The sequence below is a fragment of the Pseudopipra pipra genome, chromosome W (assembly GCF_036250125.1).
Source record: "Pseudopipra pipra isolate bDixPip1 chromosome W, bDixPip1.hap1, whole genome shotgun sequence".
In the NCBI taxonomy this organism is placed as follows: Eukaryota; Metazoa; Chordata; class Aves; order Passeriformes; family Pipridae; genus Pseudopipra; species Pseudopipra pipra.
In genome coordinates, this window is record NC_087580.1 from 54,200,940 (window position 1) to 54,345,118 (window position 144,179).

General features: G+C 44.4%; 1 protein-coding gene across 1 annotated transcript; it reads right to left on the reverse strand.

Moving 5' to 3' along the window:
• Positions 1-33,837: 33,837 nt before the first annotated feature.
• On the reverse strand, positions 33,838-85,063 carry LOC135405094 (CDC42 small effector protein 2-like). The gene is made up of 3 exons (XM_064639807.1): positions 85,010-85,063; positions 46,321-46,422; positions 33,838-33,936 (listed from the first exon to the last, which is right to left on the reverse strand). Exons 1-3 carry the CDS (start codon positions 85,061-85,063, stop codon positions 33,838-33,840), a joined length of 255 nt encoding a protein of 84 aa, XP_064495877.1.
• Positions 85,064-144,179: the final 59,116 nt, after the last annotated feature.

A 144,179-nucleotide genomic window follows, 5' to 3' on the forward strand; every position in this document is an offset into this window, starting at 1 on the left:
GTTTTAAGATCTGCTTTGCAGGAACTGCAAATTCATCGTGTCATCTGAGCCTGTGAGACTGGATGCTCCTGCTCATCTGTTCCAGCCCAAGGACTGAGTTTATGTTAAACAATGAGACTGAAACTCCTGCAAGCTAAATAGAAGGAACTGTTTTCAAGTCCAACAGACCATCTCCAACGTGGACAGAGTTATCATCAAGGACCCTGAATTTTACCCAGGAAGGAGAAAAACCTCTGTTCCTGAGAAGAGTAGAGCAGCAAAGACTGTTATAGGGACTGTTAAAATAGTGTTTAAGTTTGCCTCTCTTGTTTGTATTGCTTAAGTATTGCCAGTAACTATGAATTAAGTTTAAAACCTAAATTTACATTTGACTTTAGCAAAATGCACCAAACATTCTTTATAAGTTGAGTGCTGAATTTGCACTATAGATTTGGCAACAAGTTTAAATTATATATTGGAAAATTCTTGAAATGTTTCATTAAGTTTACTTCCACAAACTTATTTCATAGTTACTAAGCTGAACCTGAATAGAGCAGCCACTAATATTAGTATAAAAAAACTGCATAGCTTGTTATATGATTAGTATTATGTATAAGTAGTACAGATTGAACAAGATCTTTGAGCCTTGTTTAATCTCTAAAGGGGGGAACTGATGCCTTAAGCCCCTAATGGTTTTTTATTTTTCTAATATTTGTAAGCCTTATAAGTTTTATAAGTAGTAGAAGTAGATTTTAAAAGCAGCAGCCCTGTCCCTCTACCCAGTAGCACCCTTAGTTTACACATTCCTTAACCCTCTTACCCCATTCCATGTACCCTATATCACTCCTACCTCCGAATCCAGTAGAAATGTTTAGTCTCTTGTCAAGACAAGGCCTAGACTGTTTAGAGAACAGCCATATCAGGGCCTGAATAACAAAACAGAGTCAGGAATTAGGTGACTATGTACCCTTTGTGCTCTGAAGATGGTGAAGATGATGAAGAGGTGGTCCCGAAATACACCTCAGACCCATTTCTCAGGGGGTGGACCCAGGGCGGATCGGAGCAAAGGCCACAGGGTAGACACATTTGGGATTGGATAGATGGTATTATAAAATGTAACATCTCGGGCACAGGTGTGCGCGTCATGTAACATCTATTGCCTTGGCACATTAAACCCTTTCCTTATCTCACCCCTAATTAACTGCTCTGGAGTTATTTTTTTAGCACCAACATTCCACGGCATCGGCAGTGAAAAGGAGGGCCGAAAACCAGAAAAGGGATGACAAGATGTGCAAAACCTGTGGTGGGCACTGTCTGAGGGATGTACTGGATTGCCGTGTACTCACTCACCACAGCTAGAGCAACACAATAACTCAAACCCTCTGCCCTGACTATGCCATAAGGGTCAGGCCTACATCCACGGCCAGGGGAACTTGGATGAGAACGCAGTGGGTGCTTTCCCTGGTCAGGACAGACAGATGTGGACAGATGGATCATGCATTACAGTATCACCCATTTCAGACCTGACAGCACCTGCAGCTACTTACCACTTTGTAACACTGATCTGTAAGCCCTATGTAAAATTAGCTAGGAACTAAGTTGTGTGTATCAGACGTTTCCCAAATAACTTCAGTTCAACCTTCTTCCTTTATTCTCTATGTAACAATACAGGGATAAACAGAGAAAAATATGCTGCATTCCTCCTGGAAAACATGATGAAAACCACAGAGGAAATTACCTTTCTTATCATCGCCTTAGAGTAGTGACTAACCTGTCCATCCAGTACACTTGCCTGTTAAGATCTGCCCCTGGAGAACTATATATAACATTTAACAGAATAAAGTGACTGAGAGGTAAAATATTTACATTCCCTGACACCTCTTTATCTTGTGTCACGTCCAGGAGTCCAGAAAAACTAATTATTCCTTTCCACCCTGTTGCTTATTTGCATTTGTTTGTTTTCAAATATCTCTTTTGCAGTGAAAAGACAAATTTCTCTTTTATGCAAGTGTTGAGGTTCTCCTTCAAGAAACTCAAAGATTACCTATGTTAACACAAGGCCTATTCAAGTCTTCCTCCAGCAAATTATTCTTGATAGTGTTCTGAAAAATATATATTTCTGGTATTAAGAGCCTCAAAAATGGCCAAGAGACAGAGGAGCTAATAAAACTTTTATTCAAATAAAAGGGAGAGTTCACTGGACAATCCCCAATGAGGTCTCTCAACTTTAGCATAATTGTCTCTTTTTATCCCCTCTGCCTGAAATGCAGGTCCCTCCCCGTTTCCCCATTGGCTGAGGTACTTGGGGGCTACAAACTTACTGACATGCCTACAATGTGTCCCCCATTACATGGTCATTAGGGGAAGGGTCTCCAACATTTTCAAAATGGAGGTTACTGATCCTTTGCTGATGATAGGTCCCCTTGTCTCTGGGCAAACTGCACCTTTCTGTAACTGACAACTGAACAACCAGTAACTTGTCGCTTCTTACTACTAAATGTAACTACATACAAACTTTGCAAGAACACCTATTTATTCCTAATAATCCTTCCTTTTCTTCTTTTATGATGTTCTTGCAAAAGGGAGTATCATGTTCCTAATAATTATCTCTTGGTTCACTGTCATAGGTTTACTTGTTCTAAAAAACCAAGTTGGGAATTTTTTCTTTCCCCTGCATCACTGTAAAAGAAAGATGTTGAACAAGGGAGTGGGAGGGTGGTTGCCTAGAGTGATTGGCACACTCAAAAGAACTAGCCAGCAGACCCACATTCCAAGATGATAGCCCTCAGAAGACTGTGGAGGGGGGGCGGGATAAGGAGGGTTTTTTTTCTCTCTCCTCAGAAACGGCAGGCACTTCATTTTTGCCCTGACTCAGGGAGGGTGTTTGTGTGTGGGTGTTCCGAGGTTCACTTTGTTTTCGGTCGGGTCATCTGGCTGCTTCTGGCCCCGGTTTGCCTCCGTTCTCCTGCGGAGGACCCTTTGGGGGAGGAGGTTGCCCTTTCCCTCCTCCACTCCTGTGTTTGGCAGTGGTTTGGGCCCATTGACGAAGGGGGGAACAGCGTGAGTCTGTGGGAAGAGCCCCTTTTCCCCCCTTTTCCCCTTCTCAGTGGGGGGGGAGATCTCCATTTTGGCTTCTCCTGTCCACCAGGGCCCCCACGCGGCGACTGCCAGAGCCCAACAGCGTCCCCTGCTGACCACGAGGGAGCAACTGCAGGCTCTGCTCCTCCAGTGATCCAACAGTGCCCCCTCCTGATTGTGGTTAGAATTGCACCAAAAGGTGGAAAGTACTGAACTGGGTTTTTTTTGGAGGGAACTTTGGGTACAGGATTATTGTTTAGTTGGTTTTGTGTTCTTTTGTTGTTCTGCCAATATACATATATCCTTTAATAAAGGGCTGTTTTCTTTCTCCATACTTCCTCAATTGGAACCTCTTAATTTCGGATTTACAATTGCTTAGAGGGGGGAGCTTGGTCTTCCTCATAACTCATCCTCCTTAGCAAAACACTTCAGTCTCATTAAACTGAGACATTCACTTCATTACTTCAGGCTAAAGTTTCTTGAGAATGAATAGTTGGTCCTTTAGTTGTTATTTCAGGGTTGTTAGGCATGGCTACTAATTGCATCCCCTTTATCACATGTGCAATAAGTTTCATGAAACAAGGAATCATACAAGATAGGAAAATTACAGTAGCTAGCCCGCAAAGAATAGTCTTTTCTTTTTTCCTAGTCTGACTGGAAGCCATGAAAATATATCTACGTCCCACCCCTTCTAAGTCTGAAGTGGGACATGGACTAACTTTCGGATTTCCTTGGCTATTTGTTCTACTGCTTTTCCATAGTCATCTCTTTGCAGGCAGTAGTTTGAGCTATTTAATTTTCCACATACTCCCCCTTCCTCTGCTAACAAATAATCCAAAACCATTTGATGCTGAAAGATGGCAGTTCTTATTTGGGACCAGACCTCTGGTGCTTTAGAAGGTTTCACTCATGTATGGTGAGTCCACCCACTCTCAGCAGTCTTAACTGCTCTCTCTGTGGTCAGTAACATCTGATATGGTCTGTGTCACTTTGCCACCAGCAGTGTTTCTTTCCACTCCTTAGCTAGGACCCAATCTCCAAGGGTAGAGTTTGTGCCAGCTGGGCTTTCTGTCAAAGAGATTTTACAACAAACAGTATCCTGGTCACATACTGCTTTATGAACAGATCAGTAATTTCTATCCCACTTTCTTTTTGTAACCCAACCAGATAAGGGATTGCAAACATTATCTCAAAAGGAGATAACTTAAGACTTTCTTAAGGTTTAGCTCTTATCCTTGCTAAAGCTATAGGTAAAAGCGGAGTCCAGGGCATCTTTGTTTCTATTACTAATTTTAAAAGATGTTTCTTGATTTTTATTTTTTTTCATTCATACCTTCTAATCATCCAGAACTTTGAGGGTGTCATGGGGTATGTAAATCGTACTGTATTTCCAAAGCTGTCATAACCCCTTGCAAGACTTTTCTAGTAAAATGTGTTCCTCTATCTGAATCTAATATTTCTGCTATTCCATACTGTGGAATGACTTGTTCTAAAAGTATTTTAATTACACAATTTGAAGTTGCTGATGCAATTGGAAAGGCTTCAGGCCAGCCAGATAGTTGGCGTACAATTGCCAAAAGATATTTCAGCCTCCCTGCTTTGGGCATTTCAGTGAAGTCTACTTGACATCTTTGGAATGGACGTACTGCCCATGGTCGTCCACGTCGAGAAACTTTCCGAGATGCTTTATTATTTGCTTTAACCCACACAAAGCATCCTTCAATTACTTATTTTGCTAAGGCAAAAAGGCTCAATGTCACATACATTTCGATGCCTTAAGCCCCTAATGGTTTTTTATTTTTCTAATATTTGTAAGCCTTATAAGTTTTATAAGTAGTAGAAGTAGATTTTAAAAGCAGCAGCCCTCACTCCCTTTCCCTGTAGTACAAATAGTTTACACATTCCTTAACCCTCTTACCCCATTCTATGCACCCCATATCACTCCTACCCCCGAATCCAGTAGAAATGTTTAGTCTCTTGTCAAGGCAAGACCTAGGCTGTTTGGAGAATGCTTGTATCTTGGCCTAAACCGCAGAACACGATCAAGAACTGGGTGACTGTGTGCACTCTGTGCCCCGAAGAAGATGAAGATTGATGAAGAGAGGGTCTCAAAAAGCCCCCAGCCCCAATTCCCAGGGGGCGGGGGGGTGGATCAGGGCAAAAGTAACAGGGTGGACACATGGAATTGGACAGATATTGTTATAAAATGTAACATCTCAGGCACAGCTGTTGTGTAACATCTATTGCCTTGGCACATTAAACCCTTTCTTTATCTCACCCTCAATTAACTGCTCCCGAATTTTTTCTTAGCACCAGCTGAGCAGGCATCAGCTGTTGACCCTAACGGGGAAACCTGGACTGGAACTTCTTCAGACTGGAAACTTTCATCATGCAGGAATTCCTCATCAAACCGGCTTTTATCTGAGATAATTCCCACCCCGGTCTTAGAAGCCCAGCTCCACAGAACCCACGGAAGCAAGCAAGGAGCATAGAGGTGAGATAAGAAAAGGCAAAATAAGGGAAAAGGTACCTTCCTCAGCAGTTGTGGGAAAGTTTTGTGTTCCTGGGAGATAGGGAACACAGGTGACTGGAAAGTTAACTTGAGACTTGGGCCCAGATAGTCGCGAAAGTCGCTTTCCAGTTGGCGAACGGGTGGTTCGCCAACCCAGGTCAGAGCGGGTTTCAGCCTAGGGCTGTTTTGTTTTTGGAAGGGACACCTTCCGGTGTGCTCTGACACTGTGGGGAGCCGATGGGGCACTGGATTCAGTGTGACTCGGTAGAATAGCTGAAAGGTTACAGGAACAGCCTGGTAACCCTAAGGTAGCAAGTTCGAATCCCGGTGTGTGGTTGTAGTCTGTTTGTGTTTTGCAATCATGGGTTGTGTGGATTCTAACGGGGAGGAAAAGGTCCGAGACATACTGGAACGCGTTGCTACTTAACAAAGTAACTATTTATTACAAAAGGTAATAAATAAGAAGCAGTAAAGCAGTAAAGCTGCTTTCAGAAGCAGCACGACACCCTACTCACCCAGGTGTCACTTATAAGAGAGTCTTACCCACTCTAACCACTTATAAAGCCTCTCTGCAGCAGCTGCGTGTTCCGAAGGGTTGGCAGGCTCCCACTTCAGCAGGCGTCCCCGCTAAAAGCAACTTGGTCCTTCGTGTAGAGCCGACCACCAACACGGAAAGCGTGTCTGCTTTTATACAGTTCAAGTACACCTGCCCGGGGAGGTGTGGCCAGTACCGCCCCATCAGGGGTTCTCAATCCCACCCCCTTGGTTATGTAAGTGCACCCCTTCTGCACATGCGTGAGAACTTTGGAAATCCCCCCACGCATGCGCAGTGTGTCCTGGGGGTCTTTCCCAATTGAGTCTGGGGGTGAGCCTTCCTCACTTCATCATCACTTTCTCCTCCAAATGCCCTTGATGAGCCATTAACCAATCACAGGAGACCAATTAAAACAGTTTATACAGAAGTTCTCCCTCCAAGGACAAATTCACTGTTTTATCAGTGAACTTGGAAGGGAGAACTATAAACTTCTGCAGGTGGCTAAGGCCAAACACGGACCAAAAATATCATCACAACTTCGTCCCAATACATGCCACCGCGTGGTCTGTGGTTGGATCATGGCACAGGTGAGAGTTTCAAATAGGGAGAGTCCAGACAAAGTTCTCTTGACAACCATGTCCATCCCCGGAAAGGAGGTCCAAGTGGGTTTCAGTGATCCATTGCTGGAAGTCAACAGTCCGAAGGACAAGTGTTCCCCGGTTGGCAGACATCATTGTCAGACAGATGAGCCGGTGTGTCCGCTTGTATGGGCTCAGACAATGCGATGAAAACTCAGGGCTTCCTAGAAACTGTCGTTTAAACCATTGAACAACTTAATATGAAGTGGTCAACTGCCAGCCACTATTTTTATGGGCCTATTAGGAGCCATCACAGGTTCTGTACGCCTGGAGTTTGATTCACCACCAGACAACATCCCGGTTTAACCATTGCTCCTACAGAAAGTTTACACTCTCTGTATAAGTTCAAGGCCTCATCGGGGGCAAGCCATCCTGCCATAGCATGCTCCTGACTGCAGTCGATCCCCTCCACCTCATGGAGTGATAGTGCAGGTACCTCTTGCCTCCATGCTATAAAAGACTGTTATCCAAACCGGAGGGTCCCGGGTATTGGTGAAACTGTGGCATAAACGAAATAGGACACCCAATGTTATTAGTTTGATATGACAAACAATGATGCAAGCCAAAGCCCATAGGAAGGTACACAACCGGCAGTCCTTCCGTTTTCGTCATGCCAACCAGGCACAGTCTTTTTTGTTGTTGTTTTTTTTTTCCCCCTTGTTTTTTCTCTCTTCTTCCATACACCTGGGAATTTTATAGTCCCATATAATTCTCATGGTGTTGCACACCCGAAGGGTCTTGTAAATATATTGTAGCAATCCAAGGGGAGAGAGGGATGTTCCAATCAATCCCTACGCCCTATGAGAGACTACTGAGATACAAACATAGAGTATGAGTACCGCGCAACAATCAGTGGAAAAACTATCCCACTTTTATCACAGGCAGAAGGAATAACGTGTCCATGACGTCTGGCTTTCCTTAACCTTTGACCAAGCGACTTCCTGGATCCGTTACAGTGAGAAACCTGCTAGACAAAACACAAAATGTATACTATTATTTAATACATGTAGCTTGCTTAATGCAGGAGTAGGCATGTCCATGATAGTTGGACCATCAGTGCGCATTTGCCTAGATACCTGAATGAGGAAGGAATGGGGAATGGTTATAAGTCAACACCCCCTTCCCCCCCACACATTCACTCCCGCCGTCTCAGGTGCTGAGTAGGAACTCTTTTTACCTCCGTTTGACCTTCAATTGCAATTGTCACTGCTTGAGAATCATCAGCCGCTACAATTTCAGCAGCAACAGGACTCCTCTCACCTGGGGCTTGGTACCATACCCGGCCACCTGCAAACCATTTTTGAACTATGGGCTTTACTGGCAGGCTGTGCACATGGTACACATCATCCGATTCCATCGGGAGTATTGTTATCTGATGATCCGTAGTGTTTTTCAATCCTATTAATAGGGGTTTTGTGACGTCCCCCTGCACAGGATTCAGCAGTGTCAGACCCATGTTAGACAGTTCTGGTCGTAACACCAGATAACAGAGAATATCTTCTTGCTGGCTTACATAGGACAATGTAACATCCGTTCAGACCCATTGATCTTGGTTTGGCCCCAGAGACTGCACCTGGGTGTTTACTAGCACATACCTGCCTTTTATCGACTTGGCTGTAAAAATTGTGCCACTGACAACCAAAATAGACCCTCGGGCCACCCGCGTCAATTTGTCCTGGTCCCCCTGTGGGTGATATGGCAAATGCCATGTCCACGTAATCCCACGATCTTCAATCCATTGCCTGACAGCTTGGTTTTTGAAATGCGTCCCATTATCAGATTGCATCTCTGAGGGAGTCCCATAATAAAGTTCAATGGTACTCAGACATCTTATAGTAGTGCGACTTAGAATACCGGCTGGTTATAGCTACTACAAGGCTAGAATAGGTATCTGCAGCTATGCAAATATATCTCTGCCTACGATATTCAGGTAAAGGGCCAATGAAGTCAATCTGCCATATTTCCCCACTGCATGATCCGCGTTTCAGATGCCCCAGAGCTAGTGAGAGCACTTTGCGCTCCCTCAAGAATTGGCAAACAGTACACTTGCTGAGCACTTGCTGAATGGCTACTTGAGGTATAAGAATTCCCCGGGCTCTTGCCCAAGCAAGCGTTGCTTCTCGTCCTGCGTGCCCAGACTTGTCATGTGCCTATGATGCCAGGGCGTGATCCTCGGGACTGGCTACGACTACTTTCTGCACACTGGCTAGGTGGTCAACATGAGCGTTCCACCTTGCCATTTCAGTCTCCTGTTTCGTGTGGGCATCGACATGGAAGACACGAACGTCACGATCTTTCAAAGCATTCCAGATCCATTCCCAAAACTCCTTACCCCACACATCCTTTGTTCCTATTTTCCAGGAATCACGCTGCCATTTTCCTAGCCAATTTACCAAACCTTGGGCCACAGCCCAAGAGTCAGTGTAGGTGTAACAAATTTGATTACATGGCATAGCATCTATTGCTTGCCATGCAGCAGCTAGTTCAGCCAACTGACTGCTCCCCTGAGTTCCTTCTAGCACCAGTTGAGTTTGGGTAATAGGATTGAAAGCCACCGCTCGCCACTTCCCAGTCCCTGTCCCACTGCCATCAGTAAACCATGCATTCCACCGTTGTTCCGGCGTGAATTGCTCATAGGGAAATCCCCAACGCCCTATTTGGTAGTTTATCATATCAGCTCCAGCGGTGGTGGGGCTACCTGGTACCCCCTGGCCTACGATTTCATGAAGGTGCAGGACCCCTTTAGGTCCTGGTTTGGCTCTCTCCTGCAAGTACCATTTCATTTTCATGATAGTAGCCTCCTGCGCATGTCCTATTTTATGAGTGGCTGAGGGCCCCAGTGCCCAAGTTACAATGGGTACATCTGAACGCAGGGTGACTTCATGCCCCACAGTTCTACTTTCAGTGTCCAATAATGCCCAATATGCAGCCAATATGACTTAAGCGCTGTGATTTTTGTGTGTAAGAAGTTTCCTCGAACTGGACCCAATACTTCATTATTTCTGTCGGGCTACTGCAACTCCATGGTTCAGGAGCAACCCCAGTACAGGTTTCTAGGTGGCCCCAAAGAACGCTCCAGGGCTCCTGGGTCCACCCAGGTCGCTCCATGAAAGGAGTGCCCCCCACATCCCGTTTCTGAGAAGTTAACAGTTTTGCTAACCGGCTCATACTTAACCTTCTTGCCCACGCCTCCCCCCGGCTCACGCTCAATAAGGAACGGTGAAGGCACAGGCAGCACGGCCGGGAGCAATCCAACAAGGATAGAAAGACAGGACTTGGGAAATCAATTAGGAATAAAAGCGGAAGGGATAGTGGCTAACCTTCCGATCCCCTGCCCAGCAATATCAGTCGTGACAGCCCTGGGTGGAGTTCGTCCCTATGTGGATCCGGGAAGAGTGTTCCTAGCTCTGCCGAAAGACCTCACCCCCTCCCCCCGGGGTCCGTGGGGGTCTCGCCCACAAACGGGGCGACATAACCCCCGCTGCTCGGCCCAGCGGGGTCCCGCCCACTAACGGGGAGACGTAACCCGCCCACTAACAACGGTGAGGATCCTGCTGACTACGCCAAAATATGTAACGGGGAGGAAAAGGTCCGAGAGATACTGGAACGTGAAAAACGCTAAAAGCAACTTGGTCCTTCGTGTAGAGCCGGCCACCAACACGGAAAGCGTGTCTGCTTTTATACAGTTCATTGAGTACATCTGCCCGGGGAGGTGTGGCCAGTACCGCCCTATCAGGGGTTCTCAATCCCACCCCCTTGGTTATGTAAGTGCACCCCTTCTGCACATGCGTGAGAACTTTGGAAATCCCCCCACGCATGCGCAGTGTGTCCTGGGGGTCTTTCCCAATTGAGTCTGGGGGTGAGCCTTCCTCACTTCATCATCACTTTCTCCTCCAAATGCCCTTGATGAGCCATTAACCAATCACAGGAGACCAATTAAAACAGTTTATACAGAAGTTCTCCCTCCAAGGACAAATTCACTGTTTTATCAGTGAACTTGGAAGGGAGAACTATAAACTTCTGCAGGTGGCTAAGGCCAAACACGGACCAAAAATATCATCACAACTTCGTCCCAATACAGTGGATTCAAAATTTAAGATCCCTGAAGAATCCCCCCTGAGTCTGGTTTTAAAACATTGGAAGACTTTAACTGGTTCTGAGACAACTTTAAAAAAGGAAGAACTGTGTAGGCTGTCTGTAGATGCCTGGCCGTTGTTTGGACAAATGAGAGGGGTGGCGTGGCCGGAATTTGGTCCGTTTGAACTGGACACAGTGTTTCGATTAATCTCGCTTCTTCATGTAGAACAAAGGTGGCAGGAAATTCGATATGTAGAGCTGTTTTTGTTTCTATTAACATGCCCTGAATTGGAGGTAGGAGATAAGAACGGAAGTTCAGGAGAGACAGAAAAATCAGAAATGGCTTTAGGAAAAGGGAAAAAGAAAGATCGAGTTAAGGCTGCTTCTGTCCCACAGATTTTATTTAAAAACACGGGAGAAGATGATTTAGATATGTTGATATCACCTGACAGGAGAGACAGTAGCCCAGGAGCTCCACAAATTGGACTCCCCGCTGCAGGGGCAGTGGGGGGGCTGGAGCTGCAGGGATGGGGGCTCCTGGATGGGCTCCAGCTGGGCAGGCAGGAGCCGTGGGGGAGCTCCCTGGTGCAGGTATGGCTGCGCCTGGGGGAATTGGACAAGTTGGAGCCTCCGGAGGAGTTACCTCGGGGGCGGCAGGAGCCGCTCTGGGCACGGTCAGCACAGGATCTGCTGCCATAGGAGCAGGCACTGCGGGAGTAACAGGGCTGGGGCCAGCCCTGGCTGCAGCGACAGCGGGGGGAGGGGCCCCAGGAGCGATAGCAGGAACAACCCCTGGAATTCCAGGAGGGGCAGGGGCGGCGCTGACAGGCGGGGCCTTTGTCCTGACTGACCTGGGGGGTGGGGCTGGAGCCGCCCCCTTTCCCACGCCTCCCCCTGCCGAGGGGGGACAGTCCACGGGAGGGGGAAAGAAAGAGGAACCGAGAGTTTCCAATCTCTGCCTCTCATGAAGAGAGAACAGAGATGCAGAGACAGGGCAAGCTAGTTTCAGCTGCTGAGAGAAGGCAGAAGCGAGGTTTACCACCATTTGATAAGGACACGGAAGCAGAGGGCGAATCAAGTGATAGCTCAGGGGAAGGAGAAGTAGACCTGCTTGTAGTAAAACCAAAAACAAAGGGGAAGAGGACCCGTGAAGCGTTAGCAGCCGGCGACCCGATAGCAGGTAGAACAAGAGCAAAGGATAAGCCACCATTAGAAGCCCCCTTAAGACAAGCTGTAACCAATCAGGGTACAGTATTAATAAAAGATCCTTTCTCACTGGTTGAGTTACAGCAATGGAAGGATTCTGTAGGGGCATATAGCGATAACCCAGACAAAGTGGCAAACTATGTCCAAAGAGCAATCAAAACTCAGAACCCTGACTGATATGACCTGGAAGTTATAATCTGACTATAATATGTGTGCGAAGGCACCCAATTGCCCATGTGCACCCAGCACCTGGTGCTTGCCAACCAAAACCACAAACACACTATATAAACACTTTTTCCCTTATTAAAGTTACCAAAACCAAAAGTTATCTCCCTGCTGCCTCAGCCATCGAGGCTGCGGGCCCCCCCCACCTGGGGGAGGAGAAAGGAAAAACAGCTAGGAGCTGTTTTTACTTTTTTTGACTCCCTACAGCTATAGCTGCCCAACCCCCCCCCTCCGGAGAGAGGAGGGGGAGGAAAAATGGCCGGGAAAAGCGGCCAGACAGAAGATGCCTTTTTTTTTTCCCTTTCTCTGTCTGCTGCAATTTGCTGCTGGGCTCCTGCCGGCCCCCTGCAACCCCAGTGGCAGCGGCCCGTCCATGTGTAGCCCGGCACAAGTGGAAGCCCCTGTTCCTCCCGCCAACAGAAAAAGAATTGAACTCAACAAAAACACAGCCTGGTGGCCCCGGGGGGGGCTGCCCCTCCCCCGAGTCCCAGACTTCTTGACAAGACACCAGCCCAGCCCAGCCCCACAGGAGAACTTCTCCTGACAGATCCCTGATTTCTGAGTAAGGCAACCATCCAGCACAGCCCTGCAGGAGATCTCCTCCTGACAGGTCCTGGAGTTCTGAGTAAGCTAACGTCCATTGCAGCCCTGCAGGAGATCTCCTCCTGACAGGTCCTGGAGTTCTGAGTAAGTATCTCAAAGCCCAGTGCAGCTCCACAAGGAAAAACCTCTCCCCCCGGCAGCCTCAGGGGCAGCAGCCCGGCACCAGACTTGACTCCCAAATGATCCCTGACTGAATATCAAAACTCCTATATCTGCCTGGACACTTTGACGACAGGGGTAACACCACAACCCCCATCCCAGAGTTTAAACACCATGTCCTCTGCCCGTACCTCCCTGACACACTCCCAAACACTAACACTTGGCTCAGAAAGAGTCTTGTCTGACAGCAACCAGCCAACCCTGGCACTCTGAGCAGTGATGGGTCCCTTCTGATGTCTCTTCCCAGCATATATGCTGGGCATAATATCCCACGGCATGGTATATTCCTTTGGTCTGTTCAAGCCAGCTCTCCTGGCTGTGCTACCTCCCAGCTTTCCTGAGCACAAGCTCTCTACAGAGCATGAGAATACTATAGGACTATCAGTGTCATTCTCACACTGAATCCAAAACACAGCACTGTAACAGCTATCAAGAAGTAGTTTAATTCTATCCCAGCCACAACCAAGTGTATTACAACAACACCATAGAGAGAAGACAGAGATCAGCAGAAGCACAGGGAGTCAACTATATTCTGTAGCCTGCCACCCTAGCCCAATTTCCTACAAAAAACAGTAGTTCACTCCACAGACTATGCATCCCACCTGCGAATCCTACTTTGTCCGTAGCAACGGTGCGGTTTCATGTCCAGTATATCCTGCCGACTTGTCCTAGTTAGAACAGCTGGGACCAATTCATCACTGGATGGGTGTAGCCCAAAACTGTGTATTCTATGGCCCTCCATGCCATTTTCCCAGAAACTGTTGTCGTGGGGGGGGTGTTCCTGTCCTCATACCCTTTTATGGAATTCCCCGCTCTGAGCATCCTCATACCCTTTTATGGAATTCCCCGCTCTGAGGGAAGGACTGAGCATTCCTGCCTGAACTGGAGAATATATAAACCTGGAGTTTCAGAACCTTTCCACCACTGGTGGGATCCAGAGGAAGACTACAGCTCACCGCTCTCAACCAGACCACAGCTCACCGCTCTCAACCAGACTGAGACCACCACCCTCAACTGGACTGCAATCACCACTTTTGACCAGACTGCAACAACTCTCCCACCAGCAGGTTTTTCCCCTCTCCCTTTACTGTGGACTCAAGGGGGGGCCCAAGGAACACCACTTGGTTCATGCCCCAGGGTGCTGGGTTATACATTTGGGTTTTGTGGGTTAAAACCAATTGTTTGTTTGTAAAATTGTACTTACTGTATTATTTTAATAAATTGTTATTCTGACTTATAATCTCTCCTTTGAGTTCAGTTCATTTCCCCTGCTGGTTAACTCTTAAACCAGCACATTTTTGGCTCCCAACGTCGGGCAGAGAGAGAGAAGTCAGAATCACAATTTCATTTTAAGCATTTGTCTATTTGGATACAGAAACTCCCTGATCACCATGTTGTTTGATGCGTTCACATGGATGTTGTATTTGAACCTGTTCGTATTTCCACAGATGGGGTATTATTTGCCTGTTTTGATGCTCTCTTTAAGACCAGGGAGAGGGATCCAAATTGCTTTATTAGTATATTATGTTTATGTCCTTCTAACATCAGAAGCAATGAGTTTCATTGTAAATGTGTATTCAGTCCTGTTTGCCTGTCCTGGTTTGGGTTGCTACCTCTGGGGCCTCATTAAAAATCGCACCCAGCCCTTTGGGGGAACAGGGGGGGATGGTTGTTTCCAGCCTCTCACCTCCTTCTTCCCCTTCAGACTTGCTACAACAGTTTTTGAAAATATTGAGTTCCCTTTTGATGTTAAGGACAGCATAATGTTATTGTTAGTGTTGCTCTGTCTGCTCTGTACTTTGTACACCATGTTTAGGGTCAGAATAGGGCCTTCTAGGGAGGTTGTTTGGACACCTGCCCTCGGAGCAGATAATGCTGAGTGGCATGGGAAGTGGGAGGACATCGGCCAGTATTTGGAGAAGTTTTCTCCTCCAATGATCTGGAAATTCACCCCTGAACAACTGCAGGATCCTGTTAGCATGATAAGACTGGTGAAGGGAAAATGCTCTGGCAGCTCCAGAGATGGCCAGCTCACAGCAACCTGCTGGGCCCTGGCCACTGCCTACCGGACACTACTTGACATGGTACAGCACTGTCAGGGGGAGGAGAGAAGGACCAAATCCACAGGCACCACGTCCACCCAAACCACAGCTGAGTCAGAGGGAGAAAGAAATAAACCAACCGGCACCATGTCCACACAAACCATCGAGGAGCCAGAAGAACAACCAAAACCAATAGCAGTCGCCCCTGTCCAGAAAAGGAAATCAAAGACTAAATCAGTCCGTATAGCAAATGATGACGAAGAGGCAGGACCTTCACATCCTCCGGAAGAGACGGAGCCAGAAATAATCACTCGGTCCCTATCCCTGGGTGAGCTATGTGAGCTCCGGAGAGAGTTCACACGACAGGCAGAGTCCATTCTGACCTGGCTGCTCCGAATCTGGGATGCCGCAGCTAACGATACAATCCTAGATGGGAGTGAAGCCAGACAGCTGGGATCCCTGTCTCGAGATGTAGTCATTGATCAGGGGATTGGAAGGAGGCAGGAAACTCTCAGCCTCTGGCGGCGACTATTGTCCAGTGTGAGGGAGAGATACCTTTGTAAGGAGGACCTCCACATACAGCAAGGACAGTGGAACACGATGGAACAAGGTATCCGGTGCTTAAGGGAATTAGCTGTACTGGAGATAATCTTTTCAGAGGACGAAAGATTCCCTAAAAGTCCAGATGGTTTACAGTGCACCTCCCAGATGTGGTTCAAGTTTGCTTTATTCCCACTACTTAGCAATGCTGCGATGGAGGGAGGGAGAGGACAAGGTGGGTGCGTTGGTCAGTACACTCAGGATTTATGAAGACACTGTCACCACCCCATTACGAGTCCACATCTCATCTGTGGAAACCAAACTGGCTGAACATGTCTGAAGCCTGGAAGAGAAGACTGAAGAGGGACACCAGAAGCTAAGAGAGGAAATTAAGGAAGGGATCTTCCATATCTCACCAGGACAAACAAGAGTCTCTGCTATTAGGAGCCAGCGTCCCCCAGCTAAGGAGAGAAGGTACACTCCACGTGGCAATCTATGGTTTTACCTCCATGAGCACGGAGAAGATATGAGGAAGTGGGATGGGAAACCCACCTCTTCCTTAGCAGCCCGGGTACGTGAACTGAAAAGAGGAACAAGTACCACAAGGAACTCGTCAAGGGTAAATGCGGCTCCAGTATCTCATGGGCAAGACTCCAGACGGTACAGGAATGATGATACGTCTGATCCTCTTGAAGGGACCTCCAGGTCATACTCACAAGAAGAGCACAATGAGTACCATGACCAGGACTAGGGGTGCCCTGCCTCTAGCCAGGTAGAGGAGAGGGACAATCGAGTCTATTGGACAGTGTGGATTTGGTGGCCTGGCACATCAGAGCCACAAAGATATAAGGCCTTAGTGGACACCGGCGCACAATGTACTTTAATGCCATCAAGATACATAGGGGCAGAATCCATCTCCATTTCTGGGGTGACAGGGGGATCCCAACAGCTGACTGTACTAGAAGCTGAAGTGAGCCTGACTGGGAAGGAATGGCACAGACACCCCATCGTGACTGGCCCAGAGGCCCCGTGCATCCTTGGCATAGATTACTTGAGGAGTGGGTATTTCAAAGACCCAAAAGGACTTTGTTGGGCTTTTGGCATAGCTGCTGTGGAGACAGAGGAAATTAGACAGTTGAACACCTTGCCTGGTCTCTCAGAGGACCCCTCTGCTGTGGGACTGCTGAAGGTTGAAGAACAATTGGTACCGATAGCCACAGCAACAGTGCACCGTCGGCAATACCGCACCGACCGAGATTCTGTGACCCCTATACATAAGATGATCCGTGACCTGGAGACCCAGGGGGTGGTCAGCAAGACTCGCTCACCCTTTAATAGCCCTATATGGCCAGTGTGTAAGTCCAGCGGAGAGTGGAGGCTGACAGTGGATTACCGTGGACTCAATGAAGTCACACCACCCCTGAGTGCTGCTGTCCCGGACATGCTGGAGCTCCAGTATGAGCTGGAGTCCAAGGAAGCCAAGTGGTATGCCACCATTGACATTTCCAATGCCTTTTTCTCCATTCCTTTGGCAGCGGAGTGCAGGCCACAATTTGCTTTCACTTGGAGAGGTGTGCAGTACACCTGGAATCGACTGCCTCAGGGGTGGAAACACAGTCCCAGCATTTGCCATGGACTGATCCAGACTGCACTGGAAAAGGGCGAGGCTTCAGAGCATCTACAGTACATTGACGACATCACTGTATGGGGGAACACAGCGGGCGAAGTCTTCGAGAAAGGAGAGAAGATAATCCAGATTCTCCTAAGAGCTGGTTTTGCCATTAAACGGAGTAAGGTCAAGGGACCTGCTCAGGAAATTCAGTTCCTAGGAGTGAAGTGGCAAGATGGACGCTACCAGATTCCAACAAAGGTGATTAACAAAATAGCAGCCATGTCCCCACCAACCAGCAAGAAGGAAACACAGGCTTTCCTAGGTGCCGTGGGCTTTTGGAGGATGCATATCCCCGAGTATAGTCAGATTGTAAGCCCTCTCTACCTTGTGACACGGAAGAAAAATGATTTCCAGTGGGGCCCCGAACAACAACAAGCCTTTGAACAAATTAAACAGGAGATTGCCCATGCGGTAGCCCTTGGGCCAGTAAGGACAGGACAGGACGTGAAGAACGTGCTCTACACTGCAGCTGGGAAGAATGGCCGTTCCTGGAGCCTCTGGAAGAAGGTGCCTGGGGAGACCCAAGGGCGACCACTGGGATTCTGGAGTCGGGGATACAAAGGATCTGAAGCCAGCTATACACCAACTGAGAAAGAGATCCTGGTTGCTTATGAAGGAGTTCAAGCTGCCTCAGAAGTAATCAGCACCGAAGCGCAGCTCCTCCTGGCACCCCGACTACCAGTGCTGGACTGGATGTTCAAGGGAAAAGTTCCTTCTACACATCACGCCACCGATGCCACATGGAGTAAATGAATCGCTCTGATCATGCAGCGAACCCGGATAGGGAATCCTAATCGCCCTGGGATTCTGGAAATTATCACCAATTGGCCCGAAGGTGAGAGTTTTGGACTATCCTCTGAAGAAGAAGAGGAGCAGGTGACACGGGCTGAGGAGGCCCCACCACATGACAAGCTACCAGCAGATGAAAGGCGATATGCGCTCTTCAGGGATGGCTCCTGTAGCATGGTAGGGACAAACCAAAAATGGAAGGCAGCCATATGGAGTCCTACACAGCGAGTTGCAGAAGCGACAGTACAGGTATGGGGAAACCTGGCAAGTTGACTACATCACGCTCCCCAAAACCCGCCCAGGCAAGAACTACGTACTGACCATGGTAGAAGGAAGTACTGTATGGTTGGAGACATACCCCGTGCCTCATGCCACTGCCCGGAATACCATCCTGGGCCTTGAAAAACAAGTCCTGTGGCGACACGGCACCCCGGAGAGAATTGAGTCTGATAATGGGACCCATTTCAAGAACGGCCTCATAGACACCTGGGCCAAAGATCATGGCCTTGAGTGGGTGTATCATATCCCCTACCATGCACCAGCTGCTGGAAAAGTTGAGCGGTGCAACGGACTGCTGAAAACCACCCTGAAGGCACTGGGTGGGGGGACTCTCAAACACTGGGAGCTGCATTTAGCAAAGGCCACCTGGTTGGTCAACACCCGAGGCTCCATCAATCGAGCTGGCCCTGCCCAATCAGAACTTTTGCATACTGTAGATGGAAATAAAGTCCCCGTAGTGCATATGAGAGGAATGTTAGGGAAGACTGTTTGGATTAGTCCCACCTCAAGCAAAGGCAAACCCATCCGAGGGATTGTTTTTGCTCAAGGACCTGGTTTGACTTGGTGGGTAATGCAAAAAGATGGGGAGACACGTTGTGTACCACAAGGGGACCTAATTTTGAGTGAGAATGGTCTGTAATGTTTCATTGTATATATATAGAGATGTATATAATTTTAAAGGGATATAGTTTTTAAAGGGGGTTAATTTGGGCATGACATGGATGGCATAGAATAAGGAGTGGATAATGTCCTAGTTAGAACAGCTGGGACCGATTCATCACTGGATGGGTGTAGCCCAAAACTGTGTATTCTATGGCCCTCCATGCCATTTTCCCAGAAACTGTTGTCGGGGGGGGGTGTTCCTGTCCTCATACCCTTTTATGGAATTCCCCGCTCTGAGGGAACAAACTGAGCATCCTTTTATGGAATTCCCCGCTCTGAGGGAATGACTGACCATTCCTGCCAAAGGCAACGTTGTCCTTGGTGTGAAGTTAACTCCCTCCAAGAAAGCGCTACCTGCTTTTTATACAGTTAATTGAGTGACCACAACCTCCCAGGTCTGGGGGCGAGCCTTCCTCATCTTCAAGGACAACTTTCCCATTTATCAGTGCTTGTTTTTCCATAACTTGGCAGGGAAAGAGTAAAACTTTCAAAGGTGGCAGGGCCAAACACAGACCAAACATATCAGCATAAATTCACCCTGGTACACTGTGTCTGTGTGATATCTTCTGGTCCAGGCCTTAAGGTGTTTTTCTACAATTCTACCTTGAAAAGAAGACTAAACACGCTAATGGAATTTTAGACGAATTGATACGAAATGAGGTAGTAGGGTTGGGTATGTGTAAACATTATGTTACAGGGTAAGGGATATAATACAGCTACATTAAAATCTACATTCACTACACATCTACTTCTAAAATCTATAAAAGTCAAAAATCAAAAAAAAGCTCTGAGGCATTAGTGCAAGGAACATTCTCTGGATATCTAGGGATGTTATCACTTCTTAGATTACTATAAATGATTTCTAGACACTGATAATTCTCTCAAGTACTGGATGCTTTTGTCTGCAGTGGTCCACTTTCCTGGGGAATTAATAAGATATTTCTTAAATGGATACCTTGCCCTCACGCTTGAGAGGAATCATCTTGAGAGACTGCAAATTGCTCTTTTTTTTCCAATTGAAAGAATTTCTCGATCTCTAGCAAGGAATCCCAGGTTTTTGGCTTCATGACCTTTCAATTGCTGACTATCGGAATCCTCTCATCTGGCTGCCGGCTGTAATCTTTCTGCAAGTCTCAAAGTTCTGATGAGGTCAGGGACAGGGTAACTTCAGTTTCCTTTTGATTTGTCTCACTCCTTTTGATTTCTTTGTTGAAGGACCAGCTTTTTGATCTTCCCCCTCCCCTCCTTCTTCTGCTTCTTCTCCTTCTTCTCCTTCTCTTCCTTCTCCTTCTTCTTCTCCTCCTTCTTCTTCTTCCCATCAGCAAGTGATGTCCAGCCACTTCCCAGGAAGCAGTGCTTCAGCATGCATGACCGTATCTCAGCAAGCAACCATTGGAAACAACTAATGTCCCCCCTCCTCCTCCTTTCCTTAGCTTTTTATATCTGAACTCATGTCATATGGTATGGATATATCCCTTTGGTTAGTTTGGGTCAACTGACTGTCTCAGTTTGAAGAGACTGGAATGTTTGCTAAAGAGGATGAGTTATGAGACAGACCAAACTCCTCTCAGCAACTGTAAATTCAAAAATTAAGGGACTTTAATCGAGGAAGTGTGGAAAAAAAAGAAATAACAACCCTTTATTAAAAGATATATGTATATTGGAAAGAACAGTAACAGAACACAAAAAACAACTAAACAATAGTCCTGTACCCAGAAGTCCCCTTCAAACAAAAGAAAAAGTCTGAATACTTCTCTGTCTTCTAGTGCAGTTCTAATCACGGTTGGCAGGGGGTGTTGTTGGATCACTGGAGGTGCAGAGCCTGCAGTTCTCTCTTGTGGCCTGCAGGGGGCGCTGTTGGATCACCGGAGGTGCAGAGCCTGCAGTACTCTCTGGTGGTTGGCAGGGGGCACTGTTGGGCTCTGGCGGTCACCATGTGGGAAGCGGGTCTGGGGGTGGTCTCGGATTGCGAAAAGAAAACGGAGATCCTTCGCCAATGGAAGAAGGGCAGAAGGAAAAAGCAGTCCACCACCACAGGACTCACTGTTGTTCTCAGATGACGGTGTTTCAAGGCTCCTCCCTTCTCTCCCAGCGAGCACACAACACTCCGATGAAAACCAAGTAGGTCCCGGCTGGAGTCAAGAGGCAGTATGCGAGCTGATCGAGGCCGGTGCTCAGGCCTCACAAGGATGAAAAGCCAGAAAGACCGGCTTCCCGGTCTTTTCTCCAAAAAATGCCCAGACACAGACCCTGTCTCCATCCCAGACAGAGAACTCTGCCGTCAGCTCTCTCTCCTCTGAGAAGAGCCAACCACCCCCTCCCAAAAGTCCTCCCCCTCCCCCCAGCCTCTGATGGACCATCCGTTAGGAATGCGGTCTGGACAGCTAGGTTCTTTTGTAAAGCTAATTGACCTCCCTTCCCCTCACTCACTCCGTTTTCTTACAGTGGAACAGGGGAAGAAAAATTCCCCTATTGGATTTATAACCTATAACATTATCCACCCCTAATTTTTCTTTCCCATGCTACCACACTTTATCGGATTAAGTCTTTGAACTTCATACATACATGCATTATTCTAACTATGTACACATCCACTAATCATTAGATACAAATACAGATACAGACACAGAGTTACATACAGATGCAGATATAGAGTTACAGCCAGTTCACCCGAAAATAAGGTCCCCTTGGGGTATACAACGGGTTTCTGAATCTTCCTGCATCACCCACCAGGTGCAACCAGGCCCTTGGGTAAAAACAATCCCATGAATGGGTTTGCTATTGCTCGAGGCAGGGTTAATCAAAACCTTTTTCCCTAACAAAACCCTTATATGAATCACTGGGACCTTGTCTCCATCCACGGTGTGAAGGGATTCTGATTATGCAGGGTCAGCTCAGTTGATGGAGCCTCTGGTGTTGACTAACCATGTAGCCTTTGCTAGATGCTGATCCCAGTGCTTGAGTGTCCCTCCACCCAACGCCTTCAGGGCAGTTTTCAACAGTCCATTATGCCGTTCAACTTTCCCCGCAGCTGTTGCATGGTATGGGATGTGGTACACCCACTTGATGCCATGCTCCTTCGCCCAGGTGGCAACTAAACTGTTCCTGAAATGAGTCTCATTATCTGACTCGATGCGCTCAGGGGGGCCATGTCGCCACAGGACTTGCTTTTCAAGGCCCAGGATGGTATTTCGGGCAGTGACGTGGGGCACCGGATGCGTCTCCAGCCATCCAGTGGTGGCTTCCACCATGGTAAGCACATAGCGCTTACCTTGGCGGGTTCGTGGCAGTGTGTTGTAATCAACCTGCCAGGCCTCCAAGCATCTATACTTACTCCAACGTCCACCATACCATAGGGGCTTCAGTCTCTTACCCTGTTTAATGGCAGAGCAGGTCTCACAGTCATGGATAATCTGGGAAATAATGTCCTTGGGTAAGTCCACCCCTCGATCTCGTGCCCATCTATGGGGGGCATCTCTGCCCTGATGGCCTGAGGCATCATGGGCCCACCGTGCTAGGAACAACTCTCCTTTGTGCTGCCAGTCCAGATCCACCTGTGACATCTTGACTTGTGCAGCTCGGTCTGCCTGTTCACTGTTGCGATGCTCCTCATTGGTTCAGCCTTTGCGCACATGGGCAGACTCACAATCAACTTCTCTGCCCGGGTAGCAATGTCTTGCCACGTATCAGCGGCCCAGATGGGTTTCCTCCTGCGTTTCCAATTGGCCTTCTTCCATCTGTCCAACCATCCCCACAGAGCATTGGTTACCATCCATGAGTCAGTGTAGATGTAAAGCTTTAGCCACTTCTCCTGTTCAGCAATGTCCAATGCCAACTGGGCAGTTTTGAGCTCTGCGAATAGGCTCGATTCACCTTCCCCTTCAGTAGTTTCTGCAGATTGTTGAGTGGGGCTCCATACAGCTGCTTTCCAGTTACATTTCATTCCTACAAGGCGACAGGAACCGTCAGTGAAGAGGGCGTAGCGTGTTTCTTCTTTTGGTAGTTTATCGTATGCTGGGGCTTCCTCAGCCCGTACCACCTGCTCTTCTTCTTCTTCATCTGCTAGACCAAAACTCTCACCTTCCGGTCAGTTTGTGATGACTTCTAGGATCCCAGGGCGATTCAGATTTCCAATACGGGTGGGCTGCGTGAGCAGAGCGATCCACTTACTCCATGTAGCATCAGTGGCATGATGCATAGTGGGCACCTTTCCCTTAAACATCCAGTTCAGCACTGGTAGTTGAAATGCCGGAGGAGCTGTTCTTCTGTGCCAATCACTTCTGAGGCTGCTTGTACTCCTTCATAAGCTGCTAGGATCTCCTTCTCTGTTGGGGTGTAGTTGGCTTCAGATCCTTTGTAGCTTCAGTTCCAGAATCCAAGTGGGCGGCCTCGGGTCTTGCCAAGCACCTTTTGCCAGAGGCTCCAGGAGACACCTTTATTCCCAGCTGCAGAATAGAGTACATTTTTCACATCTGGTCCTGACTGGCCCAAGGGTTACAGCGTGTGCAATCTCCTGCTTAATCTGCTCGAATGCTTGCTGCTGTTCGGGACCCCAATGGAAATCATTCTTCTTGCGGCTTACCAGATAGAGAGGGCTTACGATTTGACTGTACTCCGGGATGTGCATCCTCCAGAAACCTACGGCACCCAGAAAAGCTTGCATTTCCTTCTTGCTGGTTGGTGGGACCATTGTTGCGATCCTATCGATGACTTCTGACAGGATCTGATGATGTCTATCTTGCCATTTCACCCCCAGGAACTGGATGTCTCGGGCAGGTCCCTTGACCTTACTCTTTTTTATGGCAAACCCAGCTCCCAGGAGGATCTGGATGATTTTCTTTCCTTTCTCAGAAACCTCCTCTGCTGTGTCCCCCCATTATGTCATCAGTGTACTGCAGGTGTTCTGGAGCCTCACCCTTCTCTAGTGTGGCCTGGATCAGTCCGTGGCAGATGGTGGCACTGTGTTTCCACCCCTGGGGCAGTCGGTTCCAAGTGTACTGCACGCCCCTCCAGGTGAAAGCGAACTGTGGCCTAACTCTGCTGCTAAGGGAATGGAGAAGAATGCGTTTGCAATGTCAGTAGTGGCGTACCCCCTCACTGTCTTGGACTCCAGCTCATACTGGAGCTCCAACATGTCTGGAACAGCAGCACTCAGCGGCGGGGTGGCTTCATTCAGGCCACGATAGTCCACAGTCAATCTCCATTCTCCATCAGACTTACGCATGGGCCAGATGGGGCTGTTAAAGGGTGAATGGGTCTTGCTGATCACCCCTTGGCTCTCCAGCTCATGAATCGTCTTACGGATGGGGATCACAGAGTCTCGGTTCATCCAGTACTGCCGACGATGCACTATTGTGGTGGCAATTGGCACTTGCTGTTCCTCAACCTTCAACAGTCCCACAGCAGAAGGGTTCTCCAAGAGACCAGGTAACGAATTCAACTGCTTAGCTGCCTCTATCTCCACTGCAGCTATTCCAAAAACCCATCTATGTCCCTTGGGGTCTTTGAAATACCCGTCCCTGTGATAATCAATGCCCAGGATACATGGGGCATCTGGACCAGTCGCAATGGGGTGTTTCTACCAGTCTTTCCCAGTCAAGCTCACCTCAGCTTCCACCATGGTCAACTCTTGAGACCCTCCAGTCACTCCAGAAATAGAAATAGTCTCTGGTCCCATATGTCCTGAGGGCATTAATGTACATTGAGCGCCAGTATCAATGAAAGCCTGGTATTCTTGTGGGTCTGACGTGCCAGGCCATCTGATCCACACAGTCCAATAGACACGGTTGTCCCATGCCTCTACCTGGTTAGAGGCAGGGCCCCTCTAACATTGGTCTTCATCCTTCCAATCACCGTTTTTCTCTTGTGAATACCTATGGGAGGTACCTTCTAGCGGGTCAGATCCCTGCCCACAGGATACTGGTACTGTACGGCACTCACTTTCACAGACTTCCCTTTTCCTTTCTCTTTCAACTCTTGTACTCGGGCTGCTAGGATACGGGTAGGTTTCCTGTCCCACCGTCTCATGTCTTCTCCATGGTCAGTTAGGAAGTATCACAACTTAGTTTGTGAGGTCTGTCTGCTCTCTTTAGCTGGGGGGCGTCTGGTTTTCACTGGTGCCATATAGAAACTGTTTCCCTCAATCCTCTCTTTCAACCTCTCCTGTTTATCTTTCACCTCTGTAGTTAATTCCTTGAGATCCTCAGTGTCTCTGCAGTGGAGATGTGGGCCTGTAGTGGTCCTTTGATCATACTGTCATACAATCGAAGTTTATTTATTATATACATCTCCCCAGCCTGCAATGATGTCAGGTAACCTTTCTGTGTGGATGGCCCCATACGTGTGAAGCTCCACCACATCTGTGGTGTACACTTAACCCTGTCAGGATCGTTGGTGGGTTGCCCATCCCCTCCAAACAGTACCTCCAACAGTGCCATATCCCTCAGGCGTAGGATCCCTTCTTCTATGGTCTTCCAGCCCGTGGTATAATGATCTGCCTGCAAGGAATCTCTGTAGATGAACCTCTCCCTCACACCATCCAAAAGCCATGCCCAGAGAGACAGGGACTTCGATTCCCTCAAAAACGCCCCCTCAATACCCACATCCTGGGCAATAGACCTCAAGAACCTTGCTTCACCGCCATCACGGTTTATGGCATCACCTGTAGAGTCCCAAACTCGGATCATCCAGGCCAGAATGGGTTCATTGGGGCGACAAGCAACGTCTGTCCGTAAGCTCTGGAGGTTGTTATACGATAAAGACTCAGTGATGATTTCTGGCTCTGGACCAGCTGCCTGTGAGGGTCCTGCCTCCCCATCATCGTCAACTGGGCGAACTGATTTGGTTTTATATTTCTTCTTTTGGATAGGGGCAACCTCCATTGGCTTGGTCTGCCCCTTTGATTTGGCCTTATGCTGAGTCACTTTGGTATTAGGCATTTTGTTTTCATCTTTTCCTTTTCCCTGGAAGTGCTGCACCATACCGAGCAACTTCTGGTAGGCAGTGGCCAAAACTCCATATGCAGCTGCCAACTGCCTCTCCATGGATCTATCACCGCCTCTCTCCCTCACGACTTCCATTATTTTTGTAGGGTTCAAGAGTTGTTCAAGGGTGAGCTTCCATGTGGTGGGAGCTGAGTAACTTTCTAGGAATTTACCCATATCCTCCCATAACCCATGCCACTCGAGGTCTTCGATCCCTGGGGTAGGCTCCTGGACACTTTCTTGGTAATTCTTGGCCTTGGCTTTGTATATTAGGTATACTATAATGGCACGAACTAGTACAAAAAGCCCCAAAAGTACAATGTCTCTGACATCTAGGGAGAATTTAAACTTCCCAGAGGCCATTGTATTGTATCCAAAGGGAAACTGAATGAAGGGTTGGGTAAATACATCCCCCTGCGTTTCTCCATAGGGATGGGTGCTATTATCCTTAAAACCCCAGAGGAAACAGCTTAGGTTAGAACAGTAGTGCATCCTTGAGGACATATTGCAGATGAAAATCACAGGTGCTAAGTTTGCCGTATCATAAACCCAGTGCACAAACTCAAAGGTACTTATGGCAATGAGAGTCCTACTATCTGAACTGAAACTCACTGACAGGTGGGACAGATATCTTGGCATGGTTATATGCCAGAGGAAAGCAACAACCCCTAGCATCATGTTGCTTACAGGTTCAAAACACGTGTAACTCCCACAAAGGGTAGTTATTCCTTTTCCACCTTTCCTCTCTTCAGGCCCTACGTTGGGCGCCAAAAATGTCTCCGTTTGAAGAGACTGGAATGTTTGCTAAGGAGGATGAGTTATGAGATAGACCAAACTCCTCTCTCAGCAACTGTAAATCCAAAATTAAGGGCCTCCAATCGAGGAAGTATAGAAAAAAGGAAGAAATAACAGCCCTTTATTAAAATATATATGTTGGCAAAGGCAGTAACAGAACACAAAAATAACTAGACAATAGTCCTGTACCCAAAAGTCCCCTTCAAAAAAAAAAAGACAGTCTGAATACTTCTCTATCCTCTAGCACAGTTGTAATCACGGTTGGCAGGGGGTGCTGTTGGATCACTAGAGGTGCAGAGCCTGCAGTTCTCTGTGGTGGCCAGCAGGGGGTGCTGTTGGGCTCTGGCGGTCACCGCACAGGGGGATCTCGGATCACGGGAGAAGCTGAAAAATGGGGACCCTCCCCAAATGGAAGAAGGGGAAAGGAAAGGCAGTCCACCCCATGGAACTCACTGTTGTCCTCGGCTGACGGTGTTTCAAGGTTCCTCCTTTTCTCCCAATGAGCACAAAACTCTCCAATGAAATCGCAGCAGATTTGGACTGGAGGCAGGGGCAAGCCGAGGCGAGTGGTCAGAAAATGACCAGATTGAGAGCAAGAAAAATGGCCTCAAAGCTTTTACAAAGCACACAGACTCCCCTGTCTCCATAGCAGAGAAAACCCAAACTGTTCTCCCCTATGTGAGGAGTGCAGCAACAGAGCAAAACTCCTCCCCCCCTCACTCCAGTCTCAGATGGGCCATCAGTCAGGAATGCAGTTTTGCCAGCCAGGTCTTTTGTAAAGCTAATTGCCCCCCTTCCCCCTCCCCATTCAAACTCTCTCTTCTTACACTGGGGCAGGGGAAGGAAAATTTCCCCTTGGATTTTTAGAATCTCTGACAAGGACCCACACTTCATAAGTTCATAAAGAACTGTAGCCTGTGGGAAGGACTCACACTGGAGAAGTTCATTGAGGGCTGTCACTTGTGGAAGGGATCCCACACTGGAGCAGGGAAAGAGTGGAAGCAGTCCTCCCCCTGAGGAGGAAGGAGTGACAGAAATAACAACAGAAATAACATGTGATGAATTGACCGCAGCCCCCATTCTCTGTCCCCCTGGAGTGCTTGGGGGTAGAAGTAGAGAATTTGGGAGTAAAATTAGGCTCAGGAAGAAGGGAGGCATGGGGGGAAGACATTTTAAGAATTGATTTTATTTCTCATTATTTTACTCTAATTTGATTGGCAATAAATTCAATTAATTTTCCCAAGTCAAGTCTGTTTTGACTGTGATGGTAAATGGTGAATTATCTTTCCCTGTCCTTATCTTGATTCATGAGATTTTCATTATATTTTTTCTTCCCGTCAAGTTGAGGATGGACGGGATGGGGGAGAGAAACAGAAGAGTAAAATTGACAAAACTCGTGTCTTGAGATAAAGACAGTTTAATAGGGAAAGTAAAAGCCACACACAAAGTAAAACAAGGAATTCATTTGGTGCTTCCCATGGGGAGACAGGTGTTCATCCATCTCCCGGGAAGCAGGGCACCGTCACACTCAATGGTTACTTGTAAAGACAAACACCACAACTCTGAACATCCTTCCCTTCCGTCTTCTTCTCCATGTTTTATATACTGAGCATGACATCATATGGTATGGAATATCCCCTTGGTCAGTTGGGGTCAGATGTCCTGGCTGTGACCATTCCCAACTTTTTGTGCACCCCTAGCCTCCTCGCTGGCAAGGCAGTGTGAGGAGCAGAAGAGGCCTTGACTTTGTGTAAGCCCTGCTCAGCAATAACTAAAACATCGCTGTATTATCAACACATAGCCACATACCATCTACTGTCAAGAAAACAAACCCTACCCCAGCCAAAACAAGCACAAAGCTTTGGCTGGTACACTTCTGTCCTAGAGAAAAACCTATGATAGTGTAAAACTTATCAGTTCTTTACTGATGTGGGCCTTACTTATATTCTGTAATAGTATAGAAATGGAGGAAAGCCTTTAAGCGTGGCTTGCTTTAAGGACTGAACAAAGCTAGTTGTAAACTATCTCTGCAGAAATCCTTCTCAATTCAGTCTGTTGCTTCCTGCAAAGAAGATTCTACCACAACCTGAAGGTGCTCAAGATTATTTTTGTTGTTGTTTTGAGGATATCATTGCTAGTAGTTATGTTGTGATTATCTGTATATACATGTAATATACCTGTATGATTTCCTAAGGAAAACTATTTCAGAATAGTTGTTTTCCTAGTGTTATCACAGTTTATGAAATATAGGGACTTCAAAATCAATACCAATACTCACTTTCCTCCTCAATGTGGTGCTTTGAGAACAGGATTTGCATGAGCACCTATCTCATATGTCTGGTGAAAGATTGTAGTGAATGACAGCAGATGCAAAACATAGACCCCAGAGCCTGTATGGTGCATGAAGACTGCTTATACTATTGCTGTATCAACAGGAATCATTTAGGTCAGTATCCCACCAGGAAATGCACAAATGTAAAATATGTTTATACTGCCCAGCTGGTATTTCAAACTAATTATAATCTGCAGTGGCTGAGATTAAAAAAAAAAAAAAAGGCAAAAAAGCGCAAAACCCAACAGCGTCTTCATGATATTGACAGAGTAGCATGGAAGAAATAAAGCACATTCCTAGGAATCATCATATTTAAGTAAGCAAGTTTGGCATTCAGCAAATTATTGACAATTCTATCAGCACTGAACTCATAATTTCTATTAAATTGTATGAAGGCAGAAAGTCCTATTATTCTCCTATTATTACTTCAAAGTATAGACTGCTATCAGTAGGAAAAAAATTAAAATTTTCAGTAAGTCTCATTCTGGGGAATCTTTATCACTACATGGCAATTCCATCAGTCAGTCAGGCTCAGCATTTCTTAGCTTCTTTATGACACACTTTGCATGTGGTATCAGTCTTGGTCAGGCAGGTGAACTCCTTTAGAAATAGGGTATTGCTGCACTTATTTTAATTGTTATATATTAAAGTTCCTTAAAAGCATTTTTACCTTTAGTAAAATATTTTAGTTGCTAAATTCTAGCCTCTGGCTTCAATCAGCATATTTTAATAGACTTCATGCAAACCTCAAAGTCTCATCCTAAATACTGAGTCTTTAGTCTTTTACTCTGAAGTGTTTTGTGTTCTGATGTAACTGTCTGTGCTCAGGGAAATTGTATTAAACCACAGAATTGCAAATCTAGACCAGACTTCATCATTCCCTCATGTTAAAAGCTGTTTCTGAGGAATAATAAAATGTTAACAAATAAATTAATTGTGCATAGTGTTGCCTAAAAGACCACGGAGAAAAAAGACTCCAGGCCAATTTAGTGTATAAGATAAAGAGAGAAGGTCCTTTAATGAGTCTGTAGGCCTAGAGGAATATATACCATGCGCGCTTGCTCAGACAGTGGTTCTATGATTTTATAATAAGGTCCATCCAATCCCAGTTCTGCCCAGTTCTGCCCCCCGACACGCCCCTTCGGGAATTGGGTCTGGGGGCGTTTGGGACCCCTTCTTCCTCATCTTCATCTTTTTCGCAGCATGTACAGTCCTTGGAGTTCCTCCAGAATTCTGGGCTTGAAGGTCGCTGTGTCTGTGTGATATCTTCTGGTCCAGGCCTTAAGGTATTTTTCTACAATTGTACCTTGAAAAGAAGACTAAACACGCTAACAGAATTTTAGAGGGATTGATATGAAATGGGGGTAGTAGGGTTGGGTATGTGTAAACATTACGCTACAGGGTAAGGGATATAATACAGCTACATTAAAATCTACATTCACTACACATCTACTTCTAAAATCTATAAAAGTTCAAAAATCCATAAAAGTTCAAAAATCCAAAAAAACTCTGAGGCATCAATAGCCTTCTGCAGTAATCCATGATGATAGAAAAAGGCATATGGAATGAGGCGTTGAAATGTTATCATTAAATGTCAAGTTGATGCAATAGTATAACTGGAACCCCACAATCCAGGGACCTAATCATTTGTTTGAAATCCTCATTAAAAACTTTTATCTGTAGGAATGCGTACTACCCAAGCCTTATTCCTTGTCTTACCTCTTCCATTAAATTATTTTCACAAATATAAAAAACTAATCAACTTTGGTAAACCTGTACTGCTTTCCTCTAGTTTCCGACTGGGACATTGTACTTTAAGGTAGGCAAAACTAGAAAATATTGTCAATTTATGAAATCCTGTGAGTGGTATGTGTAATAGAGGTCTGCATAGAAGATGGAGATCAGGGAAAAAAGAATAAGGTGCTGATAGAGATATCGAATCCCCATGAAGTTGAAAAATATTACTTTGTATTACTTTTTCTATGTATTGTACTCGGTGTCCTTATGTAGACAGGACAAGGTGTATCGATTTCCTTAACTACTATTTTTCTGAGTGTGGGGAGGGGTTTTTTTGTATATCATACAATGGCAGAGTACAGTGCAACTTAGGACCAAGACTATGTTCTCAGATTTGGCTGCTAATGTAACATCTCATATAAAAAAAAATGGCTCATACACTCATACAATTGCTCTAGACAGTTTTTGGGAATTTTTATGGCATCCCTTGAGGCAAATTAAACACACCTTTGTGCTTAAATATAAAAGAAAAATTTAATGAACAATGCGTTGGGCAGTGTAACCACAACAAGTGGTTCTACATGAAGTCTGCAAAGATGCATCACAAGCAGTTTCCTTATATACACTTGTGTCAGCAAGAAAAAGGGTAGGTCACCAACTGAAAGAAAAACATTTATTGATTCAAAGACAATACTTCCCTTTTAATATCTACAAGCCAGCACTGAAAGGACTTTATTAAAAAATGAACATAATGTATAAAATAGTATGCCTTATAAAAATATGTCAGTTTTTTTCTGGATATTGATATGAAGACATTTTGAGGAATGCAAGATAGTTTTGGCAAGGCAATTTAAGCTGCAGTTACTGATCATAGAATCATAGAAACAGAATATCCTGAGTTGGAAGGGACCCACAAGGATCATCAAAGTACAACTTCTGATAAAAAAGTTCTAATCATTTTGTAATCATAGCGTATTTAAAACTCATTGATCAAGTGGCATCAGAAATGCTGACCCCTAAAATGTCACTGCATTGCTATGTGTTTATGCACCCCAAACAACTGAACATCTGATCTTGTGTGACCAAGAATCAGTACCTTTATCAGTGAAGACTATCTAACCTAACTGGAACTATTCAACCAGATAATTGACACCTACCACACTGGAATACAGCTTAGGGAAGACCAGCTACATCCATAACCCTTGAATTCTGCATGCTCTTTGTGAACTGAGGAGAAGAGTAGGTAGGTTTGTAAATGTTTAAATCAATTGGATAATTGTGGCAATGTGAAATCAGGGAAAGCAGAGGAAGACAATAAAAACTTATTTATGAAGCAATCTTTACTTGTAAACACGTGTTTATGTATAAAAATGGAAACTATTAGTCTCAGTTATGCCCTAGTTGTTAGGATATTTTTTTCCCACATAAAAATTAAACTGTCAGGTTTCAAACCATCAACTTATTGCAAACTACCAACAAGGAGAAAAAGGACAATTTACAGAGATAAACATGAGCAAAAGACTTTTTGCTGTCTTTGTAAAAAGTCACCCTGTATGTTCTTTTCACTGGCATCTGTTCTGTCAAATTAGTATGTTGCTCTTAGCAACTTCCATGACCCCTAAATATTTAGTCCACAGAAACTGCTAACTAATCAGGGAGGGCTACTAAAATTTTCAGCTAATATTGCAGGCAGTCTGGCATACTGTTACTGAAAATGACCATACAGTCTAAAATGAAGAAAAATTGTAAAAATAAAGAATCAGACAAACATGATTTTTTTTATTTTTTAAATAGACTAAAGCACTTCCACAATACTTAGATACTACACCATTTTACAGTCTTGAGGTCAGCTCTTTCAAAATAAATATACTGAACATTTATAACAAATGCCTTAGGAATACAAGTTTTCTCTTTATTATTTCAGGACCAGTAGGATAAAACTTAAAATAAAGACCTAACTCTGAAGCAGATAAGATACAAGTCCTTTTTCAGAAACAGGCATGACCCATGCCACAGCTAAATTTTTCACCATCAGCAGTCTGCAGTAAGCAATTTAATTTTTTTTTAACCAAACAGGGCACCATACAAATCAACTCCACAAAGAATATGGTCATCTCTTGTGCTGATTTTGTATGAAATAATAATTTGTGCTTGCAGGGCACAGGCCTTTCAAAAATGGATATGAACAACGAGTGATTAAAATATTAATGGAAACTTACTCATTTCTAAATTACTTGATTGGACAAAATATTTAAAGAATAAAAAGTAACAATGCTGTACATTAGGTATTGATAATGAGAGCTAATATTGGTGCTTTAATTTGCTTTAACAAACAGCGAAAATCAATCCTGAACAGCTCTATGTCCATGGTACTGGTAGGAAGTCAATGTGTGCTCGCCACTGAAAGGCACAGTACAATCAATCTCATAAATGGCACCATCAGAGCAACTTTTCACTGGAGTAATCACAAGATGTGAAAAATGAGCTATCACTTCTCTCATCATGAACACAAAGCAGTCACCAAGGCGAAAGAGGAAAGAAGATACAGGAACTCACATAAGCCTGTAACACAGAAAACACATTAAACTGAGTATTGAACATTTTGATAGTGATTATTTTCCTACCATAACATATTTAATGGCACTCTTATTTTGCTTAATTAAATGGAACTGCTGCAAAAATGGTATCCTAACTATATCACAAAATTCTTCTGAAATTTGATATACAACTAAGTTCACTCTCATGAAACAGGCTTAAGAACAGAATTGCAGTTAGAACTAAATTATTAATGTCATGTTCATTACATAATAAAAATCAACATGCTCACATGATATTGAGTGTTCTACCCAGAAATGCATTTTAAAATCATGCATCATAAGGATGCAGATGTTTATAGAGAGCTGATTACAATATGTGAAAAGATGTTCTTCCTCACTACTCTACCAGCACCTAAAAAGCAGACAGTAATACTTACTGGAAAGGTTTCCCCAAGGTTATCCTGCCTGAGTGTCTACAAGTTGCATATGAACATTTGCAGATATGCCACCTCCATAGCCTCCCTTGGACTGCATTTGGTTCTGAATTGAGATCACCTAGAGGCAGAAGGAAGGGAAAGGGGGGAGGTCAAAGAAAACAAGTCCATGTAGAGAGATAATAATGATTATCTACTATCTGGAGATGAGTTGAGTATTATGCAAGGCAAAGGTATGGGCAAGTAGGGGAAAAAGTCTGAGGTGAGAGAGTAAAGGTTCAGGCAACCAACACAAGCCTCCCATGATGCTGCTCAGATGTGAGAATGAGAAAGGTTTTCATGGGAAGGGCAACAAACATCTAAAAAGCAAAAAGCCATGCCTTTTTAAAATTTTATTGAGATCACCACTCATTCATTATTTTAATTTACACAGTTTTAAATATTAATGTAAAATCTTGCATTAAATAGATATTTAGCTTTAATTTAATTTTATCAAGCTTAAACCATGCTTGTCTATTTTATTTGCTTACAGATATTTTAGTACAAATTACTTCCAATCCATAATATTGCTTCAGGTAAAACCTGGTACTTTGTTTGCCATGTCAGATTTCCCAGCTTTGCCCTTCCCTAATGATTACTGAGTTATGAATGTTTTTTTCTGATTGCAATAAGCTGTAAAATATCAAACTAGTTTCTAGGAAGCTACAAATTACCTCACTTGCCTACGTTAAAACTGACTATTTTTCTTTACAGCTCTGTTCTTTATTCTAATAACCCTCATAGAACTCTGTCTCCCCCTTTGCTACAATCCACCATGGAGAAACCATTTTTTTCTTTTAAAGGGGATTATTAAGGTCAAGTATTTTCATCATTATCTATATGCCACTGTTTTCTTAGATAGTGTATTACTGATCCTAAAATATATTGACATTTCACAGAAAATATGAAGTAGTACAAAATAAATATATTCTCATAAGGTCACTTTCAATATCTATCTTAGTGTATTGGGTATATGTGGCAAGGTTTTAGAAGCCATGGAGGCTATAAGGGTGGCCTCTGTGAGAAGAGGTCACCCCTGCAGGGTGGGGGGCTGCCTCATGCCACATACAGGCTCCACAACAGACCCACTGCAGGACAAAACTGAGCCCATTAGGAAAGTCAGTGATGCCTCTGTGAAAACATATTTTAAAAAGGGCAAAACCACTGGAGAGAGAAGAGGAAGGAACAAAAAGGATGAGAAACAAAAGAGGGAACACCAAGGTTAGAGAAGGAGGAGGTGCTCCTGGCACTGAAACAGATACTCCCTGCAGCCTGTGGAGGACCCATATGGAACAGCTTTCAACTAGACCCAGCAGGGGAAGAGGATGGAGTTTTGAGCAACAGAGAAGAGTCAAAGGCTGCTGATGTGTTGGGAACCAACAGGGGAACATGTAAAAAAGGCTGCAAAGGAATTGGGGTTTGAGCCTCCAAAAAGGTGATGCGGTTAACAGCCCAACTGAAGTGCTTCTATACCAATTGTTCTGTATTTGGCTGGGATAGAGTTAATTTCCTATTAATAATTATACCTTTTACCTATGGAGGGAGGAAACATTTTCCCACATATTCCCCTTCACTGCCAGGCTAATTACAATAGCATTTGAAAATTTTGAAAATTTTTAATATCCTTGAGGTGTTGAAATCAGCATGGTCCTTTTGCTAGGAACCAGTCCTATTGCTAGGAACCAGCATGTTGCTGAATGTCTTACAGGTCTTGTTTAAGGTTAAACAACTACTTAAGAAAACAACCCAGAGATCTGTCACAAGGCTGGATAGTTATGAGAGGCAGCATGTGTAGGATTATATGAGCAAGTACATTGGGCAGTGGGCACCTCCAGTGTTTTGGAACTTCACCCCTGAACAAGTGCAGAATCCTGAAAAACTAGTAAAATACTTGGGAAAAGGTGTACTGTCACCCTGGCGATTCCAGAGAGATACAAATCATTGCAACATGTTGGGGCCTGGCCCAGGCCTCTTCAATGCTACTTAGTACCCTCAGGGGGAAGAGAAGGTCTCTGGATCTGATGATAAAGCGATAGGTGCTGCAGCTACTCCAACTCACAAGACAGGAAAAGCAGCTGGACCAGAGGACCAGCCCGTGCCAGTATCAGTCATCCCTCTACACAAGAAGAAATGGACACAAAAATCAGCCCGTTTAGTAAAAGAGGATGAGGCAGGGTCATCACAAGAAGGGGAGTAAGAGGCAGAACAAGAAGTAACCAACCACTTGATCCTTATACCTCAGTGAGCTACAGAGGATGAAAAAAGATTTCAGCCATCATCCACATTATCACTTGGCTGCTCCAATGCTGGGATATTGGGGCTAGTAGCCAAGAATAAGAAGGTAGGGAAGCCAAGCAGCTGGGTTCACTTTCTAGGGAAGGGATCATTGACAAAGTGATTGTAAAAGGGACATGAGTCCTCAGCCTCTGGAGGTGACTCCTGTCAAGTGTGAAGGAAAGGTATCCCTCCAAGGAAGATATGTCACCCTGGTCTGTCTTCATAGGAGAGGAGCTTCAGCCCTCTGATCATCTTCGTGGCCTTCCTCTGGACTTGCACCAACAGGTCCACATCCCTCCTATATTGAGGGCCCCAGTGCTGAATGCAGTACTCCAGATGGGGTCCTCATGAGAGCATAGTAGAGGGGCAGAATCACCTCCCTTGACCTGCTGATCACACTTCTTTTAATGCAGACCAGAATGTGGTTGGCTTTCTAAGCTGCAAGGGCACATTGTTGGGTCACGTCAAGTTTCTTATTCATCAACACCCCTAAGTCCTTCTCCTCGGGGCTGTTCTCTATCCATTCTCCACCCAGCCTGGATTTGTGCTTGGGATTGCCATGACTCAGGTGTAGGACCTTGCACATGGCCTTGTTGAACTTCATGAGGTTTGCACAGGCCCCCTTTTCAGGCCTGTCAAGGTCCCTCTGGATGGCATCCCTTCCCTCCAGCATGTCAACCACAACACGCAGATTGGTGTTCTCAGCAAACTGCCACAACTTCTCAAATATGGATGGTGACTTAACCACTTTATCCACTGGTTCCTTCAGGAACCATGGATGTATCTCATCAGGTCCCATGGACTTGTGCACCTTCAGGTTCCTTAAATGGTCTTGCACTCAATCTTCATATGTAAGTCATATGAGGAGCGACTGAGGGAGCTGGGGTTGTTTAGCCTGGAGAAAAGGAGGCTCAGGGAGACCTTATCACTCTCTACAACTCCCGGAAAGGAGATTGTAGCAAGATGGGGGTTGCCATCTTCTCCCAGGCAACTAGCAACAGGACAAGAGGAAATGGCCTCAAGCTGCTCCAAGGGAGGTTCAGATTGGACATTAGGAAGAATTTCTTCACTGAAAGGGTGGTCAGTTATTGGAACAGTCTGCCCAAGAAGGTGGTAGAGCGTCTTGGTTTAAAGACAATGTCTGCCAAGGGAGGAGGAAACCTTCCTGGAACAGAAAAAAGACCCCTTCCTCCAAATTATTGTAAATTCAAAATTAAGAGGTGTTCAGGCAAAAAAATGTAGATAAAAGGAATAACAGTTCTTTACTAAAAAAATATATGTCAAGTACAGGGCCTCAAAGCGTCAGCAGGTGCAGATGGGGGGCTCAGTTGCATGCGCCGGCGACTCACACACAAAAAAGGGGTTTCTCCCGGCCAGCAACTGTGCAGGGTTTGCTCATGGAATGTGGCGAGCAAGGAGCGGGGACCAACTCTGACGGTATGGTGGGGAGCTGCTTGCGGTCAGTCGGCAGCGACGGAGAGGTGCCGGTTCCTAGTCCAAAGCTAGGCAAGGAACAAGGAGCCAGCTCATGTGACACCAGCAGTCTTTTATAGGTCTCTAACTCCTGCAGTGGCTTCATGCAAGAGCTCCCCTCTCTCTTCTGGGCTGGTAGCCTCAGCCCATGGCTAAATGGGGGATGGGGCTTCCCCCAAGAGATTCAGTTATTATGTGAGGGCTATTAGCTACTTTCATTGTGTGGCTTAATTGTCGGCTATCCACCTCTGGGAGTTTTTCTCCAGCAGGCAGGAAAATTTTTTGAATTACCTTTTTCTTAGTTTGCCAGCATTTTTCACAATGGTAATGGGAAAATTCACTGAGAAGCCTAAACCCATAACATGGAGTCACCCTTCCTGGAAGTCTTAAGGAAACGACTGGACGAGGCACTTAGTGTTATGGTTTAGTTGACATGGTGGTGTTTGGTCAGAGGTTGGACTTGATGATCTTGGAGGTCTCTTCCAACTTGATGGTTCTATGATTCTATTTTATGATTCTACTACAGCAGGCAGTTCTTCATTCTCCCAGTCCCTACCTTTGCCTTCTGCAACTCAGGTGATGTGGATGAAACACATGCCGGTAAAGACCGAGGCAAAAAAGTTATTGAAAACCTCAGCCTTCTCCATGGTCCAGGTAACCAGGTCTCCCAATTCTTTCTGGAGAGGGTCCACATTTTACCTAGTCTGCCTTTTATCACTGACATACCTATAGAAGCTTTTCTTGTTGCCCTTGACTTCCCTGGCAGGGTTTCATTCTATCAGGACTTTAGCTTTGTTAACCTGATCCCTGGCTGCTCAAAAAATATCTCTGTATTCGTCCCAGGCTACCTGTCCCTGATTCCACACCCTGTGGGTTTCCTTTTTGTGTTTGAGTTTGTCCAGGAGCTCCTTGTTCATCCACACAGGCCTCCTGGCATTTTTGCCAGACTTCTGCTTTTTTGGGATGCATCGCTGCTGAGCTTGAAGGAGGTGATCCTTGAATATCATCCAGCTTTCTTGGGTTCCTCTTTCCTCTAGGGCTTTATCCCATGGTACTTTACCAAGCAGATCCCTGAAGAAGCCAAAGTCTGCTCTCCTCAAGTCCAGGGTAGTGAGCTTACTGTGCACCCTCCTTGCTGTCCTAAGGATCTTGAATTCCACCATTTCATGGTCACTGCAGCCAAGGCTGCCCTTGAGCTTCACATTTCCCACCAGCCCCTGCTTGTTAGTGAGAACAAGGTCCATGATAGCACCTCTCCTCATTGGCTCCTCTATCATTTGGAGAAGGAAGTTATCAACACATTCCAGGAACCTCCTGGATTCCTTATGCCCTGCTGTGTTGTTCCCCTAAGAGTTGTTGGGGTGGTTTTAAGTCCAGGTAACCCCGTTGGTCTGGATGATGGTCGCAGTTCTGTTGAAGTAATGATCGCAGTCTTGTCAAGAGTGGCAGTCGCAATCCTGTTGAAGTTCTGGTCCTCCTCTGGATATGACGAGTGGTACCAGAAGTCCCAAAACCTCAAGACTATATATGCTTAGGTTCTGATGAGAATGCCCAGTACCTCCCCCAGGGTGGGGAGTTTCACAGTAGGTGATTTAACTCTGTAAGTCATGGGATATTTTTGGAATCTTTCATGGTCTAGGTTGTTGCAGCTGCCTATTATGCCAGTCCATTGCAGCCCATTAGCAGAGATGTCTCCTCAGGCTGCTTGTGAAGGTGTTAATGTCTCTCCAGAGGGAAATTATCACAGCTGAGTCATTGGTGTGAAGACAAAGAAACACTTTCCTACCCAGCTTGTAGCCTGAGGTGTTAGGTGTACCCCAGGTAGCTGCTGCAAACAATCCATTATTAACAGTCCATCAGAAATTACATAGATGGTGTAGAATACACAGTTTTGGTCATACCCACATAGTGATAAACTGGTCCCGACCCCTGTAACTAGGACAATTTCTAATAGATACAGGACCACAACATTCAAGGTTAATAGAGCAAAATGTCAAGAAGCTGGGATTAAAGCCTGGATGAGAGAGAGCTAAAATCGCTGCAGTAACAGGAACAAGCAGCATTTGTCAAACTGCTGAAATTAATTTATGGCCCCTAAGCGAGCAGTCAACTGCTCTCTTTGCAATTAAAGATCACAATGAAAACATTTTGGGCTTTGATGTTCTGAATAGTCAAAGCTGACATCTACCAGATTGTGATGCATGATCTTTTGGTTCAAATGTTGATTGCAGCCCCAAAAGAAATCGAGGAGCTGTAGTGCCGCTGTTTAGTACAGTGCCTGTACTCCCTGATAAGGCAATTCCTGCTGCAGCACAAAACAGAATTTTGGAAAAGCAATCAATATTAACTCTTAATTAGCAGCACTTGGGTGCCAACACAGCCCTGCTAACAGCTGTGGTATTCAATAGTGCAAATTTAACATCTACAATACAAGAAGCCACTCACTTGGGTATTCATGGGGTGGTAACAGATTCAGAAAAGAGAGATATCCCTTGTTCACACTCTGCTAATTCTCCTGTCTGTCCAGAAAAAAGAGCTGAGCAGACAGCTGTTGTTTACCTGTTGTTGCAGGGGATTTTATGTCAATATTGTGTTTTTAACTCCTGCTGTTCTAAATTTTGTAGAACTGGTAACTCAAAGTCAGAAATCATGGATGTCAGCCCTGGATTCGAAAGATATGTTTTTTTGGAAAAGGCATGTCTTTTACTTCCAAGGTTTTCACTTCTGAACACCTTTCTCAGACTCCTGTAGGAGTCATTCCTGACTGCACATGCTGCACTTGCCAAAATCGTACAAGCAGTCTTACTCCCTCTGATCAGAGAAGATCCCCCCAAAAATGTGGGGGAAGCTGCAGCAGCTGTGTAAAAAGTATTTTGTAAAGTAGAAGTTGAGATTCCCTTGAATCTCAAACCCTTTTTTCTTTTTAACTAACTTTGCCGGTTGCATTGTCCAACCAAGCACACTTTTTTCTTTCTTTCTTCACAGGAATGCTAGATGAACTGTATGTGGATTGGCCTCCACCAACCTTGAATGCATACAAGGAGCACTATTATTAGTTCTGACTGTAATACCATTTCTGCTGTGCATCATAATCTGGAAACCTAAATTTTGAGGACGGTAAATCAACAGGTTGTATATTATGTACTTCTAAATATACCTATACCTAACCTAAATTTGTCTGCAGTAGCACCGCACAATAGCATCACCTTTTATAAGCAGAAGTGGACCATCCCAGAAAACAGTGAAAATCAATCCCCCCTTTCACGTGAATAAACCCATGCAGTTTATCTTTTTTTCTCTGATTCTCCTCCCCATCCCACCAGGGGAATCAAGTGAGCAAGCGGCTGCGTGATACTTAGTTGCCGGCTGGGGTTAAACTACAATATCAATGCATGCAGCACTGGTAACAAACAGGATGAGTTGGAAGCCACTGTGCAGCTGGAAATCTCTGACCTAATCGCTATCACTGAAACTTGGTTGGATGACTCACATGATGAGTGGAGTGCTGCAATTGATGGCTATAAACTGTTCAGAAGTGACAAGTAAGGAAGGAGGGGCGGGGGGTTTGCCCTCTATATAAAAGAATGGATTGACTGCACAGAGATGAACAGGTTGAGAGCTTATGGGTGGAAATTAGAAGCCAAGTCACCAAAGGAAACCTCGTCGTTGGTGTCTACTATAGGCTGCCTGATCAAAGGGAGGAGGTTGATGAAGTGTTTGTACTTCAACCACTGGAAGCATCCTGCTCACAGGCAAAAAGTAAAGCCGAGAGCCTGAATTTTAGGAGAGCGAACTTTCAGGTCTTTCAAGAACCAGTGGAGGGGACCCCCTGGGAAACTGACCCTGGGGATGATAAAGGAGCAGAAGGGAGCTGGCAGCTCTTGAGGGGTGTTTTTTTTAGAGCACGAGAGCTCTCGATTCCCAGACTTAAGAAATCAGGCAAGAAAGGCAGGAGACCAGCGTGGCTGAGTAAGGGCCTTCTGGTCGAGCTGAAGTGCAAGGAGGAAATGCATAGGCAGCAGAAGCAGGAACACGTATCCTGGGAAGAATCTAGAGATGCTGCTCAGGTGTGTAGGGATGGGATCAGGAAAGCTAAGGCACAGCTGGAGCTGAATTTGGCAAGGGATGTGGAGAAACATAAGATGGGGTCCTACAGGTGCGTAGGTCAGAAAAGGAAGACTAAAGAAAGTGAACACCACCCCTGTCTGATAAATAAGCCAGGAGATGGAGTGATAAGCAACGTGGAGAAGGCCATGGTACTTGGCAATTTATTTTCCTCCATTTTCACGGGCAATCACTGTTCCCACATCTCTCGAGACCCTGAACCTCAAGGCAGGGACTGCGGGAATGAAGTCCCTCCCATCGTAGGAAACAATCTGGTATGAGACCACCTGAGGAACCTGAACATGCACAACTCTATGGGACCCAGTGTCCTGTCCTGAGGGAACTGGCAGATGTATTTGACAAGTCACTCTTCATCAGATTGGAAAAGTCATGGAAGTCAAATGAAGTCCCCAGTGACTGCAGAAAAGGGAATATCACACTCATTTTTAAAAAGGCAGACCCTGGGAATGACTGACCAGTCAGCCTCACCTCTATGCCTGGTAAGATCATGGAGTAGATCCTCCTGGAAGCTATGTCAAAACATATGAAAGACAGCAATGTAATTGGAGACAGCCAGCAGCCAACATGGATTCACCAAGGGCAAATCATGTCTGACTACTCTAGTGGCCTTCTACCATGGAGTGACTGCATCAGTGGACAAGGGAAGAGCTATGGATGTCATCTACCCAGACTTCTGTAAGGGGTTTGATACTGTCCTCCACAACATTCTTGTCTCTAAATGGCAAAGAGATGGATTTGATGGACTATTAGATGCATAAGGAATTGGGTGGATAGCCACATCCAGAATCACAGAATCAACTAGGTTGGAAAACACCTCTGAGATCGAGTCCAACCTTTGATCTAACACCACCTTGTTTACTAGGCCATGGCACTAAGTGCCACATCCAATCTTTTCTTAAATACCTCCAGGGATGGTGACTCTACCACCTCCTTGGGCAGCCCATTCCAATGCCCAATCACTCTGTAAAGAACTTCTTCCTAATGCCTAACCTAAACCTCCCCTGGCGCAACTTAAGACTGTGACCTCTTGTCCCACTGCTAGTTGCCTGGCAGAAGAGACCAATATCCACCTCGCTACAACCTCCTTTCAGGTAGTTGTAGAGAGTGATAAGGTCTCCCCCGAGCCTCCTTTTCTCCAGACTGAATAACCCCAGGTCCCTCAGCTGCTCCTCATAGGACTTGTGCTCCAGTCCCTTTACCAGCCTCGTTGCCCTTCTTTGGACATGCTCCAGCACCTCAGTGTCCTTCCAAAATTGAGGGGCCCAGAACTGGACACAGTGTTCGAGGTATGGCCTGTGCTGAGTATAGGGGAAGAATCACTGCCCTGGTCCTGCTGGCCACACTATTCCTGATACAAATTAAAACCAGTAATGAGTGGTGTCCCTCGGGGGTCTGTATTAGGACTGGTACTGTTTAATATCTTCATTAATGACATAGTGTCCTCAGCAATTTTGCAGATGACACCAAGCTGAGTGGTGCAATTGATATGCTGGAGGGAAGGGATGCCATTCAGAGGGACCTTGACAGACTAGAGAAGTGGGTCCATGCAAATCTCATGAAGTTTTGGGCAGTCCCCAATAATAGTTCAGACTGGGGAATGAATGGATTGAGAGCAGTCCTGCAGAGAAGAACTTCCCCTCTACTCTGCTCCTGTGAGAACCCACCTGGAGTACTGTATCCAGCTTTGGGGTCTCCAGTTCAAGAAAGACATGGACCTGTTGGAGCAAGTCCAGAAGAGGGCCAATGATCAGGGGGCTGGAACACCTCTCCTATGATGGAAGGCTGAGAGACTTGGGGTTGTTTAGCCTGGAGAAGAGAAGACTGTGGGAAGAACTTATTGTGTCCTCTCAGTACTTAAAGGGGGTTTGCATGAAAGTTGGAGAGGGAGTTTTTACCACAGCCTGTAGTGACAGTACAAGAGACAATGATCTTAAACTGAAAGATTTTGGTTGAACATAGGGGAAAAAAATTTACAATAAGGATAGTGAGGCACTGGAACATGTTGCCCAGAGAAGTTGTGGATACCCCACAGTTGGAAATGTTTGAGGTCACGTTGGATGGGGCTTTGAGCAACCTGATTGTATTTGTACTTAATTAGATGCTGCTATTTTTTGGTCTGTGGTTGGTCCAGCCACCTGTGAGAGTCTATTCTTTTCCTGCCAAGTTATGAGAAAACAAGCACTGATAAACAAGAACTTTTGTCCTTGAAGGGAGCATCTTGTATAAACTATATTTAATTGGTACCTCACTATTGGCTGATGGCCCTTCAAGGGCATTTGAAGGAGAAAGTGAAGACGAGGAGGATGAAGTAAGCCCCCAGACTCATTTAGGAAAGACCCCCTGAGGCATAGCATGCAGGCGCGGGGAAATTCCAGAGTACCCCCGCATGCACAGAAGAGATACCACTTGCATAACGGAGGGAGGGACTGAAGGCCTCTAGCTGGGCGGTGCTGGCCACACCTGCCCAGGTAGATGTCACAAATTAATTGTATAAAAAGCAGAGAGCTCGTGCTGGGAGGGGAACACAAGCTTCACATCAAAGGACAGCGTTGCCTTTTGCGGGGACGCCCGCCATCTTGTGAGCCTGCCGACACTCCAAGAATGCAGCTTCTGCTATGGGTAATTCTAGACAGTCTGGGGGTGGTAAGAAAACTTCATAAGCAACATCTGAGTGAGAGGGGGAGTCGTACTGAGGGCTTATTTTCCTCCTCCTTCTCTCTCTTGGGTTTTCATTTTGTTGGCCACCTCTTGGTAATAAATATTGTTGTTGAGCTTTCAACAGTGTATGGTTTCAGTTTCAGCATCCTTCCCCACTACACTGATCTAATGAAAGATGTCCCTGCCCATGGCAGGGGAGTTGGTCTAGATGATCTCTGAAGGTCCCTTCCGACCCAAACCATTCTCTGATTCTATAAAAAGGAAGGAGCAGCAGAGAGAAACCATAATGTACTGACTGTAACACACACACACACCCCTGGCCAAGTTCATCAGGGCAGGTCAAGAAGGAGTGAAGTTGAGCCTGGGAAAGGAGAGAGAAAAATTGTTGGTTTAATGTTTGGCTTTTTGTTTCTCACTATCTGAATCTATTTTAATTGACTATAAATTAAATTAATTGAATCTGTTTTCCCCATGATAGTAATTGGTAAGTGATGCCCCACCTTTATGTTGACCCATGAGCTTTGTCATCCTATTTTCTCCCCCTGTCCCTCTGAGGAGGGAGAGAGTGAGTATGTGGGAGTATGGCTGTTGGCAAAGGGTAACCCACCATTCTTACTCTGTTTTTCATTTTCAATGATATAAAAATGTTTATAACTCTTATCATCTACAGGAAGCCACAAACCCCCATTTGTGACATCAGTGTTGCTTGCTCTGGAATTAATTCACAACACAAATAGTGAGAACCTCAGTAAGTACACACAATATGAATATTTGTGTGAATCATAAGGAAAGTTACAGAGCTTTATATAAAAAACATTTTTAAAAGATATTTAGGAAATCTAATAGAAATTATACTTTAAAAATATTTTTTTCTGAAATATTCTAGTATGTATTGGGTCACAACAACCCCATGCAACGCTACAGACTTGGGGAAGAGTGTCTGGAAAACTGCTCGTCAGAAAAGGATCTGGGGGTGTTGGTTAACAGCTGGCTGAACATGAGCCAGCAGTGTGCCCAGATGTCCAAGAAAGCCAATGGCATCCTGGCTTGTATCAGAAATAGTGTGGCCAGCAGGACCAGGGCAGTGCTTGTGCCCCTGAACTTGCACTGGTGAGGCCGCATCTTGAATCCTGTGTTAAGTTTTGGGCCCCTCACTACAAGAAGGACATTGAGGCACCGGAGCATGTCCAGAGAAGGGCAACAAAGCTGGTGAAGAGTCTGGAGCATGTGCCTTATAAGGATCAGCGAAGGGACCTGGGGTTGTTTAGCCTGGAGAAAAGGAGGCTCAGGGGAGATCTTATTGTTCTCTACAACTACCTGAAAGGAGGTTGTAGCAAGGTGAGGATTGATCTCTTCTCCCAAGTAACAAGTGACAGGACAAGAGGAAAAGGCCTCAAGTTGTGCCAGAGGTGGTTTAGACCGGATATTAGGAAAAAGCTTTTCACTGAAATGGTGGTCAGGCATTGGAATAGGCTGCCCAGGGAAGCGGTGTAAGTGTTCAAAAGGCATGTGGATGTGGCACATGGGAATATGGTTTAGTGGTAAACACAATGGTGCTGGGTTAATGGTTGGACTCAATGATCTTGGAGGTATTTTCCAACCATAGTGATTCTATGATTCTTTTTTAAAACAAACCTCTATTTTCTTTCCTACATGTTATTGGAATAAATTTAAGAAGTACTCTACCTTGTACAATTTATAAAAATGTGCTTTGTGTTGTCAATAAATGCAGGAATTTTCAACATGATATTCCATAATCTTGAATGCAAGTGGTTAAGACTTGGAATTAAGATACTATCAGTTTGTTTTTCAGCTCTACAGAAACTCTTATAACTCAGTTGAGAACCATTCCTTCAACTAATTGCTTCAGTCACAATAGCCATGTCCCCATATTGTCTCAAAGATGAAATATTCTTCATCCACTCATGCTTACCGAGTTCATTCCACTGAATATGTCTCCTGATCCTACATGAGCCGTGTGAACAAAGTTCGTTGGCTCCCCAATCATGCTTCGGTCAATCTGATGTCGCCTTTTCTGAAAGGCAGGTAAAGAAACCATCTGATTGAGGTTCATTTTAAAAACCCCCAATGTTTGACATACATGCAGAAGTTAACTGTCCATAGATTATTTCATACATCATAGGATATTTTCATAGGAGTCAAAAGGCAGAGTCCAATGTGATTTGTTTTTACTTAAAGGATCTATAGCAGACTGTTAGACCAGCACTGATATCACTCCTAACATTTAAACCAACCAACCAAACACATAACCTTACTACATTTCACTGTAACAGTATCTGTAACATTCCTCATGGGGACTTCTGTCTTTATATGTATTTAAACATGATAGATCAAATTTGAGAATTAAACATTCAAAACAAGAATTAAGGGTCAAAGAACATTAGTAGAGTGTAATAAAAAGCTAACTTACAGAGTTTGTGTTGCCTTGCCATAGGAACTTATGCTCATTTTTCTAGTAACATACTGCACTGTGGCATGCAGAATAATGCCTTGAATTTTATCAGATTTAGTCACAGCCATATACTTAGTGGAGCTTATATACTCAGATAACTTTCACTCTGCATGGTTGTAGTGTGAGAGCTGCAGACATGCACTGTGATAATAAGACAGGATACCAGATTAGATCCTAAGGATACTCTGATTACTGTGCCGTGAGAAATAATGTAAAAATAGTTTAACTTCTGTCTCCCTTTTGTCAGTCATGGCTTCATTTTTTATTCATGCAATAGCAGGCAAATGAGAAATTAGAGACAGTAAGGACTTCCTCTAGTAAAAGTTGCTTTGGTTCTCTGCCTCTAGTTGAGCATTGCATTCAGAGGAAAAAAATGGAAAATACTATTCTCATCCTTTAGGCCAGAGGCAGTAAGCTTCAGTAGAGTGAACCACAATGGTGCTGGTCTTGGCGTGTTTGTGGGAGTGTGATATATTCAATCTTTCAGACCTCCCCATATTTATATTTCAGCCATTGCCTTCCATACCAAGGCGGCTTTAACCGCTTGGCCTGGTTGATTAAAGTGCAGGTTTCACATTAACAAATAAGCTGTACAATAGTGTCCATGGTTAAGTCCACCCCTCAATCACAAGCCCATCTACATGTTGCATCTCTTCCTTGATGGCTGTCAGAGACTGAAACAGGCAAGTCCTGAAAGGTGAGAAAAACTCTTTTATCACTCCCTTTACATGAATTCTGTGCATCTAGCCTGGGCTATACATCTCCATGATGGAGGATGATTGAAACACAATAGGCAGCTGCAACTGTCTTCGGAGATGTCAGAGGCTTATGGCATGGCCCGTGACACTATCCATTGTAAAACTCCCCACCCCAGGGAGACACAGGGCATTCCCACCTGAGCTAGAAGGGTATAATAACTCAGAACATCTTTGAATTTTGTTGGGAGCTTCCCCTAGCCCCAACGGATCAAGAACACCACTTCAACCAACAGACATGGAAACTGCAACTACCAAGTTTCATTGCTGGATCCAGTGGGAGGTTGACTATATGCATCTTTCCACCTTTATCCTTTCTTTCCCTTTCTCTCCCTTATGCATTTCCGTAAGTGTTATCCTTATGCTCTAATGACTGCTATATTGCTATAGATGATATTGCTATCAATGCTTTAATATTGCTATGCTCTAATAATAGTGCTATGTTGCTATGCTTTAATATTGCTATGCTTTAATAGTGTCATGTTGCTATCCTCTAATGTTGCTTTATTGCTAGAGATGCTTAAATATTGCTGTATTGCTATAGAATGATAACATGCAAAACGGCAACATACCTGTTTACCTTTAGAAACAAAATTGTTCCAAAATAAACCCTACATATATATGTTTACAAACACCAATTATTCAGTGTTGTTTCACTCTAATCCACCACAAGGGATTTATTAATAAGAACCTGGGTTACCCTCCCTTTTCTGGAGTGGGTCACAACAATGGCCTGAGGTGTCATGCGTCCACTGAGATAGAAATAATTCACTCTTATGTTGCCAATTCAAATCCACCTGAGCCACTTCAATCTTAGCAGCCTGATCCACTTGTTGATTTTTCTGATGCTCTTCAGTGGCCTGACTCAGGTACATGAGCATCTATGTGACACACCTTTACAAGTAGTTCTCACCTGGACAGCAATATCTTGCCACAATGCAGCAGCCCAGATGGGTTTACCTATGGGCTGCCAGTTATTCTGCTTCTGTCTTTGCAACCACCCTCACAGGGCATTTGCCACCATCCATGAAACAGTATAAAGGTAAAGTATTGGCCATTTTTCTCATTCAGCAATGTCTAAGAGCCAGCTTGAGAGCTTTCACCTCTGCAAACTGATTCAATTCACATTCTTCTTCATCAGTTTCCACAACTTGTGGTAGGAATTATAGAATCATAGAATCATCTGGGTTGGAAGGGACCTCCGAGATCATCAAGTCCAACCCTTGATTCACTACTGCTGTGGTTGCTAGACCATGGCACTAAGTGCCACATCCAGTCTCATCTTAAAAACCTCCAGGGAAGGAGAATCCACCACTTCCCTGAGTAGCCCATTCCAATACCTGATTATCCTCTCTGTAAAGAATTTCTTCCTAATATCTAACCTAAACCTCCCCTGGTAGAGCTTAAGACCACGCCCTCTTGTCTTACTGATAGCTGCCTGGGAGAAGAGAACCCCCACCTGGCTACAACCACCTTTCAGTTAGTTGTAGAGAGTGATGAGGTCTCCCCTGAGCTTCCTCTTCTCCAGGCTGAACAACTCCAGCTCCCTCAGCCTCTCCTCATACGACTTGTGCTTGAGTCCCTTCACCAGCCTTGTTGCTCTTCTCTGGACCTGCTCCAGCACCTCAATATCTTTCCTGAACTGAGGGGCCCAGAAATGGACACAGTACTCCAGGTGTGGCCTCACCAGCGCTGAGTACAGGAGAAGAATCACTTCCCTGGACCTGTTGGCCACACTGTTCCTGATACAGGCCAGCATGCCATTGGCCTTCTTGGCCACCTGGGCACACTGCTGGCTCATGTTCACCTTCTTGTCAATCCAAACTCCCAGGTCCCTCTGTGTCTGGCTGCTCTCCAGCCACTCTGTCCCCAGTCTGTAGCGCTGCATGGGGTTGTTGTAGCCAAAGTGCAGGACCCAGCACTTGGCCTTGTTGAACCTCATCCCGTTGGAATCAGCCCAACTCTCCAACCTATCCAGGTCCCTCTGCAGAGCCCTCCTGCCTTCCAGCTGATCAACACTCCCCGCCAACTTAGTGTCATCTGCAAATTTGCTGATGATGGACTCAATCCCCTCATCCAGATCATCAGTAAAGATATTAAACAGAATTGGGCCCGACACTGATCCCTGGGGGACACCACTAGTGACCGGTCGCCAACTGGATGCAGCACCGTTCACCACCACTCTCTGGGCTCGGCCCTCCAGCCAGTTCCTAACCCAGCACAGAGTGCCCCATCCAAGCTGTGGGCTGCCAGCTTTTTCAGGAGTATGCTGTGGGAGACGGTGTCAAAGGCTTTGCTGAAGTCCAGGTAGACCACATCCACAGCCTTCCCCTCATCCACCAGGTGGGTCACCTGATCATAAAAGGAGATCAGGTTGGTTGTAGCATGTGACCCTTGTATAACAAGGAATAAGTGATGCTCCTCGTGCGGTGGTGAGACAAAGAGATTTTATTCGAACTCGCGCGCCCTTTTATCCTTACAGATCATGTGACTTTCTTAACCAACCAGTTTACTAACTCTGGGGCATGCTCCTTGGGCTCTGTACCTGGCACATCCTCTGTGCCACCTTTGGCCCGCCCCTACACATCCCCTCTTTTAATTATATTAAGAAGTCACAAAAACAGTATGAACAAAAATGCAAACAACAATGCAAACAACAATTTTAACAATCAAAACATTATAAAACTACTAAGCTTCGCAGTGATCCGGCACATTGCTTGCTCAGTTGCTTAACTCTAATGTAAACCTTTTAAAACCTTCTTATATTCCTATAGGGTAGTGCAACTTGGATAATTACTTTATTAACTTGGGGCTTATCTTAACTGTCTATAAACTTATAACTTTTTAATCTGAGGGTTTTTATAACTGGGGATTTCAAACTACAATTTCTCAAAAGCGACCTGTGGCTGAGGTAATGTTATTTGTGAGGTGTTTGGTTTTTATTATTTGACCAATCACACAACCATTTTCATTCACACACTCATATCATACATCGGTGGCCACCGCACTGAACACACACATGAACACACACACACACACATTCCAGAGATTGCTTTTCACCACATTGGTCATTTCCTAATGTAAACTTGAAAACATAACATAACTCTTTTCCAAACTTCTGCGTTGCTCTGGTTCCTGCTGCTGTGGTCACATATTTGAATAGGGTTTTACACACCTGGAAGAAACTTGCTTGAGTTCTTTTCTATAACTTTTAGGCATAGCTTTCTCTCCATGTCACAAACCTAGGTATCTCATCCATCGTCCTGAAATCAAATCTTACTATGATTAGCAACTTTGGAGAAACAAACGCCTGAGGTGCGTGCTGCTTTTCAGACCTGCTTCTTTCAGCACTGTCACAACTCAAAAATTGATAACATACATAGCTTTTTCCAGATGTTCTTACAGGTTACACCAGTTCTCCCCCCTTTTGTTTAAACTTAGCACGTGTTTCAATATGTGTCTTTACTGTTTTATGGATTAGTGTGAAATACTTGACGTGAGAATTTTCCTATTTCATAGGAAGTAACTGCTTAATTTTAATGTTAATCCATTTTAGAGTACCAAAGGTTTGCTAAGCAACTAACTCATGTGTTTTACACCTTTGTGTTTTGTCTAGTGAATGTAGTAGCAGTTATGTTTTGTGAATGTATATCTATTTGCATGTACAATTTCAATATGTCCAATTCAAAATGTATATCTCTGATCGCCAAGCCTCATTTGCATTTAACTCTCTAGGGTGGTTTCCTGACAGTGTGGCATACTTTGATGATGTAGCTTTATTGATTGTTATTTTGAATGGTCTCTTAGAGAACCTGTATTCTGATGGAGAATGAATGAGGTAATTGCTTGCCTTAAACTCTGGGTATAGTGTTAAACATTGCTGCTTTAGCAGCTTTTCAGTTTCTGTCAGTCATTGGCTGTGGCAGGTCAGGATGTGATTTTGCGTGCATTTGTGTACCAGTCATACCTTTTGTAACTCACAGGAATCAACCAGAACGCATTTCAAAAAACAGGTAAGGGTTAACAATATCTCAAGGAAATTAACTTTCAAAACAGATTATCAACCTCATAGCATAATAAGCACAATCATAACATCAAAGGATTGTTTTAAATTTTTCCCAAGGTAATGACAATCAGTCCAGAACTATACAGAAGCTTAGTTCATGGCTTGTAGTTTTCTCACTGTTCCGTGGCAGGATTTATTTTAAGTCTATTGCAGCATATTGTGTTTTCCTAGATGCATATGTGAAGGCCCTGAGGCCTTTCATTGGTTCAGTATTGCATCTGGTGTGGCCTTTAAAGGTAAACTGTTGATTTCTGCCACAATCTGTGCTTAAGGAGATGGATTAAAATATCACCACCAAAACTTGCCAGGGCATCTTGAAATCCAGCGTCCTCAGCTGTCATCCTATCCAAATTGTCCTTTCAAAGCTGGAATGTTGGTAAAGGCAGGATTTCTTCCGTTCAGATCCTCAGTCGTGCTCTGCCCTAAATGACAAGCTTACAAACTCAATAGCAACTTACACAGATTTAGGTGGTGGGGTATGACTGAAAGAGCTGTTTTAGAACTAACAGCGGCTTCTCTCAGTTTGATCCCACTGAAACAAAGCTGCAATGCTTCATACCTGCTGGAAACAAAAACTAGGCAGATTTGCTTTTCAGGATCTCTCCTGATTTGTTTGCTCTTTGTTACCTTGGTATAATTCTCTAATTTTTGGTTTGCCTCTGTAATCAACAATTTGTCAGACTTTAAGTTGGAGTTCTCCCCTAGCAACACAAAGAGAGGTTGTAGGTTCCCTCTGTTTATAGCTAAAACCGGTTTTAAGCAACTGGTAGCCTTCTGAGGTTTCTGCAACTCGTGTAAATACAAATGTTTTTTACCTCGAGCTGCGTCACTTGTGTAGAACTTTTTTGCTGTGTTGTCTTTTCCATGGCAAGTCCAGAATTGTGGTCGTTGGATCCTTCCTGAAACAAACTGAAGATCTGCACCTTGGGCAGTTTTGGTTAAAACAGCAGGAACAATTAGCAGTTCATTTCTTGTGGCGCTGGTTATTAATGTGTCCTCTGCATAATGATGTATTATGGTTGTCTGATACTTCATCGAGGTATTTTGCATCTCCTGAGGAGGTACAGCCCAGCAGTGAGTTTGAATAGTTTGTGCACTGCTTAAAACCATGATGGGAAAGAGGGGTTTCTGGGCATCCTCAGGGTGACAGAGAATGGTAAAAGAACATTTTTTTGAATCAGTTACCACTTGTGACAAATTTGCTAGAAACCCTTTAAATAGAGGCAGTCCAATCTGCAAGGCTTCTGCATGTGTTTTGACTGCGTGTTCCGCTGTTAGCATCTGTAATGTTTCCACCTGTCACCCTTCTTTGGGGTACAGGGTACATGGTTATTTTGGGGGCTGGTTATTGGTGTGTGGCTTGCCTTAAGTAGTTTTCTCTTTTGCACATGAACAGTAGTGCTAAAAAAGAGTACAGCTAGCAATGCTATTACAAGCAATACAATACTTGTAGCATATCTTTTGTTTTGCGTACGGCACCCTTGGTACAACTGAGTCATTTCTCTGCTGCTAGGGTGTTTATGGAATGTTGCAATTAGGGGTTTCCAGGGACAACTCTCCTGATAGTGATTCACTTTTCCACAACTAAAACAACTAGTTGTGTGTCTGACTTCCTTGTGTATTTTTACCTGGGCATCTAAAGCTGCAGCTAGAGAGGCAGGTAGCTGCTTCTCAGAGCTAGCCTTTTGGTAGGGTTGCACTAGCTCAGTAAAGTCACAGTTCTCTCTTGCAGGAGAGCTCTGCAAAGCTCTTGCATTTTCTCTTTCAAAAGCCAAATGCTTGTACAGCATCTCTCTGGCTTCATTGTATTCAATTTGCTTATTTAAAGTCGACTGTAGCTGGTCCAAACATCTTAAATTCAACTCAGTATAACTTTGTAACTCTCCACTGTTGGACAGATAATCATTTTGATCTGCAGTGATAATGTTTTCCATAGCCTTTAGGGCTTGCCTGGCTATCTCTTTATGGTATTTTGATTGTGAATCTAAATTATAATTTGCTTTCCCGCTTGACTGGTGTGCCGTGGTGTCTGCCTGTAGGTATTTCCTATAAATAGAACAATTTTTCTGGAAATCAGCTAACCAGACTGTATATTGGGTGTCACTGAGAACTAGTTTTATCAGTTCTTTCCAGTCAGATGTAGTGAGTGGGTAGATGTGACTTAATGCCTCCAAATATTTTAATATATTGGTTAAGGACAGACCAGAACCACTTATCAATTGCCTCAGGAATTCTGCGGCCTCATACAAGGCCTGACTCTGAGGGGGCTGGCTTAGGCTCATATCGCCTGGGAAAGCCTAAATAATATTCAGGTTTTCCTTTCGTATTGCCTCGTCCAGACATTGTTCCCACATGTTAGCTGAAATTTTCCCCTGTGCCCTATTGATCCCTCCCGTTGGAACTATGTTTAGCTCTTTCTCCCCCTCCTCCCCTTCCTTCTCTCCCTCCCTCCATTCGTCCCATCCCTCCCCCCTTTTGGTTTCGGCAAAACCGGTTCCTTGTGGGGGGATGGTGGTCAGTGCAGGTGGCGAGTGGGGGGCGGGGCTGGGCTCTCGGCCGGAAAAGAAAGGTTGGAGTACAGTTTGTGTGGGGGAGGAAAATGGCTGCGGCCATGGCTGGCCACGTGGTCGCTGATCATTTGCAGCGAAAGGGGATGAATACATTAATTTACTCTCCCCATCACTGTAACAGGACTGCCTTGTGTGGACCCGGGGGTCAGAAGTTCGCATGGCAGTGTCTGTCTCTTCCCAGCGACTTGTTTTGCGTGGCTCACGTGTCTCCCGGTATGATCCCTGAGTTTGTGTTATCATGTTGTGCTGTGCTTACTTTCAGCAGTGTGTGGGGGGGTGTGGTGTGGGTTGTTTGTCTTTCTCTGTGTGCCTCGTGCAGGCAGAGTTTATCAGAGTAAAACTGCTTTATGTTGCAAAGTTTAGCAAAACCCTAGAGTCTGAGTTTTGTTTCAATGTATCAGAGGTTTCTATGGAAACAGGTGTCTTATGTTACCTTATTTCGAGCGGCTGGGAGCACACGTTTTGAGTCCTTTTGTAGCAGATTGGGCTAACTGCAGTCTTTTTTTTTTGCGGCTTTTGGGAGGTCCGGGCTGTGTCGGCTGCGGCGAGGGGGGTGCTGCTCCGGCGGCGTGGGCGGTTCTGCGCACGGCTGGAGGCGGCTGCAGCTCGGGGCAGGTCCCGGCGCGGGGGCAGGCTCGGCAGATGCTGGTTCGGCGATGGCAGGCCGTGGGGTTCCGGCGCTGGTGGCTGGTGTCCCGGTGCGGCTGCAACTGCGGGCTCGGGACAGCGGCGGCGGCGGCGGAGGGGCTAGGACCCGCGGGGGCGGCTCCGGCGGCGTGCTCGGGGCCGTGCGGTCCTAGCGCCCGGGCCGGGGCCGCGCGGGGCGGCGTCCGCAGACGCGGGGCGTCCCCGGCGCGCGCGGCTCGGCGGGCGCCGCGAGGCGCCGGGTTGGCGGCGAAAAGCGGCGAAAAGCGGCAGAAGGTTCTTTTGGGGTTTCCGCGGTTTCTGAAAGGTTTTTCCTCAACTTGAAGGGTCTACACTGTTCTCACAAACAGGCAGGGGTCCGCAGGAGGTGGCCAGTCTCCTCCGGTGCGCAAGACGGCGCAGGGGCGGCCAGCACACGTGCTTGGCTCGGCCGCTTCTCGGGTACTTTCAAACTACGGGTTTAGTAGTTGCTAGGCAACAGGCACTAGGTGCCGGCCGGCGGTGCAGCGGGCACGGAGTTCTGCGCTTTCCGCTAGGCAGAAAGGCAATGCGGGGGTCGCGCGGTGGGGCTGGGATGGTACGGGCGGCAGCGAAAGCTTCTCGCACGTGATCCAGCAGCAGTCGGTAGCGGAATACCGCTTTTACCAAACGACCGACACTTAGGGAATCAACAGGCTTTTCCCTGACGATCTTAAGGTGCTCCGCAGCTCGGGGCTCCGAGCTGCAGCCACGTCTCGCCCAGGGATCAGTCTTAGACGTGCGGGTTCGCTCCAGACAGACTCACCGCTTTTGATGTTGCATGGACCCTCTCCGCACTCTCCGGCTGCCTGCTCTGACCTCTCGGCTTCTTCCTTAACTCTTTCTTCTCTTCTTCCGTGCACTACCTAATCTTTTTTGAGCTCGCTAACTAACTATCCGTCTCTTAGATGCCACTAAGACCACGGGGTTTACTGACGTCAAGGTTTTTTGCGGTAAAGACTCCCATCTCCGAAAAATCGAGACGATCCTGGAGTCACCGGCTAATCTCCTGATTCAGGATGAAATATCTCGCTTAATATAAGCTAAAATTGTCCCGTTCGAGCGCCATATGTAGCATGTGACCCTTGTATAACAAGGAATAAGTGATGCTCCTCGTGCGGTGGTGAGACAAAGAGATTTTATTCGAACTCGCGCGCCCTTTTATCCTTACAGATCATGTGACTTTCTTAACCAACCAGTTTACTAACTCTGGGGCATGCTCCTTGGGCTCTGTACCTGGCACATCCTCTGTGCCACCTTTGGCCCGCCCCTACAGTTGGTCAGACAGGACCTGCCCTTCCTAAACCCGTGCTGACTGGGTCTGATCCCTTGTCCATCCTGTAGGTGCTGTGTGATTGCACTGAGGATGATCTGCTCCATAACCTTGCCAGGCACTGAGGTCAGGCTGACGGGCCTGTAGTTTCCTGGGTCCTCCTTCCGGCCCTTTTTGTGGATTGGTGTGACATTCGCCAACTTCCAATCATCTGGGACCTCCCCAGTGAGCCAGGACTGTTGATACATGATGGAGAGAGGCTTGACAAGCTCTTCTGCCAGCTCCCTCATCACCCTTGGGTGGATCCCATCTGGTCCCATAGACTTGTGGGGATCCAAGCAGCTCAGTAGGTCACTAACTGTTTCCTTCTGGATTAGAGGGGGGCTGTTCAGATTCTTGTCTCTTTCTACAAGCTCCAGAAGCCAGTTGTCCTCAGGACAACCTGTCTTACTGTTGAAAACTGAGACAAAGAAGGTGTTAAATACCTCAGCCTTTTCCTCATCTTTGATAACTATATTCCCGCCCATATCCAGTAAAGAATGGAGGTTTTCTTTGCCCCTCCTTTTGCTATTGATGTATCTGTAGAAGGACTTTTTGTTATCCTTCACAGAGGTGGCGAGATTCAGTTCAAGTTGTGCCTTCGTCCCTCTAATTTTCTTTCTACACGACCTAACTATATTCCTAAACTCTTCCTGAGTAGCCAGCCCTTTTTTCCAATCATCTGGGACCTCCCCAGTGAGCCAGGACTGTTGGTAGATGATGGAGAGCAGCTTGGCGGAGGCTCCATACAGCCACTTTCCATCTCTGATGCTTTCCTACAATATGGCAGGATCCATCAGTAAACCTGGCATATTGCTTCTCACTTTCTGGTAATTTATTATATAGTGTGGCCTCTTCATCATGTGTCACCTCCTCCTCTGGTGACATACCAAAATCTTTGCCTTCTAGCCAATCCATGATCATGTCCAAGATTCCGGTATGACTGGGATTTCCTATTTGCGCTTGTTGTGTGATCAGTGTTGTAATGACTTAAAGAGCACAACTGACTGTCTCAAAACAGTGTCAAAGCCACAGAAGGAACTTGCCATAAGCCACCACAGTGGGAACTCGAGATAAGCAAGGACATTTACAACAGGAAGGTGCTAATTCCAGGCCTAGCAGAGCTGAGCTTTGGTTAGCATCTGAACAAAAATTCCCACTGTGGCAGACTGTGGGAAAGGAAGCAACTGCTTATAAACAAGGTATGGGAACGGCATCTATGCCCTCTGGATACGCGGAACTTGGACTGTTTAAAGGTGGTACCCCAGAAGAACAACTCCGGCACCCCTACCACTGAGAAGACCAGGGTGAAGAAGGATCAGTGGGACATCACGGGATCCATCGGGTGGTGATATCTTTCTACTTAATCTGTCGTTCTCTCACTCTCTTTCTCTCTCCCTTTCTCTCTTTTTCCTATTTCCCTCTACCTCACAATCTGTAGTATTGACTTCAGCATATGGTCTTGTTTGCACCTTAATTTGGGCAGAGGCATCTCTTAATAATCAGATGATAACATTATTTTGGTGCAGCAAGCAGGGTTATGTTCTCTGACTCGAAGTACCTTTGACAATAGTACATATCTGTCTAAAGGGAATCTTGTAGTTCCTCCTATAGGAACTTTTGGAAACTTTGCCACAGCTTCCCTCTGAGGGAGGTTGTGTGGGAACTTTTGGAAATTTTGCCACGAATTCCCTCTGAGGGAAATAGTGATTCCCTCTGTGGGAACTTCTTGGAGAAAATAGCCAGTGTAAAGAAAATATTTTGTTGTCCTTCCTTGAAAAATTTGTTAGCTGCCCTCTACCCCTGGGGTAGAGTTGGCATAAGATAATTGGGATAATGAGCAATTGGTTACTCAGAAATCTGGAGATGAAATAATACTATCTTTACAAGATTTGCTGAAAGAATTGTACTATCAGTTAAATGAGGAAAAGGAGGGGAAAATGCAGGCGGAGAGGCTGCTTGCTGCTGAGTGCGATCGTGTTAGGAAGCTTCAGGCAGAGCTTTGGAATGCACATGAAAGAGGAAATCTTACGGGAAGATGTCAGAGACCAGATTCGTATCTCACCGGATTGTTTGATTGATGGGTCAAATAAACCATGTTGTCTGGGGGGGAGAGAAGGGCTAGGCCTAGGCCTGTAGCCAACATGGCTGCGCCCACGAAGAGCACATGGAAGGGAAAGCCATGTGGCTGAGCTGTCAATAAATAAGGCCACCTGGTGACCTGCCCACACCACGCCCCCTGGAGCCTCTGGTTGGCTGTGGCACCCCTCACTTTGGCTAGGGGAACAGGGAGTAGTCAGTAAACCCAAAGCCCTGCCTAGAGGGAGTGGCCACAATAGCCAGAGTATAAACAGACATGCACGAGGCCTCTATCTTCCCTTAGCCTCTGCCCTCCTTGACCTGTCAACATGTGACCTCCAGAATGGAAAATATGTCTGTTTCCTCTCTTTCTCTCTTTATTCTTTCTTCTCTTAATCTCTCTTCCTTTACTTCTGTGGACAACTTAAACACCCATTTTCTGTATTTCATTTAAGTTATGGGTATTTCACCTAAATTGTACGGAGTTCGTGTTTGCTGGGTGTAACAAAGGTTCCCTTACTATAGCAATGCTTGCTAGTCTCAGCAATCTGTTGTAATGCTTTTGGGAAGTTGCATGTTATTTCTGTTAAACCCTTTTTGCCAAAATGCCTATATTCTAACCAAATTAAAAGAAATCACTTAGACAAAAATGTGTAGTTTTTCTCCGGACATGAGCTCAAGGTATCAAAGAATCAAAGACTTTGCAAGGGTTCATGTGGGTGAAATCTCTTGAAGTCTAATATTAAGGTACCAGTAATACCATAGTACCTGCTCTCCATTGCTGGCAAAATCCTGGCAAGAATACTCTTGAACAGACTAATACCCACTATAGCAGAAGGAATTCTACCCGAAAGCCAATGTGGTTTCAGAGCCAACAGGAGTACCACAGACATGGTATTTGTTCTCAGACAACTGCAAGAGAAGTGCAGGGAACAGAACAAAGGTCTCTATGTAACCTTTGTTGACCTCACCAAGGCTTTCGATACTGTGAGCAGAAAAGGTCTATGGCAGATTTTGGAACGTTTAGGTTGTCCCCCCAAGTTCCTTAAAATGATCATCTCACTCCATGAGGATCAGCACGGCCAAGTCAGATATGGCGACGCACTTTCTGAGCCCTTTCTAATAACCAATGATGTGAAACAAGGCTGCATTCTTGCACCAACCCTATTCGCAGTCTTTTTCAGCATGATGCTCCAAAGGGCCACGGCAGACCTTGATGATCAGGACGGTATCTACATTCGATATCGTACTGATGGAAGCCTATTCAACCTTCGGCGACTGAAGGCCCATACTAAAACCTTAAATTATCTTGTCTGGGAGCTGCTTTATGCTGATGACGCCACCCTTGTCGCTCACACAGAAGCAGCTCTGCAGCATTTAACATCCTGCTTTGCAGACGCTGCTGAGCTCTTTGGGCTGGAAGTCAGCTTAAAGAAGACTGAAGTTCTCTATCAACCTGCACTTCAGGAAGTCTTCCTTCATCCCCATATCACCATTGGCCAATCAGAGCTCAAATCAGTCCAACAGTTTAATTACCTCGGCAGCCTCATCTCCTCGGATGGTAAGATTGACAGAGAGATAGACAACAGGTTAGCAAAGGCTTATAGTGCCTTCGGAAGACTCCATAAAAGAGTTTGGCAAAATAAACACTTGAAGAAAAGTACAAAGATCAGTGTTTACAGAGCCATTGTGCTGTCTACTGTTTTATATGGATCTGAATCATGGGTCATCTACCACCACCACCTGCGACTCCTAGAACGTTTCCATCAACGCTGCCTCCAAACAATCCTAAACATCCACTGGTCTGATTATGTGACTAATACATCTGTTCTAGAATGAGCAGCAATCACAAGCATTGAGGCCATGTTGCTGAGAACACAGCTGCGCTGGGCAGGACACGTCTCCAGGATGAAGGACCACTGCCTCCCTAAGATCTTGCTTTATGGTGAACTTGCCATTGGCTGCCACAAGAGAGGAGCCCTGAAGAGGAGATACAACATCTGAAGCAACATCTGAGCCTTGGCCATATTGATCAACATAACTGGTCTACTCTGGCCTCCAATCGGGAGGTCTGGAGACACACTATCTTTAACGCTGCTGATACTTTTGAGAAAGCATGCAGGATCACTCTCGAGGAGAAAAGACAACGCAGAATCGTGCCTTGCAGAATATACCACCTAAGGAGTCTTTCTGCTGTGCCTTTTGAAACCGGACGTGCCTATCTCGAATTGGCCTCTTTATCCACCAGCGCGCTTGTAACAAACGTGGGTAGAGCCCTCCCCAAATCTTCGTTTGCGAAGCCTAGACATGAGATGAGAATATTAAGTTGTACAACTGGTAAAAGCATGGAGCTTCTGGACTGGGGTGTAACAGAAGAATTGCAGGATATAAAACCCGTAACATTCTCAGAAATACAGTCTTGTAACTCAGACCTTTTTTGTTCAGTGGAGGAGTTGAGAGACGGTGAACGAGTCTGTTGTTCTGATAAAGAGGAAAACATAATGTTTGCATTGACATCTGATGAGGAGGAAGTAGCATGTCAATCCTTAATTAAAACTGAAACCACAAATGATTGCCAGGGTCAGCAAACTGCTACTAAACCGTGCTATGTACAGCTACCAAGATATTGAAGTTTGGCCGTAAATCAGACTGAAATCCAGTCAATATTAATGCAGTGGGATGCCAAGAAGCTGGGTGTACTTCCTGTATGGCAAAGAGTTAAAATCATTGGAGTAAATGGAGCAAGTCACAGAAGTTACAGAGTCACAGAATATTCTGAGTTGGAAGGGACCCACAAGGATCATCAAGTTCAACTCTAAAGTGTTATCTCCAGAAAGGAGCCCAAGGATGAACAGCCCAAGTTAAGAGCCAAATCAGCAGCCCAGCTGAAGTGCATGTACACCAATGCATGCAGCATGGGTAACAAACAAGAGGAGCTGGAAGCCATCGTGCAGCAGGAAAGGTATGATGTAGTCGCTATCACGGAAACGTGGTGGGATGACTCGCATGACTGGAGTGCTGCCATGGATGGCTACAAGCTCTTCAGAAGGGACAGGAAGGGTAGGAGAGGTGGAGGGGTAGCTCTATATGTTAGAGAGTCTCTTAACTCTGTAGAAGTTGAAGTCGGTAACAATAAGGTTGAGTGCCTGTGGATCAGAATCAGGGGGAAGGCCAACAAGGCTGATATCCTGGTGGGAGTCTGTTACAGACCACCCAATCAGGATGATGAGGGTGATGAATTGTTCTACAAGCAGATGACAGATGTCTCAAAATCACCAGCCCTTGTTCTCGTGGGTGACTTTAACCTGCCAGATGTCTGCTGGGAACTCCACACAGCAGAGAAGAGGCAGTCTAGGAGATTCCTAGAGTGTATAGAGGATAATTTCCTGCTCCAGCTGGTAAATGAGCCTACCAGGGATGGAGCCCCACTAGACCTCCTGTTCACAAACAGAGAGGGGCTGGTGGGAGATGTGGTGGTTGGTGGACGTCTGGGACACAGTGATCATGAAATAATAGATTTTTCAATACTCAGGGATGTAAGGAGGGCTGTCAATAAAACCTCTAGGTTGGACTTCCAGAGGGCAGATTTCGGCCTATTCAGAAGACTAGTTCAGAGTGTACCCTGGGAAACAGCCCTTGAAAACAAAGGGGTCCAGGAGGGATGGACGTACTTCAAGAAGCAAGTTTTAAAAGGACAGGAGCAGGCTGTCCCACTGTGCCGAAAGGCGAGCCAGCGGGGAAGACAACCGGTCTATCTGAACAGGGAGATTTTGAAAGAAATTAGGGTAAAGAAGAGAGCCTACCGATTATGGAAAAAAGGGCTGGCTACTCAGGAAGAGTTTAGGAATATAGTTAGGTCGTGTAGAAAGAAAATTTGAGGGACGAAGGCACAACTTGAACTGAATCTCGCCACCTCTGTGAAGGATAACAAAAAGTCCTTCTACAGATACATCAATAGCAAAAGGAGGGGCAAGGAAAACCTCCATTCTTTACTGGATATGGGCGGGAATATAGTTATCAAAGATGAGGAAAAGGCTGAGGTATTTAACACCTTCTTTGTCTCAGTTTTCAACAGTAAGACAGGTTGTCCTGAGGACAACTGGCTTCTGGAGCTTGTAGAAAGAGACAAGAATCTGAACAGCCCCCCTCTAATCCAGAAGGAAACAGTTAGTGACCTACTGAGCTGCTTGGATCCCCACAAGTCTATGGGACCAGATGGGATCCACCCAAGGGTGATGAGGGAGCTGGCAGAAGAGCTTGTCAAGCCTCTCTCCATCATGTATCAACAGTCCTGGCTCACTGGGGAGGTCCCAGATGATTGGAAGTTGGCGAATGTCACACCAATCCACAAAAAGGGCCGGAAGGAGGACCCAGGAAACTACAGGCCCGTCAGCCTGACCTCAGTGCCTGGCAAGGTTATGGAGCAGATCATCCTCAGTGCAATCACACAGCACCTACAGGATGGACAAGGGATCAGACCCAGTCAGCACGGGTTTAGGAAGGGCAGGTCCTGTCTGACCAACCTGATCTCCTTTTATGATCAGGTGACCCACCTGGTGGATGAGGGGAAGGCTGTGGATGTGGTCTACCTGGACTTCAGCAAAGCCTTTGACACCGTCTCCCACAGCATACTCCTGAAAAAGCTGGCAGCCCACAGCTTGGATGGGGCACTCTGTGCTGGGTTAGGAACTGGCTGGAGGGCCGAGCCCAGAGAGTGGTGGTGAACGGTGCTGCATCCAGTTGGCGACCGGTCACTAGTGGTGTCCCCCAGGGATCAGTGTCGGGCCCAATTCTGTTTAATATCTTTACTGATGATCTGGATGAGGGGATTGAGTCCATCATCAGCAAATTTGCAGATGACACTAAGTTGGCGGGGAGTGTTGATCAGCTGGAAGGCAGGAGGGCTCTGCAGAGGGACCTGGATAGGTTGGAGAGTTGGGCTGATTCCAACGGGATGAGGTTCAACAAGGCCAAGTGCCGGGTCCTGCACTTTGGCTACAACAACCCCATGCAGCGCTACAGACTGGGGACAGAGTGGCTGGAGAGCAGCCAGACACAGAGGGACCTGGGAGTTTGGATTGACAAGAAGGTGAACATGAGCCAGCAGTGTGCCCAGGTGGCCAAGAAGGCCAATGGCATGCTGGCCTGTATCAGGAACAGTGTGGCCAACAGGTCCAGGGAAGTGATTCTTCTCCTGTACTCAGCGCTGGTGAGGCCACACCTGGAGTACTGTGTCCATTTCTGGGCCCCTCAGTTCAGGAAAGATATTGAGGTGCTGGAGCAGGTCCAGAGGAAGGCAACAAGGCTGGTGAAGGGACTCAAGCACAAGTCGTATGAGGAGAGGCTGAGGGAGCTGGGGTTGTTCAGCCTGGAGAAGAGGAAGCTCAGGGGAGACCTCATCACTCTCTACAACTAACTGAAAGGAGGTTGTAGCCAGGTGGGGGTTCTCTTCTCCCAGGCAGCTATCAGTAAGACAAGAGGGCGTGGTCTTAAGCTCTACCAGGGGAAGTTTAGGTTAGATATTAGGAAGAAATTCTTTACAAAGAGGATAATCAGGCATTGGAATGGGCTGCTCAGGGTAGTGGTGGATTCTCCGTCCCTGGAGATTTTTAGAAAGAGACTGGATGTGGCACTTAGTGCCATGGTCTAGTAACCATAGCAGTAGTGGATCAAGGGTTGGACTTGATGATCTCGGAGGTCCCTTCCAACCCAGCTGACTCTATGATTTTATGATTCAATGATTTTATGATTATTATATGGTGGGGCAAAAGGTAGCTTTGGGGTTTAATACACTTTTTGCAATTTCTATAGTTATCACCCGACACCAATGAACCTTGGAAAATATTACGTGGTACTTACATGCCTTCAGTAATTGGACCAGGTATGCATTCAGAGCTTAACTTGCAAGTCCAACAAGTGTCAAAAATGACTTTACAAAATTGGTTGGCATTAGATATGGTATTATTGTTGCCGGACACAGAGATTTCTGTGAACAGTTTTTCCTGCACTCTGTAGGCCTTGCTTGCCATGGAAGTGGCAAGCGTGTATTGTTTATACTTATAGACTGTGTGAAAATATGTGATGCTTATACTTGTTAGCTGTGTGTCTAATTATAAGGTTTGAGAACATAATATGTTTATAGAAAGAAAACCTTGAGAAACTGAAGATAATGAAACACCTGCAAATTTAGTAAAACTCTAAAAGCAGATTAAGTAGAAAGAGGTTTCTATGCCAAGGATGATTTCAGATCGCGTGGACAGAACATCAGGTCCAATGAACTGGGGACATGAGACGCGTGCACAGACTGAGCTATCCAATCATCTTATTATAAGCATGTGCCCTAAACAAACTAAACTATATAAAAGTTAACTGATTTAAATAATAAATTGACATATTGCCGACCATAATGACCTGTGAGCATTATGTTCATGCCTCCCCATCGATAACTGGTGCCCGAAACAGGGACGGGACATCCTCTTCTTCGAGTTCTGAGGGACATAAGGCAAATAGAAGGACGTGGGAGAAGCAGCCGTTTACAGGTGGCGTGACCCCCGGCGCTACGGAACAAAGCCATGCGCATGGAGAAAAAGAAATCTTGCCCTGATCAGGTGAGTCGGCTGAAGAAAGGAGAATCGGGGTCTGCAGAAAGAGGCAGTGCCAACGCTCCTTTATTTTATTCTCTCTGAGAGAGATTCTAATTATGATGAAAAAGCTCTTAAAGAGTTACTAATCCCCACAGTTAAAGCTGCCTTTGAGGTATCCATTTGGGATGCTATTAAGGAACTGTTAGGGGAAAAAATCACAAAAAGACTTGACGAAGCAGCTCGTTATTTTACATTGTGGCAGCTGCTGACTGAAACAGAGCAATTTCTAAGGACTGAGAGGCAAGATACAGCTTTAGCCTATGCTGCGTTAGCAAGCAGCGAAACTGAAAGCAAAGAAAACGAGTCATTTTATCAACTTTTATTCATTATGTTAACGACCGTGCTGCCGGCGAGTTTCAAAGTGCAGGCTTCTGCCCGACCGTCAGCCAGCGGCCCCAACAGCAGTTCATCCTTAGCCCCGGAGAATTCCAAAGTGCAGGACATTAGGGAGGCTACTGCCAGCTGCGCCTTCCCTCACGGCGAGCTCTCCACCACCCCGCCCGCCGCCCCTTTTCCCGCCGCTGCTTCTGGGGTTGCTGCCGTTCCGCCGCCTAAAGCCGTGCCCGGCGCCGTCCTGCTGCTGCGTGGAGCCGCTCCCCCCGCTGCTCCCCCACCCGCGCCGAGCCCCGGCCGAGAGTCCCGAACTGACGGAGCCCCTCCGGCGCCGCTGCCGCGAACCCCTCTGCCAGCCGCTGCCGGCACTGCCACTGCTAACCCCGCGCCCGACGCCGCTCGCCCGTCTACGAACACGATCGCCGCCGCCGCGACCACCGTCGCAGCCTGATCGACATCATCACCGCGCGACACCGACCCCGAGCCGCCGAGAACCGCCATTCCCCCCCCTCCCCCGAACCCGGCAAGAAACGGTCTCGGTGAGAAGGAACGGGGAGGGGGGAAGGAACCACGAACCAGCCCGCTCCCGTGCAGCCTTGTCTATCGCTGCTGCCGTCAGCCCCCTCCCCGTTCCCGATTCGACATCGAACTACGAGAACAGACAGAGAGACTCAAAGACTAGAGTGCAACTGCAAGAAAAGTTTTGCAGACATCTGTGGTAGAACAGAAGTTAAAGCGAGAACAGCCCTCTTGCCAGCTCCCTGTACCCCCATGCAGGCAGGTTCCCCCAAGCCCTTTTCTGTCGCTTCCACCACCTCCTCAAGCTCTATTTTAGGGAGGGGGGAGGAGGGTGGGACCGTGCTGGTAAGATCGGTAAGTCTGCTGTTTGAAAGATCAGGGGCTGGTGAAAGTGAAAAGTCTGGAGTAGAGATGGAAAGAGATTCTGTGAGATGCTATAATAAAAAGTTTAGTTGTTACTTCCTAACACATTCCCAGTTATAATAGATGCAGGAGACAATAGAAGTTATTAAGCATTAAATTAGAAGATGCTAAAAGAAGCTAAATCTATAATTATTCAGTATGGGTTGAGATCAGGTTATACTACATTTGTGTTACAGCATTTTAAGAATAAGTATTATCTTCAATAATAATGACCTTTCTTTTTTTTTCTCTTAACTCTTCAAACTTTATCTGAGATTCTAGTAGCAAGAATGCTTATATAAACTGGAAACACTGAAGTCTGTAAGAGTATGTACTGTTCCTTGCACTGCAGTATTTTAGATTTTTTTTAGTTTGTAATGATCTTTAACTATTTGAGAAAACTTTGAAGTTCTTGGACCCTTAGAAGAAATATTAGAGCTTAGTTTTTATGCTCCTTGTCAATTGGCTAGTTTAATATCAAAGGCCTGATCTAATTTTTATTTCTTCTCTTTTGCTCCATATATAATTTAGCTTTCTTAGGACCTTGTTATGGCTTAGATGAGACTTAAGTTACAGCACTATTGATTGAGAGAGTTTAAACATAAAAAATGTTCCCTGAATGCTTACCTTGTTTGTATGCTCATTTGAGCTAAGAAATCTGGAAAAGGATTTTTTGAATTTAGGCAGATGAAACATTTTATAAGAAAAACAAATGTTGTTGCAGCCCAGAGCAAATGTTACCGAGTATGACTGATGCAAAATATGTCCTTTTTCAATGAGAAGGAGTAGAAGTTATAGACCCACTCTTTTATAATATTATTTTTGTGCTGACTTTTCACAGTAACATACTAAGCAGCACAAAACTCTCACTAATTGCCTATTAACTCGGTCATGTGTATCACATCCTAATAGAAACTCTTACTGAACTTTCTTTATCAGCTTCTATTTTCTTTATTTAACCTAATTGAAAGCTGCTTTAAAATCATAGAATCGATTGGGTTGGAAAAGACCTCTGAGATCATCGAGTCCAACCCTTGGTCCAAATCCAGTCCATTTACTAGATCATGGCACTCAGTGCCACGTCCAATCTGCGTTTAAAAATCTCCAGGGATGGTGAATCCACCACCTCTCTGGACAGCCCATTCCAATGCCTGATTACTCTCTTTGTAAAGAATTTTCTCCTGATATCCAACTTAAATTTCCCCTGGCGGAGCATTGATGACATCGTTATTTGGATAAGATTCTGAACTGATGGTTCTGGGATCCAAACTTTTGAAATCAATGAAAGTTCTTTTCGAAGCATGAAATTACCTTTTTCTTGCAACTTCTTTCTTAATTTAAAATTGTTAATCCTATGAGACTGATAGTTCAGACATCTACTTAAGACCGAAGCCTACTTTACCCATAGATATGGCACTGTTGTGAAGTAAGAATAATAAATAAGTCAATTTTAAATCAGTGCATCATTCTTATGTACAAAATTGCTTCAGTTTAATTATATCAGTGCAATACCACCTTCTTTTTTAGAACTGTGTATAGTATACATTGATCTTTCTATAAGCTGCTCTAGGCAATAGTTTTGTAACTGAAGCATTTAATACAGCTTGCATTGTCATATTTCCAGTATCATGAATACTTCTGCAGTGCCCTAACATGAAATTACCTTCTTGGCCAGGTGTTAGTATCTACTTGCAATCTGCATATGCGGAATTGGTAAATACTGAGAAAAATTCTCACTCTTGCAATCTTTGATCACTTCATCTGTAAAGAAAATATTTCTCTCTCTGTTATAGTTTAACTTATTAGTTGATATGATTTATTTGCATTCTAGAGATTTTAAGCAGAGCATGCTCAGTATTTTTTTTTTGATTTTACACTCATAAATGCATGTGTATTGAAGATTCTTCACTCCTTTCCCAGTGACTTTTGCTTTGCTTTGCATGTATCATCCCTTAGCATTTCAGACTATAGGCTGAAAAGAGTAATTAGGACTCTCTTGTCTAAATCTAAACACTCTGGAGAGAGAAAAGTTATTTCTCTGACTGCTGCTACTTTTTGCTAAGACAGATTTGCACCTGTCTTCTCTAGCCTTTCTTTGCAAGCCAAGCCTTTGTAAGAAATCCAACTTTTTTGTGATCAGTGCAATCAAAATCATTTTAAAAGTGTTCTGCAGTTTCCCTTAAACATTCTTAAAGCAAACAATGCCTTTTTTTTCTCTCCCCCTTTTATCTATTCCTACTATTTGTACGCCTCTAGGATGAATTATTAGCAAGTATTGGCTTTGCAATCTATTATGGATAAGTGTAATTTGCAATGTGATAGAAAAATGTATTGTATCACAAAATACCCTATAGATTAAATAGAGAAAAAACTATTTATTTTTAAATGTCAGTCAAAACAAACTCTTAAGCAGGTACCAAAATATTGTAATTCTGCACAGCTAGATGAAACCAGATTAGCAGTTTGGTTTTAATGCTTAATTTAGTAATACCCTTTTTTTTTTTTTTTTTACAACACATAATCCAATCTCCATAGAGTACTTTCTCTGTAAGTTAAATGATAATGGATTGTGTCTAATACCACAAGGAATCATCCTTAACCAAACAAAATACATGTAAGAGAGAGAATTCTACAGAGTTTCTCATGCATATTGCAGTCAAGATAAATATAGCAAACAAAAATAGAATGATAGTGAAAATACCTATGAATTGTGTCAAATAGGCAACAGTAGAATATTTGTTATGGTAATTTAAAACAGATAATTCAAATAAAATGATAGAGCAAACATTTGTGATGTTTGCTTATATGAGACAAAATCCAAAATCTTACTAGTTCTAGAAGATCAAGCCAGAAGAGTTCCTTAGGTTGTATCACATTTTTGAATGAGACTTATTGAAATTTTAAAGTTGCTGAGAGTAATTAAGTCTGTAGAAAAGACTTTCTTTTTTACAGTGCAATCAAATATGATTTTTATCAGTTCTTCAATCCTGTAGTTTCATTCTTTCAATGAATAGTTCCTCAGCTTTAACAAAACCTATTGTTTTATTGTTAAGAAATTCTGGAGTTTTATTATACATCCCAAAGCAAATATTGATACATTACTTTTCTTTTGCAAATCGCATTTAACTGTAGGCCTAAATGATCTATAGAAATCCCTTTTTTTTTACCTATGAATCTTATTTTGTACTTATTACCTATCTGTACTTTTCAGCTGAAACGACTTTTGTAACACAGCTGTGAGTTGTAATCATAAAAGCAATACAAGCAGCACATGATGATAAGACAGCTCCATCTTTTACTACAGTACGACAGGAACTAACAGAACCATTTGGGAAATTTATAGGTTGCATCATGTAATTAATACCCATCCTGACCCAGATGAGAATATGAAAGTAGAGTTTTTGAACATGTTAACCTATAATTTTATCAGAATTGTTAGAAGATGTAGATAGTATTAGCATACTCTGTTATGAAATAGAACTGTTATAGATTTTTGTTATTAGCACAAAGGTATTAAGTAATTCTTAACACACTTTTGCAAAGCGAAAAGGGGGAAAGAAGGATATCAGTTCTCCTCTATTGACCTGCAAAAGTGTTTTATGTGTTGAAGTTTTTGCACACGGGTGTTATCTGCATGATGGATGAAGCCTTGGTAAGAAGCTGATACTTCAGAACAAGGTTGATGTTGTTCCTGCAGGTGACTGTGACACCAGAAGTTGTTGTAGCTAACCGTCTCTTCAATATTATTGAAGTACAATTTTTCAATACTTTTAAGGCACATAATTTTAGAAGTTAAGAGGTATATAAGAAGTTAAGAAGTATATAAGTTATAGAGAGTAAGAATTTAGGTATAATGTATTGTATGACCTTTGGATTACTCACTAGGTATTGGTAAAAGAAAGTTTATCTATCTGGTTAATTTTATCTGTTTGGTTGAGAAACTTTGACATTATAAGGTACTAGAGAATAATTATGGTTTCTTAGTTCATAAAAACACAGTGACATGAAATTCAAAAGTATGTTTGTGTGAAATGTGTTTGGATGATGGTGGCCACCGTGTGAAAGTGAATGAATGAAAGCGTATGCATGTATGTGTGTGAATATATGAACAAATACACAAACAACTTTGACACAAACACCTTAAATAAAAACAGAAGACACATAACCCTAAGTTGAGTGGAGTTCCATTTGCAGAAGTGTTTTTAGATTGAATAAAAGCTTTCAAGAATAAGTCCTATATTTAGAAACATCTTTAAGCACAGAGTTAAGAGCACAAACTTTGAGATCAATAGGTTGTTAAGTTTGTTAATGGTAGTGGTATTATTATATGTAATTGTGTTTGTTAATATGTTATAGGTATGATGAAGAATGTTGCAGGAATGCAGTAAAAAACTGTTCAAAGCAGAACTGGGGAATTGTCGCCTGACACAGAGATTTCTGTGAACAGTTTTTCCTGCACTCTGTAGGCCTTGCTTGCCATGGAAGTGGCAAGAGTGTATTGTTTATACTTATAGACTGTGTGAAAATATGTGATGCTTATACTTGTTAGCTGTGTGTCTAATTATAAGGTTTGAGAACATAATATGTTTATAGAAAGAAAACCTTGAGAAACTGAAGATAATGAAACACCTGCAAATTTAGTAAAACTCTAAAAGCAGATTAATTAGAAAGAGGTTTCTATGCCAAGGATGATTTCAGATCGCGTGGACAGAACATCAGGTCCAATGAACTGGGGACATGAGACGCGTGCACAGACTGAGCTATCCAATCATCTTATTATAAGCATGTGCCCTAAACAAACTAAACTGTATAAAAGTTAACTGATTTAAATAATAAATTGACATATTGCCGACCATAATGGCCTGTGAGCATTATGTTCATGCCTCCCCATCGATATATTATTAAAGGAACAAGGGGTATGTGGAATATCCAACCTGAACCTCCCCTGGCACAGCTTGATGCCATTTCCTCTTGTTGCTTGGGAGAAGAGACTGACCCCAACCTTGCTACAACCTCCTTTCAGGTAGTTGTAGAGAACAATAAGGTCTCCCCTGAGCCTCCTTTTCTCCAGGCTAAACAACCCCAGGTCCCTCAGTCGCTCCTTATAGAATTTGTGCTCTAGACCCTTCACCAGCTTCATTGCTCTTCTTTGGACACCCTCCAACATCTCAATGTCTTTCTTGTAGTGAGGGGCCCAGAACTGGACACAATATTCAAGGTGTGGCCTCACCAGTGCAAGTACAGTGGAACAATCACTTCCCTACCCCTGCTGGCCACGCTATTTCTGATGCAAACCATGATTCCATTGTCTTTCTTGGCCACCTGGGCACACTGTTGACTCATGTTCAGCTGGCTGTCGACCAGCACCCCTAGGTACTTTTCTACCAGTCAGCTTTCCAGCCACTCTTCCCCAATCCTGTAGCATTGCATGGGGTTGTTGTGACCCATGTGCAGGACCCTGCACTTAGCCTTATTGTATCTTAAGATATAAAATGCCAGAACAACATATAGCTGGGTAAAGAGCATTGCTGTGTGGGAAGAAGAGTTGACAGACTTTATTGTGTATAAAGTAGACATGATAAATAATAAGTGACAGCAAAAAATTGCTATATGAGGAAATTTCAATAAAGAAGCATTGTTTTCAGAAACTTTACATTTGCAGTACAGCAATAACTTCTCCTTAAATTGTTTTAGTTTCAGCTACGTATCGCTTTATGTTTAGAGAACACCTTCCTGATCTCCACCTGCAATACCACTTTCTTATGAATCATAGAATAGAATCATAGAATAGTTTGAGTTGGAAGGGACCTTCTAAAGGCCATCTAGTCCAACCCCCCTGCAATGAACAGGGACATCTTCAACTAGATCAGGTTGCTCAGACCCCCGTCCAACCTGACCTTGAATATTTCCAGGGATGGGGCATCTACCACCTCTCTGAGAAATCTGTTCCAGTGTTTTACCACCTTCACTGTAAAAACTTCTTCCATATAGCTAATCTAAATTGATCCTCCTTCAGTTTAAAACCATTACCCCTTGTCCTATTGTAACAGGCCCTGCTAAAAATTTGTCCTTATGACAACATTTTTTACTGTGAGGATGGAACAGTGTCCTAGGATAAAAAGTGTTTTCCCCTGGAGTTAGAATAAAGTGGTTAACCCCAGGGGGTGGTGTTCCTGGGGTGCCAGGGCCAATCAGAAGCTACATTTCGCTACTGTAAAAATCAACATATGGCACAGGCCAGAAGAGAAGGAAGTTGAAGTAGTGGAAAAGGAGGCAGCCATGGTCTGAGCCACGAGGAGGTAGGGGCCAGCGAGCCCTGCTGGGGGCCAAAGCCCCCAGCCCCTTGGCTGGGGGCTGCAGGAGCTTGGAACAGTATTAAACTGGGCCAAGTACTGTAGCTAAGAACTGGAGGAAATTTCCTTGCTGTGAGTGGACAGCAGAAGATGGAAAAATGGCAGCAGAGGCAATGCCAAGTGGAGAGCTGTGGCTGAGAGCCAAGAGATAACAAGCAGTAGAGATGGCACATAGCCGACTGAGAGAGACGCAGAGATGTTCCTGCAAGGAAAGAGAGCTGGCAACAGAACAGAGAAACTCAATGAAGACTGTTTTGGGGATAAGACTGAATTAAATCTCCCCAAAACCCCTTTCAGAGACCCTCTTTTGGAAAGAGAGGTGGACTCTCATTTGAAGGGAGTTCCGAAATGCAGCAGCATCGGAGGAGTGAAAGTCTCTAAGGAAGTCCCCCGAAGGCTCGGGCTCGAGGGATTGGGATTTTCACAAAGTAAAAACAGAAAAATTCTGACTACAATACTCAAATCTGCTGTCTTAAAAATAAAGGACACTAACTAATACCACAGAAACTAATTTGAAGGAACTGTGACCTGAAAGGTGACAAAAAGACTTTTTTCTTCCCAGACTCTTGTTGAAGAAAAAGAGAAATCTAATCTAATGTAAATATATTATTTCATCGTAGAAGAGATACTTAAGTTGTTACCTATATATATATATGTATGTAAATAAACCTTGTAAGTATTTTTCCCTTCCCCCAATGCTGAGTAGCTGTGTTTTGTCTGAAAACCCTCTCACACTGAAGCAAATTGTGGGAGGGGGGTTTGAACTTGGAAATTGGATTTTTGAGGGGTCTCAAACCACCACAAACAGGTTGCCCAGAGAAGTTGTGGATGCCCTATACCTGGAAGTGTTCAAGACCAGGTTGGATGCGGCTTTTAGCAATCTGGGCTAGTGAAAGGTGTCCCTGCCCATGGCAGGGGGTTAGAACTAGATGATCTTTAAGGTCCATTCCAACCCAAACCATTCTATGATTCTATGAAATTTATTGAAGAACTAATCTATGTAAGTGGCTTTGCTTCCCCGAACCCATGGCTGTTAAATACTGATGCAATAAGGAATTGAAACCTGTTTATAACAAAAGCGAAAAGGTACAGGAACAGAGTAAAAGTGTTTTTTACTTGCTGGCTAAGCTCTGTAATGTATTCTCATAGTTGCCTGCAGGGTCTAATTCATAAAGCTTCATTTGTGGCTGTTTCAATAGCAGTGAGTGCACTCACGAGGCATGTACCTTCCTGTCTGAGTCTGGGTGTTAAGATCTTATTGCTGTTTAGAAATGAACATTGAGAAGACTTTAAGACAATGGGAAGCTTTTAACTGATCTTAAGTAGTTTTGTAGCTATTAGACTGTATTTTTTTTAACATACTATAAATTGAAATATTCATATTGTGCTCCATGACTGTTCTCATCTTTTAAATATAGACTACTGGCTTATAGTGGTTGTAGGCTCCGTGATTGTAGGCTCCATGGTTGTCCTGGTTTCAGCTGGGATACAGTTACTTTACAGTGCTTTGTTTTGGATTTTGTACGAGAATAATGTTGATAACACACTGATGTTTTAGTTATTGCTAAGTAGTGCTTACTCTGAGTCATGGACATTTCAGTTTCCCATGCTCTGCCAGTGAGGAGGTGTGCAAGAAGCTGTGAGGGAGCATAGCCAGGGCAGCTGAACTGAACTGGCCAAATACCATAGAACATAGAATGTCATGTTCAGTATATAAACTAGGGGAGTTGGCTGGGAGGCACCAGTTGCTGCTGGGGGATGGGCTGGGCATCGGTCAGTGGGTGAGCAAATTGTATTGTGCATCACTTGTCTTTCTTGGGGTTTATTTCTCTACTTTTATTGTCTCCCTTTTCATTACAATTATCATAGAATCATAGAATGGTTTGGGTTGGAAGGGAACTTAAGGATCGTCTAGTTCCAACTCCCTGCCATGGGCAGGGACACCTTCCACTAGACCAGGTTGCTTAAAGCCCCATACAACCTGTCCTTGAACACTTCTAGGGATGGGGCATCCACCACTTCTCTGGGCAACCTGTTCCAGTGTCTCACCACCCTGACAGTAAAGAATTTCTTCCTAATATCCAATCGAAATCTTCCCTTTTTCAGTTTGAAGCCATTACCCTTTGTCCTATCACTACATGCTCTTGTAAAAAGTCTTTTTCCAGATTTCTTGTACTGGAAGGCTGCTATAAAGTCTCCCAGGAGCCTTCTCTTCTCCAGGCTGAACAAACCCATCTCTCTCAACCTGTCTTCATAGGAGAGGTGCTCCAGCCCTTTTCATGGCCCTCCTCTGGACTTACTCCAACAGGTCCACATCCTTCTTATATGGGGGCTCTAGATCTGAAGGCAGCAATCCAGGTGGGGTCCTCATGAGAGCAGAGTAGAGGGGCAGAATCACCTCCCTTGACCTGCTGGTCACACTTCTTTTAATGCAGCCCAGGATGTGTGTCCTTTTCCTCAGGGCTACTCTCGTTCCATTCTCCACCCAGCCTGTACTTGTGCTTTGGATTGCCCTGACCAGGGTGCAGCACCTCGCACATGACCTTGTTGAACTTCATGATGTTTGCACAGGCTTATCACTAAATCCTGTCATGGTCCCTCTGGATGGCATCCCTTCCCTCCAGCGTGTCGACTGCAACACACAGCTTGGAATCATCAACAAACTTGCTGAGGGTGCACTCAATCCCACTCTCTATGTCACCGACAAAGATGTTAAACAGCACCAGTACCAAAACTGACCCCTGAGGAACACCATTTGTCACTGGTCTCCACTTGGACACTGAGCTGTTGAGAGCAACTCTCTGGGTGCAACCATCAAGCCAATTCCTTATCCAGAGTGGTCTACCTGTCAAATACACGTCTCTCCAGTTTAGAGACAAGGATCTCATGCAGGACAGTGTCAAATGTTTTGCACAAGTCCAAGTAGATTATGACAGTCACTCTTCCCTCATCCACCAATGCTGGAACCCCATGGTAGAAAGCCTCCAAATTTGTCAGGCACAATTTGCCTTTAGTGAAGCCATGTTGGCTGTCACAAATCACATCCTTATTTTCTTCCATGTGCCTTAGCATAGTTTCCAGGAGGATCTGTTCCATGATCTTTCTGGGCACCTATAGTTCCCTGGGTCTTTTTCTCCCCTTTTAAAAATGGGGATTATGCTTTTCTTTTGCCAGTCAGTGGGAACTTCACAGCACTGTCATGATTTCTCAAATATGATAGATAGTGGCTTAGCCACTTCATCCACCAGTTCCCTCAGGATCTGTGAATGCATCTCATCAGGTCCCATGGACTTGTGCATCTTCAAATTCCTTAAATGGTCTCAAATGTGGCCTTCTCCTACAGTGGGCGGTTCTTTATTCTCCCAGTCCCTGCCTTTGCCTTCTGCAACTCAGGCACTGTGTTGGAGCATTTGCCAGTGAAGTCCAAGGCAAAAAAGTCATTGAGTACCTCAGCCTTCTCCATATCTTAGGCAACCAGGTCTCCCATTTCATTCTGCAGAGGGCCCACATTTTCCCTAGTCTTCCTTTTGTCACGGACATACCAACAGAAGCTTTTCTTGTTGCCCTTGACATTCCTGGCCAGATTTAATTTTATCAGGGCTTTGGCTTTTCTAACTTGATCCCTGTTTATGTATACTTGTTAAAGTACAAAATATGTTTCTTAATATTTTATTAAAGAGAAAGAATTAATTAAAGAGAAATTAAATAATTAAATAATTAATTAAATTAATCACTTTAAAAATTAATTTATTAAAGAGTATTTATGCCTCAGAATTTTTAGGATTTTTAGCTTTTTGTAGATTTTAATGTAGTTATATAGTCTGTCACACTTTAGAATTGTAGTTTACACATACCCAACCCTATTACCCTATTTCATATAAAATTTTCTAAATTCTTTAGCTTGTTTAGACTTCTTTCAAGGCAGGTCTTCATTCTGTTTAAGAGCATTTGCACCCCAGGCTTGAACAAGATACCATCATAGTCAAAGCAATCTTCAAGCTCTTAACCTCAGAGAAGTTCCAAAAGACAGTACGTGCCATGAAGAAGATGAGGAAGAAAGGGGTCTTAAGACCCCCGACTCAATTTCCAAAGAGGTGTGCTGGGGGGAGGATCTGAGGGTGGATAGTTCTGGTATTGGATGGACAATACTATAAAATTGTAGAGCCACTGACTGGGGGGTGCGTGCATTGTTTGTACTCCCTTGCGCCTGAAGGCCTTCATTAAAGGACTGCTCCTTATCTCTCTACTAAATTTGCCTGGAGTATTTTTTGGCTCCCGTCTTAAAGCAACCATCATGACGTCTTAAAGCAACCATCATGACGACTCTCTGTGAATATAGTTATTTCATTATCCTTAGAGCAAATACACTAACATGTCTGGGAAGACACATTCTCAGACTACAATTGCTTTTCTTATTTCTTTCAAGGGCCTGAATTTCCTCCATTAGTTTATAGTTACATTTTCAACTCAGACATAAAATAAAGCAAAGAACAAAGTAAATAAGTACTCTGTCATGATTCCATACCATGTTATAGCAGCAGTCATTTAGCTATTACTGACCAACATTTTCCCACACAGCATGCAAGTAATGAGACTGTGGAATACAAATAAGTTCCTTCCTCCTCCAGCAACAGATATGGATTCGATTTCAACAGAAATAGTCTGTCTTCAACAAAACTTAAACATCATTGAAAAAGAAACCTTGACTATCAGTTTAGTCCAGCCAATGAGGTAAATTTATTTCCTATTCCATAAGCTTCATTTCTTTCCATGGTTTAGTAACAAGTTTTAACAAATTATGATCTCAACGAATATAACTAATCTATAATTACCTGATTACTGTGATGGCAGAATGCAAATGTCTTATATTTGCATTCATTTTTGGACACCATTCCCTCAATCTAATATTGCTAATTCTGAAGTTGTATCCATTGGAGAAAGGCAGGAAATTTAGTGGATTTCCTAGCATGTCAGATCTACCGGTCTTCCCAGAATAAACCTATATTCAAGAGCTCTTAAAGATAGAATAGGAAAAGATGGTGCTTCAGTAGTCAGCAAAAGAAATGAAGCTTGTGTGGTAGTTTAGTCTAGGCCTTCCTTGGTGACCAGTTTGTAACCAAGGAAGTGCCCAGATTTACTCAGTATTCCCTACGATTTTTACGTAAGCCAGGGTATAAGAAGAAAGGAGGAGAGGCCTTCGCCCCTCTTTCCTTCTGGCGGCTTTGGAGGTGTGGGTTTCCCTGCTGTTGAGTCTGTTGTGTTGGGGAGTGAGGCCTTGCCGACCTTGGGAGACAGAGGTTGCCGGCGGTCGTTCCAGCACAACTTTCTGTTGTCCCGAGGAGAGTAGTAAGATATTCTTTTGCTAATTCTTTTAGTTGCTAGATCTTGGGCTATTGATTGTGTATATTTTATTTTGGTTTTGTTCCTTTTTTTCCTTCCCCCCTCCCCCTTCCCTTTCCCTTTTCCTTTTGAAATTATATATATATTTCAATTGTATATAAATGTAATATAAGTGTAAATATATTTATATATATTGCTTTAGCTGCGTCTCTCTCTCGTTTCGGTTCTCTTGGTTTTTTTTCTTTTCCCTTGGTTTGAGGGGGGAGGGGGGAGCTCTTGTGGTGAGGTTTGGAGACTTGGCAGAGAGCCAGCTTCAAACCATATCAGCTTGGCATTGCACCAGAGAGATCTCAAACTCCTCCAAGTTCCTGCATTACTGGTGACTTCAAGACAACTGCTTCTCAGTTTCTTATCAAAAAGACAACACAGCAAGCATCAACTACTGGCTACAGCTTTACAATCAAAGTAGTTAAATAAAAAATAAATCAGAGAATGAAGAAGACAAAAAGCAAAACCAAAACCAAAACAGTTGTATTGGGTGTGGTTGAGCTGGAGTTCATTTTCCCCATAGCAGCCCTCACAGTGCTGTGCTTTGCATCGGTAGCTAGAAAGGTGTTGATAACGCACCAGTGTTTTGGTTACTGCTGTGCAGTACTGGCACAGCATCAGCACTGTCTCTCTAATATTCTGCCTCCCTACCAGTAGGTTGGGAGTGGGCAAGATCTTGGGAGGGGACATGGCCAGGCCAGCTGACCCAAATAGACCAAAGGGATATTCCATACCATGTAATGTTGTGCTCAGCAAAAAAAGCTAAGAGAAGGAGGAGGAAGGGGAGGCATTTTTTATTTACAATATTTGTCTTTTGGAGCAACTAATATGCGTATTGAAGCCCTGCTTCCTGGGAAGTGGCTGGACATCATTTGCTGAAAGGAAATAGAGAATAAAATATTTTCTTTTCTTTTGCTTCCATGTGCATGACCTTTGCTTTTGCTTTAGTAAACTGCCTTTATCCTGACCCATGAGGTTTTTTTCCATCTTATTTTTTCCCTCTCCTTGTCCTGCTGAGGAGGGGAGTGATAAAGTGGCCTGGTGGGCAACTGATGTCCAGCCAAAGTCAACCCACAACAACAGTTTTCTAAAGCATAGCAGACTGGGAATTTGCAAACTGGGTACATAATAAGGTGTAGATTATTTATATTAAATACTTTTCCTTGTACTTTTCAGAAAATGGAACCATATAAAACCTAAAACAATAGGCAGACAACTCCATTTTCCCCAACTAGAGCTATGGACACAGAACTCAGTCATAATCACTGATAGGAAAACATCTATTGTTCCTAAATTTAAAAATAAAACTAAGCTAAAATAAAAAACACACACTCCTCCATATTTTATAGCCTGAATGTCAGATACCTTTTTACCAACAGATGAATCTCCAGTGAAGTCTTGCAGATATGCCAATAAAACAAGTTGGTTTTGAACAGGTGGTTCATCAACATGACAATAATAAAATTCTGATCTTATCAGATGATTTTAAGAGATCCCTGTACCAGTGTCATCAGGCTATACCACTCCTAAGCATGCTTTCACAATCAAGGCACAAAATATGCATGTCTCTTCCCAGATTTCCTGCATGGTCTCTGTGCCTCACCTCCATCTACAAACACTTTTCCATTTCACTGAAATTCCTTAAAGTTCTGGGTATAAAGTGCCCAAAAATTTGTGGACCCAGACCTTCTACGACTACTGTTCAAGTCATTTAGATCTATGTGCTTCTTGATAGTTTTACATTAAGGACAGATGCATACAATATCAAAATAATTTAGAACAAGAAGAATTAACATGGAATATCTCACTTTAATGGGGAGAATCTGAATTGTCTAATACGGAATTAGTAAAAGACAGGCTACTGCTTTATAGTTGCCCTATAGAGAACTTTCTAGACTCTTTTTCACTTTAAATGTTTGGAAATAATACATTAGAAACAATTATGAAAATGAGAAGACTGTGGTGCTCCTTTTCACATATTTCTTACTATCTCTCTGGTGTTCACTCCATATCCCTTTCTTCATTGCCTCGCTGAATATACACCCTCACCCACCACCCCATCCAAAAAATTTCATCCTTCTAGAGAACTGATATCTGCAGCCCACAGCATATTTATAAGGAGCTCTTTCTGTCTTTGATCCTTTTCCTTTTCTGTTCCAGTGACTTTTATCTCTGTCCTGGTCCCCAAAAAGTATCTGTAAACTTTGTCATTTGATAACCATCCAGGAATTTCCCCCAAATGATGGTGGTTATTCTTAGTGGATTTACAAATTACCTCTGTAAAGAATCCCAAAGGATAGATAGCTAGAAGATGATATAAAATTATATTAAGGAATCCTACTACTTCAAGCTTCCAGCAATTCCCTCACCTTTCTTTGTCCTAAATCATTTGCAGTAGCTACATTAAAATCCTTCTTGAAAAGGAAGTTGATACATCTTTTCAGAAGCTTAAAAAAAACTCTTATTTTTTATAAAAGTGATGTATACTTGGTTTATACTCCAGCTGCTTTTAAGTAGAAATAAAAACATTAGTTTCAGAAGTGACCCTGGGTATCTAACTGTGACATGATTCTAGACAATTTTAAACATCCATTTCAGTTTTAAAGTGTTGATTATAACATATTGTACTAAAAATTCTAATACACTTATAGTACATTTTATAAATGTCTTTAAAGCTGATGTGCAAGCATATACATTTCTCCACTAAGAACATGACCAAGGTGTTTTGTTTTCCAGCTGCAAAACTAAAAAAGCAAAAAAGTTGAAAGACATACATTATCATCGAGACCCTCAATATTGCCTCTTTGGAATCATTAAGGAAAAAAGTTATGAAAAACCCACTAGCAGGTATCTACCTTTCTGCCTTTCCCAGTTGGTTTCACTGCAGGTTTCATTTTCAGATCACTCTTCTTTGAGCTATCTGAGATTGCATAATTACAGAACATGGTTGTTTAAGAAATTGAAATAAGTAAATTTGCATAAACATAATCTAAGACAGATTTGTTTGCTTGTTTACATTGGAAACAGTAACAGCATAAACTGTACCACATTCAGGGCCTCCTGCAGCATTTCTTCTCTTAAAAATTGAAAATATAAATATCTGCTGAGTTTGGTCCCAAAAACTAAATTGTTAGTAATATTCACCCCTGTACTCCCTGCAGAGCCAACATAGCTAAGAATCTAAGTTGATTTCTATTCCTTCTTGAGAGCAGTTCTGAGCAACCTGATCTAGTTGGTGTCCTTGCTCATTGCAGAGGAGGTTTGACTAGATGACTTTTAAGGTCCCTTCCAATCCAAACGTTCTATGATTCTATGACCAAATGATTTACCAAATTCCAATGAGATGAAGCAAAAAAACCATATTGTGCCAGTGTGGGAAAAAGACCCTGCATGAACTCTCTGAATGCAGACTGAGTTTGTAGCCCTGGCAACTGGAGTTTAACTTATTTTAAAAGGCTTTTCCTTGTAAAAAGTAATCATTTTATATACATTTTATGGAGCAACAAAATACTATATGGTAAAAGAGATTTTAAGGTTGCATTTCACAGTAAACTTCAAAGGAAAAGTTTTATCTGTCTGATTACATAAAAAAATTACAAGAATACTAAAATCAAACAAAATATTCTCATTCCTTTTATAATTTTTCTTTCCTTTTCACTGAGAAATAATATGACCTGACTGATTCTAGAACATAAGTGTGCTGGTTTTGGCTGGAATAGAGTCAATTTTCTTCATAGTAGCTTGTATGGTGTTATGTTTTAAATTTGTGATGAAAATAGTGTTGATAATACAGGAATGTTTTAGCTATTGTTGAGCAGTACTTATACAGCATCAAGGCCTTCTCTGCTTCTCACTCTGCCCCACCAGCGAGTAGGCTGGGGATGTGCAAGAAGTTGGGAGGGGACACAACTGCGACAGCTGACTCCAACTGACCAAAGGGATATTCCATACCATATGACATTGTGCTCAGCAATTAAAGCTGGGGGAAAGGAGGGGGGGGACTTGCAGTTTTGGCATTTGTCTTCCCAAGTAGCCATTACACATGATGGAGCCCAGCTTTCCTGGAGATAGCTGAACACCTGCCTGCTGATGGGAAGTAGTGAATTAATTCCTTGTTTTGCTCTGTGTGTACATGCAGCTGTTGCTTTACTTATTAAACTGTCTTTATCTCAACCCACAAATTTTTGCATTTTTACCCTTCCAATTCTCTTCTCCATTCCACTGGGGGAAAGTGAGTGATCAGCTGTGTGGTGCTCAGCTGCCTACCAGGGTTAACCCACAACAATAAGTCATTACGTAATTTGAGATCTCCAAAGTACTTGATCACTTTTCCTGTTATTTAAAATAATATGGTTCAGATAGCGTGAACAGAAGGGCTTACATCAAACAGACTTAATAGAAATAGATATTTAAACCAGTGCAAAGTTCAAAGAGAGAGAGTGTGCAAGAGAGTGAGATATCTAAATAATGCAGAATATCATTTTGGTGAAATGAAGCATGATACAATCGGCATACAAGGAGACAAATTTAATTGTCTTCAAAGGATAATCAAGAGGCCATCATATTTGTAAAACATTACTGCAGATTTAACAATGCAGCAATTTCACATAAGTATTATGCAATTCAGAAATTCCTCTTGTATTTTAATACATCTCTTAAGTCTAATCAGCTTTTCCATATCTAAATTACTTGATATCAATTTAAAAAAATACAATAGTTTTCATATATAATTAACATAATCTAATTCAAAATCTAGCCAGAATAAGTGTTTGCCAAAACATTTAAACTGCACTAAATTCAATACACATGCCCCATGAAGACCTATTTATCAATGTCCAAAAGCTCTGTATTTTACAGTACTCTATAGTGCCATCTAGTGATCACTATCTTTCTCTCCATCTCACGCTCACTCAAGGATGTGCTCTCATCTCACAGTTTTGACTAATTGCGCTTGCTCCAGCTCACTCTCAAAGTCTCACACTAGCTCACTGTCTCTCATTTGTGCTTGTCCCCTCTTTGCATGCTGCCTCACACTCACTGTCTCATGCTCACTCGCTGTCTCACCCTCGCTCACTCAGTCTTGCACTTGGCATCTCTCTCATTCTGTCTCTTACCCTCACTCACACTCACTTGCTCTCATGGTCTCGCACTCATTCTGTCTCACAATTGCTCTCTCGCTCTTGCTGTCTCACGTTCCACCTCTTCCTCTTTTGCTCACATGCTCTTTTCCTCCCTCACTTGCCCACTGCCTCCTGGTGGCTCTCTCCAGCTGCTTCACTCTGATTCTTGAGTACATGCTCATCTTCTCCTCTTGTTCCAGCTCATCTTCTCACATTAGTCTCTTTCTCCTCCTCATGCTCATATCCTTGTGATCTCCTCTGTGCTTGTCTTGTTGCTCTCCCTCCTTTATTCATCCTCTCTCCCTCATTTATTTATCCTCTCTCTCTCTCTCAATTCCTCCCTCTCTTGATTGTGTTTGTCCCCTCCCTGTCACTAGGTTCCTCACACTCTTGATCACACTTGTATCCTCACATTCATCTACTCAAGTCTCATGATCATATTCATGTCCTGGTGCTCATGATCTAGCACTTGCTGCCCCGCACTCACTGTCCCTGCACTCACCTCCTTGTACTCACCTCCTCCCCCCAGTTGCACTCACCTCCTTGCCCCTTCACCTCTTGGTCTTGCTTGGCTCCTCGCTCCCACTCAGCTCACCTCCTCACCCCAGCTTGCCCCCCTCTCCTGCCTTCTTGCACACTCACTTGGCCCCTCACCTGCCTCCTCACTCCAAGTCACCTCCTAGACCACTTGCCCCCATTTAACCTCTCGCCCCCTTGCTCACCTCCTCATCCCCTGTCCTCATGCAGCCCTCTGCACCCTTGTGATTGCTTGTCCTCTAATTGCCACTTGCCTTTTTGCCTCCTTGCCCCCTCTCTTGATCATCCTCACACTCTCACCCTCTCGCTCCCCCTCCCTCACTTGTTTGTCCTTGCCCTCCCACTCACTCACACCTTCTTGCCCTCACTCACTCCCTGTCCCTCATCTGCCCTTGCCCTCCTGCTTACTTACTCACCTGCCCACCTGCCCCACTCACTGCTGCTTTCTCGCTCTCACCCTCACTGTCACGAGACCACACCCTCTCCCACCACGTTTGCTTTCCCTGTTGACTCTCGCTCTCTCTTGATCTCTCAACTGCACTCCCCTGCCTATACTCACCCTCCTGCTCTCATTCCTGCTCACTCTATAGCCCTTGTTCCCTTGCCCTTGAATGCACCCACTCTCCTGTGCTCCTGCTTCCCCTTGTTTGTACTTACATGTACCCTCACTCAGTCCCTTGATCTCTCTTCCTCCCTCTCTTGCCCCCAATTGTACTCGCTTGCATACTCACTCCCCTTCTTTCAGCTCTCGATCCCCCTGCCCTTGCCCCCTCTCCCCTTCACCCACTCTTGCGCTCTCCCACTCCCACACTCATATTCTCACCCATGCTCACTCGCTCTCCCTGGCTTGTGAGCCTTCCCTCCCTCCCGCCCCTACTCTCTCACCTGTCAGCCTCCTCACTCTCTCACTGCCTCTCACCCATCCTCTCTCTGACTTAATTTAAATGAATGCTAAGGAAGGCAGAGGAGGGATGGATTTTATCCTATATTTCTTAGCAATATTTCCTTCCTTCACCATTGTCCAGCCACACAGGAAAATAAGCCTTAAATAGTATGACATTTCCAGGTTTACACCTGATTTTTGGTAGATGTTAGAGAAACTATTTAGGTTCTCCTCACTCTCACCCTCTTTTTCCCCTTCATTTCTCTCCTCCTATAGTTCAAACATATAAAGGCTCTATTCAAAGACTTCAGACAGATTTAAGATTAATGATAGGGAAATATCTCTATGACAGTCTAGATCAGACTCTTTTCTTTCCCAGCTAAACTAAGATGGTAGTTAATTCCTTTATTCTCACTGGGTTCAGTCCAATAGAGCTAATTTAAGAAGCTAAAACAAAACCAAAAAAAAGAAAAATTGAACAATATATTGAATTCCACACAAAACAGTTCCATTACTCATACTTACAGGTTGAGGCTGTTCTGCAATACAGCAGTTGAAACACAACCAGAACTCGCTCATTGTTTACAGTCTGAAGTGCAAACAGATGAAAAGCAGGATTCAATCTCTGCAAGTGTCTCAAGGTAGCAATTTCTTTAAATAGATTAATTTATAATAGTTCCATTGTGAAAGGTTTCTCTGTTGAGCTTTTCGCTGAAGAAAAGTCAGTCCCCGGATAAACAGGTAGAAGATAATTTATTTTGGAGTCTTCTTTCAGAAGACTGGTCCCAGCACCACGCAAGTGTTACATATGCCTCTTTGTTCACTAGTCTTATGTGAGCCTGAAAAGAAAGAAGTACATTACATCAGAAAGAAAGAAGATGCAGAATGTCATACTCACAGACTGATTTCTTGATAATATTTTGAACAGAATGGAGACACACTATCAAACAAGTTACACATTTCTTTCTTTTTAAGAGTCATCTCTTAAAAGTGTAGGAGCAGGAAATTCCAAAGTATCGTAAGTCAAGCAAGTGGGGCAGAAGGCTGGCTTGGCTGAGCAGGGATCTTCTAGAACTTAGACAAAAAAGGAAAGTGTATGGACACTGGAAGGAAGGACAGGCGACATGGGAGGACTACAGAGATGTTGTTCGTCACTGTAGAGAGAAAATTTGTGTGGCCAAAGCTCGATTGGAGTTCAAGCTGGCCAGCACTATGAAGGACAACTGTAAAGGTAGACAAATCTTTGGAAGAATTACATAAGGAGGAAAGAGTTTAAGTTCACTCAAGAAAGCTTTGCTGCCTGGGAAAAAATCTTCCCATGAATAGTTTTATGTGTTCTCTCTTCCTGCATGCCAGGGAGATTGACTCCCTGTAACAAGAAAAGATAAAGTTCTGCAGAAAGAGATCTGGGGGTTTGGGTTGATGGCAAGTTGAATATGAGTTAACAGTGTGCCCTGGGAGCCAAAAGGGCCAACTATATCCTGAGGTGCATCAAGCACAGCATCACTAGCCAGTCAAAGGAGGTGATTGTCCCACTCTACACTGCCCCATCTTGAGTACTGTGTGCAGTTTTGGTCACCTCAGTATAAGAAGGACATCAAAATATTAGAGTGTGTCCTGAGGAAGGCGACCAAGAGGGTGAAAGGTCTCGAGGGCAAGACTGAGTGGCTGAGATCACTTGGCCTGTTCACCTTGGAGACTGTTGAGGGGTGACCCCATCACAGTTTACAACTTCCTCAAGAAGGGCAAAGGAGAGGGAGGTGCTGATCTCTCTCTGGTGATCAGTAATAGCACATGAGGAAATGGAATGAAGTTTCATCAGGGGATGTTCAGATTGGACATTAGAAAAAGGTTCTTTATCGATAGGGTGGTTGGTCACTAGAACAGGGTCCCCAGGGAAATGGTCACAGCACCAAAGCCTGTCAGAGATCAGGGAGTGCCTGGACAATGCTTAGTCATGATTGAGTTTTAGATAGTCCTGCGAGGAGCAGGAAGTTGGACTCAATGATCCTTATGGGTCCCTACCAACTTGAGATATTCTATGATTCTACAGTCACTAGTGAAAATGGCATATACCAGAAATTCAAGTGAGGCTGAAATTTTCTAACTTCTGCTAGGTGAACCAGCATCAAGAACTGGCATCCAATTTTCTGATCTATTCCTAATTTTCACTATCTTAATGGAAAATGACAACTGATCATGCACCCCTGTAACTTCTTAAGGAATTCTACTTATTGACACTTCATATTTCTCAATGGAAAAATTACCCAGTCCAATCACAGAGCAAGGTAGCAAGGTTTAAATACTATTTGACCTCAATCCTGTAGCACAGCTGTCAAAGATATGCTTTTCTAGATCTAGAGAAAAAAAGCATCTCTGTATTCTGAAAACTTCACACCTTAATTAGAGCTAGAGATTTTCCAGAAATCTTTGTTGGAAGTGCCCTGATAAGTTTTCTTTGAAATAATATTGACATTTTTGAAAAGTTGAAGGGAGGGATTCAAACTAATTCCTGAAGCTGCTCTGAAAGCATTGATTATCTCATCAGGCCACATGCACTTACAGAAGCCCTCTTCCTTCCTTCGCCCTAGCAGTGCAGGCACTTCTAGGAACTTTGGCAAGGCTTTTAATGTACCAGTTCTCTTTTGTACTCTCAGATCCCAAGAAATCCAATTTTCAAGTAACTCTGCCAGACAAAGCACAACACAGGCTGAATAAGGTTGAAAGAAAACCCTTTTTCACTTCCTCATAACTTTCCCATAGTTCCCCCAAAATGTTCCATGTTTAGTTTCAAGTTATGAATAAAAACATTGAAGAAACTTCTTCAAAGTTTAAGCTATACTTTTTGGGGGCATTTTTCAATACTAAAAGGATAGGTCTTGATTCTGTACGGTGACCCATTTTATTAATGTCCTTTTCTTTATGATAAGCTTTTGAACATTATGACTGAAGTTACTTATAATTAGACATTTTCTTATAAGAGATCTTTCTTTCTTTCTTTCTTTCTTTCTTTCTTTCTTTCTTTTAAAAGATTTTCTTATATTTTGTGATCATTAGTCATTTGGAGTCTTTTTTTTCTTCCTGCTTATATCGAAATAGTTTTTCTTATCTCCTTAAGTAACTTGAGAGTAGTCTGTACTTCAAATTAAGCTCAAAACAAATTCATACCCATGAAGGACCATCATATTATGAGAATGTGTTGCTTCTGAATGAAGTTTTAAAGAGTACTGTAAATGGTGAAGCAGGATATCCTTTTATACACAAGGAAAGAACAACAACTTTACCAAATAAAAAATACACATCTCTCTACCAGACTTCTTTTATTATTTTAAAACAAATATTTTGAGGGGAAAAAAGACTACTCCATAACATATATAAAAAAATAGCCAAGCAAACATACAGTTAGCTTAAAATAAAAGCACATGGTGCACAAAAGACGGATATCCAACACCAAAATGCAACTTCAGTGGAGATCCCAGTATTATTGACCTACTTAAGATACAAACTGCTGTGAACATAGGCATTTCCAAAATGTTCCAGAAACATTATTACAACAAAGTAAGTATTCTCAACAGAACAATTAGTACTGTTCTGAAATCTGAATATACAGGAACTTAAATTGTCTCTTCAGAAACTACCTGCTTACCACACCAAGAAACACCAAATTGTATCCCCTGTGTACCTATGAAAAGTTCAAGGCATTTATTGCTAAAGATGCCCATTTAGAAAATGCCCTATGGGTCAGACCTCAATCTTGACTAAGTCATCTAGAGTTTTACTGCCAATATAACTATTGTAAAGCTGAAATGATTTGGCTTTCCTATTAAATGACTGATGTATACAACGGCATATAGCTTACCTACGTTGATAGGTATCCAGTGAGGAGAAAAAGCCTAGAAGAGAGGTGCCAATTTTAGATGCTATGAATTATTTTTCCAACTAGTTTTAAGACAAATTGTACATACATGCAAATGCCAAACAGGCTCATTTCAACTACTCAAACTGAAAGCTTCTGACAAAATCATAAGCTAAATCTATTAAAAAATTAAAATATTACAATCTATTAAATATGAAAGAAGCTTTATACATCTCAGTTCTTAGTCAGTGACACAGGCCATGTGACAAGTGTACTCTGACCCCAAATAACCAGTATTTGAACCCAACAACGAACTTCTAGTTAATATTAATTACAGCTATTCAAAATTCTATTCACATACAACAGACAGAAAATATCTGTATAACATATAGTTAGAAATTACACTTCTACATATCCTCTTAAAAACAGGATATATCACAGATAGGATATGATTTTCAAAATGCTAAGTCTGTCTGGCAATGATTTAAAGAACTTCCATGAATAAAATACATAGGTAATTTCATATCACTAACTATTCAATCTTTTTCAAAAGTATGCTAACAAAATGTCTTTTAAAACATTTCACAGTGTAAACAGTTAATTGTGCTGCTCCTGTAATTTCTGAGAAATCATCTTTGCTGCTTATAACACTATTTCTTAAAAAATGCTCCAGTGGAATGAATTGTGATAAATATTTCTCAAACTAAAGACCCTTCTGTCAGAATAGGAAATATTTCTGACATATGCAGGACATATTTCTGACACATTCTGACATTCTATTCTATTAGTATCCTGTATTAAATATATTTATATAATGTATAACATATTCTACTGCATGCATATACATACACACACCACATACTGTAATATATTGAATAAAATTTAGAATAGAATGAAACAAAATAGAATAGAATGGAATAGAACACTTCAGTTGTAAGGGACCTATAACAGTCATTTAGTCCAACTGCCCGACCACTTCAGGGTTGACCAAAATTTAAAGCATGTTATTAAGGGCATTGTCCAAATGCCTCTTAAACACTGACAGGCACGGGGCATCAACCCTCTCTCTAGGAAGCCTGTTTCAGTGTTTGACCACACTCAGTAATGTTTCCTAATGTCAAGACTGAACCTCTTCTGATGCAGTTTTGAGCCATTCCCACACATCCGGTCAAAGAAGACTAGGGAGAAGAGATCGGCACCTCCCTCTCCCCCTCCTCAGGAAGCTGCAGAGAGCAATAAGTTCACTCGTCAGCCTCCTTTTCTCCAAACTAGACAAATCCAGAGTCCTTAGCCACTCCAGATAGGACATGCCTTCCAGCCCTTTCACCAGCTTTGTTCCCCTCCTCTGGACGCATTCAAGTACCTTAACATCTTTCTTGAATTGTGGGGCCCAGAACTGCACACAGTACTCAAGGTGATGCTGCACCAACGCTGAATACACAGGATAATCCCCTCTTTTGACTGGCTGGTTATGTGTTTCATACATCCCAGGATGTGGTTTGCCCTCTTGGCTGCAAGGCCCACTGCTGACTCATATTGAGCCTACTTTCTGCAGGGCTGCCCTCCAGCCACTCGTCTCCTAATTTATACTTGTACCTGGAATTACTCCATCCTAGGTGCAGAATTCAGCATTTGGACTTGCTAAATTTCATCCCATTAATCAGTGCCCAATGCTTTAATCTATCTAGATCCCTCTGCAAGGCCTCTTGTCCCTCTAGAGAGTCAACAGCACCTCCCAGTTTGGTATTGTCAGCAAACTTGCTAATGGTGTATTCAACTCCTGCATCCAGATCATTGATAAATATAGTGAACAGAACTGGCCCTAGAATTGAGCACTGAGGAACACTGCTGGTGTCCTATTGTCAGCCAGATGTAGCCCCATTCACTACAACCTTTTGAGCTCTGCCCTTCATCCACTTCTTCACCCAGCACACTGTGGACCTGCCCATCCTGCAGTTGGACACCTTGTCCAGAAGGATGCTGTGAGGGACAGTATCAAAAGCCTTACTAAAATCCAGAAAAGCTACATCTGCTGCCTTCCCTTCATCCACTAGGTGGGTGACCTTTTCATATAAGGATATCAAATTAGGTAGAACATCACTTTCCCTTCATGAATCCATCTTGACTGTGTCTGAGGACTGCATTGTTCTTTAAATGCCTTTCAGTAGTAGGCAGTACAATCTTCCCCATAATTTTTCCAGGAACTGAAGTTAGATGAACAGGTCTGTAGTTCCCTGGGTCTTCCCTCACCTCCATGTTGTAGATTGGAATAACATCAGCTAGCTTCCAGTCAGCAGGGACCTCCCCAGACTCCCAAGACCTTTGGTAAATGATCGAGAAGGGTCCTTCTATAATATCCACTAGCTCCTTCAGTACTTCCTTTGATCTGTTGCAGATGGAAGCTGATGGTATCATTCCCACCTTTAACCCCTCTTTTGAATGCAAATAGATGTTATCAGGTGTGTTAAACAGGTGTTGCTTAATGCTTATGGAAAGCTTTTGTATTTTATGTCCTGCTTGAAAATTGTTTAGGATGTGGTGCCAGAGCTGCAGATCACTACTTCTTTGGCACTCAGCCTTGGGTTCTGCACATCCTGAGCTAAACTTTGCTTGAAACTGAGTAGGGGACACCTCCCCAAATGACTACCAGCAACCACCAGAGACTCCTGAAGAGGCCCACGCAGGCGCAGTAACCAGTACTGTATAAGGTTTCACAGAAATTTCACAGAATATTCTGAGTTGGAAGGGACTGACAATGCCCAACTCTTAAGCGAATGGCCCATACAAGGATCAAATCCACAACCTTGGTGTTATTAGTGCCATTAAGCAAGCTAAATGACTATGTATTAGGTAGGCAGTAACTATGTATTAGATAGGTGGGTTTATGTAAACTTAAGTGTATAAATTTTCTGGCTTTTTACTCCTTGGTGTGCTTGATTTGTGGAAAAACTTCTACCTTGCACCCTGCGCAGAATAAACGTCTCCTTTCTAAACCTGACTTTTTGTCCATCTTTAGAGAGTTCCTAAATTTGGGTAACACAGCCAAGCTGGTCTTCTGTCCCACTTGCTTGGCTTTTGACACAGTGGAATTGCCTGTTCCTGTGCTTCTAAAAGGTGGTTCTTAAAGACTGACCAGCACTTGTGGACTCCTAAGCCCTCAAAAGCAGATTCCCAGAGTACTCTGCCAAATAGCTCCCTGAGTAGCCTAAAGTTTGCTCTCTTGAAATCCAGGGGAGCAACGCTGCTGACCTTTTTTCTCATTACATGGAAAATTTTAAACTCAACCATTTCATGATCTCTGTGGCCAAGACAGACACCTACCATCACATCTCCCACGAGTTATTTACAAATAGCAAATCACAGAATCACAGAGTCAGTCAGGTTGGAAGGGACCACAGTGGGTCATCTGGTCCAGCCTCCCTGCTCAAGCAGGGCCATCCTAGAGCACATGGCACAGGATTGCATCCAGACGGTTCTGGAATATCTCCAGTGAGGGGGAGTCCACAACCTCTCTGGGCAATCTGTTCCAGTGCATGGTCACTCAAACAGTAAAGAAGTTCTTCCTCATGTTCAGGTGAAACTTCCTGTGCATCAGTTTCTGCCCATTGCCTTGTCCTATGGCTTGGCACCACCAAGAAGAGCCTGGCTCCATCCTCTTGACATCCACCCTTTAGATACTTATAGACATTGATAAGGTCCCCTCTCAGTCACCTCTTCTTGAGGCTGAACAGGTCCAGTTCCCTCAGCCTTTCCTCATAAGAGACATTCTCCAGACTCTTGATCAACTTTGTAGCCCTCTGCTGGACATGCTCCAGGAGCTCCATGCCTCTCTTGTACTGTGGAGCCCAAAACTGGACACAGTACTCCAGATGTGGCCTCACCAAGACTGAGTAGAGGGGCAGGATCACCTCCTTCAACCTGCTAGCAATGCTCTTTCTAATGCATCCTAGGATTCCATTGGCTTTCTTGTCCACAAGGTGACACTGCTGGATCATGGACAGTTTGTTGTCCACCAGGACCCCTAAGTCCTTTTCTGCAGTGCTGCTTTCCAGCAGGTCGCCCCCCAGCCTGTACTGGTGCCAGGAGTTGTTCCTCCCCAGGTGCAGGACCCTGCATTTGCCCTTGTTGAATTTCAGAAAGTTCTTCTCTGCCCATCTCTCCCAACCTATCGAGGTCCCTCTGAAGGGCTGCATAAGCCTCTGGGGTATTGGCCCCTCCTTCCAGTTTTCTATCATCAGCGAGTTTGCTGAGGCATCTACCCCCTCATCCAAGTCATTGATGAACAAGTTAAACAACACTGGGCCCAGTAAAGAACTCTGGGGGACACCACTAGTGAGAGGTCTCCAACTAGACACTGTACCACTGATCGTGATGCTCTGGGATCTGCCATTCAGCCAGTTCTCAATCCATCCCACTGTCCACTCATTCAACTCACACTTCTTGACTTTGCCTATGAGGGTTTCATGAGAGACAGTGTCGAAAACATTGCTGAAGTCAATATCCACTGCTTTCCCCTCATCCATCCAGGTAGATGTTTCATTGTAGAAGGCAATCAGGTTGGTCAAACATGACTTACCTTTAATGAATCCATGCTGACTACCCCTAGTCACCTTCTTGTCTTCCATATGGATAGAGATTGCCTACAGAATAAGATGCTCCATCACCTTTCCAGGGATTGAGGTGAGGCTGACTGCCTATTAGTTCCCTGGGTCTTCCTTCTTGCCATTTTTGAAGACTGGGGGGATATTTACTTTCTTCCAGTCCTCAGGCACCTCTCCCAATCTCCATAACTTTTCAAAGATGATCGTGAGTGGCCTAGCTATGGTGTCTGCCAGCTCTCTCAGCACCCCTGGATGCATCTCGTCAGGGCCCATGGACTTGTGGATATCAAATTTGCCTAGGTGTTCTCTAACCCAATCCTCCTTGATCAAGGGAAGGTCTTCCTCCTGACATTCCTTTACCCTGGTCTCCTGGCTCACAGATCCCTGAGGGCTGGTCTTATCAGTAAAGACCAATGCAAAGGAAGCATTCAGTAACTCTGCCTTCTCTGGGCCTCTGTTACCTGGGCTCCCCTCTCCATTTACTAATGGACCCATGTCATAGGTTTACTTGTTCTAAAAAAAAAAACCAAGGGGGAATATTTTTTCTTTCCCCTGCATTGCTGTAAAAGATGGATGTTGAACGAGGTAAGGTGTTTGCCTAGGGTAATTGACACACACAAAGGAACTAGCTAGCAGATCCACATTACAGACTGATAGTCCTCAGAAGACTGTGGAGGGGGGAGGTGATGAGTTCTTTTTTTTTTCTCCCCTCGAAAACGGCACTTCACATTTACCCTGACTGAGGGAGGGTATGTGTTGGAGGGGTCCGAGGTTCACTTTGTTTTTGGCCTGGTCATCTGGTCCCAGTTTGCCTCTGTTTTCCTGCGCACTGTTCTGCCCCCAGCCCAGACCTGCTCTGACTTCATTGGAGAGGCTTGACCCATCTGCAGAGGAACCTTTTGGGGAGGAGGTCTCCCTTTCCCTCCTCCATGTTGGCAGCGGTTTGTGCCCATCGATGAAGGGGGGGAAATCCCGGCCACAGACAGCCGCAGTCAGCATGAGTTTTGTGGAAAGAACCCCCTTTTCCCCCCTTTCCTCTTCCCCTTCTCAGTGGGGGGAGGAGATCTCCATTTTCAGCTTCTCCCACGCACCAGGGCCCCCACACGGCGACCGCCAGAGCCCAACAGCACCCCCTGCCAGTCACCAAAGAGCAGCTGCAGGTTCTGCACCTCGTGAGATCCAACAGCGCCCCCTCCTGATCATGGTTAGAATTGCACCAAAAGGCAGAAAATACTGAACTGGTTCCTTTTTGAAGGGGACTTTTGAGTACAGGATTATTGTTTAGTTGTTTTTGTGTTCTTTCGTTGTCCTGCCAATACACATATATCCTTTAATAAAGGGCTGTTATTTTTTCCTTTCTCCATACTTCCTCAATTGGAGCCTCTTAATTTCAGATTTACAATTGCTTAGAGGGAGGAGCTTGGTCTTCCTCATAACTCATCCTCCTTAGCAAAACACTTCAGTCTCATTAAACTGAGACAGTCCATCTTATCCTTTGTTTTCCTTTTGTTATTGATGTATTTGAAAAAGTCCTTTTTGTTACCCTTGACATCCTTGGTCAGATTTAATTCCAGATGGGCCTTGGCCTTTCTAGTCTCATTTCTACTTACCTGGACCACCTCTCTATATTCCCTTCAAGTGGTCTGACCTTGCTTTCATCTCCTGTGAATTTTTTTCCCATAGTTGAGTAATGGCAGTAGTCATCCATGCAGGTCTCCTGTCCCCTTGGTCTGATTTCTTTCTCATTGGGATGCATTGTTCTTGAACCTGGAGGAAGTGAACCTTGAATATCGACCAACTCTCTTGGATCCCTCTTCCCTGTAGGGCCTGTTCCCATGGGATTCTTCCAAGAAGATCCCTAAAGAGGCTAAAGTTAGTTTTCCCAAAGTCCATGGTTGTAATCTTGCTCACTATCCTGCTACCTCTTCGTTCAATACTGAACTCTACAATCTCATGATCCCTTATAGCCAAGGCTGCCCCCAACCTTCATATCAGCAACAAGGCCTTCCTTGTTGGTTAGTATGACGTCAAGCAGCAAACCATTCCTTGTGGGTTCCCCCACTACCTGTGACAGGAAGTTGTCATCAATGCTTTCCGGGACTCTCCTGGACTGTTTGTGCTTTGCTGTGTAGCTTCTCCAGCAGATGTCAGGGTAGTTAAAGTCCCCCACAACAACCAAGGCCTGTGACTGAGACTGCTTCTAGTTGCCTGTAGAAGGCCTCATCCACTTCCTGCTCATCATCAGGCAGCCTGTAGCAAACACCCACAATAATGTCACCCATACTAGTTTACCCTTTTATTCTAACCCATTAGCTCTCGACTTGCTGATCATCCTCACCAAGACAGAGCTCGATACATTCCTCACCACCCAAGGATGATGAGGGAGCTGGTGGAAGAGCCCACCAAGCCACTCTCCATCATCTACCAACAGTCCTGGCTCACTGGGGAGGTCCCAGATGATTGGAAGTTGGCGAATGTCACGCCAATCCACAAAAAGGGCCGGAAGGAGGACCCAGGAAACTACAGGCCCGTCAGCCTGACCTCAGTGCCTGGCAAGGTTATGGAGCAGATCATCCTCAGTGCAATCACACAGAACCTACGGGATGGACAAGGGATCAGACCCAGCCAGCACGGGTTTAGGAGGGGCAGGTCCTGTCTGACCAACCTGATCTCCTTTTATGATCAGGTGACCCACCTGGTGGATGAGGGGAAGGCTGTGGATGTGGTCTACCTGGACTTCAGCAAAGCCTTTGACACCGTCTCCCACAGCATACTCCTGAAAAAGCTGGCAGCCCACAGCTTGGATGGGGCACTCTGTGCTGGGTTAGGAACTGGCTGGAGGGCCGAGCCCAGAGAGTGGTGGTGAACGGTGCTGCATCCAGTTGGCGGCCGGTCACTAGTGGTATCCCCCAGGGATCAGTGTTGGGCCCAATTCTGTTTAATAACTTTACTGATGATCTGGATGAGGGGATTGAGTCTACCATTAGCAAATTTGCAGATGACACTGAGTTGGGGGGGAGTGTCGATCAGCTGGAAGGCAGGAGGGCTCTGCAGAGGGACCTGGATAGGTTGGAGAGTTGGGCTGATTCCAATGGAATGAGGTTCAACAAGGCCAGGTGCCGAGTCCTGCACTTTGGCCACAACAACCCCTTGCAGCGCTACAGGCTGGGGACAGAGTGGCTGGAGAGCAGCCAGGCAGAAAGGGACCTGGGAGTTTGGATTGACAAGAAGGTGAACATGAGCCAGCAGTGTGCCCAGGTGGCCAAGAAGGCCAATGGCACCCTGGCCTGTATCAGGAACAGTGTGGCCAACAGGTCCAGGGAAGTGATTGTTCCCCTGTACTCAGCGCTGGTGAGGCCACACCTGGAGTACTGTGTCCATTTCTGGGCCCCTCAGTTCAGGAAAGATATTGAGGTGCTGGAGCAGGTCCAGAGAAGAGCAACAAGGCTGGTGAAGGGACTCGAGCACAAGTCCTATGAGGAGAGACTGAGGGAGCTGGGGTTGTTCAGCCTGGAGAAGAGGAGGCTCAGGGGAGACCTCGTCACTCTGTACAACTACCTGAAAGGAGGTTGTAGCCAGGTGGGGGTTATCTTCTCCCAGGTAGCTATCAGTAAGACAAGAGGGCATGGTCTTAAACTCTACCAGGGGAAGTTAAGGTTAGATATTAGGAAGAAATTGTTTACAGAGAGGATAATCAGTCATTGGAATGGGCTGCCCAGGGAAGTGGTGGATTCTCCGTCCCTGGAGGTTTTTAAGATGAGACAGGATGTGGCACTTAGTGCCATGGTCTAGTAACCATGGTGGTAGTGGATCAAGGGTTGGACTTGATGTTCTCAGAGGTCTTTTCCAACCCGACCGATTCTATGATTCTATGATTCTAGGTGTTGCCTCACTGTCATGGTTTAAAAATGGTATTCCCTAATTTAGTATTCCCACTAAAATGAAAAACCATGAGCCATTCCCCTCCCCCCACCCCCTCTTGTGAAAGAGACAAAAAGGCAGAGATCTCAAGTTGAGATAAGAACAATTTACTGGAAACAGCAATGAGATAAGAAAATAAACAATAACAGTAACAATATTAATAACAAAAGTATACAAAAAAAGGGTAAAACATGTAAAAAATGTTCACTGATGGACCCAGTACTGCATGACCTCTGATACAAAGAACAAAATGGCCTCTGGACCCTCCACACGCCGCCTTCCTGACTTCAAGCCATGCTCCCTTCCTTCTCAGAAGTGAAAACCCTTTACTTCTGCCCCCCAGCGGTGACATGGGTGGTATAGAATAACAACCTAGGTGCACCCACACAGCTCCAGGCTCCTCACAGCTACTGCGAGAAAATTAACTGTGTCCTGGTCAAAACCAGGACACTCACAATGAGGGCAACTCCACCACTGCGCTTTCCTGGTCTGTCTCTTCTAAACAGCATGGAGCCCTTCATGACAACATTCCAGTCATGTGAGCTATCCCACCACGTCTCCATAATCGCAATGAGATCGAAGCCCTGTGACTGCACACAGAACTCTAGTTCCTCCTGTTTGTTCCCCGTACTGCATGTGTTGTTGTATGGGCATTTAACAGAAGTATTTAATGGTGACAATACCCCAGTGGGAGTGCAAAGGGATGCCCCATAGTCCTGTCTAGTGGTTGCATCTTTGGCTGCTTGTGCTTGATCGAGGTATTCCCTCTTAAGCCTTCTTTTGCTACTAGGGTGTTTCTTCAATGTGTCCCTGTTGGCTTCTATTATCTCAGGAGTCCCTGGCTCATTTCTATAAGACTGCAGGTGTGTTCCAGTGTGGCCAGCATATTTCAGAGTCACCTGCAGAGGATCCTCACAAGTACCCTGTCCCTCTAATTTTTCCATACTATCCCATAGTCTGCCAGGGACAAACCTGATATTGTCCCCCTCCCCCATCACATCTAGTTTAAAGCCCTGCCAATGCGACCCGCTAGTTCCCAGGCAAAAACTTCTTCCTCACTGAGAAAGTTGAGTCCTGTCTGATGCCAACATGTGTGGTGCTGCGTAGGCTATTCCATTGTCAAAAAAACCTGAAATTTTGGTGGTGACATCAGGTGCAGAGCCATCTGTTTCTTTCAATTTTGCTGCTTCCAACAGGAAGTGTGAAGAAGAAAATAACTTGTGCCCCAGAATACCTTACTAAACATCCCAAAGCCCTGAAATCCTTTTTGATCACCCTTAGACTATGTGTTGCCATTTCCTTGCCCCCTACATGGAGAGATCAGTAATGGGTAGTAGTCCGTGAGCCACACCAGACTTGGAAGTTTCCTGGTGCCAGCCTTAACCCAGACCCCAAGGAGGCAGTAGACCTCCCAATGTGTTGGGTCTGCTCAGCATATTGGGCCCTCTGTTCCCTTTAGAAGGGAATATCCTACAACTAAAACCCATCTTTTCTTCCTCTCAGAAGTGGTTGTAATACAGTGGGGTTGACCTTACTGATTGTGGTGGTGCCTCTGATGTGACTGGACCTTCATTCACTTCATCCTTAGGCTGGTATTCCACATACAGAGCATCATATTGTGCAGAGGCACCTGGGGGGATGAGGTGGGAGAAGAAGGATTTCGCTTGCTTCCCTGAGTATGGACTACCCTCCATTCATTTCTTGCTTCACAGCTGGTACCTGCTCCTTTCTGGGGGATGGATAGAGGATCCCCTTGATCTTGAGCTGTTTCTTGTGGTTGCTCCTGTCTTAGGGAGGCCAGAGCTTGGTCCCACCAGTCTATCTCCCTTTCTGGTTCTCTAATACTTCTCAGCCTTTTTACTTTGTCTCATAACTCTGCTACCAGGCTGAGCAGGTCATCCATCTGGTCACATCTGATGCAGCTGCCATCACTGCTACAATCCACTGAGAGGCTTAGACATTCCCTACAACCTGAAGCCTGGATGGATACACGGTTTTTTACATGTTTTGCATGGGTTTTTGGGAACCTTGTCTGGGTCACCACATTTTTTTTGACGAGTTTTGAGAACTTTGCCCCCCGCTGGGCGGACACTATATCTGAGCTCTCTCATCAAGTGTAATGACCAGCAACTGAACTAACTGCCTGTACTGCAGTGAACTGCCACAGAAACTGCTGCACTACATCCTTCTGATGCACCACATCCTGTTTGGTCACCCTGTTCGCCATGCTCCTGGTCGCTCGTGCTCCCTGGAACGGGAGCTCCTGCCACGCTGCTCCTGGCAACTCCCCTCCTTGCCTGATTGGCTTACAAGGCCTTCCAGATCCTGACAGGGCTCGAGGCTGCTGATCAGGTGCCCCTGAGCTCAGGAACCCCCCTGTTCAGCTTGATCTAACCCTCACCCCCCGACTTATCTCAGTCGTTGCTGCTGCTTCCACCTCACTGACTGAAAAGTCTAGGAACTTGTAGTGGGTTTCTGTGGCTGGGTTTTGGTAGCAGGGGGGAGGGGCTACAGGGGTGGCTTCTGTTGGAAGCTCCTAGAAGCTTCTCCTGTCCCATGGAGCCAATGCCAGCCGGCTTCAGGATGGACTTCCTGATGCTGGCCAAGGCCAAGCCAATTAGGAGTAATAGTAACGCCTCTGTGATAACACATTTAAGAAAAAAAGATTGTTGTGCAGAAGAAATTCCAGCCCGGGAAAAGCAGAGTGAGAACATGGGAAAAACAAAGTAGACACCATGGTCAGTGCAGAAGGAGGGGGAGTGCTCCAGGCGCCAGAGCTGTGGCCCCTGAGGTCCGTGGTGAAGACCATGGTGAAGCAGGCTGTCCACCTGCAGCCCATGGAGGAGCCCATGCTGGAGCAGGTGGATGCATGAAGGAGGCTGTGACCCTGTGGGAGGTCCAGGATGGGGCAGGGTCCTGCCGGAGACCTGCAGCCCGTGGAGAGGGAAGCCCACGCTGGAGCAGATTTTTCCCGGGTAGGACTTGTGGCCCTGTGGGGGACCCATGTCAGTACAGCTCATTCATGAAGGACTGCACCCCATGGAGAAGTGATCCACGGGACAGCAGTTTGGGAAGAACTGCTACCTGAGGGATGGACTCATGCTGGAGAGGTCCATCAAGGACTGTCTCCCATGGGAGGGACCCTACAGGAGCAGGGGAAGGACTCCTCTCTCTGAGTAGCAGTAGAAACAACTGACCATAACCCCCGTTCCCCGTCCCCCTGCACCGCTGGGGGGGGAGGGGAGAGAAGGTGGAAGGAAGGAGGGATGGGGGGAAGGTATTTTTAAGATTGTTTTATTTCTCACTCTTTGGCTCTTATCCTGTTAGTCATAAATTTAATATCCCCACTTTGAGTCTGTTTTGCCTGTGAAGGTAATCAGTCACTGACCTCTCCCAGCTCTTAACTCATGAATCCTTAGCTGTTTTTTTTTCTCTCTCCTCTGTCCAGTTGCAGAGGGAGAGTGAGAGAGCGGCTTTAGTGAGTACCTGGCATCCGGCCAGGGTCAACCCACTGCAAAAGGTGTCTTTCCTAGTTGGCTCACTGAGTACCTGTGACAAGAAATTATCTTCTACAAACTTCAAGAATTTACAAGACTTGCTCATCACAGCAGAATGATATTCCTAGTTGATGTCTGGGAAGTTGAAATCTCCCATAAGGACAAGGGCTATTTATCCTGAAATTTCTCCTAATTTCTTATAGAATAACTCATCAGCGATAACATCCTGGCTGGGTAGTAGACATCCACTACAACATCTCTTTTGTTTTCCAACCCTCTAATCCTCATCCAGAGGCTCTCAGACACATCATCACTAACTGTAAGTGCTGTAGAATCAAACCTCTCCCTTATGTATAGTGCGACACCTCCATCTCACCTCATACATCAAAAGACACTAAGAGACAATGAAAGGAAACTAACTTTCAAGCTCCAATCTCAATTCATCCAGTGCATCTCACAGCAAAGATGGTACAGACTGCCACTGATATTTCTCACCATGTTGCAGTTTTCAGTGCTACATCTACTACCCTGAGAATTACTTTGCTCAACATACAACAACTCTGGAGCATAAAAAATAAGCTACTCTGTTGCCTTGGAGTATTTTGATTTTTTAATTTTTGCAGGTTTTAGAAGTAGTTATGTAGTGAATGTAGGTTTTAAATGTAGCTGCATTTATTATATCCCTTACCCTTTAGCATAGTAGTTACACATACTCAACCCTATTACCCCATTCTATATCAATTCCCCCTAAATTCCAGTAGCATATTTAGTCTTTTTCAAGGTAGGCCTTCATTCTGTTTAAGACCATCTGCACCCTGGCCTGGACAACAAGATATCACACAGGCAAAGCAACCTTCAAACCCAGAACTTTGGAAAGCCTCCAAGGCTGAGGAAGATGAAGATGAGGAAGAGGGGGTCCCAAAACTCCCCCAGACTCAATTCCCGAGGGGTGCATCAGAGAGCAGAACAGGGCAAAAGGCCGGGAGGTGGATGAACAGGGATTGGATGGACATTGTTATAAAATTGTAACACCTGGGTCAGGAGGTACACGTGTGGTTTGTATTCTCAGAGCCTGAAAGGCTTCATTAAAACCTTCCCTTATCTTACCTCCTACTTAAATTGCCCTGGAGTTTTTTTCTCCCTGAATCTTTTAGGCAACACTCTAAAGAGGAGAGAGCACATAGTTGTAAATCTGCTCTATGTTTCTGGGTGTGGCTGAGATGGAGTTCATTTTCCCCATAGCAGCCCTCACAGTGCTGTGCTTTGCATAGGTAGCTAGAAAGGGGTTGATAACACACCAGTGTTTTGGCTGCTGCTGAGCAGTGCTAGCACAGCATCAGTACTGTCTCTCAACACTATCCCCCATCAAGGGGCTCGGGATGGGCAAGATCCTGGGAGGGGACACAACTAGGACAGCTGACCCAAATTAACCAAAGGGATATTCCATACCATATGACATCAGCTCAGATATAAAAGCTAAGGGAAGGAGGAGGAAAGGGGGGTATTCTTTATTTACGATGTTTGCCTTCCAGAGCAACCACTATGTGTGCTGAAAGCCCTGCTTCCCAGGGAGTGGCTGAACATGGCTTGCTGATGGGAAGCAGAGAATAAACTTTTTTTCTTCTTTGCTTGTGCGCGTGTAAACTTTCATTTTTGCTTTAGTAAACTGCCTTATCTCAACCTACGAGTTGTTGTCCATCTTATTTTCTCTCCCCTGTCCAGCTGGGAAGGGGAGTGATAGAGTAGCTTGGTGGGCACCTGGCATCCAGCCAAGGTCAACCCGTCACAGGGGCAATAAAGAAGATTTGAATAGCATGACATTTTTGTTCAATTGAACCTCACAGTCACTGGTTTAATTGTTAATCTCGCTGGTGGCAGAATTTTTTTCTTGCATGCTAAACCAACTCATAGCAAAGCTATCTGCTTCTCAATTTGAAGCAGTCTAAGAAACAATACCTTCTACCTCACTACCAGGGTTTTCAGAAACAGATGTTCCCAATTGTATTCATGCTTAATTAGATGCTGCTACTTTTGGTATGTGGTTTGGCCAGCCACCTGTGAGAGTCTATTCTTTTCCTGCCAAGTTATAAGAAAACAAGCACTGATAAACAAGAACTTCGTCCTTGAAGGAAGCATCTTGTATAAACCATAATTAATTGGTACCTCCCTATTGGTTGACGGCCCTCCAAGGTCATTTGAAGGAGAAAGTGAAGACGAGGAGGATGAAGTAAGCCCCCAGACTCATTTAGGAAAGACCCTCCGAGGTATAGCACGCAGGCTCGGGGAAATTCCAGGGTACCCACGCATGCGCAGAAGAGATGCCACTTGCATAACGGGGGGAGGGCCACACCTGCCCAGGTAGATGTCACCAATTAATTGTATAAAAACCAGAGAGCTCATGCTGGGAGTGGAACTCAAGCTTCACATTGAAGGACAACGTTGCCTTTTGAGGGGACGCCCGCCATCTTGTGAGCCTGACGACACTCCGAGGATGCAGCTTCTGCTATGGGTAATTCTAGACATTCTGGAGTCGGTAAGATAACTTCGTAAGCAACACCTGAGTGAGTGGGGGAATCGTACTGAGGGCTTATTTTCCTCCTCCTTCCTCTCTCTCAAGTTTTCATTTTGTTGGCTACTTTTTGTAATAAATATTGTTCTTGTTGAGCTTTCAATGGTGTACTGGTTTCAGTTTCAGCATCCTCCCTGCTACACCAATGCATTATCAACCACAGGCCTTGTGGTGTCTGAACTAGGGTCTTATTTCATAAAACACAAAAATTAACAAGTTCTCCAGCTCTTCTCAGGCTTCTTTCACAGGACTGACTTAAGAGTTCACTTTTTAATTAGATAGTAGCTCCAGAAGACTGTAAAAATGCCTACATCTGAAAGTTTCTGAAACTGTTAACTCAAAGCCAGATAGCATTTGCTACTTATTTCCTATTAGTTTTCGGTTACAGCTATATTCCTACACTATGATTTTTACCTTTCAAAAATTTGAAATTCTCAGTTATAAATTATATTAAGAACAAACTACATTGTTAAAGAAATCAGAGAACCTGCTCTGAAAAAAAACCCCAGAAATATTCTGGATATGAATCATCACATACACTGTTTACACAAGCAGGTTGGTGCACTATCATCTAAGATATGATTTCACTTGTTAATAGCAATTCTGCACTTAATCTGCCTCCCATGTGGACACTTTTTGAAGCACTGAGGGTGTCCATCTGCAAGGGACCTAACTTTCACAAATAGTATAGGGTACCAAATCCAGAGATGATTTGAGCACACTACAGAGATTTAGTGTGGAGTAGTTATTGCATCTTCCCTGTATAGACATGAGTCAGATTCAAAATGCTGTGTATTGCTCTAATTATAAAGCTGCATCATGTCAAAGCTAAAATAAGTATATCTAGGTTCCTGTAATAAAAAATTCCTGGATTTAAAGGAATCTTTTCCCCACCTTTATATTTCAGGAATTAAATGATCAATTATGTAATGGTTTAACCTCAGCCAGCAACTAAATTCCATGCAGCCTCTTGCTCATTCCCCCTTCTCCATGGGATGGGGAAGAGAACTGGGAAACAAAAAGTAAAACTCATGGGTTGATATAAGAACAGTTTAATAATTGAAAGAAAGTAAAATATAATAATACTAATGATAATAACAATAATAATAACTGTAATGAGAGAGACAAATAAAGCACAAGAAAAAAACCAAGTGATGAGTCAGTATAGAGGTAAAATATTAGCCCTTTTCCTCATTCAGCAATGTCTAGAGCCAGCTGGATAGATTTCACCTCTTACAAACTGACTCAATTCACCTTCTCCTTCAGCAGTTTCAGTGACATTGTAGTGGCTCCATACAGCCACCTTCCATCTCCGATGCTTTCCTACAATATGGCAGGAACCATCAGTAAACAAGGCATATTGCTTCTCACTTTCTGGTCATTTGTTATACAGTGGGGCCTCTTCAGCACATCACCTCCTCCTCTGGTGACATGCCAAAATCTTTGCCTTCTAGCCAGTCCATGATCACTTCCAAGGTTCCTGTATGACTGGGATTTCCTATTTGAACTCGTTGTGTGATCAGTGTGACCCACTTACTACTCCATGTAGCATTAGTTGTATGATGTGTAGAGGAGACCCCCTCCCTTTGCATATATAGCCCAGCACAGAAAACTGGGGTGCCGAGGTTCAAGCTGTGCTTCAGTACCAATCACTTCTGAAAAAGCTCAAACCCCTTCATAAGCTGCCAGGATCTCTTTGTCAGTTGGAGTATAGCAGGCTTCAGATGCTCTGTATCCCTTTGTGGGTCGTTGGCTGGGGGTAAAAATTAGAGGAGACTAAGAATTACAGGGTAAAATGTGGCTGCTACTCCCTGGATGGAACATGGTTGACATGCTCCACGAGGACTCCCCATACAACAATAAACACTTGCTACAGGGGATGGAATGGAGGGTGGAGTGGAGATGCCACGGCCTCCCTCCATAGAAATCCCTGCAGGGAGGGAAACATAGTGGTACTTTGTAGTTCATAAAACCGCATAGTACCTGTCAACCAAGGGAGATAGATGAAGATGTCTTGCTGCTGAAGCAGCAACTATGGCAAAATCCCTCTCCTTGGATGAACTTGGTTCATTATAGCCTAATTGTAATATTAACTCACACCTTCATCCCAAAGTTACCTGCCTCCAAGGTGCTACCACCCCCCACTAGGCATGCACCCTTATATTCTTTCGGCTGTATCTTTAAAAGCAAAGTGAGAAAATTTTACATGAATCAGAAACAAAGGTATTGATTACTAAAATCACTCAAGCTCCACCTAAACATAAAGAAATAGTATAAAAGTAAGTTGAGAACAGGGAGAAAATCGGGGAAGACTCCACTGAAACTGTTTGGATCAGTCGATGGGCTGAACCTGTCTTCTCCCCCTATAGGGATGCCTATTAAGTAAGAATCATATTCTACACACACTGAATATTGCTATTAGGATTAGAGCTTGCTTTATAGTATAGTATATTGCTTTAAATATGTTTTTGCAGTCAGATACTATCACCAGAAACCTTCAAACCTTATTAACCTGTCACAATTTTGTATTAATAGTGTTGTAATAGTCAATAAAGACAAAAAGAGATAATTTGCTTATCAACTTATATTTGTAATACTGTAGTTACAAACCATAATGTTATGTTATCATGACGAACTATATCCTATTATGTTACCCGTAGATCTTAGATATATATGTAGAAAGTGATACCTAGAGCGATATAAGAAAGAACTAATGACGTAAAAAGGAGGAAACGAAACAAGGAGGGGATGGATTCCCTAGCAACAGAACAGAGTATGTGCATAACCCCCAGCAACAAGACAGAGTCTGCGCATACAGGACTGATGACATAAAAAAGAAGAAACGAAACGAGGAGCTACAAACCTATAAAAGACAGACTGAAACTTATTGAACTCGCGTGCCGAAAGTGGAGCAGGGGTCTCCCAGGCCGCCCAGCATGCTGGTTTGCTTATTTGCATTTTATATAAATCTTTAATAAATTTTTGCTACTATATTTCAGCCTAGTTTCATTTACTTATGACAGTGTTATTCTGTAAACTGTTAGAATGAGTCCTTTACAGGTACTAGCAGTTGCCAGCAGCAGATAACACATTCAAATAAGTGGGAAGACCCGTTGAGGGGTCTCTCTTACACTGTTGGCTTAGCCCCACCTGAAAAGGGCAGTCAAATCGCCCTCTGATCCAGTGGAACTGTTCGGTGGAGGGTTCCCATAACGGGATGCTGACAGACTGGTCGGGCACAAAGGTTTTGGCTTACCTGGGGCACTGACAGACAAATAAATCACTAAGGGTTGAAGAAATCTTCCCACAATAAGGGTTGAGGAAATCTCCCCCTTTTCACGACACCCTGACTCCAAAAGTCTAGGGGTCAACTTCAAGTCTCTCCTGGTGCTTTCTGACAGAAGCTCCAGGTAGGGCCATTCTCCCCAGCTTGTCATTGCTCAGGGCCCTATTTGAAATCATTCTTATGGGTCACTTGATAGAGAGGGCTGACAATCAGACTCATTTGAAATGTGCATTATCAAAAAACCCACGATGCCTTAAAAAGCTTGTGTTTCTTTCTTACTAGTTGATGGAGAAATTGCTGTTATTTTGTTGATCACATCCATTAGGATCTGACAACATCCATCTTGCCATTTTATTCCAAAAAACTGGATCTGTGCAGGTCCCTTTACTTTACTTTGTTTTATGGCAAAACCAGCTTTCAGAAGAATTTGGACTATTTTCTTCCCTTTCTCAAAAACTGCTGCTGCTGCATTGCCCCACATGATGACATCATCAATGTATTGCAGGTGTTCTGGAGCTTCACCCTATTCCACTGCAGTCTGGATCAGTCCATGGCAGATGCTAGGACTAAGTTTCCACCAACAGGGCAATTGATTCCAGGTGTACTGGATGCTCCTCCAAGTGGAAGCAAACTGTGGCCTGAACTATGCCAACAAAGGGATGGTGAAAGAGGCATTAGCGATATCGTGGCACCACTTGTCTGCCTTTGACTCCAGGTCATATTCTAGCATGTCCATCACAGCAGCACTCAGCAGCGGTGCAACCTCATTGAGACCACAATAGTCTACTGTTCTCCGTTAGACTTTTGCACTGACCATATGGGGCTATTAAAGGGTAAGCAAGTCCTGCTAATCACTCTTTTTCTCTCCAGTTGAAGAATCAGCTTATGGATGGGAAACATAGAGTCTTGGTTAGTGCTATATTGCTGCTGGTGCACAACTGTGGTAGTGATAGGCACCTGCTATTCTTTGACCTTCAGCAACTCCAAAACAGAAGGGTTGTCCAAGAGATGAGGTAAGGTAGACAGCTGTTTAATTTCCTCCATCTCCAGGGCAGCTATACCAAGAACCCCCTTTTGGGTCCTTGAAATACCCTCTCCTGAGACAGTCTATGCCAAGGATGCACGGAGCCTCTGGGCCTGTCACAATGGGATGCTTTTGCCACTCATTCCCAGTTAGGTTATTCTCAGCCTCCAATACAGTCAGCTGTTTGGATCCCCCTGTCACTCCAGAAATACAAATGGGTTCTGCCCCTGCATAGCTTGATGGCATTAGGGTACACTGTGCACCAGTATCTACTAGAGCCTTGTACTCCTATGGGGCTGCTGTGCCAGGCCATTGAATCCACATAGTCCAGTAAACCTGGTTGTCCCTCTCCTCCACCTGGCTGCAGGCAAGGCCCCTCTAGTACTGGTCATAGGATTCTCTACCAACTTCTTGTAGAAAAGGATTAGAATTCTGTTCCACAGGTTCAGGAGAAAGATCAGCCCTTCCATTCTGCCTGGGAAACTGCCCACTAGAGACTGAAGCAGCAACTTTCCTGGAAGAATCACCATTTGTAATTGTTTTTCCTTGCAATTCACATACCCGTGTCTCCAGGGTCGAGGTAGGTTTTCCATCCCACTTCCTCATGTCCTCCATGATCCCATGAGTAAAACCACAGGGTACTCTGTGGTGTGTACTTCCTATATCCTCTCTCTTGAGCAGAAGAACAGTTACTGTTAATAGCCAAGATACTGGTCCCTACAGCTGGGGAGAAGGACCTATACTCTTTTTGTTGCTGAACTCTTGGAACAGTTTTTCACACCTTTTGGACAGTTTTTCCTTGTATTCCTGGAGTTGCTGAAGCACTTCACTCATTGTTGGTGGCGTGTCATCTTTCCAGAGTATTGTTGCCAGTGGGTTGCCATGAACGATGGTGCATTCTGTACAAATTTCCACATGGGTCATGTGCATTGGATTTTGTCCAGATCTGTGGGTGACTGTGTGTTGTTCAGGTCCAAATAAATCACTTCTAGCCTGGATAATTCCCTCGGGTACTGGATACCTCTCTCCATTGTGGTCCACTTGCCTGGGTGACGTATAACATCTTTCTTGAAGGGATACCTTTCCTTCACGCTTGACAGGATTCAACTCTAGAGGCTGAGGACTTGTGTCCCTCTACCAATAGCCTTGTCAATTCCTGCTTCCCTGGGAAGTGATCCCAGCTGTTTGGTTTCCCTACCCTCTAATTCCAAACTGTTAGCCCTGTTATCCCAGCATCAGAGTAGTCAGGTGGTAATGTGCTCACCTGGATGACAGCTGAAATCTTTTCATATATCCAGCGGCTCACTCAGGGATAGGGATCAAGTAGTTACCTCTTGTTCTGGTTCTGCCTCTTTCTCCTGTTTCTGTGATAGCCCTGCTTCATCCTCCTTTACTAAATGAGCTGTCTTTCATGTTCTTGTGTTTAGGGACAACTGATACCAGTATAGGTTGGTTCTCTGGTTCCACTGCAGTGCCTGCCACCAGGGTTAGAGTACCTGCAGTGCCTGTCATTTTGTCATTAAATACAGAGAACCTTCTTTTCCCCTTGAGGGTACTGAGTAGTGTTGAAACAGGGCTCAGTAGGCTGGGTCTCTCTGGAATTGCCAGGGTGACAGCATACTTTTTCCAAGTATTTTACTAGTTTTTCCAGATTATGCACTTGTTCAGGGGTGAAATTCCAAAACATTGGCAGTGTCCACTCTCCTAGGCACTTGCCCATACAATCCCACACACCTTGCCACTCATAACTATCCAACCTTGGAGCAGATCTCTGGGTGATATTCTTAAATAGCTGTTTAACCATAAACAAGACCTGAACCATATGCAGCAACATGATGGCTCCTAGCAAAAGGACCAGGTTGGTTTCAAGGGTATGTAAAGGATATTCAAAATATTCAAAATTCTCAAAAGGAAGCGAGGGAGGGAGGGAGGGAGGGAGGAAGGAAGGAAGGAAGGATGCCTCCCCCATAGGTAGACTCTCCAAGGAGAAAAGGTAAAAGGTGTAATTATTAATAGTTCCCAATAGATGGCTCCTGAAGCACAACGGTGATGGCAATGCTGTGTACACACCAGATTAGTTTCATGACCAGACATGCTATCATATCATAAGCCAATACTACAAAATACAACAAAAGAATAGCCTTGACCCAGGCCCCAAAAGAGGAAAAGTGCCAGCAAAACCTCAGCTCTGGACTTGAGGAGAGCAGACTTCAGGCTGCTCAGGGAATTAGTAAGTAAGGTCCCCTGGGAAAATGTTTTTGCATGTGCTGGGGTCCATCAGTGCTGGTCACTTTTCAAACATCACCTCCTAAGGGCACAGGAGCAGGCAATTCCCAAATGTTGGAAGTCAATACCCAGTCAACCCTGAAACTGCATGGGATCTGCTGCTCAAGATGAATCCCTATAAATCTATGGGGCCTGATGGAATTAATCCCAGAATCCTCAAAGAGTTGACTGATGTTATCGCAAAACCTCTCAATGATTTTTGAGCCGTCTTGGGAATACGGAGAGGTCCCAGCTGACTGGAAGCTGGTGAATGTTGCCCCAGTTTTAAAGAAGGGCGAGAAGGAAAACCCCAGAAACTACAGGCCTCTTAATCTCACTTCAGTGCCTGGTAAAGTTATGGAGAAGATTATTCTGGGAGGTATTGAAAAACACCTGAAAGACAACATTGTCACTGGTCACAGCCAGCATGGCTTCATGAGAGGAAAGTCCTGCTTATCAAACCTGATTTCCTTCTATGACAAGGTAACCCACTTAACTGATCAAGGGAAGCCAGTTGATGTCATCTTTTTGGATTTCAGTAAAGCTCTTGATACTGTTTCTCCCAGGATCCTTCTGAACAAAATGTCCAGCACACAGCTGGATAAACACATCATGCGGTGGGTGAGCAATTGGCTCAGGTTGGGCACAGAGGGTTGTAGTGGGGGAAACAGTTTTTCCCCTGCAGTTATAAAATGGTAAAACCCCAGGGGGTGGTGACCCTGGAAGTTTGGAAGTTTTATCCAATGAGCGCTTCTGCGAAATATAAACATACCACAAGCAAACGGAAGAGAAGGCTGGTTGTAGTTTGGTTGTAGAAGTGGTAGCCATGTTCTGAGGCCACAAGGAAAGGGGTTCGGAGCCCCTTGGGGCCTCTGGGGCCCCCCAGCCCCTGGCTGGGGGGGCTGCAGGGACTTGGAACAGCAGTTCCAGTGATCAGCCTAAGGATCGAAAGTCTGAGTTAAGAATTAAATCAACAGCCCACCTGAAGTGCATGTACACTAATGCACGCAGCATGGGCAACAAACAAGAGGAGCTGGAAGCCATTGTGCAGCAGGAAGGCTATGATGTAGTCGCCATCACAGAAACGTGGTGGGATGACTCGCATGACTGGAGTGTTGCCATGGATGGCTACAAGCTCTTCAGAAAGGACAGGCAGGGTAGGAGAGGTGGAGGGGTGGCTTTATATGTTAGAGAGTCTCTTGACTCTGTTGAACTCGAGATCAGCAATGATAAGGTTGAGTGCCTGTGGACCAGAATCAGGGGGAAGACCAACAAGGCCGACATCATCATAGGTGTCTGTTACAGACCGCCCTACCAGGATGACGAAGGGGATGAAATATTCTTCAAGTAGCTGGCGGATGTCTCGAAATCATCAGCCCTTGTCCTCGTGGGTGACTTTAACCTGCCGGATATCTGCTGGGAGCTCAATACTGCAGAGAAGAGGCAATCTAGGAATTTCCTGGAGTGTATAGAGGACAATTTCCTTCATCAACTGGTAAATGAACCTACCAGGGGTAAGGCCCCACTAGACCTGTTGTTTACAAACAGAGAAGGGCTGATGGGAGATGTAGTGGTTGAAGGCCACCTGGGAAATAGTGACCATGAAATAATAAAATTTTCAATACTCAGGGATTCAAGGAGAAACAATAAAACCTCTATGCTGGACTTCCGGAGGGAAGATTTTGACCTATTCAGAAGTCTAGTCCAGAGCATACCCTGGGAAATAACCCTTGAAAACAAGGGGGTTCAGGAAGGATGGATGTGCTTCAAGCAGGAAGTTTTGAGTGCACAGGAACAGGCCGTACCGGTGTGCCGAAAGGCAAGCCGACGGGGAAGACAACCAGCTTGGTTAAACAGGGAGATTCTGAAGGAAATCAGGAATAAAAAGAGAGTTTACCGACTGTGGAAGAAAGGGCTGGCTACCTACGAAGAATTCAGGAAGACAGCTAGATCATGCAGAAAAAAAATCAGGGATACAAAAGCGCAATTTGAAGTTAAATTAGCCACTTCTGTTAGGGATAACAAAAAGTCCTTCTATAAATACATTAATAACAAAAGGAGGGGCAAAGAAAACCTCCATTCTTTGAGGGACTTGGAGGGAAACATAGTTAATAGAGATGAGGAGAAGGCTGAGGTACTCAACACCTACTTTGCCTCAGTTTTTACCAGTAGGACAGGTGGCCCTCAAGGCAACTGGCCTCTGGAGCTGGTAGACAGAGATAGGAAACCAAATAGTCCCCTTGTATTCCAGGAGGAAATAGTCAGTGACTTACTGAGTCATCTGGATCCTCAGAAGTCTATGGGACCAGATGGGATCCATCCTAGGGTAATGAAGGAGCTGGCAGAAGAGCTTGCCAAGCCGCTCTCCATCATCTTCCAACAATCCTGGCTCACTGGGGAGGTCCCATATGACTGGAAGTTGGCAAATATCACCCCAATCCATAAAAAAGGCTGCAAGGCTGACCCGGGTAACTACAGGCCTGTCAGCCTGACCTCGGTGCCTGGCAGAGTTATGCAACAGATTATCCTGTGTGAAATCACACGGCAGCTACAGGATGGACAAGGGATCAGACCCAGCCAACATGGGTTTAGGAGGGGCAGATCCTGTTTGACCAACCTGATCTCCTTTTACAATCAAGTGACCCACCTGGTGGATGAGGGAAAGGCTGTGGATGTGGTCTATCTGGACTTCAGCAAAGCCTTTGACACTGTCTCCCATAGCATACTCCTGGAAAAGCTGGCAGCCCACGGCTTGGACAGGGGCACCCTGTGCTGGGTCAGGAACTGGCTCGAGGGCCGGGCCCAGAGAGTGCTGGTGAATGGAGCTGCATCCAGTTGGCGACCGGTCACCAGTGGTGTTCCCCAGGGGTCAGTGCTGGGCCCAGTCCTTTTTAACATCTTTATCGATGATTTAGATGAGGGGATTGAGTGCATCATCAGCAAATTTACAGATGACACCAAGTTGGGAGGGCGTGTCGACCTGCCGGAAGGCAGGAGGGCTCTGCAGAGGGATCTGGATAGACTGGAGAGATGGGTTGACTCCAATGGAATGAAGTTCAACAAGGCCAAGTGCTGGGTCCTGCACTTTGGCCACAACAACCCCCTGCAGCGGTACAGGCTGGGGACAGAGTGGCTGGAGAGCAGCCAGGCGGAAAGGGACTTGGGGGTCCTGATCGACAGGAGGCTGAACATGAGCCAGCAGTGTGCCCAGGTGGCCAAGAAGGCTAATGGCATCCTGGCCTGCATCAGGAACAGTGTGGCCAGCAGGACCAGGGAAGTGATCCTTCCCCTGTACTCTACATTGGTGAGGCCACACCTTGAGTATTGTGTTCAGCTCTGGGCCCCTCAGTTCAGGAAGGATATTGAGGTGCTGGAGCGGGTCCAGAGAAGAGCAACGAGGCTGGTGAAGGGACTTGAGCACAAGTCCTATGAGGAGAGGCTGAGGGAGCTGGGGTTGTTTAGTCTGGAGAAGAGAAGGCTTAGAGGCGACCTCATCACTCTCTTCAACTACCTGAAGGGAGGTTATAGCCAGGCGGGAGTTGGTCTCTTCTCCCAGGCAACCAACAATAGGACAAGGGGACATGGGCTCAAGCTCTGCCAGGGGAGGTTTAGGTTGGATGTTAGGAAGAAATTCTTTACAGAGAGGGTTATCAGGCTTTGGAACGGCCTACCCAGAGAGGTGGTGGATTCACCATCCCTGGAGGTTTTTAAAAAGAGATTGGACATGGCCCTTAGTGCCATGATATAGTAATTGGAGTTGGATCAGGGGTTGGACTTGATGATCTTGGAGGTCTTTTCCAACCCAATCTATTCTATGATTCTATGATTCTATGTAATGCTGAGTTAAGTACCTGTGGCTCAAAGCTAAAAAAGTCTTCTCTACTGTGAGTGAGCAGAGACAGAGCAGCGGCAGAAGCAGCGTCCAGAAACGGTGGCAGGGAACCAGAAAAGATAAGAAGCAGCAGAGGCATTACAGCCAAGTAGGAGAGACGCAGAGATGTCTAATGAAGAGAGAGAGAGCAGGACTAAACTCTACACAGAGTTTTGGGGGTAAGAACTGAACCAGACCCCCCAAAACCCTTTTGAGACCCCTCTTAAGTTGGGGTGGTGGACTCCTACTGGATGGAAGTCCTAAAATGCAACATGCAGCACCAGAGAGAGAGAAGAGCTGAAAAGCTCAAAGCGTCCTGGAAAGCTAGACCGGGATGGAGAAGAATGCAGAGGGGGTGACCTTGGCTTCCCCCCTCGCCGTTGCTGCCAAGCTGGCAGCTTGAGGCAGAGCACAGGAGCTCTGCAAAGGGGCTTGAATCCCCTAAAGATAAGGACTGTCACGGAGACCCCAGAGCTTCGTGATATGACGTAGTGAAGTGACCCTTGTCCTGGTGAACACAGCCTACGGAAGAAGACCCTCGCTTGAAACGAGTGGCTGAGGGGGGCTTGGGTTTCCCCCTCGTGTGTGCTGGCAGAGATCCAGCCACGGCTGCTGCTGCATGGGAAGAAGATAAGCTGCTGCCCTAGAGAGAAACTGCTGCTCTGAGACTGGAAAGGATCTTTCCTTCTTCCCTCCTGAACTTTTATTTGGAGGGGAGAAGAGATCTAGTCCATTGTAAATACTGATTTATCATAGTAGAGATAGTTGAGATCGTGTGTGTAATGTATTATAATATTTATGTGTACAGTCATTGTAATATATTCCCTAAGTCTCGTGTGGTTGTCTGGAAAACACATACTAGGTTGAGATATGGGAGGGGGTTTTGACTAGAGAATTAGATTTTTGGGGCTCTCAAACCATGACAAGGGTAATAGTGAATGGGGTGACATCAGACTGGTGACCTGTCACTAGTGGGGTTCTGCTCCATCTTAGGCTTTGAGTTCTTCAACCTCTTCATAAATGACTTGGACACGGGGCTGGAAGGGATACTAAGCAAGTTTGCAGATGACACAAAACTGGGAGGAGCTGTTGACTCCCTTGAAGGCAGGGAGGCCTTGTAGAGAGACCTCAACAAATTAGAAGACTGGGCAATCACCGACCCTATGAAGTTCAACAAGGGAAAGTGACAGATTCTGCACCTAGGATGGGGCAACCCTGGATGTTCGTACAGACTGGGGAATGAGATGCTGGAAAGCAACACTACAGAAAGGGACCTGGGGGTCCTGGTTGATGAAAAGTTGAATATGAGTCAGTAGTGTGCCCTGGCAGTCAGGAGGGCCAACCATGTCCTGGAGTGCATCAGGCAAAGCATCGCCAGCCAGTCGAGGGAGGTGACTGTCCTGCTCTACTCTGCCCTGGTGCAGCCTCACCTTGACTATTGTGTGCAGTTTTGGTCACCGCAATATGAGAAAGATATTAAGCTATTAGAGAGTGTCCAAAGGAAGGCAACGAAGATGGTGAAAGGCCTTGAGGGGAAGCTGTATGAGGAGTGGCTGAGGTCACTTGGTCTGTTCAGCCTGGGGAAGAGGTGATTGAGGGGAGACCTCATTGCAGTCTACCACTTCCTCATGAGGGGAAGAGGAGGGACAGGCACTGATCTTTTCTCTGTGGTGACCAGTGACAGAACCTGAGGGAATGACCTGAAGTTGTGTCAGGGGATGTTTAGGTTAGATATTAGAAAAAGGTTCTTCACCCAGGGGGTGGTTGGGCACTGGAACAGGCTTTCCAGGGAAGTGGTCACAGCACCAAGCCTGACAGAGTTCAAGAAGCGTTTGGACAGTACTCTCAGGCACATGGTGTGCCTCTTGGGGATGGTCCTGTGCAGGGCTAGGAGTTGGGCTCAATAATCCTTGTGGGTCCCTTCCAACTTAGCCTATTCAGTGATTCTGTGATTCTGTAATAAACACCAAAACAGTGAACACATGCTGTGAGTAAGGTACTACAGAACACAACCCTGAAAACAAGCACAACAACTCTGATAGTAAAAAAAAAATCAACATTGTTACCAGTGACTATTAAACCAATACAATGAATGCTACTAACAATTTAGTTTTAACAGTCTCTGGTCAGATCTGTTGTTACCTCAACCCTTTGTGCCCCACACTGGGCACCAAAAAGGACTGTCGTGATTTCACCCCAGTTGAAAACTAAAGTACCACACGGCTGCTCACTCACTGCCTCCCCTCCTTCCTCTGAGCCTGTGGGATGGGGAGGAGAATTAAGAAAAGTAAAACTCATGGGTTGAGATAAGAACAGTTTAATAATTGAAACAAAGTAAATAGTAATAATAATAATAATAATAATGATGCCTTTGGATTTTCAGGATTTTTAGTTTTTTGCAGATTTTAAAGTAGCTGTGTAGTAAGTGTAGATTTTTAGTATAATTATATAGTCTGTCACACTTTAGAATTGTAGTTTACACTTACCCAACCCTATTTCCCTGTTTCATATCGAATTTTCTAAATTCTTTAAGTTTGTTTAGACTCCTTTCAAGGCAGGCCTTCATTCTGTTTAAGAACATTTGCACCCCAGGCCTGAACAAGATACCATCATAGTCAAAGCAACCTTCAAGCCCTTAACCTTGGAGAAGTTCCAAAGACTGTACGTGCTGCGAAGAAGAGGAAGATGAGGAAGAAAGGGGTCTTGGGACCTCTGATTCAATTTCCGGGGAGGAGTGCCAGGGGCAGATAGTTCTGGGATTGGATGGATAATACCATAAACTATGGAACCCCTGGACACGGGGCACATGCATTGTTTGTACTCCTTGCACCTGAAGGCCTCATTAAAGACATGCTCTCTATCTTATCTCTACTAAATTAAATGTGCCTGGAGGTTTTTTTTGCTCCCAATTTTAAGGCAACAATAATAATAGGGGGAGAGAGATAAAACTCAAAAAAACCAAGCGATGCACAATACAGTTGCTCACCATCCACTGACTGATCCCAGGCCTGACTCCAAACTGCAATCAGCTCCTCTTTCAGGAAAGTCCCCCAGTTTATATACTGGGCATGATGTTCTATGGTGTGGAATATCCCTTTGGCCAGTTCAAGTCACCTGTCCCAGCTTTGCTCCCTCCCAGCTTTTTGTGCACCTACTCACTGCCAGAGCATGAGACACTGAAAAGTCCTTGATTTAGAGTAAGCACCACTTAGCAACAACAAAAACATCAGTGTGTTATCAACATTATTCTCATACCAAATCCAAAACACAGCACTGTAACAGCTACTAAGAAGAAAACTAGCTCTATCCCAGATGAAACCAGGACAAATGGGTAATGTGCTTTTACATAACATTTCTTTATTTTCCAGTAACCAACATATACTGCCTCAAGAAAAGATCAAAGGCAACTCAGGCATTTTTGTATGACAGAATTTTTTCAATTTCACAGAAAGATTCTATTGTCTTTAGAGGGGAAAGATAGGTGCCTATGCTTATTATAGATATGAATTTCCTAATTAGTTGATACCAGCTAGCCCCCCTACACCTATTAAGTCAGTATTTTTAATCTCTGAAAGCAGCTAAGACACGAATGCAGGGTTTTCACCAATGAATAAAAATTAAAGTTAAATAACAAGGAATAAATGAGAGCAACTAATCTAGCTTATTTACATAAAATGTTTTTCTTTGTATGGTCACACCTTCAGAAGATAGATGGAAGCATAAAACAGACCTTTAATTAGAAAAATGCTTATTATATTCAAAAATACAAATCAAATTGTTGACATAATTGGGCAATTACACTTCTGATGATACGTTTGCAAATGAGCACTTCTGTATTCTGACACAGCCTCCAGATTCCCTTCTTTCTCTAAAAGAGATTAAATCAATTTAAAACAAATTAAATATATAATTTACAGGAAAAGCTATAAAGAAAAACACATGGAATGTAATTATCAGGAAACACTTTCTACTTTTTTTCTAAATTATAGAACAGTATGGTGGTTTGCCCTTGGCTAGACACCAGGTGCCCACCAAAGCCACCCTATCACTCCACTCCTCAATTACTATAGTGGGTTGACCTTGGCTGGATGCCAGGTATCCACTAAACCCACTCTCTCACTCCCTCTGCAACTGGACAGAGGAGAGAGAAAAAAAGAAAACAGCTAAGGATTCATGAGTTAAGAGCTGGGAGAGGTCAGTGACTGATTACCTTCACAGGCAAAACAGACTCAAAGTGGGGATATTAAATTTATGACTAACAGGATAAGAGCCAAAGAGTGAGAAATAAAACAATCTTAAAAATACCTTCCCCCCACCCCTCCTTCCTTCCATGTTCTCCCTCGTCCCCCCCAGCGGTGCAGGGGGACAGGGAATGGGGGTTACAGTCCGCTGTTGTTTCCACCGCTGCTCAGAGAGAGGAGTCCTTCACCTGCTCCTGTGGGGTCCCTCCCACGGGAGACAGCCCTTGATGGACCTCTCCGGTGTGAGTCCATCCCTCAGGTAGCAGTTCTTCCCAAACTGCTGTCCCGTGGATCACTTCTCCATGGGGTGCAGTCCTTCATGAATGAACTATACCAACGTGGGTCCCCCACAGGGGCCACAAGTCCTACCCAGGAAAAATCTGCTCCAGCGTGGGCTTCCCTCTCCACAGGCCGCAGGTCTCCAGCAGGACCCTGCTCCATCCTGGGCCTCCCACGGGGTCACAGCCTCCTTCATGCATCCACCTGCTCCAGCATGGGCTCCTCCATGGGCTGCAGGTGGGTCTCTGCACCCTGATGGTCCTCCATGGGCTGCAGGGGGACAGCCTGCTTCACCATGGTCTTCACCACGGGCCTCAGGGGCCACAGCTCTGGCGCCTGGAGCACCTCCTCCCCCTCCTTCTGCACTGACCTTGGTGTCTACATTGTTATTCCCATGTTCTCACTCTGCTCTTCCCTGGCTGGAATTTTTTCTGCTCAACAGTCTTCTGTTCTTAAATATGTTATCACAGAGGCGTTACTATTACTCCTAATTGGCTTGGCCTTGGCCAGCATCAGGAAGTCCGTCCTGGAGCCAGCTGACATTGGCTTCACGGGACAGGGGAAGCTTCTAGCAGCTTCTAACAGAAGCCACCCCTGTAGCCCCCCCCTCCGCTACCAAAACCCAGTCACAGAAACCCACTACAATTACACAGGGAAAAGAAAATATAATGACAGGTTCATGAGCTGAGATAAGGGCAGGGAGAGATCACTCACCAATTACTGTCACAGGCAAACCAGACTTGACTTGGGAAAATTAGCTGAATTTATTACCAATCAAAATTAGAGTAGCATAATGAGAAGTAAACCCAAATCTTAAAAACACCTTCCCCCCACCTGTCTCTCCTTCCTGGGCTTAACTTTATTCACGACTCTCTACCTCCTCCCCCCAGTGGCACAGGGGGACAGGGAATGGGGGTTATGGTCAGTTAATCACATGTTGTTTCTGCCACCACTTCCTCCTTCGGGGAAGAACTCCTTCCCCTGCTCCAGCATGTGGTCCCTCCCATGGGAGACAGTCCTCCACAAACTTCTCCAACATTAATGAGTCCTTCCAATGAACTACATTTCTTAATGCCTGACAAATTTGGTGACCTTCTATGACAGGGCTGCAGCACTGGTGGATAGGGGCAGAGCAACTGTGATCATCTACCTGGACTTATGCAAAGCGTTTGACACTGTTCCGCATGACTTCTGTGAGGGTAAAATACCCTTTTTTCTGGAAGATTTTGTTACAAAGGAGACAGAGCTTTTGCTTTCTGCCTAAAAGGTAACTCTTTCTCAAAGGCAGTTTCAATGCTTTCTCCCCCCCACATACCAAGGGAAGTGCTCAGCCTCTCTCGGATATGTGAGAGGAGAGAGATAACGCTTACAGAAATGCTACAGGGTCACTGCGGCCTGGGGAGTTGGGGGGGGCCAGCGATGATAAAGCCTGGGAGTAAACAGGAGGTTTGCCTTTTCCCTGAGGCCCGGTGCTGTCTTGCAGTGCTGTGAAATAAGTTTTAATGTCCTTGACTCCGAAATAAACCTTTTTGAATCCTTTCCACTGCCTTGGCATTTTTGGGGAAGATACCTGCATATATTTTACCTTACACATCCTTGTCTCCAAATTGGAGAGACATGTATTTGATGGATGGACCACTCAGTGGATAAAGAACTGGCTGGATGGTCGCACACAAAGAGTTGTGGTCAACAGCTCACTGTCCATGTGAAGACCAGTGATGAGTGGTGTCCCTCAGGGGTTGGTACTGGGACCAATACTGTTCAACATCCTTGTCGGCGACATGGGCAGTGGGATTGAGTGCACCCTCAGCAAATTTGCTGATGACACCAAGCTGTGTGTTGTGGTACATATGCTGGAGGGAAGGGATGCCATCCAGAGGGACCTTGACAGTCTTGAGATGTGGGCCGATGCAAATCTCATGAAGTTCAACAAAGTGAAGTGCAAGGTCCTACACCTGGGTCATAGCAATCCCAAACAGACCTACAGGTTGGACAGAGAAGGGATTGAGAGCAGCCCTGCAGAGAAGAACTTGCGGGTGATGGTGGATGAAAAACTCAACATGAGCTGTCAGTGTGCGCTCATAGCCCAGAAAGCCAACACAATCCTGGGTTGCATCAAAAGGAGCGTGGTCAGCAGGTTGAAGGAGGTGATTCTCTGCCTCTACTCTGCTCTTATAAGACCCCACTTGGATTACTGCATACAGCTCTGGTGCCCTCAACATAAGAAGGACATGGAAGTGTTGGGGCAAGTCCAGAGGAAGGCCATGAAATTGATAAGAGAACTGGAGCACCTCCCCTATGAAGACAGGCTGAGAAAGTTGGGGCTGTTCAGCTCTGGAGAAGAGAAGGTTGTATGGAGACCTCATAGCAACCTTCCAGTACCTGAAGGGGGTCTACAAGGAAGCCAGAGAGGGAATCTTCATCAGGAACTATAGTGATAGGACAAGGAGTAATGGGTACAAATTGAAAGAAGAGAAATTTAGGTTAGATATTAGGAAATTTTTTACTGTGAGGGTGGTGAGACACTGGAACAGGTTACCCAGGGAGGTTGTGGATTCCCCAACCCTGGCAGTGTTCAAAGCCAGGTTGGACAGGGCTTGGTCTAGTAAGAGGTGTCCCTGCTCATGGCAGGGGGGTTTGGGACTAGATGATCTTTAAGGTCCATTCCAACCCCTTAATTGATTCTATGAACTACTCCAGTGTGGGTCTAAAACGAGAAGATGCAAAAAGGAGCTCCAGAGTCAAAGACACATCCTCATGGAGGTACAGTCAATGCTCCGCTTTATTCCAAAAATATACACATTATCAAGGGTCCTACAGGGTTCACACGCTCTACTCTAACTCTCTATTCGTTACATCCGTTTTCACATGCTATATCTATAACTTTATTGACTCTACTAGCCAAGGCACACGCTCTGACATTTCCAGGCCCCCCCATCTTCTGGTTTCTCACACCCTGGATAACATCCTCTTCTCTTGTTTATCTCTATGCAGCTTTCTCATATCTGCTGCTCAAGGACACACATCTGCTGCTCAAGGACACAGGTCCCTGCCGTCCGGCACGCAGGCTGGATTGGGCAAGCAGGCCTGCAGCAATATATGTCCTGCATCATCTAAGATACTCTCAACAATTCCCCCTTTTTCTTTTTGCACAATCCAGGCCTGATTGATGGTCTTTCACACCATATCAGTAAGACACTTCAAGATACATGGTACAATTATCAAAATAATGCAAATCACCAGCAAAATAACTGTTCCAGATTTTACTAAGTCTCATAGCCATCCTGATAATCCTAGATTGTTTAACCATTCTTGAAATGGTGACACATTGACAGTAAGCTTTTTCATGTCGTCTTTCCACTTTCGGAGATCAGCGTGTATCGAGGTTGAATGATCTGATAAATTCATACAACATATACCTTCCAAATCTTCACATCCGTGCCCTTGTGCTAAAAGCAAAAAATCTATTGCAGTTCTGTTTTGCAAAACAGCGTGCCTAATGCTATCAACATCATTTGTTAGTTCAGTTAAAATTTTTGATGCTATGTTTAATTGCTTAGCAGCCCAACATCCTAACCTTTTTAATTTCTTTCAATGCTTTTGTTGCCTGTGTATTTTGGTGCTGAAAAAAATCTCCGGAGCAGTTAATTAGGGGTGAGATAAGAAAGGGTTTATTTGCCAAGGCTAAGATGTTACAGGACGCGCGCCCGACCGTGCCTGAGAGGTTACATTTTATAATATCATCCATCCAATCCCAAATGTGCCCACCTTTTGGCCTTTCCTCTGGACCGCCCCGGGTCCAACCCCTTGAAATGAGTCTGGGGTGTATTGTGGGACCCCCCCTTCATCCCATCTTTGTCTTCATCAGAGCACAAAGGGTACATAGTTACCTAATTCCTGACCATATTCTGTGGTTTAGGCCCAGATATGCTGTTCTGTCAACTGTCTAGGCCTTGCCTTGACAAAAGACTAAACACTCTGCTGTATTCAGAAGCAGGATTGATATGGGGAGCATAGAATGGGGTAAGAGGGTTAGGGAATGTATAAACAAGGGAAAGGAACAAGGGACAAAGGGGGGGAAAGGTTGCTGCTTTTAAAACTTACTTATAAAACTTACAAGTCTTACAAATATTAGAAAAATAAAAAACCATTAGGGGCTTAAGGCATCACTTTCGCAGTGCCAATTGGTGCTAAAAAGGAAGCAATTATGTTGGTTGGAATGTCCCACAACTGAACGTTATCATTACAATCTGGCCCTAGCTGATGCACATTTCGCTTGGTTCGACTCTTTGTTCCACGTGGTTCTTGAAAACTTTTATTTTGCAAATGAAACTTCATTTAACTCAGGGTTATGTGTCTCCTATTTTTTATTTAAAAGTGCTTATGCATATGTGAGGTAATATGGTTTATGCATTTGTGAGCAAAAACAGAATATATTAATAATCATATATTCATACATTCACATGCATACATTCACACAACTTTCATGCATGATGGTCATCACTTCATGCTCTCACACAAACATACTTTTGAGTTGTATTTTACTGTGTTTTCTGGTTGTGAACTGAGAAATTATCATTCTTGTGTTTTGCCCTCAGATGAGTAAGATCTAATTATGTATTTCTTGTTTTTATGAAAGTATAACTTGGAAAACATAAACATATTTCTGCTTCACGTTCAATTCAAAACCCAAATACATACAAACATAATTTAAAGATAAATATATACTCCTATTTTTAAAGCAAAACACGCACTTCTCTATGCAAATGGGCTTTTGGACTTCAAAGAGAACTTGTCAGTAGTCACTACAAAAACTTCAAAAACTCCACTTCTCCACCACGTTTAAAACAATTCTGGCTATTTAGGCAAGCAACCTCAAGAAACAGTCATCAAGACCATCTCATGAACTTATCTTTCCTCACTCCCTCCCCTTTTTTTTTTTTTTTATTGAAATTAAACCGTTAGGTTAGTTGTTACATGAATAAAAAGCTTAGCTTTGTTGACTTGGAGCTTAGTGTCCCGTGTAAGGACAGGTTTTTATATGATTTGCCTATGGCGTGCTGTATCTCGGGGGTCTGTCTTAACATCATCTTCTTTTTCACTGTTTCTGTCAAATGTTTTTGGAGAGTTGTCAACTAATAGCAAAATACCAATTAATCTCAAGTTATACAAGATGGTTGAGTCAGGGAGGAAGTTCCCATCTATCAGCGCTTGCATCATCCAATTAAGCACAAATACATTCCCACCGCATGGTCTGTGGTTAGACCATGCCATTGTTGAACAAGTTAAGCAGCATATTGATGAAAAACAAGGAAAACAACATAGAATATCTACAACAAAGGACTAATAGGAAAAGGGTAGACAATAATATCTTTGTAACCATATCCATCTTTAGTGAAGAGATCGGAATAGGCTCTAGCTGTTCCTGCTTCATTGGGTCAGCCAGGGTCACTTGCATGCTATGCCGTGGTTGCAGGTAATCATAATCTCTTTGCAGTCAGCATACAGGGGGTCAGCATCCTACTGTTGAATGTAGATGTAATCTCCAAGTTGGAATAGATGAACAGGAGTGTCTCACGGGTTTGGATTACAGAATGAATCTGTGGAATTTCTGCAAAGTAGAGCTTAGACTATTAAACAAGTTTTCACAAAAGAATTTAAAATTTCAGAATTTTTGTAACTTGACCGTACGAGAGGAATATAAGTTTTATAGTACGAAGTGGTTGGCTGTCAGTTACTAATAAAAGGCTGTAGAGAATCATGTAGGACAAAGCAGGTAGTGCAATACAATCAGGCACCAGGCACTGTCACTGCTTGTGTTAAATGGTCAAAACCTGTGTGCTGTGAAGAACCCAAGAGCATTAAGAGCATAAAGAAAAATATCCAGGACATGGTCAAAAGTCACTCAACTAAGGCATGCAGTAAAGGAATGCACAAGTTAGATAAAGCATTCAAACAACAGAAACCATCATGCTATGAAGTTAGCAGTCTATCAAAAGATTGCGGGCATAATGCAAGCTAGGGCCTATGGGGGGAGAAGGGGGGGTGGGTCCAAAAAACATCAGCCTTTCATTTACAGCTTTGCTAACTAGTCACTGTCTTGCTTTCTAACACAGGGCTCTTTTTCTGTGAGGCTCAGCACTTCATGCATTGTTATTTATAATCTTGTGTGGAGTTGTAAATGAAAAGGTTTCTTATATATGTTGCAGCAGTCAGAGAGGGGAGAGAGATATTTTAACCAATTCTTGCTGCTTGCTATAAAACTCCTGGGATAAAGCATATGCAAACAATATCAACTTCCAGGAGAGACAATAGAAATATAATATCAATAACTATAGTATTGTCTGGTAATTTGACAGTATTATTCAAACTATACTAGTAATCCATTCTTTTAAAGTTTTTCCAGGTTGGATATTATGAAGTAAATTCGCTGAAGATATCTCTAAAGCCAGTGAGAGATCTTCAAAAGTCAGTTGATATAGAATTTGGAGTTTGTTTTCAAATTCCAGCTAAATTCATAATACAAATTTAATCATATTATGACTTTCTATATTGGAGTCAAAATGTAAGTTTTGTGATATATAAATAATTGTGATTCGTGGAACAAATGGGTGATTACATCAAAATAAAACAAACGGATTGTAAAACTTAATTACACCCCCATAAAGAAATAAAACAGACCCTCACAAGGTCAAGAGGCCTAAAACCTCCTTACTATCCTAAGGATAAAATATAGTAGAACTTTAAATCTTTAGGCGCCTGTTCGTCCAAGAATGCATGAATTATGACTGGTTGTAGAGATAACCCTTTTAGCTTTAGCTGTAAGAAAACCCATATATTAAATACTTAGCAAAAACCTGTAGAATGTATATGTATATGATATAATTAATATGCATGAAGTAGCTAAGATAAATACTAAATGTACCCTGTAGTAGGGGTGTGCAGATTTGGGAAACTGGTCTCATTTCTGTCACCCAGCCGGCTGCTTGCTTTTACCATATAATAAACTATTATTCGAAACTTATAGAAACTCGAGACTTTGTTTATCACAATTGGTGACTTTCCCGACGTGATGTTCTCCGATCCCTGCTGGGTTAATTAGTACTCGAAACAGGGGGGCCCCTGCTGAATTCAGCGGCCTATTTCGGGTCTAATTTTCCACAGGACTGGAGTAACACGTTCTATGGTTATATGGTAAAAGCAAGGATTGCTCCCGGATTGCTGCAGCAAAAAGGGCCCATAATTCTCGTGCACGAAGACCCAGGGAAGAACAACGGACTGTGAGTATTCCCTGGTTGGGCGGGTAAGAGGTCGGGGTGGATGAGTGGATGAGACGCAGCTTTGCTGCCAAGGGACTGCGGCAGCCCTTTGAACTGCGCTTCTGTCCCCGTGCGAACGGAACAGCCAGTGACCGGGCGAAGCGAGAGAATTGCTGATTGGACCTCTGGGGTCGGTGGAAAGTCTTAAGGAGAGACCTTTGTGTCAGTGGGGAGAGTTTAGAAGGGATCCCAGAGAGTCGGTGGAGAGATTCTAGAAGGGACCTTGGAAAAGTATGGGGCAAGGATTCAGTAAGAAAGGCAGCCCCAAGAGAAAAGGGAGCAAGCAGGCATTGCCCAAGCAGGCATTGCTGGATATTACCCCTACCAGTCCTCTGGGGGTAATGATATCAAATTGGGAAGATATTGAGAATATTAGTAAGTTAACCCAAGAAAGGCCAATAGAAAAGAGATCAAAAGAAGTGAAATGGGAACTACTAGGTAACTTACCTCTCCCCTATAACCCTTCTTATTGTTTACAAACTCCCTCGGTTGTAGTTCCCACAGCCCCAAGAAATACTCCCCCTCCCTCTCCACAACTCCCCTCAGCTGTAAACCTCACGGCCCTGTTAAATCAAGGGTATGGAAGTCCCAAAAGAACTAAAGCCCAAAGAAAAAAACAGACAGCCCTAAGAAACGTCAGAACCTTTTTAGTAGATCAGGAAAGCTCTGGTGAAGAAGACAAAAGTTTAAAAACAACAAAAGAAGTAGGGAAACTGATGGAAGACCTCTTGGGAGTAGCTGAACAATTAAACAAATTCTTAGGACTCGATTGGGAATGTAACTCAGCCCTGACTGAGTACTGTACTCCCTTGCCCGAAAGAACCAGAAAGGCTGTTCCCCATGAGAAAAATGTCAAAAAGGCATTTAAAGATCAGCAAGAAAAAAATAAAACCCCTATTACCTGGTTAGAAAGACTAAAGAAAAATTTACAGCAATATTTAGGCATTAGTCCTGATACACCAGCTGGCCTAATATTGTTGAAAGTCCACTTTATAAATTATGCCTGGAGTGATATTAAAAGAGAACTAAAGAAATTAGATGGATGGGAGAAAGGGGAGCTCAAAGACTTACTGAGAGAAGCCCAAAAAATATATATAAGCAGACCCCAACAAATTGTTTCAAGAGTCCAGGCAGTAAAATGTTTTTATTGTAAAAGAAAAGGTCATCTAAAAAGAAATTGTCTGAAAAGACAGAGGGACTTGAAACTATTTGAATAAAATAAATGAGATTAAAAGTGTCAAGAGCTCTATTTTGCAAGAATAACACACTGTAACCAGCTCTTGACAAAACTGAATTGAAACCTCAAGGTGAAAAATATAAATTTATAGTAAAGACTGAATCTAATCGAAAAGATATAACCAAAGTTCCCCAAAATTATAAAGCCAGTAAAACTACAATCAAAGTGATTAAAACAAAGAAGAAAAAAAAAAAATTCACAATACCTCTCAAAAAAACAAGTTTAAATTTAGCAGTTTATTTCAAATACTGGAGAGAATGACTAGACCTTCCCTTTTGCACTACCAACCCACGTAAAACACGCTGGGATCAGCCCAGCAACCGTCCGAGCAGTGCCCCAAACCCTGTGATAAACAGACAGATCTCTGTAAGGAGCGGGCTCACACTGCCGGGACCCCCCGAGCTCACCAACGCCAGATCCTTCCTCAGCCCGGCTGCCGGCGGCCTGCCCGTGCTGAGTCATCTACCTTGCCCTGGCACACGAGCTGGGGACACTGTGTGCCATCGCAGAGTCGGCGTCCCCTCCCGACACACACCCCGGAGACACCGCGGAGTGAACTGTCAGCTTCGGCTCTTGGCTGCTGCTTCTCTGTCTTCCCCGAGCGGGAGGAGGGGGGGAAGGAGGAAAACTGAAGAGGTGTCCTGCAGGAGCAGGACAAGAGAGTCTATAACTTTAATTTTGGTGACTTGAGAAGAGGAAAGTTATTTCTGTAATATATTTTGTCCTTTAGAACAACAAACACCAGGTCCTAAAAGTATGTATATGTATGCAGTTGAATGTCTTCACCCATATTTGCAATTAAATTTGGAGAAGATTTTGAACAGTGATAAGGAGAGAGGAGGAGAGAAAGTGATTGATTTATGCTGTGTTGGAAACCCTGCTGTAGTGAGTCTGTGGTTGTGTTTGTCAATGTAGTAGAAGAAAGCGTTGTGAGGTTTTTACTGTTAAAAATTTGATTTTAGAGGAGCTGATATGTGTTTGCAAGTGATAAAATGGATTAATTTGCTTACCTGTGTCTCAAGTTTGGCACTTTTAGAGATCCTCACCCATTAAACAAGCTAACATGAGAAAAGAGAGGGCTATAGTGAAATAAGAAGGGGAACCACTGCTTTACTCTTGATATGGGTTAGCAATAATATTGGAAATTAAGTCTTTATAAAAAGTTCATTTCAGCAGACAGACCTGGTAACCAAGCAAAGACACCAAAACTCGGACTGGAGGTGGTATGGATGAAAAAGATTTTTGTGCGAAAATGAACAAATACCAATCTCCAAAAAGTGATGCATATACAGAATTGAAGTGCAATTTTGAATAATACTGTCAGAACACTAGATAATACCATGACTATTATATTCGTCTTTTGTTATCTTCTGATTTGTAAATATTCTGTCCTGGCAGTTTAACAACCTTTTATACTTCCTGATTACTACAGCTCTCCTGGGGAAAGGGAGCAGGGAGAGAATTTATTAACTCCTTTGTACCCGGGGGTGGGGGAAAGGGGGGGCTAGACCGAATCCTGAAGGGCTGTGCTGAATCCTAAAAGGCTGTAAATAGCCCCAAGATCCCCAATACAAAAAGGCTAAAAGAACAAAAATCAGGAAGCATAATTCTAATCAATACAAGAGCTGTATTTTAAGTATTAATCAAACTTTAGTACCCACTGCTGTAAGTTTTGTATTGATAAGGGGAGCCATGGGTCAAACAGAAAAAGCTCATTTCTTGAAACCTTTAAAATACAAATTAGGAAAGTAATTTGAAATCCACAGATTCTTATACATGCCAAACTCACCAGTTTGTTTACTGGGAAGAGACTTACAAGAGCCATTGAGAGCTGAAATTAAATTTGAACAGAACAAAATAAAATTCAAAGTAAAAAGGAGCAATTGATTGAGATTTTAAATCTTGCCCTAATAGAGACTCAAAGTTCAAGCAGCATACATGAAGTAGTAACGGATCAAAGTATGAGCTTCGAAAACTTCAAGAAGAGCAAAAATAACATTGTCAATTGAAGTAAAAGTTAAATTAGGGGCACAGCCAATAAAGATTAAACAATATCCCCTAAAATAGAGAATCAGGAAAGGATTCAACACAATATAGAAAAGTTTATTAAACATGAGTTATTAAAAAATATATAAATCAAAATATAATATTCCCATCTTACCAGTAAAGGAACCTCATGGGAAGTATAAAATAGTGCAAGATCTTAGAGCAATAAATGAGATGGCTGGGGGCTTGCACCTCATAGTTGCAGATCCATGTACACGGCTGACTAAATTGACACCAGAGCTAAAATAGTTTACTGTCCTGGATCTAAAGGAGGCTTTCTTCTGCCTGGCCTGGAGCCCTGAAAAGTTAATCACTGTTCGCTTTTGAATGAGAAAATCCTTGCAGGACAAAGAAAATCCAAAATAATATGTACTGAATGAACTGTTCACATGCTAAACTTTCTCAGATTGGTTGAGTACTAAGAGCTGTGCAACAAGTCTCCTACCTCAATTGCAAGGTCGCTGCAGGACAACGAACCCTAAAAACAGCAAAGAAAGAAGCTGTCTGCCGGACTCCTTGGCCACCAGAGAAGGAAGAGCTCCAAACATTGCTCCGAGGGACCAAATAATGTCGTTTGTAGATCTACAGCTATGGACTTCTGGTGGAGCCCCTGTGTGAGCTCATAAAGGTGAGTCCAACACACTCACTTGGAGTAAAGAAACTGACAAAGCTTTTCATAAGCTAAAACAAAACTAATGAGGGCTCCAGCCCTTGATTTAAATCATTGGCTTTCACCTCAGCGCTTTCTGAAGTACCAAGCCACACTGATTGACCAAAATAATCAATCCAACTTTTTCTTCAAGAAGCCACCAAAAATACAGTTGCACGTGACTGCTTAGAGACAATAAGAGCAACGTACTCAAGCCAACCAGACTTGAAAGAAGAACCCCTGAAAGATGCTAAAGACTTCTGGTTCACAGAAAAATTTCGTCTACAAAAGAGGACGTAAAGTTAGATATGCAATAACCACGATAAATGAAGTAATAAAGGCAAGAGCCCTCCTTGTCAATACCTTAACTCGGAAAATAACCAGATTATAACACTTCAGTTGCCAGAAAAGTTGCTATTATGTATCGAAAGGCTTACCAAAAAGGGTGTTACTGGCCTTGAAAGAAGAAATGCCATGAATGATCGGAAGTAAAAAGGGCAGTAAAAGCAGAAGAAAGCAAAATCCAGTATTTGATCCCTGACAGTAAAATTCAAATTCAGTAGTCAAAGACAGAGCCTAGATACTCTAAAGAAGACTGAAAGTTAATCCAGAATTTAAGAGGAAAAATAGAAGAAAAACAAATGGGTCAAGACACCACAGGGTAAGTTAGTAATATCCTCTTCTATTTCATGAACACTTAACAGAACGTAAGAGAACACATTAGGAGCAGAAGCTCTATACAGATATCTAAGCCAAAATATAGTAACACGAAATCTCTATACCATTGTGAGACAGGAGACGCATAACAAAATTCAACTAAGACAAATAGAAAAAATAATTATCCAAGACAGAAATGGCAAATCGATTTTTAGAACTACCCAGAAAAAGGAGGGTATAGATATTTACTTGTTCTCACTGACACTTTTTCAGGTTGACCTGAGGCGTATCCTTGTCAAACTAATGTAGCCAGAAACATGATAAAAGTACTATTAAAAATTATATTGTACATTTATAAAAACAACTTAAAAATGTTAAAGAGCTAATCCTCGAAACAAGCTTATAACCTCGAGAGGCCAATTCATAATGTTGTACCTAGAGATTATATATGTAAGATCTTTTACAGGTGAATCCCTGGAGCCACAGTGAAAAATCTATATCAAGTGATGCTAATTACACGAACTGCAATCAAAATTAAAAAAGCAACTTCCTTAAATACATTACACCAAAGTCAAGAAAACGCCAAAATCTGCGTAGACAACATCACCAACAGAAAATTTAAAATAAAATTAAGACATAAACCGACAAATGGAAACTTAAAGACATTTTTTAAACTTTTGACTCTATTACTGTATACAATAAATAAGACAAAATATACAAAGTTAATGTTATAAAAATCAAAAAGTCACGAATCAATAAGTTAATAATAAAAAAGGGGAGGGAATTGTGATATATAAATAATTGTGATTCGTGGAACAAATGGGTGATTACATCAAAATAAAACAAACGGATTGTAAAACTTAATTACACCCCCATAAAGAAATAAAACAGACCCTCACAAGGTCAAGAGGCCTAAAACCTCCTTACTATCCTAAGGATAAAATATAGTAGAACTTTAAATCTTTAGGCGCCTGTTCGTCCAAGAATGCATGAATTATGACTGGTTGTAGAGATAACCCTTTTAGCTTTAGCTGTAAGAAAACCCATATATTAAATACTTAGCAAAAACCTGTAGAATGTATATGTATATGATATAATTAATATGCATGAAGTAGCTAAGATAAATACTAAATGTACCCTGTAGTAGGGGTGTGCAGATTTGGGAAACTGGTCTCATTTCTGTCACCCAGCTGGCTGCTTGCTTTTACCATATAATAAACTATTATTCGAAACTTATAGAAACTCGAGACTTTGTTTATCACAGTTTTAATCCTAACTCTGATTCTTGCTTACCAGCAATACAACATAGAACAATAAGTTAAAATACATTGTTGGTATACCAATCTAAGAAGCAAAAATCTTCTTAGCTCTGGTAATATTTATAAGGGCAAGAGACCTGCTACATAAGAAAGAAAAAAAAACAATGTATGTTGTTCTTTAAGATACATGGCCTGCACTGAATGGCCAATGCATGGCTGTGGTTGTTGTCCTGATTAATACAAAAAATGAAAAAAGTAATTAGAATAGTTTCCTTAATTTACTGTATTCTGCATCATCTTCCCAGCTTCTGGTCAAGCTCGCTGGAGCCACAGATTGGCTCCTCTATTCATGAGAATTACTAATGACAGATTGAGAGTGAATACATCTTTATTCGTGACTCTTTTCATTAATTTTAATATTATTTCTAACCTTTTTTTTTCTTTAAATCTCTACTGTGGTATGTGACTGAGGTTTCAGTTTGCAGTGTTTAGCTTCTCCTCCCCCTATTCTGTAGGCAGGGAGATTCAAATCGAGACAAGAGAGGTTTTTTAGATTTTTTGCCCTCCCTCCAACAAACCGTAAGGCAAAAATATTTCTTTCCCCAATCAGAAGATTGCAAAGTTGAAGTTTCTATAAAGCAGGAGGGTTCCCCCCCCAACCTCAAGAAACTGGTAATGTAAACTGGGGTTTTTTTCCGTTTTTTGTTTTTTTTTTTTTTGTTTGTTTTTTGTTTGTTTTTTGAGTTTGGCCAGAGGAGGTGTAAGCCTCCCACTCAGTTGCTCAGCAACAAACTATCTCTATTGTGTGAGCCACTAACACCTTATCTCTTTCTCTGCTAAGGCCTTAAAGGCAAAGTTTGGCAAGAGGGCTTTTTATCCTTTTTGTCAAAACCCTGCTTTTTTTTTGCTGAATACGATATTTTTTTCAGAAGGGTTTTATAGGGGTAAAATACAACTAAGAATAAGGCATTTCACTAAGATTTTCCTACAAATACTCATTTCCTGGAAAAACTCCCTAAAACTGCCTGCATACTAGCTTGCAGTTAAACACAATTCTTTGGTTTTAAGTTATCTACAAGTGATTAGAAGGACTAAAGAGAGAGATTTTGCTTTCTTTTCTGGACCACTTAGATGCATGGTTTCTGCGGGGCAACCACCCCTCAAGCCGGTCCCTCACTAATTCCCACATGGCAGAGCTAAGGAGCTAGAGATGGAAACGAGAACTATCGAAAGGTGTGTACTTGTTCGTTTTAAATACCTATTCCCCAAGAGTAACAGAAAAAGGAAAGATGGCTATTTTGGTTTTCTCTCTCATTGCAGCCTCTGCTGCTGTTCCCGCTCGCTCTCCCCCCCTCCCCTCACGGGAGGGAAGGGAGAGAGAACCCGCTGAAGTTTTTTAGTGTCAGTTCTCGCTGCTGCAGCCCCCGCCGAGCCTCGCGCCGGCCCCGCAGTGCCCGAGCCGCCGGCACCGGCGGCAGTTTGAATAATCTCAAAGGGAAATTCCTATGCTCCTGTGTCATCTGAGACACCTCTCCCGGACCCTCATCCCTGGGTTTTAACAGTTACTAACAAACCCATGGTCACTTCTCCACACACACACGCACAACCCCCAACACACACACACACACACACTAGCACGGCGTAGTTAGCAACACCGTGAGCCCACAATGACACACGGGACAGACAACAGAGTCAACACGAGAGTTAATAGAAACACGGGAAAGCAGCCTTCTAGCTTGCTCCCCTTCTCAACAAGAAGTGATACTTTTCCGGGGTTGCTCCATCCCTCTTTCCCTCTGGGGCCGCTCCTGGGTTTTTCTTGCACTGCTACTGCCGGGCTGTTCTCTTGCCGGCTCTCAGGCGCTCCTGCTTTACCCCCGCGGCGCTGCCTCGCTCTGCTCTGCTAGGCCGTGAGGGTCTCCCGGCCATAGCGGCTCTCTGGTGTTCGTCTGCACCACGACTCTGCACAGGGTGGCCGCGCCCACGGTTCGAATTCACACGATTCGGTCGGGGCAGTGTGTTCCAGGCCGCGATGCACTCCCCCCTTCAGCGGGATGACTGCACGGCCGAGAACTTTCGTAGTAGCGGCGAGGGTAGTCAAGTCCGAAAGTGTATCTCCCAAACCCCACCATTCTTCAAATGCGAAAAGGAGAGGGGCTACTTTTAAAAAAAAAAAGTTACCACGGGCCCAAGCAATAAGCTTGTCGAATACCTTCTCAGTCACTGTTTCTCCTTGCTTAGCGAGGATACCTAACAGCAGTTTTTTAGCTGCAGCAAATTCCGATTCCATGCTTACAGCAAACGACAGGGGGAAGGTAGCGATCCTTCCTACCTTGCTTCGCACCGACTGGCCCTGCGATCTGAAACTCCTCTGTCCTGCTCCATCCAGCCTCTCACATCTCCGACTGCGTCTCACCGCCAAGGAGATCAATCTGCTATCCGCATTCTTCTGCCTTTTCGCGCTTCTTATCACCTTTCGGGCACCAGATAAAACGAGAAGATGCCAAAAGGAGCTCCAGAGTCAAAGACACATCCTCATGGAGGTACAGTCAATGCTCCGCTTTATTCCAAAAATATACACATTATCAAGGGTCCTACAGGGTTCACACGCTCTACTCTAACTCTCTATTCGTTACATCCGTTTTCACATGCTATATCTATAACTTTATTGACTCTACTAGCCAAGGCACGCGCTCTGACATTTCCAGGCCCCCCCATCTTCTGGTTTCTCACACCCTGGATAACATCCTCTTCTCTTGTTTATCTCTATGCAGCTTTCTCATATCTGCTGCTCAAGGACACACATCTGCTGCTCAAGGACACAGGTCCCTGCCGTCCGGCACGCAGGCTGGATTGGGCAAGCAGGCCTGCAGCAATATATGTCCTGCATCATCTAAGATACTCTCAAAATGGGTCCCTTTCCACAGGGTGCAGTCCTTCAGGCACAGGCTGCTGATGTGTGGGTCCCCCATGGGGTCACAAGTCCTGCCAGCAAACCTGTTCTAGTGTGGGCTCCTCTCTCCACAGGTCCACAGATCCTACCAGGAGTCTGCTCCAGTGTGTGCTATCCATGGGGTCACAGCCTCTCTTGGGCTTCCACTTGCTCTGGCATAGGGTCCTCCATGGAATGCAGGTGGATAGCTGCTCCACCATGGACCTCCATGGGCTGCAGGGGGACAGCCTGCCTCACCATGATCTTCACCATGGGCTAAAGGGGAATCTCTCTTCTGGCACCTGGAGTACCTCCTCCCCCTCTTTCTTCACTGATCTTGGTGTCTGCAGAGTTGTTTCTCTCACATGTTCTCAGTCCTCTCTCTCAGCGGCTGCACAGCATTTTTTTACACTTTCTTAAATATATTATCAAAGAGGCTCCATCAGCTTTGGTTAGTGGTCTGTCTGAGCTCTGTTTAACATAGGGGCAGCTTCTGGTGTCTTGCCACAGAAGTCACCCCTGCAGTCCCCCGCTAGCAAAACCTTGCCATCTAAATCCAATCCAGTTAGAATGAAAACTAATGTCCATATGATTAAATGTATAAATCTGCTACTAATAGCCTCATCCTTGCCTAATAGTAAACCAGTTAACATTCCTCAGTATAAGCTATCTGCTTGTGCCATAAAACCTGTGACAGAATTAGTCAAACAATTAGAATCATGGAATAGCCCAGGTGGGAAGGGCGCTCAAAACATCTGGTCTAACTTTTTGTGGGAAAGGGAGCCTAGATGTGTAGGAGACGTATCCAAGGCACGAGGGATGTGCCAAGGCTGAGAAGCCCACAGGAGTATGCATCTAAGTGGATAACCCTATTGGTTAGAAGGTCACATGATATCAGGGTATAAAGGGACGTGCCGAATTTGAAATAAACTTCTTTGTCTCACCACCTCACAAGGAGCGTGCTTATTCTTTACCATGTAAAGTACCGCCACGCTACATAGATGAGATTACCTAGCACCCTGTCCAGTTGCATCTTCAAAACCTCCAACAATGGGGACTCTACCACATCCCTGGGGAGGCTGTTTCAGGGACCGATTGTTTTCACTTGTCCTGGTTTCAGCTGGGATAGAGTTCATTTACTTCCTAGTAGCTGGTACAGGGAGATGTTTTGGATTTAGTATGAGAATAATGTTGATAACACACTGATGTTTCAACTGTTGCTAAGTAGTGCTTACCCTAAGTCAAGGACTTTTCAGTTTCCCATGCTCTGCCAGTGAGGAGGTGCACAAGAAGCTGGGAGAGAGCATAGTCAGGACAGCTGACCCAAACTGGTAAAAGAGATGTTCCATACCATGGAGCATCATGCTGAGTATATAAAGTGGGGGAAGTTGGATGGGAGGTGCCAATCGCTGCTCATGGAATGTCTGGGTATCATTCAGTGGATGGTGAGCAACTGTACTATGCATCACTTGTCTTTCTTGGGTTTCATTTGATGCCTTAAGCCCCTAATGGTTTTTTATTTTTCTAATATTTGTAAGAATTGTAAGGTTTTAAAAGCAGAAACCCCTTCCTTCTTTATCCCTTGTTCCTTTCCCTCTCTCCAGCAGCTTTGTTTATATATTCCCTAACCCTCTTACCCCATTCTATGCTTTCCATATCAAACCTACCCCTGAATTCAGTGGCAATGTTTTGTCTTTTGTCAAGGCGAAGGCCTAGACTGTTTAGAGAACAGCATATCAGGGCCTGAATAACAAAACGGAGTCAAGAATTAGGTAACTATGTACCCTTTGTGCTCTGAGGATGATGAGAATGATGAAGTAGGTGGTCCCAAAAAGTCCCCAGACCCAATTCTCAAGGGGTGGACCCGGGGCGGTCCAGAGGAAAGGCCAAAGGGTGGACACATCTGGGATTGGATAGATGGTATTATAAAATGTAACCTCTCAGGCACGGGTGCGCGCGCGTCGTATAACATCTTGGCAAATAAACCCTTTCTTATCTCATCCCTAATTAACTGCTCCGGAGATTTTTTTCAGCACCAAAATACACCGGCAACACATTCCTCTGCCTCCCATTCATTACTATTACTATTATTATTGTTGCTGTTATTATATTTTACTTTATTTCAATTATTAAACTGTTCTTAACTCACAGGTTTTACCTTTTTTCTTATTGTCCTCCCCATCCCACAGAGGAAGGGGGGGGGAAGCGAGTGAACAGCTGCATGGTACTCAATTGCCAGCTGGGGTTAAACCACAACATCACTATAAAAACAGTCTTACATGAAAATGAAACTTCTTCTAGTGCAACCTTTATGTATTGCCCCTTGTCTTCTCCACGTGGCTCCTTGTGAAAGGAGAGAGCCTCCATCCTCTTTGTAAACACTTTTTAAATACTGGAATACTGTGATGAGGTCTCCCTGAGCCTTCTCTTCTCCAAGGGAGAAAAGACCCAACTCCTCTTCTCCAAGGGAGAAAAGACCCAACTCCTTCCAGCGTTCCTCATAGGGGAGTTTCCCCAGCCCTTTGATCATCTTCATGGCCCTCCTTGGGACCCTCTCCAGTCTGTCTGCATCTTTTTTTTAATTGTGGGGACCAGAACTGGACACAGTGCTCCAGGTGTGGCCTGACAAGCACTGAGAGAGAATTAGAGAAAGGGGTTATTGTAGAACAAAACCAACATTCACCATATTACAGCCCTGTATGACCTATTAAAAAAAAAAAACAGACAGGATATGACATATGACTGTTGACTATAAGGCTTTGAGTAAAGTAACTGGCTCTTTAACAATTGTTGTTCCTAGCACAGCAGATATACTTAATACAGTAAATGAATGTGCTTTTCCATGGATGGGAGTGTTAGATATAAAAGATGCTTTATGATCCCAATACAAGAGCAAGACAAACCAAGGTTTAATTTTACTTGGAGTACCTATGTCAAGGTTTTAAACATGGTCTCACAATTGCTCATGCCATGTTAGCTAAAGAACTAAAATTAATCATCCTCCCATCTGAAGTAACAATTTTAGAATATGGAGATGATGTTCTAATTGGAGCACCAAAATAGGAAATAGTTTGCCAAAGTTCTTAGCATTCCCAACTTGAAATGGCAAGGACCAAGTCAAGAGGTTACATTTTTAGGTTTCTGATGGCTAGGAGGATGTAAAACTGTATCCAAATCTACATTAGAAGAGATACAATGCATTCCAGTATCTTCTGATAAAAAAGAATTGCAAGTTTTATTAGGAACTTCTGGGTTTTGGAGGTCACACATTCCTGGATTCAGCATCTAGCAGGACCTCTATGATTTGCTGAAGAAAAAAGTAGACTCAAGAAAGGGAAATCAAGTTATATTTGCCTATTCATTTAAAAAAAAATTAGCTGGCAAGCTGTTACCCTTAGGGGTAGCACAGAAAACTACTGTGCAGCAATAGGCTTTGCCTATACATCACCAAGTGACAAGTGATAGGATAAATATAGGAAACAAATTATCAGATAGTATAGAGTGAATTGGGATGCCTACTGAATACTCCCATTTGCCCTCCTCCGATAACCAGTGTCTCACCCTGGGACAGCAAGACGAGTTTGGTTCACAGACAGGAGTGCCAAGTGAATGAGGAAATTATAGAGGTAAAGTTGCAGCTATACTGGAATAGACCAGAAAAGTTTTCACAGATGACATCGACAGCTCAACCCAACTGGCAGAGCTCAGACCTTTGGAAATGGCCCTGGAGCAAGGAGACACTTGTATCTATACAGACTCATATGTTGTGTGGACAGGTGTGTGAGGAATTGGATTTTTTAATTGCCTTAAAACATTTCTAGTGTAGCAAAGAAGCCTCCTGCCAGGAGATTGAAGATGAAGGCTGAGGAGAGGGGGTGATAGCCCACTGTCTTGGTTGGTTCTCTCTTTTCCCTTATATATTTTCTGAGGTAAACTCTTATTCTTTCTCTTTCTTTCTCTCTTCTCCCTTACACATTTTCTCAGGTGATATCTTTAAACTTTTATATTGCCGTATTACTATAGATAATAACAACCAAAACAGCTACATACCTGGTCTCCTTTCAAATCAAATTGTTCTAAAATAAACCCTATATATATATATGTAAACATTGATCATCTAGTATAAATTTACTTTAATTCATCTGTATTGGGTCTGGCTGAGATGGAGTTCATTTCCTCATAGCAGCCCTCACAGTGCTGTGCTTTGCATTGGTAGCTAGAAGGGCATTGATAACACACCAGTGTTTTGGCTACTGCTGAGCACAGCATCAGCACTGTAACATGCCTTCCCCAATTGAGGACAAGATTCTGGGCAGGGACACAACCAAGCCAGCTGACCCAAACTAACCAAAGGGATATTCCATACCATATGATGTCAGCTCAGATATAAAAGTTAAGGAAAGGAGCAGGAAGGGGGGGCATTCGTTGTTTTCAAGGGCTGCCTGCTAAGAAACCTGCTTCCCAGGATGTGATCGGCCATCGCTCACTGATGGGAGTAGAGAATAAACCTCGTTATTTTCCCCTTCGCTTTTGCGTGAGCAAGCTTCCGCTTTTGCTTTAGTAAACTGCTTTATCTCAACCCACAAGTCATTTTCCATCTTATTCTCTCTCCCCTGTCTGGCTGGGAAGTGATAGAGTGGCTTGGTGGGCACCTGGCATCCAGCCAACATCAACTCACTACATCACCCCAAGGGACTTATTAGCAGAAAAACAAAAGTTACTTTTGCCTTCCAGGGTGTAGTGTAACACAGTGCCACCCAGTGGCTAGAGAAATGGGTGAAAAACAATTGGCAAGTAGAGATGCATGGGGAAAAACATAGTGGAAAAATATTTATGATATAGCTTAATCTAAGAGCATTTCCATAGGGCATGTATGTGTCCACAAAAAACTTAAAAACCCTGAGGCAAAGCAGAATCGCATGGTTGATCATTTGTCTAGAAAAAATATAATACAAAATTCTGCTTCAGAATGACTAGGTAAGTAGTTACAGGAATGGTTAGGACACACTGGGAGTTATGATTTGTTTCAACAGGATGCAAGGAGATGATAGCCTGTGACAAAAGCTGTGGCAAAAAAAATTGTAGACTCATACCATTATTGTCAAACAATGGTACAATACGACATGGCACCCCAGAAAGAATTGAGTTGGACAACAGGACTCATTTCAAAAATAGCCCCATAGACACCTGGGCCAGAGAGCACAGTATTGAGTGGGTATATCACATTCCCCATCATGCACTATCCTCTGGGAAAATTGAATGGTACAATGTTAAAAGCCACATTGAAAGCAATGGGTGGTGGGACCTTCAAACATTGGGATCTATGTTTAGTGAAGCCCAACTGGTTACTTAACACTAGAAGCTCTACCAGTCGAGCTGACCCTGCCCAATCAAAACCCCCATGTACCATAGAAGGGGATAAAGTCCCCATGGTGCATATGAGAAATGTATTAGGGAAGACAGTTTGGATTACTCCTGCCTCAAGAAAAGACAAACCCATCTGTGGTATTGTTTTTGCTCAAGGACCTGGGTGTACTTGTTAGGTAAGGCAGAGGGATGAGGAAACATGATTTGTACCTCAAGGGGATTTGATCTTTGGGTGAGAACAGTCTGTAATGTTGAACTGTATAATATTGGTTGCTGAATGATACTGCCACTGTATTTTATAACTACCATGGGCAATGAGGATGGACTGCTCCAGATACACCAGTCGTGAGCTCCTGATGCAGCTTGCAACCAGCTGACAGGACACCAACCGTCCTGCCCTGGAAGACATCTAGGATGGAGAGAACCCACAGTCATGGACTAAATGAACTCAACAAACAGTTTGGAGGGACGGCCACTGACTATGGAAATGATAACTGTGCTTGTGTATATATGGATATAGTTGGTAGGTGTAGGATTTGGGCATGATGTAGATGGTATAGCATAATGGGTGGATAATGTCCTGGTTCTAGCCAGGACAGGGTTAATTTTTGCAGTAGCCAGGAGGCATGGCTAGGACCTGGAAGTTATTCTATACCACATCATATAATTTTCCAGGAACTGGGGAAGGGCTCGCTTCCGGGTTGAGGTAGCACTTCCAAGTTGGGGTAGCATGGCAGAGGGAGCGGGTCAGCTCCAGGGTGAGTATTTTGCATGTGAATCACTCGCCTCTCTCCTGTACACTTTTGTTATTAATATTGTTGCTGTTACTGTTGGTTTTCTTATCTCATTACTGTTTCCAGTAATTTGTTCTTATCTCAATCCGCAATCTTTACCTTTTGTGCCTCTAATTCTCCTCTCCATCCTGTCATAGGGAGAGGGGGAAAGTGAGCAAGCAGCACGTGGTTTCAGTGGTGTCATGGGTACACGAAGCCACCCTATGTAGCCCCCCCACTACCAAAAAACCCAGCCACCTCAACCCATGACAAGTGGGAACACTAAATTAGAGAATACCATTCCTAAACCACAAGACGTTAAGACTGGAGGCAGTCTAGGCTGTAGCAACCATGTCCTGGTTGAGTTCGCAATCTCCGGGAACATGGGCCTGGTAAAGAGCAAAGTCAGGACCCTGAACTTTGGAAGAGCAAACTTCCAGATGTTTAAGGAGTTGGTGAATGAGATCCCCTGGGAAACTGTCCTTAAGGACAGAGAAGTTGACCAGAGCTGACAAATCTTTGACACTTCCCTTAGAGAGAGAGCTTTCCATCCTGCTGTGCAGAAAATTGAGCAAGGCAGGCTGAAAACTGGCATAGCTGAGCAAGGATCTGCTCCTTACACTGAGGAGTAAGAAGGAAATACACAGACTGTGGAAGCAGGGACATGTGTCCTGGGGAGAGGATAGGAATACGGTTCAAATGTGTAGGGATGGGGTCAGGAAAGCCAAGGTAAAGCTGGAACAGGACTTGGCAAGGGATGTGAAAAATAACAAGAAAGGATTCTGTAAGTACATAGGTCAGGAAAGAAAGGCCAAGGAGAGCATCCCCCCCCAACAAACAAGAAGGGAGAACTGGTAACAACAAATATGGAGAAGGCTGAGGTACTTAACAAGTTTTTCACCTCAGTCTTCACTGGCAGTCAGGCTTCCCACATCTCTCAAGTCCCTGAACCTCTAGGTGGGAGTTGGGGGAGCAGTCCCTCACACTGTAAGTGAAGAGCAGGTTCAGAACCACTTGATGAAGCTGAATAGCCACAAGTCTATGGGGCCTGATGACATGTATCCCAGGGTCCTGAGGGAACTGGCTGATGTTTTTGCCAAGTCACTCTTCATCATATTTGAAAAGTCACGGTGGCCAGGCAAAGTCCCCAGTGACTGGAAAAAAGGAAACATTGCTCCTATTTCTAAAAAGGGGAGAGAAGGTGATCCAGAGAACTACAGACCGGTGTGCCTCACCTCTGTGCCTGGGAAGATCATGGAGCAGATCCTCCTAGAAGATCTGCTAAGGCCCATAAAAGACAAGAAGGTGATCCAAGGCAGCCAGCACAGCTTCACTAAGAGCAAATCATGCCTGACCAACTTGGTGGCTTTCTATGATAGAGTGACTGCAACAGTCAACAAGGGAAGACCAACCAATGTCATCTACCTAGACTTCCATAAGGCCTTCAACATGGTCCCACATGACATGGTCCCACAGTTCCCGGCCAAACCCTGGCCTCTGCCGCATTCGGCCCCTCCCCTGCCGAGCTGGGCCTCTGCCGCGCTCAGTTCTCGACCGAGTCCGGCCTCCGCCGCGCTCGGTCGCCCCCCTGGCTTAGCCCCCTTCCCCTTTGCGTTTTGTGTGCATTTTTGTTTGTTTTGCTACTGCTTTTCCTGCTTCGCCCAGGAGCCCCGGCTCCCAGCGAGCCGAGTCCCCGCTGGCTCCCGCTAGTCGGGAGGGGGTGAGGTTTTTCGGCACAGCTAGTAACCTTCCGGGATCCCCATAGGGACAAACTCCGCCCAGAGGCTGTCACAATTGACGTGGTTGGGGGGGGGAATCGGAAGGTTTGCTGCTAATCCCAGGTCTTGCCTTCCCATTCCTATGGGATTGCCCCGGCCGTGCTGCCATGCCCTCCTTGTTCTGTATTGCGCGTGAGCTGGGCTGGGAAGCGGGAGCAAGAAGTCTAAGTATGAACCGGATAGCAAAACTGTTAACCTCCCAGAAACGGGATGGGGGGGGGGGCCCTTTCATGGAGCGTGCTGGGGGGGCCCAGGAGTCCTGGAGTGTTCTTTGAGGCCACCTAGAAACCTGTACTGGGGCTGCTCATGTACTGTGGAGTTACAATAGCCCGACAAAAGTAATGAAATGGTGGGGGCAGTGAGATAGTAACTGCTAGCCTCCAAGTCATTATGAGTTTAGGTTCCTGAAAGTTTTAAAAATCATGTTAATCTTGGGTTCACGCGGTGGCTATTTAGTTCACGCGGTGGGCACGTGTGAACTGGGATCACAAACAGATACTACAGGTAGGTATTAAATTATCAGCATGGGAAGTATGGGGGGCGTGGTTTTTTTTTTGTGTGTGTGTTTTCTCTCCCACAGAACCCCACTGGCTTCCGACATGTGTGATAAAGCTTATCATGAGTGGCAAGAATTCTGAATGGAGTTAAGGGGATGCTGAGCAGCATAAGACCAGCCTGAATATCATATAGAAGAAAGTATATCCTAAATATGGTTCATTTGCGTTCACTAACTTCTACTAACGGGTGTGATGATTCAGTCATCGTGTATCTGTCTCTCAGGTGTCGTGTCCATACCCAATGTTGTGATCTGTGTAATGAACAATGATGAAATTAGAATCTTAGGTAGAGTTTTCCACTGATACTGTTCCTTAACTGTGTGAGCTGCGCAGAAGATCGCCAGTTTTGGAGCGGGTAGAGACCATAAACCAGCAAGTATTAATGTAGGCTGCAGGGTTAGCAGAGCCTAGAGCAAGGCGCACCACTATGCATACAGGTACTCAGGAACCATTCTTACAATCCGTGGAAAGGCTGCCAGTTGCCGTAGGGAAGCAGGTTTTGTGATACTCGGTTACAGAAGCTGCTAGTTACGTAACAAGCTAGAGGTTATGCTAATACAGGCTGTCAAAAGTACTATCCTTGGTGCAGTAATGCAGGCTTGTGCCGGGATGGGGTCCTTAGACCATCAAATAATTACATTTGTATCTGCTATGGCAGTAGTGGGGGTTGTTTGAGCTTTTCTGTGTTTTCCAGGATTTAAATCAGGAGTTGTCTATGTTGCTACCTTGCTGGTTCAGCTGTCATGGGGGGGTATTGCTGACCTCAAGGCCCTCTTGTGAGCCTTTCCAATGACATCTGTAGCATTGTGGATAGGGTGTCTTCAAGCCTCCTGGGTGGAGGTCAAAGCAGACTAGTTATGTTGATCAGTGTACTGTGTACGCAGAAAAATAGACTGCCTGTTTCCTACCAGACTTATCGCTTGCATAATTTGTAAGCGTTGTTGTTTTGTCCATTTCCAAGTTTTTCTCAGCAGCATTTGTACTCCCAGGAGCTCCTTTTTACAGAGGATTGTTCACCCCTTTGGAGTTTTGGGAGAAACACTCTGTGCTTGGCCAGGGGCCTCCTTTAAGCTGATGGTCTTGTGGTCCCTGTGGGAGCTGGGGGCAGAACGCAGTTTGCAGGTGGGGACCTTGTCCTTCTCGCAGTAGCATTCCAGCAATTTGCCGTGTTGGGGCATTTTCCTCTCAGCCAACACTTGGGCGCCGCAGAACCCCACCAGGACGTAGTTTTTCCATTCCCTGGGTGTTCTTTGTGCTGTGCTCGCTCAGGTGGGCTTGGCACGGGGGGGCCTTGCATGTCAGGCAAGTCTTCATGGCTGGATAGGGGCCCTGAAGGCAGAAATCACACAGGATCACCTCCGCTTGTTGTCCCAAATTCTCCTCCTTCTGTTTGCATTGCACTTTCTGCTTTTCCTCCCCTTGATGAACACAAGCGTCCAAAAGGTTCCCCACTATGTTGCGAAGATGGGAGTTGGGCTGCAGCTCCCCAATGGGGCCTGTGGGGGAAAGGCAGAGTGGGCACTTTGAAGGTGACTTTCAATCCTGCCGCCCAAACTCGACTGGTGCTGAAGGGGTCTCAGGGGAGCAGACAATTGGCTAAGCTAGCTGCTATATGGCAAGCAATGGATGCGACGCTGTATAATCAAATCTGTTACATCTACACTGATCCTTGGGATGTAGCCCAAGGTTTGGTAGATTGGTGAAGTAAATG

Bases quoted from the DNA above. Each gene is read 5' to 3' on its own strand.
- LOC135405094 (XM_064639807.1), bottom strand. From the start codon at position 85,063: ATGAGCGAGTTCTGGTTGTGTTTCAACTGCTGTATTGCAGAACAGCCT. The intron at 46,423-85,009 runs GTAAGTATGAGT...CCTGCCTTTCAG, and splicing joins TTGCAGAACAGCCTCAACCT to AAAAGGCGACATCAGATTGA. The intron at 33,937-46,320 runs GTAAGCATGAGT...TTCTGCCTCTAG, and splicing joins TATTCAGTGGAATGAACTCG to GTGATCTCAATTCAGAACCA.